Source organism: Oreochromis aureus, linkage group 5 (genome assembly GCF_013358895.1).
Source record: "Oreochromis aureus strain Israel breed Guangdong linkage group 5, ZZ_aureus, whole genome shotgun sequence".
In the NCBI taxonomy this organism is placed as follows: Eukaryota; Metazoa; Chordata; class Actinopteri; order Cichliformes; family Cichlidae; genus Oreochromis; species Oreochromis aureus.
Window position 1 is genome coordinate 10,425,772 of NC_052946.1, and position 120,648 is coordinate 10,546,419.

Consider the following 120,648-nt stretch of genomic DNA (forward strand, 5'->3'; position numbering starts at 1 on the left):
TTTGTTCCATTTCAGGGGGAGGGAGAGGGAGGCAGGCGACAGTCAGGCGAGCAGCCACACAGGTTCAGGCCTTGTTGGAGAGTATCACGTAGCTGCCTTTTATGACCTGCTTAACACCAGAGAGTTGAACACAGCCGTGTGTGGTGGAGTATATGACATGGTGTGAATGCAGCAGAGGTGAAACATGTAATAATAATTTTTTTTAAAAAGCCCACGTTCGTGTGTATAAAAGTAACAAGGCTGCATGGAAAGAGAGCGAGAGGTTTGTGTTTGTCTGCAGTAAATTACACTGACGCCTGCTTCTCTGGATCCAATGAAAGAAATTGTTTTCGCTACAACTTTCCACTGTTTAAAAGGGAAACACTATTGTGACTGTGCTCACGTGCCAAGGGAAAACCCTGATGCACGCTGTTTACTGGATACACAATTCTAAGATTTCAGACAGACGCTTTTGGGCAGAATAGGTCATTTGCATAACAGCGTGTGTTTGCCTCAACTACCCTCTGTCTCTCAAGACCATCACAAATTGCCAAACAGTATTTATCTTATGTATATAAGAGCTCCCCCCATCATGTAACGCGAGATAGCACATATGTCTCTGTTTAAAAGCCAATGAGTGTTCCCTAATGGGATATATGTGTGAGAAAACTGTAAGAAAAAGAAGCAGAAGCTTTATGTTTTTATGTGTGTGAGTCTAAGCCAGGAGAGGATAGGTGGTGAATATAAATGCAGGAGAAGAGGTGTGGGTGTTTATGGTTGAAAGAAAGAGGTTGAGGAAGAAAGTATAAAGGAGAGTCAGCAGAACAAGGAACATTTGTCCTGACAGAAACCAACAGGAGCCACCATTCAAACGCGGCTGTCTGTGAGTGTGTGTGCGTGTCATGTTTATCACTGCTGTTTATTATGTATGTCAGAGCCAATATGTTTATATGACTGCGCTTTGGCTCAGGACACTGATCCTCAATTCCTTGAAAGATCACTGGAAGGTCCCCCTGTGGACACTTGGCTCCAGCTTTTCAGAGGGAGGGGAATAACAATTGCCTCTGTGATATCTTCCACATGCACTCTGTGACGCTTTGCTCTTTTTTTGTCTCGCTATTTTGTGCCTCATCAGGCATGCTAGAGGTTGAGCGGTAGGGAAGAAGAAGAGAGAGAGAGAGAGAAAAGGGTGAAGGAAAGTGAGTGGGAGACCGGAAAAAGTGAGAGCTGATCCTGAGTTTCAGCGGAGAGTCGGCAGCTACGCAAACAGTGGATCAAGTTTGGGTTGGGGAGGGCGAGTGTGAGTTGGGGAGAGCGCCGAGCAGCTGAGGGAGAAAGGATGGATGGATGGATGTGGAGAGAGAAGAAGGGAGAGAGCGAGGCGCTCGGCAGAGCCACTCAGTCTAGACTCCAGATGTGCAGGCAGCAGCAGTGTGGCTGTTTTGGCCCCCACCAGGCTGCTCTGGGAGTATCCCCGGCACATGTCCCCACGCCGCCTGTAAATCACCCCAGCCAGGCCTCAGGCAACACTGCAGCCACAAAACCCCTCCGCCTGGACCCCCAAAACGGGCTGGCCAGCGACAGACAGACGCCGATCAGCCCACTGTGCCGCATTATTCCTGTAATAGTTTCCCTCGCTGCCTATGCGAGATAGAGAGGGCTCCAAGTTTGAAGCGTTACCACCCTTTTCCATGCGCACCTTTTTGCCCTTTCATTTTTATGTGCATGTTTGCATGTGTGTGTGTAGGTGTTCCCCTAAGCACAGATGATGCCCACCAATACACAGCTGCTTATAGATCAGAGAGGAATGCAGCTCTGTGTCATAAATGCTGCCGTCTCCCCTCATTTAGCCCCACCACAACTTGTCTGCTCGCTCTGCTCCCTAGTCTCACTGGCACCAGGGTATTCCTTCAATAGCACATAGCTTCCCATACTTCACATCCACTCCAACATCCACAGAGTGCGTTCACACAATTACAGATTCCTGCTGGATGGAAGTGTGTGTGTAATCCTTTCCCATCAGCGCTCAACACATAATTAGATGTTGGACTGGGAGGCCCAGCCCATATATAGTAAGCAATGCAGACCACAAACATGCAGTTAAATCCAGATTTCTTATTGTACTCTGTCAGACCAGAATGAGCTATTTTAAAGGAGAAACAAAGTCTTTCAGTGGGTCACCGGGCGGCGTTTATAACATCCAAGTCCAGGCGAGCAGGAACACAGCAGAAGGAGGAGGAGGCCTGTGTGTGTGTGTGTGTGTGTGTGTGTGTGTGTGTGTGTGTGTGTGTGTGTGTGTGTGTGTGTGTGTGTGTGTGTGTGTGTGTGTGTGTGTGAGAGTGTGTTTCCAAACCAATCCTGAGCTATTGTGCAAAGTGCTGAAGTCAACACTCAGCTGTTCAAACAGGTAGCATGGGAACATTGGAGCAGTGTTTAAGTTGATCAGGATCCTCTGAACAAACAGGTGAGCTAAAGAAAAAAATGTGGAGGATAGTGAATACATCTGTGTGTGTGTGTGTGTGTGTTTGTTTGTGCACACTCAGCCGTGACTGAGGCCATGTGAAAAGAGACCGTTTCCCCTCCTGTCCACTGTGTGTGTGTGTGTGTGTGTGTATGGGTGTGTGTGAACAGGTGAGCAGCCACTATTTTGTGTCCGACCAGTGGCAAGTGAAACACACAAATACACCTATTTACACACTCTCATGCAAACAAATCCCTACTGATCCTCTTCAACATAACACTGCGCACTCATGGTGAGATTCCAGGAGTGGCAGTGCTCACACGCTCTTTTCCTGGGAGACAGGAAGACACACATCACTCCAGCATGTGTGAGTCTATGCGCTTGCACTTCATGGTTGTTCAAACGTCTTGACTGAGCTGCTCATCGTCACTGGGATACAGAGTTAGGCGTCCCAGCATTGAGGGGCCAGAGTTTGAATAAGAAGCTGCAGGAAACAGCAGCTGACAGCGCGTGGAGTTCTCAAACATCTAAGGTTAACTAGACTTTAACCTCTGCGCCGTTGGATGAGAAAGCTGCTAAAACACAGCAAGGACCTCCGGCTGCACTGTCATCAGAAGCTCAGGCCTCATTAAACTATGAAGTGTGCAAGAATCAAACATATCAAGACGGTGAGAGTGATGATGCTATGTATGCTGCCCCAAACAGCCACAGAGATCAATTTAGAGTTAGCACCAATGCTTAAGTAACTTTCAACAATTCACCTGTTACAGTGTTCACCATTTATGTTTGCTGAGAAGTCTTGGTTATCAATAACTAGGGCAAACAATCAAAGACATGGGCTGAATTAAATGGTAAGTAATGGGAATGTATACTGCAAAAGTCTAGTCTTATTTACCACTCCAAGTTTATATTCACACAGACATATGTCGACTTATTCTATGCACACATTGGCTACTGCACACACTGACACATGGATGGATGCATCATGGGCAGTCTGGAGTTCAGTATGTTTTACATTTGACATGCAAACTGAAGGAGCCAACTTTGATTACTGGATGACCAGCTGTACCTCCTGAGCTACAGCCACTCCCAGTGAATTCATGGTTCCAAGCAAGAAGCAATCTCCAAGGCTGAGAAACAAAGATGAACTTGGTTCTGCCAAAGGTTTCTTCCTGTTTAAAGGGAGTTTTCCCTTTCCACTGTTGCCAAGTCCATGTTCAAAGGTGGTCGTTCGATTGTTGGGGTTTGTTAGGATCTATTACTGTAGGGTCTTTACCTTATAATACAAAGCACCTTGAGTCACCTGGTGCTGTGATTTGGCACTATATGAATTGAACTGAATTGAATTGAATTGAATTGAATTGAATTGAATTGAATTGAATTGAATTGTTAGCTGCGTCTGTGCAGGGACACAACTTGCGAACCAAGCTCGCTACTCTTACCATACAACTTACACAGGCAGAAGGTTGGTCCAAGGTTTATGTAATTACACTTTAGCTAGTAGTAGTTGACTTTCCAGAGGTTATATTTTTAAATAACATCATAGTTTCCATAACACACCAGAATTACCTGTTTCAATGATCAGTTGATTACTCATGAAGGATCACGACAGTGTGAGTTTAACCAACAACTTGAAATTATTCAGTGAGTTTTACAGCATTTAACTTGTGGTTTTGAGGAAAGTTTCTGAGAATGGCAGACACATTTTGAAAGCCTGCTAACTATTCTCAACAGCCTTCATTTTATACCACAAGAGGGCCACCTACACCATCTCACATCCTCTTGGGGTCCACAACAGATTCCTATCTGTGTCAGTGTGTATTTACATGAGTGTCAGTTAGCATGCATGCATGAGCAGTCCTGAGATGGGGGGATTGCAGGAGACAAGGCAGTCAGTCAGAGGGCCCTGGGCTCGCCTAGTTAATTAGTAACAGGGCCTAGGCCACAAACAAGCCAGCAGCAGCCGCCTGGCTAGCAGTCATCATGTGAAACGGCTGGAGGGGTGAACATCTCCCTGACGCAGCAGATAGAGCTGTTCAAAGAGCTTATCTCAGGCAGCCTGGCCTCCACTTATCTGATCTGATCTGACCCCAGCTCATGCGCCTCCTGTTATACTATGTTTCATCTGGTGTACCACGAGAAGGTCACTCCATACATTTAAGGGCCTTGCGTTTGTTGGAATCTGGTTATATAGTTAAATGCTTGGGTTGGATGTCAACCAGGCCGACGTGAGGTCACCAACAGTTGTAACATAGTAAAATGAAAGGGGGCAGGGGAGGGAGCTGCATATCTAATCAGCCAAAGGTAATGTTACTGTTACGACGCAATCTGAAATGGCTTAAGCATACATTCGCACAGTGATTTATGAAGTGATTTATGGGAATGTTACTCAGGCAAGCTCTGTGGCCTGAGTGGGAGTGTGTCGCTGTTTTAAGTGCTCAAAGTTGTACAAGAGAAATCTGGAGCGGTTTTAACTAAACGTGAGGGAAAAAAGAAATCAACAGCAAGTGAATAATAAAGACAAATAAAGAACTTGCTTCCCAACTAATATAGATAAATAAATATTCTGCATTATTTATCTTTATTAGGCTGCTGGTGTTGCTGAGTCTTTGTTTTTGTTTTCCCCACAAATCTGGAAAGTAATCAGTAATCTGTTCAAAATTACATTCTTCAAACAGCCCCCTGAGCTCAGCGTGAGTGTGTACTCATCCTGCAGGTGATCGTTTATTTTCTATTATATGCTAATAAGCAGTGTTGCATCTTTCAAATGAGCCACTGCACAGTAATTACGTACCCACTCTAAGCTTTTCTCTCTTGGCACCGGCTGGCTGTGGGCAGGGACGAACAATTCAGGCACAATTTAGCTACAATGCTGCAGTAATTGTTGTTGCCCACTGTCTCCCCCAGGGGTGACCCCTCACTTCCCGAAACACAAACACATGGAGATACAGATGCACACACTCACACACATTAGCACACAATGTTGACACAGCTTCAGCAGGGACAACCCCCCACCCCACTCTACACCATGACAACCCCCCCTTCCCCTCTTTTGCCTTCTTGATCCCTCATCCCACCGTCCCTCCCTGCACATGCACTCACACACACACATACACACACACACACTGCTGTTTGGTGGAGATCAGAAGCCCAGCTCAGAGGCCCCACACCTGGGCATGTTTGCGGAGGAAGCGGGCCCTGGGCGGGCTGCGCTCCATGCGCCTGTCGACTGGCTCCACCAAGTCTGGCCAGCTGTGCTCCTGGCCTGGCCTCGCGCTGTGGGGGCTGTGCAGCTGGGAAAGGCATGTTTCCCAAAAGAGGAGAAAAAAAAGGACAGGGAGGGGAGGAGGGAGAGAGAGGACACAGAGAAGAGAAAAAGAGAGGAAAAAAAGGGGCTTTAGGTTATTTCGAGCTCATTACACATTCATCCCTGAGCTCTTCTAAAGCATCTCCTTTTATATGGAGAAAAAAATTCAGGGCTAAGCTGGTTAATACCTTGGAAGTGCTGAGTTAATGATTAGATTTTTCTTATGGAATTACCAGCCAAGTTTCTATGATTTGAAGCAATCAATAGAAAACTTACATGCAAAGAATGATCTTGGCTCTCTTTTGTTGCAAAAGCTGTAGTATTTGTTGACATATTCTCATGAACAAAGATGACTCATATGAAGGATTCTTTGCCTTTTTCCTCCAGAATATTAGGCCAAGTACTAACACTATATATTCTGAAGAATAACGTCATCATTTTTGTAGACTTAAACATTTATTTTTGACAAAATGTAACTGTTATCAGTGTTTTATTGCAGTTTAATGAAATAAAGCATTTAATTTAAAGGAATCTGAATCCTAGATTTTGTTATTTGGCAGATATTCTAGCGGGATGTTACGCGTAGTGGATACAGTACACGCACTATAAACTTTCAGCAGTTTAAAGAGCTGACAAACAAGCTGTTGCAGCCTTTGCTGTTTCAGATGTCACTTCTTCCTGTGTGTGTACTTAGCCTGCTGCCATGTGGAGCTCCTCAAGGGCGACCTAGCCCAGCAGTAGCCTCAGGAAGTGAGGGATGTGTGAAGAGTCTGCAGTGTTCTTCTGTCACTCAGCACTCTAGGGAACAGCCGACCAAGCTGGGCCGGGCTAAGCCTGGAGGACCAGGGCCAGCGCACTGCAGAGCTGGGGGTTCCCCTTGGAATATGCCCAGAGCACAGGTCTTGTCTCGGGCAGGAGACACTGCCCTGCCCACCCTCATTCCCATGATCCTTTAGTGCTAGAAACTACATCACATAAATGAGGATTGATTGAGAATAACCACACCTATTGTTGTTTTTGTTGTTTACATAAATTAAAACCAGAAAATACCAGAAGTTTTGTATTAATTGTCCTCTTTTCGCTCTACTGGCATAGTTCAGATTCTGGACTCTGATCTTATCTGTGTAAGATGTTAACCAAGGACTTTTGAACCTTAAGTGGCTGCACTCATCAATAAGTATCCTTTGGGCTTGTTTGACTACACATTGAGTGTTCAGGTGAAACAACACTTGTTATCCAGTCCAACTATTTATTGCCCCTGCCCAGTCCTTCCCCTCAGCGAACCTCAAACATACAAGAGCCTCTGTGCAAACATAGGGAGGAATACACTAAATCCCATTTGTCCTTGCTGCAAGACATGGTGTCTGCTGAGACACGGTGGGTCTGCAAGGAGCCACATCAATCCAGTTCAAAGGCGATTCTCACAGTTTGGCCTCTCTGCAGAAGGATGACATACTGCTTCTTAGTGGACTGTAGCCCCCGGTTAGGTTAGATGTGTAGGAACCCTAAGATCCAACTAGGCCCTACTCCCTACTCCCTTCGGTCCTCTGGCCTGATCCTGGGCCTGCCATCCTGCTGTCACCAGTGGCCTCGGCGGCCAGATGGACGTACAGAGAGGAAGCAGCATAAGGTGGACATATGCTTGTGAAAAAAGGAAGGTGCTGTGACAGGAAGTTTATTTGTTCCCTTTGCTGGTAACATATGACCTCCAAAGATAAAAATGTTGCATTGCACGTATTGATTAAAAGGTGATGTTTTGCAGGATTGGGATACACCTAGAGCTCAGACAGAAAGGCATGAAACATCAAACTGCTGCCTGTTTCTGACTGTAAGCCTGCACTTGCTCACCTACTGAGTCCTCCTTCTTGCAGGCTGCCTGTGCACTTTCCTGTCTGCTCCATGACAGAAACCTGTTCATAGGTTTGGCGTACCGACTAGAGCCAGTCTCTGCTCGCTACCCAGGCCCGCAGACGTACACCCACTACATTCCTCCACTCGCAGCCAGAGGGGAGGGAGAGGTGCTAGATTAGGATAACATCAGTGCTAATGGACGGGACAACCTGGTGTGATATTGTAGGATATTTTCTCCAGATCAGCAGGTATAAACTGCTTCTTGTGCCTGGGTCTGAGATCATATGGCTGTATGATATCTGTTAGGTTAATTTAGCAGTAATGCTGGCCTTCGTAGGGTTTCTCCCTTAGAAGAATATCTATCTCTGGGGAATCAAATTCGCTTTGCATTTGAATCAAAATAAACCTGCAGCCTAGCAGAGTAAATGGAAAAACAGTACAGGGGGGAAGCTCTGGAGACACAGAAAGAAAGATAGAAAAAAATCCCTGACAAAGGCAGAAAGAGAGAATTATCTCCCCAGCTGTCTGTGCATCAGGAAGTTTCTCCCAGAGAGTCAGCTCTGGCCGGCCTGATCACAGAGGCAGCACAGGAAGTCCAACAAAAAGCAAAGGAAGTGAGCACCAGCTCCAGGAAGTGAATTTTTTGCAGCTTCGGCTCCACGAAGTCTGGACCCTGAAGGGAGGGAGGAGGGAGGAGGAAGGGAGTCAGCCCAGCTGAACACCACAGTGTGAGAGAGTGGAGGGAAAGAGAGGGAAAGACGCATAGAGGGAGGGAGGGAGAGGCAGATTAAGGCGTAGTGACGGCAGTGACAGCTGTCTCAATGCCGCCAGCTGTGTGTCATTTACTGAGTGCTTATAAAAATGAGCCTGGCACCAGGGAGTGATGTTCCCAATGCAGTGGCGCCAGGCGCTCCGCTTCAAATGACATTGGGTGCCACCACCGACTTCCTCTCAACCTACACATGTATACACGCAGAGAAATGAAAGAGCCCAAAAAGCTCAATTCAGCACAAGTAAATACAGGCTGCAAGAGGCATGCTTTCAGCTGCTGCTTCTTCTGCAATCTGCTCCAGTTGACAATAGAAAACTGTTTCCACAAAGCGTCTAATTACACAATGCTGGGATCCAACAGTACCGGAGCAAACACAGAGTACATCAGGACAAACAGATTAGTGGCTCCAGTAACAACATCTCCATCGTACCCCAGTCTCTCTCTCTCTGTCTTTCTGCCTTTCTCACACACACACACACACACACACACACACCTGTGTTCACACGTTTTCTGACTGAGCCCAGTGTTTTGCATGTAAATAGAGTGTGTCTCTGTGCTGAGGAGGTGCTAACTTCCTCTGTGTTGCACCTGGACCAACTGCTTATCTGCATAAAGAGAGAGCGAGTAAAGTAGAGCTGTAAGGATGGAGAGAGAGATAGGAAAAGAGATGGAAATCACTGTAGGCGTTAAAAGGTTAAAAGCTGGTAACTTTTAAAGCAGCTAGGTCTACGCTGTTCCTTTTGAAAAAGGGTGTTTGTTAGGACAGGAGTCTGGCCTATGAAGTAAAGAGGAATGTACAAATGTAATCAGCTGATAATGCAACGATACTCTTAGACAGCTATTATCACTTTGAGACAAATAAAAGCCAATCTGGTCTTCTGAGAAATTGCATGTCACTATGCTGATGCCTTTAAGGGCTTATCAGTGACAGCATTTCTATCTGGCCGCAAGTGGCAACTTCACTGCAGCTGGAAAATTAAGTCACAAGAGCCAAAAACCATCTAGAAAACTAGACTAGAGAGAGTAAAACTGCTTTTATGCTCTCATTTTTGCTGGTTGTCCTCCTATCGATAGGTTGAAGACACCAACCAAATTCTACCACAGTTTTAATGATCTATCAGCGCAGTAGATCACAGATTCACATCTTATACAGAGGAAAATGCTGCAACAGTTTAAAAAAAGATGAGACTTTCTGAAAAAAATTATGCAATTTCTTTGGCTCGGGTTTTGACTTCTCCTACATCAGCACTGATGTGGCTGAATCATCGAAGTATCATTCAGGAAAATACTGTACCTGCTCCTTAATGGCAAGCATAAATATGACCTTACCAGTGGCATGACGCGACCAACACCTTGTATTAAAGGCCCCAGTATACCATATATATATATGGGCTATATATGGCAGAAAGAACAATTTGTTACAGTGGACATGATGTTAATCTGATATTAAATTTGTCTGACAGCTGGCTGCCAACAGAAGTAGCTGTAGGGGCTAGCGGTCTCCTAGCTTCTTTTCAGGTAATGCGAGTCACTGAACAGGGCCTTTTAGGGCCTTTTAATGGCATTATCAATCAGATAATATGTCTTTCTGTGTACTAACTTGCTCTTGCAAATAGTCTGTGCTTCAGTTTTGGTGAAGTTTGTTTGTATGTTAGAAGAGGCAGGGGATAGTGCAGTACAAATGGTTATTTACAGTATGTTCATCTGGACGTAGCGTTTTGTGGGAGAAACGTTTCGTCACTCATCCAAGTGACTTCTTCAGTCTCAGCTGACTGCAGGTTTCCCCAAACCTTATAAACAGTACATTTGCATAATGACTGAAACCAGCCCACTGAAGGAACAATGGGCTGTGAGGTCAGTTCCTTAATCATAATTATGCAAATTCCCATGACCATTGATCAACAATCACTGACCAAAACCCACTGATCAAAGAACACTGATCAATGGCCATGAGTACCATTCACAGAGAGGCCCTGAGTAAATGTGGTTATCCCAGCTGGACTTTTGTCAAAGCTGGGAAGGCACCTAAAGAAAGCTCCAGCCGATCCAGGAGAGAAGGAAATGCACCAACAACCTTTCGCTTGTTAAGCAAATGTGTAAACCACTACATATAACACCTGGTTATATTGTGCTGAATAGCTTTGCTAAATCCACAAAGAGCTGTAGCACCGCTCAGCTGATCACAACCTATACACAAAATGTGCTTCTGCTCAAAATTATTGTGACTTATTTTTATGTGATTGTTTTCCTCCCATTTTAACCCCAACTATACTATTTTTTCTGCTTAGGTACGGAGGTAATATTAGGTTATAGGTTTTTAAATGAATATTATGTTATTACTATATTAATATGACATGAGTTTCAGTCTGCTTTGCAGCTGGTAGCAATGTCCTCCAAAGAGCTGCTTTTTACTTTTACACTTTAAGTGCATTTCAGAGCCAGTACTTTTTCAGTTTTACTTAAGTAAAACTATTTTTTAATACCCGTACTGTGTACTTCCACTTAAGTGATACATGTGTGTTATTTGGGCACCTCTTTATATTACTTAGAGCTATTTGCCAGGTACCTGTTTGTGGATGCACCTAGCTAGGTTAGCTTGCTAGCGTTGAAAGCTAATGCTATTGTGCTGCTCATGAAAGCTATCAGCTAATAGCTTAGCTGATAGCTTAGCACTCCAGCTTCATGTATATCCATATATGGTTATAAGTCTTTAAAATTAGACTTCACAAAACATCACTATGGCCATCTTTTATATAAAGTATATGGCTGCTTTATATGGACTTATTATCTGGACTTATTCTGTATCTGTAAAATGCACTGTTTCTTGTCTTATCCATACTTTTCTACTTCCATTTGCTGAAAAGTAAATCTTAACTAACTTACATTTAATCACTACTGCAGCATTCATTTCTTTAAATTGCTGACTGCTTCCTTAAAACTTTGAATTCCTTTTGACTCAACCGTCACTTATTTTAAGCAGAAGATTTTTTTTATCTGCTTCTGTGTCATAAACATGCGGTCAGTCTTGAAACCACATCTCAGTGTGTGTCCTCTGAAGTCTTTTCAAATTTCAATAAACCCCTATTCATAAAAAGCCAAAATAATGAAGTGCATATAACAAGAAGGAATAGTCCAACAACTCACAAACTTGGATAAGATGAAGTTGTGATGTTTTGGAGCAATCAGTGCGACCTACAGTATCTTTGTGTCCTCCTGCATGTCCTTTACCTCTGATCTCATTTATTTTTCCCTGATAAATGATAAAGCAGAAAGCCATATGGTCTGGGTTTGTTATCAAGGGCTATCAGGACCTTACAAACAGTATCTAGAGCCTCATCAAGGTCAGACTTCAGTTCATCCAACAACTCTTCAGACACACAACTGTATTTCAGATGGGACACTGTCATCTTAGAATCAGCATGGACACACAGTCATAACATTTGGGTTGGAGTCTTCCAACAGACATAATTCAGCACAGCTTTAAAAGCAAAAGCTGATAATATCCAAAATGGCTGTTGTCATCATACTCGAGAGAGTGAGTACCCTGGCTTGGGGCCATCCAGCTTACTGCTCTATATTTGGTCATTTCTCCTGAGTTTCAGTGACTTCACCAATGCAGTTTTAGTCCAGGCACATGTGTTGTTTCAGTCTCATTTTCAGTAAACTCTGTGATCACCTTGCCTTTGCGTTCCACAGGCCTTTCACTGGGAGCACAAAGAGAGAAAGGGGCATTAGTCTACGAGAAAAGCCCAGCTTTGGCTTCTTAAAGAAAGCAGAGGTTTAGCTCTTTCACTTCCACTGCATTGTTATGCTAAGGCCCAGCTTGGGAATAGTGGACTATTAGCATCTGAAGAAGAGCCAACATCTGAGGGAAACATGTCTTTAAGGCCCCAAAGAAAAGAATCCATGCTGTCTCTCCTTCTCATTTTCTCATTCTCCATCTCACTCACTTGCTCCTCGACTCAACTCTCTTTCCTCGCCTTTCGGAGGCCCATTCTCTTTTCTTTCACTTTCTCCTGCTGGCTCTTTTGGCGCGAAGAGGGATAAAACGTGTGTGTGGGTGGGTAGAGAGGGGGATTAAGAAGTAAAAACTTTCATGAAACAATACAAATGGCTTCTTAGAGATGCCACATATCAAATGCTACCTGTCAGCATTCATGTTACAAGCAAACAAGCATTTAATTGACGATAGTCCGGAATCTATTTGCTAGATAAAAATAAGCTATCATCCTCCAAACTGATGCATCAATGACAAGCTGCTTTACGCAGAGATTATACCAGAAACCTTTATTTTCTTAGGTAAATTGAAAGGTTAAATAAAACAGAAGTGCTCAAATAAATGGGCAAAGTAAACAATAAAGAGATGACAAATGCTACTCGTCAACACTCGTGTATTAAGCAAACAGGTATTTGATACCCAGCGGTCATGCTTTCACAGGTCCTATCTGAGAACAAGAAGCATTTGATAAATTCTTTGTATTTGTAGTTTCCATGATGTCACCTTATATTTCCCCTAAAACTATTACATTACAGCATTTCCAGTAAATCAGTTCAGTGTATGATTGAGGGCTGCACAAAAACAATGGTGTGGCATATTGGAGTTGTGGCGGTTTTTTGTACGTAATTGTTATTTTTGTGCTTTTAATCACTGGTGAGGCAGTATTCTTGACACTAGCTGCGTTTTGGTCATGTTAGGTAATGTTAGGAAGGATTAGTCTCCTATGACGACTATGGCAAAAGTTAAAGTTACAAAGAAATTCACCCTTCTGAACTGCAATGTCACAGTAATTCCTTCCCACACAAAATGCAACACAACAAGTCACCAAGGGCCACCACTGGCCTTAGGCTAATGTTCATGCATACTGGCATGCCACGAATACCTCAACCATGAGCTTGGTTAATTTTTACATGACAGATAAAATGCCCCTGAAGTGGCCAGCAGTTCATGTGCAATCCTACAATATCTCATAGGGAACGGTCACTGAGGATAGTAAGGGTAACAAGCTATTGTCAACAGTAATAGCTCTATCATTAGCATTGTTTGCAATGAGCAAATAGCATTCTTTCTCCATCCCACAGCATCTTTATTTAGCTGTTTTTGTCTTTTCAAATGTGAAAATATTGAGGTATCTGTAAGCCATTTTGGGGTTTGAGCCAGTCAAGAATTTTAATAGATGATGGTTTGGAGTTGATGCTGTTTGTGTTCCCACATGCACAGCTTATCCGCACTTGAGGCAGTTTTCTGTATATCTGTCAGGTAGTTTGGCCAAACAGAGCAGATTCTCTATTAAAGATGCTCGTGCTTTTCTGAAACCACATGCAGGAGTGTTCCCTTTGCAAAGCACTCTAAGGGTCACCGTGTTCTTCGATATAATGCTTTTGATTAGGACGATACTGAGAGGTATTTGGAACTTTCCCGTGTTGGAAGGATGCTGATGTTCCTCAGTTATAAGCCTGCTGAAGAACAGCACTGAATGTGCAGTTTGTGACCGGCTGTGGTGAAATAAATGTAACTGAGAGCAAAAAACAGGGCTCTATAATGACACTGACAAATGACCTCCATTTAATTTTTACTTGTTATGTAATGCTTGATACCAGATGAGCTTCACTGTCAGCACCATGGCTGATTTGGTGCACTCAATCACTGCATCCCTGCTGTGTTTGTACTGTGTAAACAAACTTATTAGCCTTATTAGCCTTATTAGCCTTTTTGTTAATATGCACTCAAATAAATGAGTAAATGTAAAGAAACAAGAATTTCATTTTAAAAATAATATAATTTAAAAAGAAAAACTCAATTAATGGCTAACCAGAGGGCTGTTCATCAAATATATTTGAGGCCCTGGGCTCATGCGCATTCCCATGCAGTGACAACAAAGCTCTGACAAAATCAAACCACGCAGAATCCAAGTCTCACGTGAACGCAGCCTTAATCTGTGCGGAACAATCATGTTACCTGGATAATTGAACACGGTATTATCGCAAATTCCAAGTGTGAAAGCAGCTTTGCTTTCTCCACTGCTATGAACTCGAGTTTGTTGTAAACAGCAGTCTGAACATTGGCTGTTTTGCTCATGCAGAGCTGGAGCAGGTCAGGGGGGCAGCTGTGGGATGAATCACAGCCCCAGCACACACGTCATCCTGGGTGGGAGTCCACAGACGTTTCCCTGGATCGCAACTGGACATGGATCGAATCCTAGTATAAGTGAGAGCGCTAGTGCAAAGATAAACATGTAACGCTGACAAAAACGGGAAGTGAAACCTAGAAACGCTGAGTAACTCTGGTGTCACGAAATCCCTGCTAGCACCTGGCTGTTGACACCTCAAGGCAGCAGAGGTAAGCTGAGTGAATAACAGCAACACCGTCACACCGTGAAGCTCGCTGTAAGATAAACACATGACTCTCAAAGACGTTTTTATGTCGAACCGTTCTAGCTGACTCAAGCCTGAGTGAAATACGGAGCCATTCGGGGAAGAGAAGAGTGACTAAGACATGCACCTGCCTCTGTGTCAGGACAACACCGCCAGCAAACTGACAGGAGAGAAGAGGGCGAGAAGGCTCCGTGGAAAAAAAAAGAAAGAAAAAAAAAGGAATTTCCAAGGACATGGAAGATGTTGTGAAATCATATTGAACATGTGGCCCGCACAGCTGCAGAGGGAGTGAATCGCTTCATGTGTAACAGCATGAATCACCAATCGAGTTCCTCAGAAGTCAGATCACACTTTCAGCTCTCTCTCTCTCCCTCTGTTTTCCATACCTTGCCTTCTTCATCGCAGGTGCAAGGGGTGAAGTAAGCTGCCTAGATTGTCCACATGTGCTATATAAGATCACCATCTAAGCTCACACATGTGCACAAACACACAAAGAGATATATAAATACCCCCCCACACACACATCAGTGATCACAATGAACAATGCCAGAGCCATCCACAGTCTCTTCATCAGCATGAGATCATGCGGCACGTATAACACATTGCTCACACACTTCCTCCTCCCAGCTCTCCTGCCCCCACTACACTATAACACAGGTGGCCATCTGCGGGAGCCGGATCAGCATTCCTGCTCTGTTGTTAAGTGACATCTCCTCTAAAGAAGAGTCCTCATCCTCATCCAGGAAAATCAGATGACTCACATGGCTATTTAACTCGGATTGGGGTTTTTCTCGCACTGCTAATTTAAATCGAATTCTTATGGGAGATTGTTTGGGACTCCCGCTGCACATTAAGCAGCTCTATCGGTAGTAGTAATGCTCGGATAAATGATTAGGAGCGTGTTGACCGCTACAGCTCGCTAAAGGTCTGGTTGCAGCAGAGTTTCAGACAAATTATTCATGTAAATGAACTTATCGGGCCATCTTGCCGTTGGAGAGCTGCGCCTGGCTTGCACTACAGACCTGTAATTGTTCATCCACTGTTCCACAGAAATCATAGCTATGAGACAAAAGAAAATATATTTTTTTGGAAAAAATCAGTTTAAAAAACCCCCCACCAACCTTAAAGGGGATTTTATGATTTTTACAATACGTCAAATCTTTTGCCAATCATCAAAAAGGAAACTCTCTGAAATGGGTTTTTTTAGTGAGAAGAAAATTAGAAGAGAAGAAGAGAGGGAAAAATTGTCAACTCAGATTGGCACGTAGTAGATGACAAACAGCCTTAATAGTGATCGCTCGGAGACAAACTCCCCTCTAAGCTTGAATGATAAGCAGTGGGTGTCTGATTAGGAGCCCCCTCCAAAAAGTGAAGAGGCTGCCGACATCTCTATCAGTCAAAGCGCTGGCTTCTGATGCTAAATTGACAGCTTTAGAATGTGTCTTTAATGCTAATTCAGTGGCTAAATACACCCAGATCTGGGCTAGCTGTAATGCTCCGTAGGGCAGTAGTGTCATCCAGGGTCCCGGAGGACTGCCCAGTGCTGCTCTGTGTGGTCCTGCCCCCCCGCCCGCCCTCCCCAGAAGAAAGTAGAGGCTGAGGGCTCTGGGCCTCCCTCTTCTCCTTGTCCTCCCTTGATATCAGAAGTGCTGGAATGGAGGAGTAGTTTTGGGAGTGGATGGATGTGTGTGTGTGTGTATGTGTGCGGGGGACTGGGTCTCCCTAGTTGCCAAGCGAACACCATATGGGCAGCTCACTGGTGTTACTGGGGGCCCGGGGCAGTTCCCAGAATTCACATGATAATGAAGCCCAGGGCCATTCAGAGTGCTGGCCTAAAGCTGGGGCTAAGAGCTTTTGATAGCCCCCAGCAGCCTGCAGGCCTGCCCACCCCGGGCCCAGCCAGCTTTCCTGCCAGGCACAAACCACCTGTTTGATTTTCCCAGGGCCCTGCCACAGCGGATGGAGAGAAGAGAAAGAGGGAGAGCAGGGAAGAGGAGGGGAGGGGCAGCAAAGGAATGTCTCCCTCTTATTTTGTCACTGAGTGTGTACTTCCCATTCACTTCCTCTTTATAATCCTCCGGCCCTCCCCTCTCACGTGCACATGCACACATACATACACGCCGCTGCATAAACACAGGCGTGCACGCGACTATAACCTAGATGCACATATGCACACACCCCTGCTGACCCCCGCACACAGACTCTTTCCCCTTTTGTTAAACTCTCTGAAACAATCCCAGGGAGAAGAATGAGGTTTAAAAGTAGGGCACCTTCTGCTGCATCAAAGATTCTCACAAGCAAATTCCTGGACCAGGGCCCCGGGTGAAAAGCAGGGCGCTTGTCTTAGCTGCGTGGTTTTCAGCGCTACGTGGGAACCAGAGGAGGATCTTCACCGGGCAGCCAGTGGGGACGGGAAGCCTGGCAGTGGAAGCACCCAACAGAGCCAGGGGTGGATGAGGGGGAGGATAAGTGGGTGATGCACACATGAGGGGACACTCGATGAGAGGATGGGAACTGGGAAAGAGGAATGACGCTTCTGTCACTTAGGGTGGGGGTTCGACGTATGTTTAAAGATGGCTGCATTCCTTTTTTCGTGAGAATTGCTGGCCAGTGCGTGGCAATAACACCAGGACAGACATGGCAGATGGTGTTGGCCTCTGTTGCTGAAGCTACAGCACATGCAAAGAGTGGCTCTAGCCTTATCAGCCTCAGTCAAAGAGGCTGATTTTTAGGTCAGTTTAATTTGGCTATGGGGCTAACAAATGACATTTGCATATAACATGCTGAATGCATGCTTTCTTCTCTGGCAAACTCCAAAGTCGGAACACTTCCTGTTGAGAAATCATGTGATGCAATCGCAGTAGCAAAACACGGGCATGTACTGGGAGCACAGGTGTGCAGGTGTGACGCTGTGTACTCTGCGGCCACTTCTTGTTCCCGGTGTGAAGGCGGGGCAGCGTTCCTACAGTTTAACCTGAAATGCTGGCTTGCTGGGGGCTAAACACCTGCGTTCACAGGGAGCCAGAGAAGGTGGGGGGTAGAGGAGGAGGAGGAGGAGAAAGAGGCACACCCGAGCAGCTTGCATTCACCCTTACCTAACAGGGTCTCTGGTTACTGTAGTCCCCTGGCTGAGCTTTTTCTTTTAACACATTATTCAGGTCATGTGCACAAGGGACATCTGCATAGAAAACATTACAATAACCCCACACTGTGGCTCCACTGTGACAAGAATACACACACCTACACCTGTTGCACCTGTGCTGCCTTCTGGAGGTTGCATGAAAAGATTCCCACACCCAATGAAATTGACTTCCTCCCACTAGTGCTCCCTCTATACAGCTTTGATAAATAGAAACAACAAACAGGAGGGGAAACTCGAGCAGGCTCGAATCACATATGAGCCAGGGGAGACTGCTAAGGTGGGACTTTGGTGTCAAGAGCGTCAGGGAGCAAGAAACAAAAACTCCCCGAGGCCCAAATAACTTGATTATAACCGCTCCACAATCAAAACAAAAGTGGCAGGCCCAATCTGTTCACTGTCAATGGCGGCTCTCATTTGTCAAGCCCATCCAAGAGGTTGGTTCTCAGGCGACTCGCACAATGCCCAGTGACAAATAGGAGGGCTCTCCTTTTAGCCCTGCCTGCCACAGGGAAGCCCATCTGAAGTATTAATCTTTTGGTGGAAGAGTGGAGGAGAGAGCTCAGCCTGGCCCAGCCATTGTCCCCAGGTCTGGGCCCTCTGAATGGGGCTTTGTCAGCTCCCCAGCTGCCACTGTCCATGCTCCATCGTTGGGCTTTGGCTCCCATGTCCCCTGGCCGTGCTGACTGGACGCCTCTGTGCAGCTGTGGGGATGTGCAAGTTTGTGTGTGTGTGTGTGTGTGTGTGTGTGTGTGTGTGTGTGTGTGTGTGGGATGAAGAGAGAGGTCAGGTGACGAGCCATTTGTCTCACAACACACAGAGACACACACACAAATATGTGGCTTAACATAAGGCCTTGCTTGTCATTTCAAAGGGATGCATTCAGTTACCATGGAATCTTAAAAACAACAGAATGAGTTCCCATCTTCTCTCGAGTTCAGCAGCAGCTTTTGTTCTCACATGGCAAAAATACATACTTTGCAAACTACAGTAAATGCATCACTTTTAAGTTCACTCTAAGGGTAAATTATGCATATGCAAACGATATGCATTTCAACAGGGATGTTCCAGGTAAAATTAGGTAACGCTGGACATGTGAGCGCAGGCAGAAGCTCTTATTTATTGTTCTCCATCTCCCGCCTGCAGCAGGGGGCAGCTGGCCAGCAGCAATCAGGCCTGTCCCCCATAGGCATCTTGTGGCAACCAGCTGAGAACAGCTGGCTTCCCCTTCTGCTACTAGCGGACCTGGACTCTGCTGGAAGTCCTGGAAAGGAGAGGGGCTTGTAAGAGCTGACAAAAAGCCAGTATTCACACACAGACAGGTTGTGCTAATGAAGAGGCCTCATTAGGCTGCATTTACAGTGTCTATAGAGGTGCGTTTGTTGTTCAGTCCAAGAAGGCAACTTCTCAGGATAAAAGAGAATCTCTTCAGCCTGTGTTTACAGTTTTACTACAGCCTCAATATAAAGTTAGTGTTAAAACATCCAAAATGGCACCTGTGTGATGTCAAACTGTTGCTAGACCGAAAGAAGTAGGGGGAGGGCTGAGGTGAAATACTTGCTAGGCGGATGGAGGGTTGGTGGGTGATGGGGATGACCACTGAACGGAAAAGGGACTCTGGTGTTATTAGATTTGCAACAAGCCGTAACACTGTCTCTCATTGTGTATCCTTCCAACCCGGCCCTCCCCCGAACCCCTAACCGTAGAGAAGACTCCCAGTCCCCCCACCCCACCTCTGAACACCCACTCCTCCCCACAACACACGCACTCCCAGCTAAAGCTCGCTCTCCAGGCAATTGCCACTGGAGTGGAAAGTATTCCAGAGCACAATGCCTATGCTCTCAATGGGTGCTTTAGCATGCCACCAGTGCGCTGTCACCAGCAGATGGGGAGCTAATTAGAAACCATTAAAGGGCTTTGATAGTGTGTGTGGGAACCAGGCGGAGGGAGATGGCCACAGGGGTGTAAAGGGGGGGGTGAGCTTTGGGTCCGGTGAACGCACACATACACATGAAGACAACTGAGAGAAACAGATATAGAGGGACCAAGCTGTCCAATGATTCCTCTCAGGGCAAGGACGCTGAGCAGAGGACACCTGGGTGGGGGGGAACTTCAAGGATCTCCACGAGGTTCAGCTGCACACCAACTATCAGATGGAGATAGCGTTCCTGTAACCTGCCCCTGCTCTCAGGGAAGGGCGTCCATCCACCCACCCAGTCTGCTCCCTGCACACAGGAAAAACACCCAACAGGCGGTGAGGCTCCAGCCGGTCTGCACTTTTTGATGACACATCTGTGAACTAGGACTCCCACAGGAAGTGAGTCCTAACCACTGGTCCTCAGTCATTACACGGGCTGGGCTTGCCAGGGAGGTGCCAGGCCACGCCGGGGCACACGAGGATCCAGGCGGAAACACACCCACAGAAGGTGTGACGCACTATGTTTAAAAAACACAACTAAAAATCTCACACGGATCAGCACTTTCTATGTTGTGAACTTTCTATATTTTTGTGTCGAATGTGAGGAGCCTGAGGTGCCATGGGTCATCAATCAATCATCCGAGGATAGACGTGACATTGTGGTGCGGTACCACAAGTTTTTATACCTGACACCACACTCCCCCCCCACCCACGCTTCTCCCTGTCCCATATGAGCCTCTCCACACACCTGCACACAGGTGTGATCATTATCAAGCAAACAGGAAGAGCCTGACTGGGAACTGGAAACTAATCCCACAGCTGCGAGGAGTGGCGTGTGCATTTGTGTGTGTATTTGTGTGTATTTGTGTATGTTAGTGAAAATTGTTGAAAACTTAAAAGTGACACTCGCTTTTCATAATCAAATTCCTCCCTGTTTCTTTTTGACAGCGTATTTGGAGAATCATACCAAAGTTAAAATCGTCTGTCCAAGAAAGCATAATTGTGCTTTGGTCACTTTCATGTTTCAGGAAGTAGTACGAGGGCTACTTATTGTCCTCGCAGCAATAATAACAGCAGCAAAAGTGTCAAAGCATTACTGGAATGTCCTATTTCCTCCCAGTGAATTCCTGCACCAACTTTTGCCCCCCCACCCACCCATGCGGCTTCCTGCGGTGTGCTTTTATAGATCTGTTTGCCGTAGCGATAAAGAGGGCGTATTAGCTAATATGTTTCCCCTCCACCGAATGGAACAACTTATCTAGGAAAAAAAAGCTACCAGAAAAGTGTTTGTGTGCTGGCATAAATGCTGCAAAGATACACCGTGTCCTTGAAAGAAAAATACCAGCGCTTCTTTTTGCCGTTTGATGACGTGCGATGCTGCAAGAGCACTGACACAAACAGTAGCCTGTCAAAAATAAAAAGTTAAAACACAGAGCCATAATCAGCTCACATATAAAGAGTCCACGGGGAAATGAATTCTGTGTCAGTGATGAAGGAGGGAAGGGGAGCGGGGAGAGAAAGAGAGGGCACTGCCATTCTGTCAGTTAAAATCAGGAGCTAATATGTTTCACTTTTCTTTCCCGTCCTCTGCCTCTTCCCTCTGTCTTCTCTCTCTCTCGCTCCCCTCGCCTTGATGTGCTGTAAACAGGCTAAAAAGGGCCCAGCTGTGTGGAGTTATTGTTGGTGTCAGTAGGAAGTGCTGATAGCTTTTGCAGCTGAACAAAAGCTGGATGAGGGGAGTGGAGGGGCGCTCCAGACACTGTGGCTCCAGCCTAGATTCTCTCCCACAATCCCTGCACCGCACTCCCATTGTTCTGCCCACCCGGCCTTCCCTCCGCCCTGTCAGCTGCGACCTAGGACAGAGGGCAAGAAAAAAAAAGGGAAAGAAAAGAAAAGACAAGAAAGTAAAGAAGAAAAAGTTTTTACAGGCTACTGCAACAGCTAGAAGTAACAGCCGGTGGTAGTTAAGTTTGTTATACTGACGTTATCTCTGGTATGGCACAACATCTGTGCAGATATAAGCAGCAGCTATAAATGGCATTTATATTAAAATGTGAAGAGAGCAAGCTGTTTATAATTTCTTCCTCCTGCAAAAGGAATGATGCAAAGCTAAGAGTTTAGTCAGTCAGCGCAAATAACATATAAATTATTCTTTTTTATAGAATAGAATAGAATAGAATAGAATAGAATAGCTTTTTATTGTCACTGTTACAAGAACAGTGAAAGGCAGTTTGGCATCTCTCCATGTGTGTGGAGTACACAATAGCGTAAGTATTTACACAATAACAGACAAATTTACATTTACACAAGAAAGATATGTACAAGTTATACATACACCTGCAAACATACACGCACATACATACATATGTACATACATACATACATATATGCATTAAACCAACAATTATTGCAATTGTAAACATGAAAGTTGTTGTTAGGAATATATTGTACGGTATTATACAGATACTTGTGCAACTTTACTGCTTACTGTTCACTTTATTCGTGCATTACATTAATGCATTAGCTAGTTTTAATACTTTTGCACAGCACTTTATCTGAAGTTTTTTTTTTTTTTTTTTTACTTATTCTACGCATTCCTGCACTGGACTGTAAAACTTTTCACAAAGGGAAACCATTTATATAATGTTTTCATTATGCATCTGTTTCTACTCCTACATATTTCTTGCAGTACTTGCTTTTACTTTCTGTTTCACGGGGATTGTTATGCAAATACCAAGGCAAATTATTTCCACCTTAAAACTTAGTTGGAAAAAAAAACTGGTTTGGATTGTTTCAGAACTTTACCTGACGTGCTCTCAGTTTTCACACCAGCTAAACTTAAAACTTTATGCCTCATCTATTAAACACTGTATAAAACGTATTATTCCATTTATAAATCAACAGTAAAATATTATGTAACAATATGACGCTTAGAGCGGTCATTCTATTTGCTTAATGGCACAAATTTTCCTTTATCAGCTTTTTTATTTCAGATTTTCTGCATTATTTGCATGACATTAGCAGACAGGAAACAGAAAGGCGTTTGATGCATGACGCATTCATACCGGTTCTCACTAACACGGTGGTCAACGGAATTCCTGCATATGTAATAGAATGCATGCATCTTTTTTTAAAATTGTAACGTAGTGAATGTCGGTCGTTTGAAGGAATGCTACAGCTAGTTTGTGTCCTAACTCCTTTGTAGCTCCGGCTGACAGCAGCTGCTCTGCAGGTGCGCGGGGCGGTAATCTCATCCCGCTGCTTTAAGGTGATAAATGAACGACAAAAGCTCCGGAGCCGGTTTGTTCTCAGGGCTCCGCGCGCCACGCAGGTGAATGGAGGAGTGCCGGAGTGCGCGCTCTCTTGTTTAACGTCTCCATGGAGACCGCCCGAGCGGCGCCAGGCTGACAGGCGTCAAGGCTCGGATGAATGGGTGACGTCACCGCAGTGGCGCCTGCCAGTCTGCTCGGGCTTGTTTGGACAATCTGGGGGGAAGATTCGGAACAGAGCGATGCGATCTGTGTGCGCGCGCACACACACACACACACACACACACACACACAAGGCTGAGCACACACTGCAGAAACATGTGAAGGAATCCGTGAAGCCGATGCTCACACTGGTCTTCCTTCAGCGCTGAGAGCCAGGAAAAAGAGACTGCTCGTCCAAAGAAGTGCCGTTTGTGAGCATAAAGAAAGCTTTGAGTGAAGAGAGCGAGGATTTTAGGAGCGTGATTTTTTTCTAAATCGGTCAACATTGTGACATCGAATAGTAATAAGCTAATGATCGGGAAAATGGAATAAACCGCTTAACTGTTCAGACGCTGCATTCCACGCAAACCACGTAAATCTAAAAGAAAAAAAATGATACATTTTTAGAAAAGGTTACTCCTTCCCAGAATTATTCGGCCAAATGAGTTCTTTAAACTTTTACTGTACTATTGTCATCCACATCTGCAGTGGCATCAACAATTGTGAAAAGGCACTGTGGTAGCCTAATTATCATTAGCCATTCATTCCATTCATCCCGTCCCGTCCCACACGCATTCTCACAGCGCATACCCAACTATTCACCACCCTTTGACTGTCCCCAGGCAATCTACACCTGCAGAGTCCCCAAGCCGTGGACAGCTGGATTCCCACATATTACCCATAAAAGACACACATTTGTTTCCATTTGTAACGCCATCCCTCAAACAGATTGTAAATCCCGATAACCAGCCGAGCGCTGTCACTGGCTGAGAGAGAAGTTTTGAACCGCCTCCATCAATACAAACGCAGCTGCCCCATTGGCCGTCCGCCTTCAAACCGGACGATTCGGCCCCGCCTCTGGCTTCTACTTTCTTATAAAGCCGGGGAGGTTTGCCCATGTGGGTGTTGCGAACTGTCAACATTGTGTTGCTATCATCCCTGAAAAAGGAGACCAACCCAACAACTCTTCTTTCTCTTACTCGTCATTTTTGGAAGCTACACTAATCAAGATGAAGGTTGTCGGATCTACCTGTGCCCTGAAGAGCAAAGGCGAGGACGTGGTGCGCTGCCTGTCCGATCAGAGCCTGACCATCTCCAAGTGCAAGATCCCGCTGCTGGACGAGCAGATGAGCGTATTCCTCCAGGACATGAACAGCTGCTACAGCAAACTGAAGGAGCTCGTGCCCACTCTGCCCACAAACAAGAAGGCTAGCAAAGTGGAGATCTTGCAACATGTCATTGACTACATCTGGGACCTGCAGGTCGAGCTGGACGAGCCGGAGAAGAGCCGCCAGCACACCGTCAGCAGCGTGCCCCGCACGCCGCTTACCACTCTGAACGCGGAGCTTGCAAGCATCTCAGTGGAGGTAAATATCTCGCCACTCATACTGAATGAATCAGCGAATGGGCGATAGTCCAAACAGACCTGCATGCATTCAGATAAAAACATGCATATAAGTGTCGGTACGGGTGCGTAAAGTTTGCAAGCCTGTGCGTAAAAGCTCAATTTGCGCATGGATAACAACTCATGTGCTTTTAAAAAAAAGTGTAAATATATATATATATATATATATGTATACCGGCGTTGTACTAATCAACCTACTTTCTTCTTCCCGCAGAACGGATGCTCAGATGACAGGATCATGTGTCGTTAAGAGCTCTTGGAGCATCGCCCCATCACATCACATCAACCACAGCGAGGGGATGAACAAGGCTACTTGATGTGACTTCTCGAACCGCATCAAGAATTACAACCTTGAACTGTGTAGGGACGTTTCGTACTCCCAGTGTTAGATAACAAGTTGTGTGGACATTCTGCGGCGAAGAGCCTCACTTTTGTCACTTAACGGTTCTCGATTTATAAGAGGGCCACGAGACGAGAGGAAGATGAGCAGAGAGTGTCCAGATATAGACTGGGTTAGCCAGGGGACCAAGAGAAGTTCAGCGCAACCGGCATCGCCCGTTGCTTGCAGAGTTTCTAAAGAAAGCTAAAGATTTCTGTTACTGCTCTTTGTATCTTGTGTAAACCATGTAGAGGATTCAACATTTTTTGTAAAAGATTTAAAAAGAAAAAAAAGTTAATTTCTCAGATTCCTGAGCGACAAACTGTATTGTATATTACAATGCCACAATATGTGAAGATATTGTTTTCTTACAATGTACATTATTTGGTGTTTTTATTAAAACAAGATCATTATTTTTGAACAAGATCCCTCTGTCTCACTGTGTCTGTGTGCGGGAGTGAGAAGGTATCTGACTCACATGCTATACCTGGGGAGGTTTCGTTGCTGGGAGCTGTAACTGTGAAAAATAACACTGCATGGTGATTACGCTATGATGACCTTTAAAGCCTTATTAGCATTCCAATTAATCACACGAGTACACTCATATATTCTTATTTAGGAGAGTGTAAACTAGTTGTCACGGAAAAGTGCTACACCTACTTTCAAGTAACGTAAAAACCAAAGCTGGTGGTAAACATACTGGTTCACAGCCAGTTTAATGGGTAATTTGACTCACTATAAGCCATTAAAGCATCACATTACAAGAGGAAGTCACACTTTAAATCTACACATTTAAATATCCTGACAGATAAAGTCTTGACATAAACTTTAAATTAAAACCACGCATTAGTGACACACATGTTCTGTCGAAGGTTTTCATTTATTCCCCCCACATGTGTCGAATTTTGTGGCAAAGATAAGCCAACCCATTGATTAGAAAATAAAATCAAATAAATAAAAACAAAAGGCTTTTCTTCACTACATAAAACATCCATTTAAATATGGTGTTTCAATATGTTATCGTGTAAATCAGCAGTCGAAAAAATAAAAATCTGCCGGCACCGCAGGAGTTAAATGGCTTTGGCGAGGCGATTCGTTATAAGATTTATTCTGTCTCCCTGGTGCAATGTTTTTCCCATTTCCCTGCGGTGCGATGCGCACAGCTGCAGCCCCGGCGTGGCCAGTGTGTGATTGTGTTTGTGTGATAGCTTTGTGCCAAGGGCAGGGGAGGGCGGCGGGGCCCAGACTGAGCGGCGCCTCGGCACACCTGGGGAAGTTCAGGTTAAATAGCTCCACATTCCTCAACACACAGCTGATTGAAACATTAACAAACAGTAATCCACAGGCCAGGCCGCAGATGGGCCGGGAACCACGCCAACACCGAGAGAGAGAGAGAGAGAGAGAGGGAGGGGGAGAGACAGAGAGAGTTTGTCGGATAGAGATTCCCACAGTACAGTCGTATGCCATAAGTTTGCTATATATACTTAAAAGAGGAAAGAAAAGAAGGGGGGGAAACCAACTACACTGTTTTAGTTCTAGGAGAAGCTTCCACGAGTGGACTTATTTAACACTTTTTTCCATCATTTATGATATTACTTAGCAGTTAAACTGTTAAACACGTGTAATATTATCTCTGTGGCCGGGCAGCCTCTATAAGAAGTTTGTACTTTGCTCTCGATTTTTTTTTAATTACCGTTAAATCCAGTCGGGACTGTGTCGAGGATTTTGGCCTCAGTCTTAATAACAATTATCATTTTAATCCCAGAGTCAATAAACATAAATCATCATCATTATCCCCCCGCCTCCAACTCCCGCTGGTAGTTAGCGCCCTCTGGCGAGCATGAAAAACATTGCAAGTCTTGGTTATCCGCTGTGTGCGTGTGTCAAGGATGATAGAGGAAGACAACAGCGCCATCGTGTGGTAAACATTACAGCTATCACATTTACAGTATGGCGTGTTTTTCGAGACGAAGGAGCTTACTGTACTGCGATAAATGAACTTTACTCGATTGTTTCCGAGTATTTGCCCTTTTCCATTATACCTGTGCTTTTGACTTACTGCTCCACTGATTCCACACCTGTGATGTTTAATTTAAAACATGTCAACATGACTAATTATAGAATTAAAAACAAAAAAGGATCACCAAGTGTTGCATGAATCAGTATTAAAATATGAGGATGCAGAACAGAACCACTCACTCTCACTTTGTTTATGAACATATTACAGTGCATTAGCAGAAATGAAAAGTTTTGCTCAGTTTCTGCAGATAAGGGGAAATTACAGGCCGTTTTCCACTTACTGGTTTCTTTTCAGTAATACTTTAAATATAGCAGTATTCTCCTGCGGCTTAGTGTCTTAATGTTTCAGCTGTGGATGAGATGATAACAATTTAACCAAAGAGTCATCTCTCATCTAAACCTCCCAGGTGTTTTGATTCAAAAACAAAGAAATGCAGGGATTTCATTTCTACATATTAAAAAAAAGACATGTGCACACTTTACAAACTCAGTACGCACTTCTGCACCAGAGCTTTGTTTCTTCTTGTCAGACTGATCAGCGTTGATCATTTGTGTACTTATTTGACTTTCTTTGTTTGTATTTTGATTTCAGATTAGTTTTGACTCCATTAACTCGTTTCTTTGGTCACATTTTGCTTTGTTTTGTCAAGTTACACGTGACTCTACTTATTTACACCCTTTGATACACAATTTAATTTAACTTGCTGTAACGAAGGAACTTTGGGATGAATTATTTTAAACAACAGAATTCAGCGAGCAAAGCAGGGAGTGTGATTTCATATGTATATATCACTCTGTTTCCATACTACCTGTCCGGTCAGAACAACTTGAGAAAGTTGAGAGATCGACATCAAGAGATCGATCAGCTCCTTCAACCAACACCATTCTCTTTTACACCAAAGCATTTCACAGAAACTACAAACTGAGACTTTGTTAGAAATATTAAGCATTTTTGCTTTACGCAGATTGCACATTAATAACTGAATGTTGATAAATATGCAAAGAGTCAGTCTATACAAACATCCAAAGGAAGCTTAAGTATTTAAGAAAGAAAACTCTCACTAAGCCCACATATTTTATTTCTTTATGCTCAAAGTGGAAACCGTTTCCAGGTTTTCTACTTGACTAGAGCGTGATACTGAAATTCAAAGAAAAGCCTAACAGAACACCAAATCCTTCATGTCTTATTTTCAGTAACTTGACAGCAGACGAGCCCCTCCTCCTCGCATCTGTTTTGTACGATCAAACTAATCATTCTGACAACGCAGCACACCCGCTGATATTTACTGACGTGTAGAGAACTGCACACAGGCATCACAGCTTATAAACAGTAAATAATTGGAGAGCCAGAGCCAGGAGTGTTTAAATAGAAATTTGTATTTTATATCAATATCAACATCAACAGAGAAGAAAAAAAAAAAAAAAAAAAAAAAAAAAAAAATCTGTAATATACATCCTGTAAAATAACAGCTTATCTTACCTCCAAAGAAAGAAAAACAAACCAAATGATCTCCTGCCTCTTTTTGCACTTCATTCAAACTTCAAGATATTTCTTTTTTTATTTCTTTTTCTCCTGAAGTAACAAAGTCTGGACATAAGATGAAGTTGTTTCCTGAAAAATAGATGAGATATTGATATGTCTTAAAGTGGATGTTTTTTTTTTGTTTTTTTTTCTACATCACAGCAAAACATGCGTGTTTTTTTTTTTTTTCCAGTCCTCTCCCCACTGCACCTCACTTTCCCACTGTGGAACAACCCATCTCATGTCCATAACCATCCAAAGCTTTTACAGATCCAATGATATGTACCCATTTACCATCAGAATAATATAACAGATAATGTAAAAAATGTACACCAGAAACCTCAGAAACTATACATGTGGAAAAACATCTTTGGATTGCGCATGTTGAAAAGGTAGATTCAGCGAGCTGATAACAGTCGAAACAGAACACGGTGTGAATAATAATAATAATGATAACAATTTAAAAAAAACAAAACATAAGCTGGACAGACAAGGCTGCTGCTGCTCCTGGGAGGGGGGAACACTGCAAGAACCAGGCTTGTTGGGCGAATTGAGGAATATGTATTCCTGCTTTAACCGTACTGCAGAGAAATCCCCAAGCAGCTTCCCGCACAAAAACCCCCAACAAAAACCGGATGGTTTGGAGTCTTGATATCCCGGCCCAGATGAATTTACTCTCACCGGCCTCCCTTAAAACTTCTGAGGGCCTCAAAGCTCAAACCTTCAACGCATCAGATACTCGTTGCAAGTTAAAAAGTGCCTAAAAATGTAATACATAACCTTATTGTTTGTTTTGTTTCAAAAATTAAAAAGCATTCTGTAAATGAAAAAAAAAAAAAAAAAAAAAAAGGAAATCAATCACATCAGCATTGACCTATGGGACACAAAAATACAACCAGGTCTCATACTTTGTGCAAGAACGGGCCTTTAAAAAGCATGTTTGATAATATATTGTAGAATATTTACAATTCATATTCACAGAGAACATTTGAGACATCTAATACTGCAGTACCATTTGTTTGCTTATAACAGAGATTATGATGCTCAGGTACAGTCTAAAGCGTAAAGGCAAGAGTTATTGCTCCAATCTGCATAACATAGTAAACTGTGTGCTTATAGCTTCCAATGACTTTAGAATGAGGCGCATCCAAAGGATAAGGAAAAAAAAAAAAAAACATTGTTGTGAAGGCATTGAATCTCTAGTAAGGCTGTAATGAAGAAATATTGCATCAATCTCTCACCCCCGAAACAGAAGCCTTGTGGTAAAGTGCAGCCACAGCCAGTTGTACCGTAGTCCTGTTCTGCAGTCTGGCTGTGACGCTGAATACTGCCCAACAGCTTCAGGTCACACACAAACGCACGTGCAAACACACAGCCATATCGGATTTCTGTATACATGTGTGCGGACGAAACCTAGCACAAATCATTTGTCCTTGCAGCCCACACCCTCTCGGGCGAGCAGCATGTTGTGCTGAGGTCTTTGTGTCAAAATTTATGCTGGGGGAACTCTACTGTGTGTGTGTGTGTGTGGTGAATGTGTGTGTGCGTCTGCGTCCAGTTCCTCTCCTTGTTCAGCTAAATCTGCCACAGCTGAAAGGTCCGGATTCTGTCATGAGCCACAGGTCCTCAGCAATACTTCTGCAAAAAACACACAAAGCAGACAGAAAGTTACAAACGGAAATCCTCCGAGCAGCAGCTGAAACACATGTAAGACCCTAAAATTATCCACCTGGTCAGGTCCCATTGGCATTCGGCCCATCCCCATGGAGTTCATTCCCATTTGACCCTGCATCTGTCCTGGCATTTGAGCCATCTGTCCTGCACCAGCCCCGCTGACCGGCCCGGGTCCCCCCATAGAGTTGTTCATCATCATGGGTCCAAACTGGCCCTGATTGCCCTGCTGGGGGAACTGTTGAGGATAGGACCTAGACAAGGAGAAAAATGAAAAGTAAATTACCTCTGTAACTTGATTTTGAGAAGTGCTCACCAATGTTTCTGTTAAGTAATACTTAAACAACTGAAGACTAAAGGAAGCCTGATGCAGCATACATGTTACGTGGCATTCCACCCTGTGGCCATCCTTTCAAGTCTCCAGATGGGTATGAGTGCCCTCCCTGTGGATTTCCCTGCATTCCTGGCATCATTGCATTCTGTGGTGGACCTCCCATTCTTCCTGGCATTATATTTCCTGGTGGGCTGCAACCTGGAGTCATGAAGGCTGGGTCCCCCTGCTGGTTCATCCCTGCAAATAGTGCAACAGTTTTTGAGTGTGAAACTTCAGGAGGATATGACAAAGGATACAGACAGCTGGCTGTGTCTCAGTCAACTCACCGTAGTTGCCTCCATAGTTGAAAGCCTGCTGTCCAGGCTGGTTCATGGGGGGGGCCCCCATTGGATTATCCATGCCTGTTGGTGCTGTGACATTAGGAGGAGGGCTGAAGGTACCTGCTGCCCCCTGACCCTGCTGCTGCTGCTGCTGCTGCTGAATCATCATCATCATCCGCTGCCTTCTTAACTGCAACTCTCTGCGCTGAGCTAACACCTGGGCACTCAGGAAAGCAGGCTGCAGGGAACAGCAATGCTCAGCGTTAAATAGATAAGTTGGAGCTTTGGTGCTGTGTCGAGTGAATGCACACTACATTACAGATGAAGTACCGTCTACATACCTGACCACCCATGCCAGGTTGCATGCCTGTGCGTATGACAGGGTTTCCTCCAGGGGTACTTTCCATCTTCACAGCTTGTCGTGCCTGGTTCATAAACTGCCGGGTGAGATGAGATAAATACAGCTTGTTATTCTTTTATACTTAATTTTTTCACATCCATATTTAACAAACACACAAGAAGACAGATTTCAAAGAAACAAGTTGGAAGCATGGAAGACTACCTTTGAAAAAGTGTGTCATAGAGAGATTACCTGTTGTCCTTGTAGTCTCTGCTGTAGTTGAAGTCTCAGAGGCTTGTTGGCAGTCATCATGCGAGGTCTTGGCATGTTTGCGCGGGGGTTGCCCATACCCCCCATGCCTGCCATGCCAGGGAAACCCCCTGGCTGCCCCATCTGATTCATCATGGGGCTGAAGGTTCCAGGAGACTGGCCTGGCATTGCGTTGCCACCATATCCAGGCTGCATGCCCATCGAGGGGGGGCCTGGGTAGCCTTGGCCATACATGGGTTTTTGGTCCATGCCTAAGGAGGTATCAGGCCCTGGGAATGGCCCCGATGGTGGTGGGCATGGACCCTGGCTTTGATCTTGGCTGTGCTGAAGGCCCTCAGGTCCCTGGGCCTGGCGTACAGAGATGTTGGTTTGTTAGTGGACTAAACTTTACTAGAACTCCTGTGGATGTTAAGCCAAAAGTGGTTCTAACAATGGCACTAGTGAATTTATGACTTAAGTGTCTCTCCTACCTGGCCTACGATTTCAGGGATGCCTAGAGCTCGGTCTATTTCCTGAAGAGTACTGACATCAGCGGCCTTGAGTAGAGAGTCCAACTGGTCTACAAGTTCGTCACTTGGCCCTTCACTATTGGGCAGAGGCCCCAACAGTTCTTCCAGGGGGTGTGCAAATGGGTCCCTAAACACCAAACCAAAAAAACATAACCAACAAGTTTTCAAAATGTCACCTTCAGAGTCTAACAATGTTAGCTGCTGAGCTCAGCTCGACATCTATTACAAGAGAAGATAAATGTGGGATTTGTGCAGAAGGGTCACCTGTTTATGTTATTCTGTGGTCTCTCCATTCCCATGGCAGAGTCTGGCCAGGAGGGCGACTGAGGTGGGGGACCGTGTCCAGAAAAAGGGCTCATGCCTACATTAGCATCACTGGTACCTAGAGACATGATAGAAATGCATGTACGGTTCACAATGCACTTAACAGAAAGCTTTTAAATAGTCATGTTAGTATGTTGCACACAAATTAAGGGCATTTTTTTAGGTTCAGTCTACAACAGAGACGCGTGACATACCCATATCCATGAGCTGCTGCTGCAGCATAGATCTAGTGTTTCCCGGTGCACTGATGGAGCGGTTTATTAAGGGTCCTCCCAGTGGACCAGAGCGACCCATGCCAGGGTGTCCTGGTCCAGCTACAGGGCTGCCGCTGGATCTCGCCATCCCCCATTCCCCTGGCCCTGCCATGGGAGGCCGCTGAGGAATACCTATGCCTCTGCCCATGCCTCCTGAATAACATAGGAAAATATACAGTGTTTCATTAATGGGTGTTGTCAGTCAAGGGAGTAGCTTCTGTGCTTTAAAGGTGGTGTTAAAGTAACTAGAACTCAAAAAATGTTCTCATGCAGTTTATTCTGTTGGACACAGGTATTTAGAGAAAACTTGGAGATATTAGACATTTTAGGAAGTAAATGCTTAAGTTACTTGTAGGATTGCCTCTTGGTGGACACACACCCATGCCTGCAGGATAGCCATTAGGCACAGCTCCTCGGATTGGAACGTCCATGTTCTCTTGTTTGACCATTGTGGAAGAGGAAATATTTCTTCTTGTGGCCAGACCGCCTCCCATTCCTCCCTCTCCGCTCATGGGTTTAGAATCCAAGGACAAGGCTCTTTGATAGGCAACACGCGAACTTGGAAGAATGGAGGCTCTCTCTGCATCTGAAACAAATACAACACCAGGTTTAAGGTCCCTTCACACTCTTCTGTGTATTACTGCTCAGAACTAGAGTCAAATCACATGATGCACTTGATTATACTGACTGACGTACCGTGTAAACTGTCTGGAATATTTCCCTGTTTGTTTCCAGTTTCCTTTCCAGCTCTGGGATCTGAGTCAGGGAAGAAGCCGGGGTTGTTCCTGGGAACACCTAGAATGGTCTCCAGGGTCTGAACCATGAAAAAAAACAACAACCAAAAAACAGGAAGGATCAGAAACAATGTCTGAGAAGATGATGTATTTGAGAACATGTATGCAAGAGAGATTTTGAGCCAAAGCCCTACCTCATCAGCTGGCTCTAACTTGACCTTGCTTTCTATGCTATGGTGATCAGAGCTGGTGACCCCTGGCCCCTGAGCACCTTTCCCATCCAGATCCTTTGGTTTTATCTCCCCCACTTCTTTAGAGTCATCCTTATTGAGGAGGTAGTGAAGGAGAGCATTGGGCTTCTCCTTCTTAGGGCTGTGCTGCTCCTGCTTTGATTCTGACCCCCTACCCACTCCACTGGTGGCAGGCCCTGGCTCTGGTGCCCCAGAATCCAAGCTGCTCTTTCCTGTGGCCTCAGCTGTGATGCGAGCCACTTCATCAGGAGTATTCCCATTCTGCAGGAGCTTGTGGAGAATCTTGTGTTTTTCCTGCAGTGACTGGTTATTTACATTTCCTGTGCTACCAGAGGAGGAAACAGCAGCATGATTGCCGTTCGTAGAGGATGACACTCCCGTAGAGGACGAGGGACTGGTGACACCAGCTGTTGCGTCTTTACTCTCAGGTGTGGAGCTGGGCCCGGAGCTTGCTGTGTGATTGGATGGAACCAACTCATCTGTAGGAGAGGTGAGGAGCTGCAAAAGCTTCTTGTGGCACTTTGTGTCGGGAACCCGTCTGTTGGATTCTCCCGCACCCAGACTTGCCTCTCTGCTGGCCTGACTGTCTGGCTTGTCAGGAGGGCCCTCACTGGTGGGGGTGTGTGGGTGCTGCTGAGACTGCTGCTCTCCACCAGTCCCCAGTGAGCTGCCTGGGCTCCTGGAGTCCGAGTAGGCTGGGAGGGAAGGTTTACAGGGTCCCCCTGCTGCTTGATTGGTAGAGTTGATGCTTGGGGAGCTGTCGGGCTTGTGAGGAGGAGGAGAAGTGAGTGGGGAAGGCATTGGATTGCCCACTCCCTCACTAATGGCTTGAAGGGCATTCAATGAGTTGCTGGAGAAGGTGGTAGCTCCTCCTCCACCTCCTGAGTTACCAGCATGAGTGGAGCTCATGGGAGAGTTCATACCTACAAAGGACACAACCAGAGTAAATCTACTGAACACACACACCGAATAAAAAAAAAAAGTTTTAACTATTTATAACTAAAGTACAGTTAACAAGCTGATTTCTTCTTTCCTGGCCCTATATGAAAAACTAATTGGCCCAGTAAACCTAAACCGGAGCAAGTGAGGCCTACAGTTCATGATGTGTTGCTTTTTGCAATCTTTTAGCCTGTTTCAATTTGTTAGGCAGATTCTGTTTAAGCGACTTCTTGACTCAACAGGTCTGGCTGTAATCAGGCCTGGGTGTGGCTGGTGAAACTGAACACAGCTTTCCAAAAAATGTGGCTTATCACCGTGAATTCATGATTTATGGAGAATATTACTTTTTTCACATGGTGCTAGGTAGGTTTGGGTCAATTTTACTGAGTTTTAATGAATGAAATCATTATTTAAAAACTGCATTTTGTATTTAGTGTAGTTATCCTTGTTTGATTTTTTTTAAATAATTAATTTGAAACATGCAAGTGTGAGAAATATACAAAAAACAAAACAACAACAACAACAACATCAGGAATGGGGGGAATATTTTTTCATACCACTATATTCAATTTTGTATTAAATTTGGCTGTTTCAAAATAGTTGGCTCATACCTCCAGGAGAGAAGGGGCTACCTCGGACTCTGGGTGAACCCATGACGTTGTGCGGAGGACAATTTATCCCTGGACTGGCTTGGGGAGGGCTCGTCATTCCCATCCCATACCCTGCACCTGCAGGTCCACCTCCAGGTCCATGGAACGGGGCCATCTGCTGATGCTGGTGCTGCTGCTGTTGCTGCTGATGCATACCATGATGGCCCATCTGATTCATGGACCCCATTTGGTTCATTGAGTTCATGGGGGAATTTATTGGATGTATGGAATTCATCTGATTCATATGACCCATGTTGTTCATCTGATGCATGGAATTGATTTGATGCATAGAATGATGGATGGGACTCATTTGATTCATCGGATTCATCCGGTTGCCCCCAGTGTACGGCGGCACTCCTCTTTGTGGCACGTTGCCCTGCTCAGTCATACCATAGCCCCTGTTCATGGCCATCCCACCTCCTGGGCCCATGTTCATCTGTTGGTTGGGGTTGTTCATACCCATGGTCTGAGGCCTCATGCCACCACCACGGTTCCCCCGATAACCATTATGCTCCCTACAAAAATACAAATGAAAACAGAACAATGATTAAGCTGTAGAAAGGAATGAAACAGATGATGAAATCATATTGTTCATTAGACAATTTGCACCTTTGCAGCAGGTGTGTGGAGAGGAAAGAGTGCGGTTCATTTGTGCTGGGATTCCTGCAGAGGTCACTTCTTGTTTGAGCTGTGACAGGGGTTCCATCTGAGAGTGAGAACCGGTAAAGCGGTGTCTCCGCATGGCCATTATGGAAAGCTGGAGCAAGAAAAAAGAAGAGAGAAAATAATGTCACTCCTCCAAAATAGCTGACAAAAAAATTACTACAAATATTAAAACATCCATAGGTAATAAACCAGCTGCCATACAGTCCCCTCTTCAGCAAGACCTTTAATATTATAAGGTCAGCATAGAGATCATTCACTGTTCACTATGGCCAAGGCACCCTGCATGGTCAATAGCTATACACCCCAGAAAGTTGAGCTACATAGCTCATGTCTTTTGCTAGAGTAAGATTGATATTAGTGTTGTTACCCTTTTATTTATATACAAGGAGCCTTAACCTACAAAACAAAGATTGTAATAAGATGACATGTCTAAGAGCAACCAAACAAAAGATGTTACTGCATACATATATAGTAATGTAGAATCAGAAATGCATACCATCTTGGTAGTGGCGTTTGAAGGACCACGGCTGTCCCTCACTTCGATGGATGAACATCTGCAAGCAGCGTCTAACCAGGTCTTCCCACCCTGGGCGCATGGTCGTGTGAAGAGAGTTCTGCTGTTCAATTTCAATCAGTTTACCTACAACAGAAAATCCCAAGTGAGCTAGTGGTGTTGAGGAGAAAGAAGCTTTCGGTCTAGTCCATGTTTATATAATGCAGACATTTCTAAATGACACTGCCTAACTGTTCATATTTGTGACATGGGTGGATTCATTCTGTAGCACCACCTACATCATTTATAATATTCATTAAATTTACAATAATTTTGTTATGCACAGCTGCTGTGCTTAACAAAACACGACCACTGCATTGTGTACCCCACGTACAGCTAAACAGCCAGTGACAATGAACTCATTGCATTGTCCATGTAAACTCATTACACATTTGGATATGGTCAAAACAACTTGCTGAATTTCAAACCAAGCATCAGAATGGAGAAGAAAGGTCGATTGAGTAACTCTGAATGTAACATGGTTGTGGGTGCCAGATGGCCTGGTCTGAGTAATTTAGAAACTGATGTTTTACTGGGATTTTCCCACACAACTATCTCTAGGGTTTACAGAGAATGGCCTGAAATAGTCTGTCATTTTATGACCACAGCGTACCCGTATTCTGATGGCTGCTTCCAGCATGTGCCATGTCACAAAGTTCAAATCATGTCAAACTGGTTTCTTGAACATGACAAGAAGGTCACTGTACTCATATGACCTTCACAGTCCCCAGATCTCAGCCCAACAGAGCATCTTTGGCATGTGGTGAAACTGGAGAGTCACATCATGGATGTGCAGCTGACAAATCTGCAGCAACTGTTTGTTGCTATCAAATCCATGGATGTTTCTAGCACCATAAAGCTTGAACTGACCAATTCTTCATGTGCCTTATATTGCCAGAAATCATGGAAGAATAGTGCATGACACGGAAAAAAAAAACTTTTGTAGTTCCTGTTTGCTGTAGAGCTGTAGAAACCAAAAAACATTAAAAAGATCTCATCAGATCACAATCACTTTGATGTCAACTAACTGAAGCAGTAGAGTGTGTGTCTGTTTTACAGCTGTGACAGTCTCCTGTTGACTAAATCTGTCCACAGACAGACATATTCAGAGATTGTGGTAATTCCTGCTGCAGTCTGGGTCTCCACGGCCAAATTTAGCCAAAATTACACTCGCACAGAGACAGGCTCACTATGTGAAAAACAATAACAACTATGTTTTATTTTTAGCTACACACAAGCTTTGTGAGTATACTCTGCATGACTGCAATGCTATTGCACAAACAAGAGCTGCAAAAGTGTTCGAGCGGCCTTTGTGCTAGGTCTTGCTCCAGTATGTGTTCCACGATGACACACAGACAAACACAAAGAAACTCACAGTATGAAAAATAATATAAGCCTTCCCGCTATAGCTGGTTAAAAAGCCTTTTTCTCCCAAATGTACTTAATTTTTATTTTATTTTATTTTTTTTAATTCTCAGGTGTCTCCATTACACGTCATACAGCAAACACTTACCAGATAGTTCATGACGAGTGCTAAACCTCTCTGTCCTCTCTACTGCAGTGATGCGTCGTGCCACACATATCATACATGACTGCAAATCTGAGGAAAGAGACAGCGCCATGTTAAATCCTCATGTAACTACAGTGGAGGCAGAACTGGACGGTTACTATTTTGTTTATGGATACAGAACCGTTTGGAATATTTAAGAGGAAGCCAAATAAGGCAAAAGGTAATGAAAGTACATCTGTTTTTAAACCACAAATTTTAAACATAAATGTATGGTACGAATGAGTATTTGGGCTACATTAAGAAGAAAAAAAAAAAAAAGATTATTTTGAGAATAAAGTCGAGATTCTGAGAAAAAACTCGAAATGTGGAGATTACAGCTGTTGTTCCAAGAAACTGCCACGACTGCTATACCCTCTACAAAACGCCTTGTTTAGATGAGATGATGAAAATAAGCAAATAATAATAATGATAAGCAAATAAACACAATGTGGTGATAAACATAAGGATGTTAAAGATGGTGCAGAAAGCTGAATGTGGTCAGAAGGGAAAAAGAAAAACCCACACAAACTTCACATGTCTGGCAGTAGACAGATGGAAAGATACCGATGGTTACACCCTTGTGCAATAAAGAGGATGTATGTCACAAGACACAATAAGACAGCTGATCAAATAGTTTCACTAACTCATCTACACAATGCAATTTGTAGAGAGTATAGGAGCCGTGGCAATTGTTTGGCTTGAAACAACAACTGTAATCTTCAAATTTTGACTTTTTACCAAAATATTAATTTGAGTGTAATCTCAAAATTTTGACTTTAGTCTAAAAATGGACACTTATTATTATTTATTTTCTTAATGTGGCTCTAATACTAGAAAAACAAAACAAGCTTATAAACAATGACTTGCCATCTCCCTCCTCCATCATGGCCCGGGGCTGAGTGAGAGCAAAACATTGCATAGTCTCATAGCGTTGGCCTCCCGCTCTTTCTTCTGGCAGTCCATGAGTCTGACCGTGAACATAGTTGACCAGCATGCGACAGTTGAACGTGTGGCTCTTCTGACGAGGTGCCTCTCCACCCCACGATGCTCCATTGGGTGCTGTGATGCAAAAAAAAGATGCAGATAACTCTTTAACCACATGTGCAAGTGATCCATCATTTATGTGTGTGTTATTATTTTTTTATGTATCTTAAATGTGTTTGCACAAACATAATAAAAACACTCGTGTCTCACCATTAGACTTGGGGAGATTCTTGTGAAACTCCTCTCGGTCCTCGTCATGGATGATATTGTACACGCTGGTGTTGATCAGCTCCTCCTGCTTGTACTGCAGGTACTGGGTCACATTGTCCGATACAAATACAATGCTGCCCTCCCGGTTAACTACAAAGAGAAAGCCGTCCAAGGCCTAAAAGAGCAAGGGCAGAAGAAAGGAGAGCCAAATGGAGTGAAGGCCCGTCAATGCAAATAACATTAGTTTTTTTAAATTATTACTGCTTTGTCCGTCTAAAAAGAAACCAGCTGAGACATTTTTATCAACTACATGTCAACAAAGCACAGATCCAACATATGGAGGGGGAGCTAATTGGTGTTACTCTTTTGCCCCCGAGTGATCGTCCCCAAACTGACCTGTAGGAGCAGTGGCCCCAGATGGTCCTTGTCAATGACCCCTTGACCAGTGGAGGAAACATCCGCCTTCTGAACATCGTCATCACTGCAAGAACTCTTTCCTGAAAACAAATGAGGCACACTGCACTGTTGGTAACGATAATAATTTTGCAGTTCTGTTGAAAATAACTTCCACTGTGTAAATCAACAAGATTAGTTTGAATTCTTGGGACAACTTGGTGCATGACCTGTGTATTTTCCCCATGTAGTACAACAACTTTTTCTTTTCTTTTTTTTGTACATCATACTAAGTGATAATCTAAAATTACAAAAAAACAAACAACCTAAAAACATATCAGTCTCTGTATAATTACTCACAGTATATTAAATATGTTTTCTGGCCACCAGAGGGCAGCACAAGTCATGACTGCATGGTTGGCATGCCTTTCTATTTTTAAAATCAGCATGTGTCTGAGGCTTTGTTAGATACCACTCTATATAGCTGGGTCACTTGGAACACAAGCAAGATGTGAAACTGTATGCCACTGGATTTAACGCTATTTCAAACTTTCAGTAGCTGTACAAGAAGAGATGAGACAGCAGTTGCTGACCTAAATGAAAAACAAAACATAACAAAACAAGGAAACTGACCCTAAAGATGAAGACGTGTAAACAAGGGTTGGGGTGGGGAAAGGTGTGTTAAATAGACAACAGTCAGAAAAGAGAAGAAAAACGGAGAGGCCCCTCCATCATTCTTATCCTGTAACTATGGTAACCTGGCTGCACAACGCCAGGACCCACAGTAGCCAGCTGTGACCCTCTGGGTACATTCCAATATGATTGCTCGCTTTCTTCTTTACCCACTTATCCTAACAGATGTAATCTCAACCAGGCTAAAAACATTTGGAGGAAGTTATTCACTTCTGTGTATTTAATTGTGTAAAATCTGCAAAAATGATTAAAAAAATAGCTTTGAGATAGGAGTGCCTTTCTATAAGGGCTGATTTCTGAGTCTCTAGTACCATTAGTCTCCCAGAGAGAAACAGGGTTTGGCACTAACAGATACACACTGTCACTTACAGCCTTGAGCCATGACCACCAAGGATTGGTCTCAATTACTGGTGTTCATTTACCCCCAGCGATACAAACAGCCAAACTGGCTGTCAGTCTGAGGTGGCCTGGCCATGAACCAAACACACTACTTTATCACTGGCATCATCTGTCCTGCAGCAGCGTACTTGACAATCCTTACTTTCTCCACGGTTTACTTTCCATACACAAATTTAAAAATAAAATGATCCTCTTTTGTTTTAATAGGTGTACGCTCATGACTGAGGGGTGTACGGATGTAATCTGAACACGGAGGTGGTACCTTGCTCCTTGATTTGTCTGATCTGCCTCACTGTCTCCTTGAGGATGGCACATTTGTCAGGCTTGACGTTGAAGCTGTCAATGTTGGAGAGGTTGGCAGAGATGAGCTCAGCCAGCTCCTCGATGTACTTGCTTTCCTGTTCCCTCCGACGCTTGTCACACCTGCTGAGGCACCAAAGGGATTAGATATGTTGCCATGACAACCTCACCTCCCCATGCCCCATCCGTATGCAGGCCATACGGCCATACAGGGCTCAGATGCTTCCGATATTCAGTTAGCAGCAACATATGCTTGAACCAGGGACGTGGCCAGGAGGAAGACAGCGACATATCTCACACACACACACACACACACACACACACACACACACACACACACACTCTCACACACACACACACACACACACACACGTACGTGTCATGCTGGCATTTCCAATAAAAACAGCGACGGACAAAGTGGACTGATGCATTAAATACACTTAGCACAAGTTAGAGCACTTACCCTAAGCCTGGAGTGTCACAGGTGGACAGTTTACGCTTACGGTCGGAGCACAGGGGCTCCAACGAGTTGTCTCCGACGCCACTCATCTTCAACACACATCAGCACCTGAAAGCGCAAATCAGTGCATCACGTATATACATAATGTGGCATGATCAGACAGAATGAACTGAGAGTGGTGTGTGGTGTGTGTTTAAAATGTTTTTTTTTTTTTTTTTTTCCCCCAAAGTCCACTCAGAAATGAATGCAGATGAAGAGACTTCTGGAGGAACAGAAGAATTTAGATTCCTATAGATTTATAAGGGCAGACTGTCCAGTTATCTGAGCAGCCTTGGTTTCTGCGCTGTGTTTGATGGGAGTGAAATCTCATCTGTTCCACTGCAAGGAGCAACTGATGATGATGTAGTGATTTGGAGCCTCAGGGGAGATGGGTCATCCCGCGTTCAGCCAGCCTACCCGCTAGAATGATACCCTTCTGCTAGCAGCGGCAACACAAGTATACTATACAAACCATTTCCAGTGCACTTGCATGCTCAGGCATGTCGGGGCACAGTGTTTAAGAGTGCTAGAAGCTACTGTCCCAGAAAGGCGCATATTCACCAGCTCGTCTATTTGTTTAACTGCCTGGGGCTGCACAAGCAAAAAAAAAAAAAAAAAAAAAAAGAGAGAGAGAAAAATATTACACACTGTTCAGGCTTGTGGAGCCCTGAAACAATCCAGGCGAGGCTCTACAACGTATTCAAATGACTAAAAACTGCATTCTCTTTACTGTGCATGGTCCATGCTAAGCTATATCCGTTCTTTCTTCCAATAGATTTTAAGTTCAGTTCAGCCCCCCCCCGCCCCGTATCATCCTAAGACAACACCTCCCTTGTATTTTTCCCTTTCTGTAGCTGTGCCGAGCTGGGGATCGTGTCCTTGTTTTCTTGCTCTGGCACTAGCCTCTGTCTGACCTCTCAGAGTTCACGAGAGGAAACCCCTGTAGCCAACATCTAAGGTCACTGATCCTTCCTATTCCCACCCAAAAACTTCTGAGCTGCACTACCAGACTGTTCGACTACAACCCTATCCTGGACTTTGTGTCTGCTTCTGTGCACACGTGTACACACACACACACACACGCACACACACACACAGGAACTCATTCCAAAGAAGAAAAGTGTAAAACGGATGGGAGTCATTATGCAACTCCTGCTCCACAACTGCAGGCTAGGACATGCAGCCCAGTCACCCACCACCACTATTACTACTAGAAGAGCACCAGGTCTCAGACACGCACTTTGTGCAGTAAATCTGCATCGCATGCTTCTTGTCCATCTACCTTTCAGCACCCCTCTCTAAATCTGCCTGTCGTGCTCCGGCTGTGACTCTTGCTCCCCTCCCTCCTCTCTTTCTTCCTTCCTTTCTGATTTCTGTCCTAAGGCTCACCTCTGCAGCAGCGTAGAAAGATGACATCAGCCCTCAGTCAGCCTCACATCCTGACCGGACAAACAGCAGAGCTGCAGGCTGCTGGAAGTCTTTTGGGGGACAGGGTATGAATACCAGGACTGTACTACAGGGAAACCTTACTGGAAACCAGAGTAAACGTAAGCACGTTCCAACATGGTAATGCAAAAAAAGGAAAAAAGAAAAAAAAGAAAAAAAAAGAAAAGTAATATGGTCTTAAACAAGACAAGAATGATCTCATTTGATTTTGACAACTGTAACTCAAATTTACTGTTGTTTTAAGTTTGTGTGTTTTTCACATTTAAACCAGCTAAACGTTTAACATGACTGAAAACCAAAAACAGACACAAGTTGAGTAGATGGCAGCAGAGCAGTAAAAGAGAAACTTTTAGCAGCAGCCCACCAAAACCACAGATGTCTCTCAACAGGCCTGGCAGTGTGCCACTGACCTGAATCAGCTTCAACTAACAGTGTGAAAGTTGCTCAGGAACAAGAAGAGATGTTGCACCTACCATCAGGTACATGGGCACAGTAAATAATAAAAACATTTTATAGATCAAAGTAAAATGGTCCTTATTGTTATTTGACGGAGTGAATGTACAAGTGAGTGTATTTCTGTGTTTTGCTTGGACATTTTTTGGACATTTACTGCATGCTCACCTTAGCCAGTACAAGCCCCAGTCAAAATCCATTCAGGGTCTAGTGTCACTTTAATGTCTCAACATCTCCTGGAAACAGAAAGAGAAAGGTCATGAACTACAGCGCTCTATAAATGTCTGGAAGTCTCAACATGACTAGTATTTTTGTGCACATTAAAACATGTGCTGTATACATGTTTTTCGTTCACAGAATTTCATGGGAAAGACTCAATTCTAAAAATGCACAGGAAGTCACAGCAGTTTGCATCCTGTTTGCCCCCTCCCCCTGTTCCACTGCGTCATCACTTCCCTTTCCAGGAAACGTGGCCACTTATCCACCATATTTACATATTCTGTTTGTCAGTTCCCTGTCGTCCTGGTTTTTACTCACACTTTGTCTGATTGTTGTCTGGCATCAGAGGGTTTCCAAAACTAATCTAATTGAGCATTAGGAGAAAACACAGCGTGGAAATCCTCCTTCTATATCTGACAAAGGTCAGAAAATTCCAGCAGCATTTACTAAAATGCTTAAAGACCTTTACCATCTATGGCAGCCAGTAAAGTTCTCTCCGTCAGTGTGATGGTTTTTTTAGTTTTCTTATTAAGGAAACTCTACACAGAAATGAATCTCGTGATCTTTCTAGTCACTAACTTGTGTATATAGGTTTTCCCATAGAGCAACTACAATATCAGATTTAGATATGTTAACTTTTTATTTTCTTTTTTTGCTAACCAAGTATCCTTCTGGTCACAAGGGATCTGTCAGATTCCCAATCCTAATATTTAGAGTGCCTTGTGTTCAGCAAGTGTACAAGCTCCTGCCTAAATCACTGCATCATCCTCTGTCAAAGAAAAGCCTGTGAGATAGTATTTTTCCCATGCTGAAATCTAAGAATAGCCACACAGAGTAAACACAAATTCTTCCTGTGATAAAGTTTGATATAAAAAAAATTCTAAGGTCAAAATATAAATAAATCCATTTTATTAGTTACCGTGTTCAACTGCTCATTTATACAAAGTTATACTGAGCCAATCACTTGTAGTAAATGTGTGCATGTAGGCATGGGCAAGAAGAACTGCTGAAGTTCAAATTCAGCATGATGGCGAAGAATGGTTATTTAACAGATTTTGAACGTGGCGTTGTTGTTGCTGCTGCCAGATGGGTTGGTCTGAATATTTCAGAAACTCCTAATATACTGGGATATTTTTTTCCTTTCACAACCATCTCTAAAGTTTACAGAGAAAATCTGAAAACAAACACTATGAGTGGCAGAGAAAATGCCTTGTTGACACCAGAGGTAAGAGGGGAATAGTCAGACTGCAAGAAGGCACGGTAACAAAGGTAACCACTTCTTGTAATCAAGGTAATCAGAAGAGCATCTCTGAACACACAAAACACTGAACCTTGAAGCAGATGGACTACAGTAAAAGAAGAGCACATCGGGTGACACTCTTAGCAGCTAAGGACAGGAAATTGGTTCAACAGCTCAGGTTGGTAGTGATGTAATGATGCAGGCATATTTTCTTAGCACACTTATTACCAACTGAGCATTGTTTAAATGCCACAGCCTAGATTAGTATTGTTGCCAACCATGAGGATTGGTCCATAAACACGGACGAGCACCGTGTTGAAAAGTGAAAAATTAACTCAGTTAAAAAGTCAAAAGGTTCATGTAATAGCAAGGTGCACCTAATGAAATGGCAGGTGAGAGTATATTAAAACACACATTTCCTAAAACATTAAACATGCTAATAAAAATGTATCATTACACAGTTGTCCAACTCATAATCATCACTGCCACACACAGGAAGTGTGTGAACTGTGACTCTGAGTCCAGAGTGTGTGCCTATGCGATACTCCAACACAGGACACTGATCACATTAGTCCCAAAAACAGAGCTGCAACTGATCTAATGCTGCAGCTCAATAATTCAAACACAGACAAAGAGATAAAACCAGCCCTCTTTTCTCTGTCTGTCAACTGTCCAAATACAGGTTAATTATTATGAGGAACCTGTTTACACACAACCAACAGAACAACAATGTAGAGACATAATGAACCCGTTTAGTTTTAACACTGCACACGTCATCACACACACAAGTCTTTGCTAAGCATTAATCCCTTTGTTTCTGCTCCTGGTTCATTGACGGTACAATTATGGACCTCATCCTTAGGGAGGACGAGTAACAAAAGTAATAGAAAAAGGTAAAAAAAGCACTGAGATTGAGTGCACAAAGTCTCAAGTTAATGCCAAAATTACACCAAAGTGGCACAAAACAGCAAGTTACGCAAGTCTCATACTGGAACCAGTATGTAAGTAAGGTTGCAGATTGCCATTTTCTTCCAGGGTGTTTTTGGAGAAGCAACCAGAGTGAGTTGCGAGATGACTGGTGCAAGACTGAATCAACAAGTGGGATGCAAGAGTTTGGGCCAACAAATTCTACTTCCTAAAGTAAAACTAGCAGAATGACTCCACTATGAACCTAACTATACCATTTCTACTTGAGGAACATCCAACTTTTTCTGTGGAGACTTGCATGTAGATGACTCCACCACAAATAGATTAGGTAAACATGATACAGATGACAGATCAATGTCCAAATCAATGACAGGTACCAGCTCCCTGAGCAGAATTTTGCATCCTCACATCTTCTAAACTACACAGCACCATTGCAAAAACTCCCTGTTATGTGCTATAAAACAATTATTCGAACATCCTCTGTGTCATATTTTACCTGGCAAAAACTGTGGTACTGAGGTAAATAACCACGACAAGAAGTCAGAATTGCTCCTGACTTTTGTCTGCTGGTCTTACAAACAATTCTCAGTTAAGTAACATTAGCAACCTCATTTACTAGAGTTATTGAAAAGTTACACAACTGTGCAGTCTAGCTAATGTTAAGTTCCCGATAGACTCACCTCTTAAGTGTTTTGTTGATAGTGAATGGATTTTCTCACTTAGTTGTCTTTCATAAATCTGAAAGGGTATTGTGGTCCTAGAATGTTGACGTTTCTCTTCAGATTTAATGTTTAAATGAACTTTCTATGCAAATGCAGACATACTGCTTCACTGGTTGGTGGCTATGTACAAGAGAGCCAATAAAACTTCTATAAGAACATGCTTATCATTTTACAGACTTAATGCCATTGACATTGTTTAGGTACACTTGGTGAATAACTTTACATTTTCAGGATTCTGCACATCACTTCAGTTACATCCATGATTTTGATTTACTGGCATTTGGCTCAAGGCCAGAGCTGCAGCAGCGTCAGTCAGTCAGGACCAGAATAGTGAGAAGGACATTCCTGCTAAGCCTAAAATAAAGCCTGAAATCTGAGCTCCCCTAGACAAAGAGCGGCAGGCCCAACAATAACCACAGACCCACCCTAAACAAAGATCACACATACTGGGGTACACATGCACAAAATTAAAGACCCCTGAAAAATGGATCTAAGTGTTTCTAAGTGTAGCAGGAAGTATTTGTCTAAAAAAAGAACACTGTAGTCAGTACATTTTAAAGCATGATAGATCTGGGCTACAAGAACCATTTAGCCTCATTACTTCATTACACTCAAATATCCACCCACACACACACACACACACACACACACACACACACACACACACACACACACACACACACACACACAAGTGGTAAAGTAATAAAGTAACAAAAGGTGTCCACTAGAGTCTGGGGAATCAAGTGCAAAAAGGAAACAAAAGGACACAATGACTTCCTGTTATTCCTTCAAGGAATTTCTCCACCTCCTGTTGGGCATAAAAGCACCTATATACTGGGTTAAGTGCAAGTAGACCTTCCACCAACACAAACTCCCACAGTTTCATTAATCCTGAAGCCTTATGTTGAATTTTAAAATAAACCACAACAAAATATACAAATTATATTCCAACTCATAAAATTACACAGAAACAATCTTAGAAGTAGCCTGAATGTTTAAAGATATATTTTTATTTAATAGTCCTTGTGAGTTAGATAGATTGTTGTAAGGAGTGCAGAAGGTAAGCTCTCTGATGAAAATAAAAGTCATGGTTATGTTTCACATGCTCGTCCCCACCCACACGAAGTGCATTGTCGAAACAGCCCTGGGACTATTTATACTGATAGTTGCAAGGTGCTCAGTTTCCTGTGGTCTACTCCTAAAAATAAATGAATGAATAGACAAATTTTATAAAAAGAAAAAAAAAATAGAGTTAAGATGGAAAAAGAAGACAGCAAACTAAGTAATCACTGATTTTTTTTCTTTTTGAACTGTTGCTGCAATCTCCCTCTGTACAGTCTGGGAATGTCTATGCCCCTGAGTTGATATATCATAGCAAAGGATGCAGAAAGCAACCCAGTCACTCAGCGGTGTCCCCAGCAAGCACACTAGACTGCAGGTGCAGGACACGTGAATAAGACACCAATGTGCAGTATGTGCTAACAGTGGTGATATCATTTCTTGATACTTCCTACCAGTTGTAAGGACAACAACACAGAGTTGGTGCATATAAAATTAACTCTGGCATCCACCAAAGAGGTTTAGACTTCACACCAAAGACAAATTACCAAGACCTTTTTGTTCCTTTCTTTTTGTTTTTTTAAAAAAAAAAAGTCAATTAAATGACGCCAATCATAAGGTACATTTTGCCTAGAAAATGTTAGGCCATTTTTGTGTGCTGGTCTTGCAAATATGATCAGATATTAATAAGAGGAAAATGTACAGTCTTCTGTTAAGTAAGGTATCACTGCCTGCGTGAACTTTATGTAGACCAATCATGGTTACGTGTGTATTCATAACTAAAAGCCTGTTCTGAGTCAACAAAAACACTGCCAAGAGCGAGCACAAATTGCCTGTGAAAGGGGGAGCTACCTTCAGTGTCGTTTGGTGTGTAAATTGACGAGAAATTATCTTCTTATTCACCTCATAGTACCATTTGTAACTGAATAAATCTAAATAATTCACCATCTTATTATGATGGATTAATTATTCCATATTATAATAAATTACAATTAAGAGAAACATTATGAAGTAGTACATCCTTTTGCTTTGAAAACAGAACTGTAGGCAATGAGGTGCCACAACCCAACTCTAATAAAATGACAAGGGAGTTCAAATAATTCCTAGATATTCATTGTTACCTACAGTATTAGCGGCTTGGAGTAGAGCTGACAAAAGTTGCTGTCAAACATATAATTCAACCCTAGCTGTTACCCTATGGAGGTAACATGTGGGAAGAAAAATGTCAAATGCAGTCAGAGCAGACGTCAAATGGATTTTAATCTGCCAACCACTTAGTATAAAGTTCATGTGAAATTCAGTTTCATCAACATGAGAATAGCGCAGGCAACAGACTGATAAATTTGCAGCAAGCAAGCGGCCATCCTGTGTCCTTCTACCTGCACGAACTACCCAAGAGTATAATGGAACCAATGGAACCAAACAGCAAATGCCTTATGGGTTTAAAAGAAACAGAAGGGGAAAAAAAAAAAAAAAACCCCAAACAACAAACTATTAACAGAGCAGTTTTACACTGCAATGGAAGAAAAATAAGACAAGGACAACAGATTACATGTTTGGGCTACACATTCTGAAGTTTCAATGTTAGCATGTCATCGTCGCCATGTTGGTTTTTTGGATCACAAGCTACCTTAAAGGAATGAAAGGTTGACGTGCAGATTTATCAGCAAAGACTAACAAGCTTGGTTAACTTGCTGCTTTCATAAACTGTGCGGGTTTAACACCTGTACAGGAGTTAAAAACTGAAGCAAACATTTCGACAGTCTGCACCACACAGGAAGGCATAATATTAAACAGCTGGGGGGAAAAACAAAAAAAACAAAAAACAAAAAAAAAACAAAAAAAATCACATCAGGTCTAGCAGACCCCAATATGCTCCAGTTTCCATTATTGAGACACTTGCACTTGCTTGGCCTTCTTGACCCCTAGCTCAATTATACAGATTGATGAGTTGTTAAAAATAAAAATAAATAAATAAAAATTCATCCCACACAGAATAGTTATAAAGGAGGGAAATGACCCCAGAATCTAAAGCCTTTTGTTGTATTAGGCTGTAAATATTCTTTTTAATGTTGCAAATTTGGGCAGTTTTACATGGGAATCTATGAGGACTAAATCCCTCTTGGATTCACAGACAGTATAATATATGCCTCTTGATTAGGAAAGAAAATTAAACCTTTTATTTCTGTATTGTCTATGATGCTTTTTACCCGACTAAGCATCAAGAAGTATGAGTGAACCACAGCCGACATTGCAGCTCTTGCTTTATCTAATTACAAACTAAATTTCACTTTGTTTAGTAGCTATCTCTCATGTTGACATTTTAGGGATTTCCCTCTTAATTGTAACAGAAGATGACATCCAGAAATATTTTTCAGAGTTGAATGCACTTATTTTCCTTATTAGCCATTTCCCTGCCAACATTTTCATTCCAGTATTACACATGATTTCAATGAAACCTGAGCTAATGGGGCTTAACTGGAGCCAAAGGTTTTGATGGCAAAGAGGAGAGTGCTGCCATGCAATGAGATTTCAGAAAGGGGATGAGAAGGACATATGTGAAGCATATGTGAAGTGAGGATTTATTAAAAAACAAAAAAGCAAAGCTGTAAATTGCTAAGAGAAAAGGGGGAAAAAAGAAAAAAAAACCAAACGCAGATGAAAACAAAGCAAAAAAAACAAACAAAAAAAAGACTGAAAAGACAAAGCTGGGTCCTTAATCTGTTGTGTGGTTGGCTGGGGAGTGTCCAGAGGTGTGATTCAACACTGCCAATAATTTAACAAAACACATTTCTGCTTAAATTAAAAAAAAAAAAAAGAAGACAAAGAAATAAGCCTTTGTCTTTAAGGTAAAAAATGTCACAAATGCCAAATTTGATTTTATTGACCAACAAAGAAATAAAATGTGTGAAAAAAGTCAAGTGTCAAACACATTTTGCACTTATGATGGATATTGTAAAACCCATTCTAAACATCTGCACTCTCTTTTCAATAAAGAAATACAAGATGTCCATAGACGAATGTGGTGAGTAAGACTTGGGTAGCTCATAGCAGAGGGAAAACTGTGTTCATAGGATTGCTTATTTCTCTAGAAGAAAAAAAGAAAAAGAAAAAAGAAAACAACCCCCACCCTTTTCCAATGCACACAACACACATGAGAGCTTGGACAGGCTGTGTGTGCATCTCCCCATTTTTTCCCACACAAACTGCAACGTGGAGAAAAACCAGGGAAAATAAATGAAGGTGAAAACAAAGAGATGGCAGATTCCACTGTGTGTGTGCGTCACACTTGCATCTCCTGCAACTATCCATCATCAACAGGAACAAAGAAAAGAAAGGAAGAGGATAGGACATGCGCCGGCATAGATTCAAGCAACTAACTTGTCACATTGCACAACTGTTAATTCTACGTTCCCAATAACCCCTTCATTTTCAATAGGCTTGATGTGCTGGTGCAAAAATAAGCTCAGCATCGTCCAGAGGAGACCACAGACCAAACAGAATGCAGTCAGCTGTGATCACACAAGGCTAATATTATGGAAATGAGTTCATTAATCAATAGCTAAACAGCCTTTTATCTGGGGAGCCAGAACACCAGCGCCTGATCAACCTCCATGCTGCCCACCCTGATAACACACATATCCACTTGCAAATGATGCAATGAGCGGGCAAATCTCCTGTAGTAGTTAAATCAGTGTGACGATATCTTAACCACTGTAATTATTGTTTGTGATATTTGTAAGTGAGGCGATGTCAACAGAAAACACCGAGTTTGATTCGACAGTTTTGATTTTCGCTTTGCTGTTGAGACAGAGAGGGTCTTTCTGTTTTTAACGTTTCAACTGTCTCTCTCTCAGTTTTCTCTTTTTCCTTTCTCCCTCTTTCTTGCTCTTGTGCCTTTCCCTCCTCCCTATCTGCTCCCTCCCTGCCCCCTCCTCTTTCCTCCTCTTCTCCCCACCGTCACTGTTGGATTGGTGGAGTAAACACAGGAAGAGAGCGGGCTCTGTTCCACCACGCCAGAGCTGAGCCTGGGCGTTCCTGCAGCGCTCCTGCGCCGGGGTCAAAAGTTTACTGTGGTTTTCATTTCACCTTTCCGCAGCCAATCAGAGCACCACACTGCAGTCTCTGAACTCTGACCCCTGCAAAGAATTCCAGTCAAAAGATGGTCTGACGCCAGTTTCACAACTTTGAACCCTCCTCTATCCTAGTATTCCTCTTACTACTTCTTTCTTTTAAATGGTCAGCTTCATGTGGTGATGGAGCCTAGGTAAAAAAGGATTTTACTAACAGGAGTAACAGCAGAGGGAACTATCAATACGTGCCTTGTTTGATCTCCCAGGGTGATGCTGACCTTGGTTAAGAATACTTGAGGATTTTACAGCCCGTCAGTAAAGTTTCTTTTAGTTTGCTTTTCACTCAGCGCCAACAAAAAAAAAAAAAAAAATTAAAACAGAAGAGATAACAGACTTTATCATCTCAAGCTATATAACATGCCCTGTTTTATAGTTTTTAATTCATTGTGTTATTTCATGCTTTAGACAAAATAACTGATAAGGACAGCAACGACCAATTGTTTAAAGGGTGACAGAGACAAAAAGAAACATGGCTCTCTGCTGGGATTCAGCACAACACCTGGGAGTGTGTTTAGGAGTCAAGTCAAAGCTGCTCAGTCCAAGTGGACAGAGACACGCGTACACACACATACACACAGCCAGCCATAATCCAACTGTGGGTTTGTTTTTGTCTTGGTGACACTGCACTCTGTCCCATCTGCTGAGTGATTAAGCCTGCACTGCTAATCACGTCCTTCGCTCTTCAAGGGGGCAAGCAAAGGACAACACAGGCTGACTGAGCGGACACACACCACTCTATGCATATTTACAGTCTGGTTTATGTTTATTTGAAGTATAAAGCAACAAAAGTTGCATTTGCTGTTTCTGCTGGTAGAAAAATGAAATATTGTTGATTTTTCCTCAAGGCAAAAAAATGCTTGTGAAGTAGGAGTATGAGCTTCACATAATATCGTTTTTTTTTGGTTTTACTTGAAGCAAAGTGTGAAAATAAAGCTGTCTCTTAAAGAAATCTCCTTTTTCCAATACAAATAAGACTGCAAAAGATTCAACTATTAGATTCTTTTATTAATAAGAAGTGACACAAATTACAATAGTCCTCATATAGCCCAAATAATTCATACTGTGCCAATACTAGGACTGTACCTCATAGTCAATAACTATAACGTTGGGTTTTTAAGACTATCGATATTTGTTTTATTTTTGTTTGTTTTTCTTAGAATATCGAAATGTACACCACCTCAGCTCATCCATCTCACTCACAGGTTTGATATCACCACCGTTCAGATCATTCAGATCAACACTTTGCATAGCCCTTTGGTAACTTTTAAAATAAAGAATGCAGCAAAAATATCTACAGACAGTACTGCTTCACAAAAAAGGTCTTTTTTTTCTCCTGCTGCAAGCACACCTCTCACTCTCTCCCCTCCTACTCAGTTACGTGAGTGAGACAGCAACGCAGCTTCACTGAATGACAAAGAACAGCAGTACAACAAGTGAAAGGAGCAAAAAAATAAGACATGATGCAGCTTCCAATTTCCTCCCTCAGTGTTTATTTTACTTGAACAGTGTGATTTTGTTAGGCCTGAAACACTGAAACAAACCTAGAGATCAGTCAGTGACCTCCTTGCAACCTTCGGCCACTTGGGGAAAACCTTTACTCCCTAAGTATTTGGAGACTGACTGCTGGTTGTTGGTAGGTGAAATCTATCACAAAGTGGGTGCTGCACCCAAAACCTCCTTGTGATTGCTTTGGTAACTAGCAGACTACTGCAGTTGCCTAGTCTGAAAAGAAAAGGTCGACATGTCTGCAAACTAGTCTTGCTAACTAACCACCAAGTGGCAGTGAAACTACGTGTGACGCAAACCGGAATCAGAAACTTTTAAAACTCTTACTTCAAAGTGAAGCCCTTACTCATTTCTACTGCGCATCCTACAGTTATCGGTTGGTGTCTTTAGGCCTTGTATAAATGGGGGCTCAGATGATGTGATTATTAAAATCTAAACCCTCTCCCATTTGGATATTAAAAATGAATTTCTTGACTGTAGATGAAGCTTGTGCCCTGCCACACCAAGTTTGTTTTTGACCTTCACATTGCCTTAAAACCAAAGTCATTAATTGCTTTAAATAATATTGGAATTCTATTTCAAGGGTGGCCACCATGACCAGAGGATTTGACTAGGACACATTGGTGGAGCTAATTGAACAGGGACCTTTACTTGTATTTTTAATCATACCATAGTCACACATAACCACTTCTCCCAATATGGCAAGAGCAATAAGGATAAGTGTGTATATAAAAAAAAACATAAACAGGGCAAATAGAAACATAGTAATTACTTGCAAAAGTAAAGCCACTTCTATATAAAATAAAGAGTCAAATTTTAGTTTTGTATTTGTAAATTTTAGTATTTAAACCAAGACTTCACTGCACAGCTTGATGTGATGTGGCAACATCAGGAGGCAAGTGTTAGCTCTGCTATTCTAGGGACAACAGTAAGCTTCAGAGCAACCTTTTGATTAGAGTGTTGCCTTAACGACAAGCCACGTAAACAGGACTGACGTCAGTAGGCAGAAAAGAACAGTAATAGTGAAAAGAACACTTTTTTCTCTTCCCGTGAGGAGAAGAGAAAAAAAACAGAAAGAGCACATATAAGAAACAAGTGTAGTAAATTATCTGACACATGCCTTGCCAGTGTTGACATGCTGTAGTAAGTCTGGAGCCTTTAACGATGGCGTGGAAGTAAGTCATTCATGACTTTTCTTTGAACTCAGGGCTATAATAAAATAACATTTATTACAGCCCAATGGAAAAATGAAAAAAAGTGTTAAGCTCAGTGCTGTGTGCAAAAATGCACACACTCATTGCAATCTGTGCTAATTTACTAAATGAAAGAAGATTTTGAATTTCAGATGAACTACAGAGACAGTACCCGTACAGTCCCTGCTTGCATGGTCAGATATCCTCTTACAACTTGGGACTGCAGTGCTATGCATGCCAACAGCTGCCTCCCAGGTCAGACAGACCTAGAAACTAGGGCTGGTCAATATGAACCAAAAACCCTCTCTCAGTGTTTTTAGACTCTGTGGTAATAGAAAATCTCTCTCTCACAATGTTTTTTATTAATATAATCAAAGCAAACTGAATGTTAAATTGGTGTAAGTTGAAGACACATTTTTATTAAAACACACTGAAAAAAGTAAAGTGCAAAAGGAGTGACTGCCAATTTACTGGAAACTCAGTAAATGTTTAATTTTGATGCTAAAAATGCCAGTTTCACTGGGCAAACTGATTTTACTCAGTTAGGGATCATTTGGCTTCTTTGAAGTGGGTTTGTCTGAGCTACCTATTGTCAGTGTGTTTTAAGTCAGTGGCCAATGGTATACCACCAAGTAGACAGGCGAACTGACACCGAAGGTGAGCAATGTACAAACAGAAACAAAATGTCTTTTAGCCACCTAAAAAAAAAAATGCTAACCTTAAAATAAAACACATTAAAAAATAGCAAGGAAATCAATTTAATTAGTCAGGATATTGTGGAGGCACCACACTCAGTTGTTTTACATTAAAGAACACACGAGTAGCTGTCTACTAGCACCTTGATTAATACGTTACTGTATGCTTTAGAAGCAATTTCCATGTAAAATGACTCTTCTGTTCACTGATGCCAGAGGACAAATACTTTCTCAAGCCGTTTTCACACACAAACAGCTTATACTCACTGACTGTGTTGACTACAGACTTTTGCAACGAAGTGCAACACAGCTAGGCTGGTAGCACGAGTGTCTCTCTTCGGGCATTTCTATGATATTTCAATGAGTAGTATAGGGATGTGCATTTGGAGACTAGCACAAAAAATTTGAAACAATGTTTCGCATATAAATCTGGAAAAAAATCTCAGCAGTCACTGTTTCCTGTCTGAACTCCCTGTATTCCCATTTCAGCAGTGATTTGGGACACATATCATTCAGGATATGACTATAGCGATTGAAGCATGCCTCAAGTGTGAGTATAAATTGTTATGGGGCTGTGTTGACACTACAGTTCAGGCGAGCGATGACTAATGTGGCGTTATAACCAAGGCTATGAACTCGTGAAAATGTCAGGAGAATTAGGTGGAGACCTTCTCTAAAGCTGCCCTTTATCATATAGACTGCAGTTAAGGTGTGTGTGGAGAAGGCAGGACACCTGCTAGCTGCCACTGTAAGGTGAAAATATAAGAAGGAAGGAAGGGCCCGGTGCTAGCTGGTTAGCAGCAACTGAACTCTAAATAAGACTGAGAGGATTGTCCAATCAAAGATGCCATCATTTTCTCAGAGAAAGAAAATAAATTTAGTCACCTGTTTTCACCAAATACACCTGGGCAGCCCACCTGAGTGAAGTGTTTGTGTGGGGAAACACTGACATAACTTGTAGACACTCCCCAGGCCTCCTAGAAACCACACCCCACTGCCACAGAAAGTCAACATAAAACTGTTTCGTTTTCGATGTGTACACGAAACAATCTTTTAAAAAAATAAAATTAAAAAACAACAACTACAAAACTAAAAAAAACTAAACCACTAATATTAAGGCCAGTAAAGCTAAGCTTTGTGAAACGTTAGGACAGAGAACCTTGAAAACTCTGCAGTGAACAAAGCCCTTTGTTGTTTCAATAGCAAACCAATTCCACAACACTCAAACATATGACCCAAATTGGAGCTATTCCTGAGACTCTCACTAATGACATAAACATAACACATATTTACACAGGAAAGATTTCTCAAAAAAAAGTTACATTAGAGCCTTTATGGGTCTCATGGTCTATGAAGAAGTTGTACCATTTTGAAAATTATTTTCTCTTTAATAAAAGGGGGGAGGGGTACTGATGGGAAAGGAAAAGTGAGGACTGAATCAAGATGGAGAGTATCCATGCACCAGTTGAAAAGTTCATTCAGAAATGACACTATCTCTTATTCTCTTCTCTTCTGCAGCCTTTCTTTCTAATTCTTTTTATGCTGAATAACAGACAGAGAGAGCATCTGGTAGCAGTTATCTCACAAACCAAACTTTTTTTCACCCTTGCTGCATCTCCCTAGAGCAGTTTTATAAAAGGGGGCCCTAAACAAAACACAAACAACGTCTTGCTAACTTTTTACAATAGTAACAAAACTAGAGCAGGGTCCTACCCTCCCACTGGCTTGTTCAGGTGAACTCTTTTTATGAGCATTCTTGAGCTGGGGGAGCGAAAGTTAAAGGGGGAGTTGAAGTTAAAGAGGAAGGGCAAGGAGGGGAGGGGGACAAAGCTCTTGGCACACCCTTCCCTAATAAACTCTTTCCTCCATCCAATCAATGAGGACTAGAGCGAGAGCTGTTCCAAATCCACGCTGGTTATAAACTAGAATTGGGTGCAATGATTGCTTCAGGCTGCCTGTTTGGCTTTTAGAAGTGTGCATGGCTCACATATGGCTCAGCTAGCCTAACACTTGGGTCTTACCTCAGAGATGAAGAAGAGGACAACGAGGGCATGAATGACATGTGACTTCAAACAGAATGAAAGTGCAAACTGCACCATTTGACTTGGGTCTCAGTGAGGTGGCGATCTGGCCTTCCCTGGTTGATCTGGTTTCGGCAGCTCTCATTTCATACTCTCGCTCTCACTTGTTTGAGCAAAGTAACTAAATATTTCAGCAGTGGAAACATGACTGTCTTGTTTAGCAGAGATTTCTATATTTAGCTCTACAGAGGTAGGCAGAAAAAGCAAACCTACCTGTTGAGTTCTGCCAGTGTGTATGTGTATGTGGTATGTGCCCTTTTAACAAACAAATCCAGATCACTGTCACTGCACGAGTGACCTTGAGATGTGGGAACTAAACAGGATGTTATGCACAGCTTGAGCTGACCGCAGGAAGCTTCTGAATTCTTAAACTTGGTTGTAAAACGGCCTTGTACGACCAGTCAAAGTGAGGGAAACAAATACTCAAACTTGACTTGGAAACAGACCTGGGTAAAGATAACATCAAATACAAAAACAGTTGCTAAAAATATAAAGATCCTCCTTTTCTCTAAATGATAAGAACTGGTTACAAGTTACATAAGAAGGAGCAACTGCTTTCCTTGACTAACCCTGCACTCCACATACAGCTGTAAGAAGACCAAGGAGTCATATTTCAATTAGGGGAAACAATCAGGCTATTCTTTTTCAGCTCTGTGCCATCAAGAGTACTCTCAAAGCTACTGCTCATCCACACAACTATTAATCATAAAATAAACACATACCACATGACCGATTGGCAGTTTCTCGAAACTAAGCTTATTATCTCCGTCTCTCGGTCTCTCTTAAGGCAGGGAGACTGACGAAACACTCAAAGAATGCCATCTATTCAGACATTAATGACACAAAAATGCCGCTCAACAAAGACAGATTAGGCAGTCATCAGAGAGTTGCAAGCTCACCACCACTGTATTTAGAAGTCTTATACAACTCAAATATGGTGCCAGTCCTATGCAAAAGGCGGCCTCCCATAACGCGGTGAAAGCAGTAAAAATATTTTTAAAATACTGCACTTTTTGATATTATTTAAAAATTACGTTTTTAACCATTTCATTCATAAACATGTTTGTTTTGAATGCACTGTGCTGACCCTGAGAATTGCAGTTTGAACTTGTTGTGGTCAATATATTTCAGGCTTCAAGCAGGAAGCAGGCACTCATGTGTGCCCCAATTTATTCATGTCACTAAATAAGTTTGAGCACTTCTAGAGTAATTTATATAGCCATAGCCGCTCCTCAAAAATTCACATTGTTTTTGTCATTTTAGGGACAGGATACAATACTTTGCTTCACAAGTAACCTCTATAAGAATGACCCAAATATCAGCAATGCCTCCAAATGTTACGCTCATTTTAATAGGGTAAGCATAAGGGTGCTGAATCCACGGAACATGTGACCGGAGAGCCTTCTCCCATGCCCATGAGAAAAAGTGATAAGTTAATGAATTATTGAGAGCCCATGCGGGGGTCGACAGACAAAGAGCGAAAGCCATGCAATGCAGTCACTTCTGCACCCCATCTGCAGTCAAAGAATCCCCCCAAAGATTGATTCATTGTTAACACAGCCTGACACCCTGTGTGAGGGAGAAAGAGAGTGGTAGATAAAGGGACAGAGAATGGGGGGAACAGGGGGCTCCGTTTGCCAAGAATATGAGCAGAAGTAGCTCATTGGACAGGTTCCCACAGTGGTCATTCTGCCCACTTAGAAAAATACCACATACATGGACTTGAGTAATGGCATTCTGTGAGATTCAAAATAAAGACAAGTTAGCCCACCTGACAGCTAAAGACTGCTAGTAGAACCATTCTTACTCATTATTTCTCAGCTACCAACCATCTAATGTCTACATTACTGAGATATCACAGTCTATTTAATCCCATGTGTGAAATCGCTGTAAGTGGGAAAACTCCACAGTAGGCAACAACCAAAAAAAAGAAAGAAAGGAAAAAAAAAAAAAATACCTGAATGATCCCAGAGACTCTTGCATTGAGATGTAAATGCCTGCAAGTATCGGCAGGGATGGCCCCGGGCAAACAGAGCGACAGCACACCTAGTCCTCAAGCATTTCAGAGAAATGACTAACCTACCCCCTCACTGTTTGCCTACACTTGAGCACGCTCTCCAAGAATTTCCTCTTACAACCTTAAAAAAAACCAAAACAAAAAAACTGAGTGCTCAGCATACACCTTGTCAAGCACAGGGAGGCGAACCCAAACCGGAACCCTGCGAGTGTTTATCATCCTCTGCACTGACACATCCATCTGCCTCCACAACCATTCCGCCTGTCTCTCACGTATGCACCTACATGTGATTTACCAGCAGTGAACGCCAACATTTAATCACGTAGAGAGATAGTCCCAGTTATACCAACCACTACAATCACGCGAGCGCTTTTTCGCTACAGTCATGCAAATAAATACCACATGCTGGGGATTGTTCAGAGCAGCCACGCTGAGCCAGTCAGTTCAAGTTGGGTTGCAAGCAGCAAGCGAGCAGCATAGTGTAGGCTACTGGAAAATACTGCGTGGTTGCCCACGACCTGCAGCTGGCAAACTTTACTAATGTGACAACCACTTAGAGAAAACCCGTCCCATTTTAAAATGAAAAACCATTTTGTCATTTTTCCTACACTGTTTTTTTTAATGGGTGTTACTTAGATGCTCTAAGTCTCTGGTTCAAAGTATAAGGAGGGTGCTCTGTTTAACAAAACCGAAGTAGATACACTGTAATTAAGAGTGCTAATCTCCACCACATTCACCGTGGAAGCTAGTCACTCGACCAGAAGGTCATTCAATTTTGTTATTTAGATTTCCCCACTAATGAAAACTTCCGCGGTGTACGGTCACACATTAGCTGTGAACACAGACGACTCCAGCAGCATATGAACCGAAACTGTAAAGCAAGGCGAGCTGTCAGGTAGAAAATATAGTCCCCAAAGCTATTCAGCTATGTGTGTTGACAATGAACACACGCTAACGGCCGCACAAACTTCACGTAAACGTTTCCAAACACAAAAGAGTTCACTCGTGAGCAGAGCTGAGTGTTAACAGCTAGGGTATTGCACCCCAGCGAATCAGAGCCTTGGTCTCGTAAACTTTGTAGCTAGTGGATAATGGAAACGCCAAAAAATACAAAAACCAACAAGAATGGATAATTATCAAGCCAAGCTCGACGTTCATTATGATACCACTTATAGGTTAGGAGCTAATAATATTACAGCAAATATCCCATAATAAACAGACACTGGTAAGGTGGTTCGTTGTATCACGGTAGCGTAAAAAAGCACAGCCTGCTCGGAAAGCGAAGCTACACTAACACCCTCTGTAACGGCCGTGTGCTTTCAAACACCCACCAGAGCCAGTGTTCAAAACTTGTGTATAACTGAATCATAAACCAACTGCAGAAAACTCACCGGCTTCGACGCTTTCATTGAGTACACCAGTTTGTTTTACGCCTCTAGAAACTCTCCGCCATCTTCGGCAAGACCGTGTTTGTTTAAATGGGAAGCACTCCCAGATCGGAGGGAGCCAGCTTGTAGCAGGTCGACTGGACTTCTGGGTAATGTAGTTTTCCCCATTTATAGGTCGCATCAAAGTGTTTGGCGCGTCCTGAAAATGAACTACACGTTCCTTTAATACCCTTAGGTAATATGAGCAGCAGACATAGATATTATTAGGGGATCTAAATTTTCAATTATACACTGCATGTAGTGTTGAATGCATAAAGCAGCTTCATACTAGCTACTTAGCCCTCCATATCTATAGAGTATCCGTTTTTAATTTTGCTCATTTCTTATTCATCTTAATTAATCAACATAACACTGATAGCCATTTTGAATTTATTTAAGTTAGCAATTATATATTAATAATAAACAATACAATGTCAGTAAAATTCAGCATAATTGCATGCAATATGGCCTGAATTATAAACATTAACTAATTAACTGTAAATATTAATCTGAGTTTTTATATACTCTGTACTGTGAAATCTTATCTAACACCATTCATTGCAGCACACATCTAGTATCTTGTAGTTATATCAGTTGCAAAGTGACTGCCAATCATATGCATAGCATGTACAGCCTGGTATCACACAGACTACTGGCACACTGTCATATTTTTTTAAATTAACCGTGGAATCTCTGTGGCCCTTGAGCTGTAACACAGATGATAAAAAATAAAATAAATAATCTCCTCAGTGTTCTCTCAGGCACACCAGTTCAGAATTTTTACAAGTTAAGAAGGGGCGTGGGTAAAAAATGGAGAGAAAGCTGCAGGATGAGGGCACGGGGAGCGAACAAGCAAAAGTATTAAATATGCAGTTAGATCCTTACTTGATCTTTGCTGTCTGAACACTGTACTTTTGGGTGTAACAAAACAGTGTGAAAAAAATGAAAGGCTGGTCACATATTATCTTTACAGCTAATTGCTTAGATGACACAAACTGCTGCAGCACTTGCAGGTACCCCTGCGCTCAGATTTATCTATTTGCTGTGAAGACGGTAAGTATTGACTGAGGAGTGTCATACGTGATCATGAGGCCATTTTGACCCATGATGCACCACAGAGAAATCACTCCTGTCTGTCGGACTTTACAACTCCTGCTCATGTCTCCAGGACTTTTTTCACAAGTAATATCTTGTTTATCTTATACACATGTACAGTATATATTTATATATACTATATACTATAATATAGAGAGTTTACATTTTGTGTCTGTAACATTTTAACGTCCCCCCTGGGATGAATAAAGTATCATTCTAACATGAGCATATAAGGACTTATGGATTGAACCACACCCATGAGTGCTTTTCATGGAGAGAAAAAAAAAGTGCACTTTGGTTGTTCATTTCTTTTGGTTTGTTTGTTGGCCTCAGTTGCATTCCATGGAGACCCAAAGAGGGGCCCAGTGGCCCTCTGTCTGTACCCCTTCCCCCACTAAACATGGAAAACTGACCGCAGCCCCCAGTACAAGACACTTTACCCCCTCCCCCCTCCCCTTACCACTTTGAAAGGACAGGAGATAGCAGTTTGAAAGGACAGGAGATAGCCCCACAATCATTAATGTATTCAGACCGGTTTACCTGCAAACAGCTAACCACATGCCTTTCTTTGCCCCGCACCCATTCCCATCCCCCCATTCTCAACACTGCGTATAACCACAAAGGACAAAAACACGATCACTGCACATTCCACGTTTCTGTGTGTGAAAGAACGATTTTAAGTTATACCGTTTATTAAAGCTGTAGTGTGATTTTTAGTGCAAAGATGCAGGGGGAAAAAAAGAGACTTTACTTTTGGTTTGCTGCATTTCAGCAATTAGACAAATTAAATTATCAGTTAACAGTGAAAACATCTGCATTTAGACACATAAATAAGATATTAATAAAATTAAATATATTTAAGTCACCCGGGCATTTTCAGGAATTTTTGCGAGGTAGGCTAATAACTTCTGTGGGTAAACAGTGGGTAAAGCAAAATTATTAGAAGCGCGCAATTCACGTAAATGTCTTCCTGCAAAACAAGAAATGAACCTGGTAAAACAAAACAAAACATGCGCAGTGACAGGGAGATTTAATTTACCCGCAGAACTGATGTGCTCGGAGAGAGGAAAATAAATCTAAATCAGGAGCTGTGGAGCACCGGAAAAATCTAACTAGGGCGCCATCTTGGGGCCTCCCAGGCTAGTTACTAGCTCTCCAGCTCCACTCAGAAATACAAAGGTCGCAGGCCGGAGTCTGCAGTGTGGACACCTAACCGTACGGCTGGAATAGACAAGTATGGCACAAGTATATCAACGTTTACATGTCAGACTTTACGACGTCTTTTCCGACCATAAAACGGTTGCAATGAGTTATGCGGTAACAATTATAGCTAACTATCAAGCTAATTATTGAGCTGTTTTTATTTGGCTAGAGAGGTGTCGTGGGAACAGTTCCCTTATCATTTGATATTAGGAAACATGATATTTATTTTGCGTCATATACCCGACAGACAGTTTTTTTTACATTAACATGAATTAAAAACTTTTGGTAGGTAGCAACCAACAGGCTACATATATAAAAGGAGTCTTAATTTTTAATTTTCTCATTATTATACCAAAAACCTTTATTATATGTTGAGAAAGTTTCGCAGAGGGACCTCTAAAGTCTGATTTCACACAGTTATATGTGTAGTCATAGTTTATTTTACAGGTTTCTATGTCAACTTCCTATTTAATATAAATGTATCATAGATTATATACACCCGATACTTTTCTAGCTAGCAGATACTGGTTTAAGGGATATTTCGTGATTTGAGATACAGAGGAAGAGAAGATTTGGGCAGTTTTTTTCTTCTTCTTGTTTTTCTTTTTTTGACCCCCAGAGCCTTTAGCACGCTCTTCTGGCAACGTTTAACTTTTTTCAGTAATTTTACATTGTTGTTTTCAGAGTTCATCTCACGAAGTTAATAAATAGCAACTACAATATCAATGCCATTATTATACACCGTGCACCATCTAACATTCATTTCCTGCATTTGGCAGCATATGTGTCTGAATCAACAGACAAAAGCTATCATTTGGACTAGAAGGTTAATTCAGATGAATTTGTTAGTTTTTGACGTCCAGTAAATTTATGGGCTACTGATTGGCATGCTGTGATAAAGTTTTACCACTAGAGGTCAGTGTTGTCTTACGTCCTGTAGAAGAGAGGCCACGAACGTCTGAGGAAAGAAGCCAGGTGTTGCTCAGAAGACAAATCTTATACTTTTCAGAAATATACAACAGTAATTGCACTCTGGCTTTTTTGAATAATCATTTCCTCACAGAGGAACAATAATCAGCTTTCCTTTCTTTAGGATATTACTCCATGCCAAGATGTATGCCTGGAATTTAGAATAGAAAACAGGAGCGGTGGGTAGTTTATTATCGGCAGTTTATTGTTCTGTAGATGGCTTTGCGTCACCAATGCCAATTTTATTTTGGCAGTGAGCACTGAGCTATGAGTCTATATATCTCTGCTAAACAAGCCAGATCCGTGGGCTCTTTGTTTGCAGAATATTAGCCACGAGTTTTTATTCACCACCTCACAGAGGAATAAACTGACAGCACAATTTACTTTGTTACATTTATAATGACACAGTTATAAAGAGTAAACTGTTTTCATGAATGAGAAAGTTAAGGGTGTAAATTTCAGATAATACCTCTGTGGTATCTCACACTGCATTTGAGTTATTTTTAAAGAGACAAACACATAGTTTTCACAGGAAAGAAGAGGTACTCCCTTGCTCCTTCTATAGGGATTAAGAGGATAAGTAGCCGCCAGATACTGCTAATCAAATGGACTTGATTAACTGGTGAAGTGTGACTACCTCTGTGAAAGTAGATGTTTTGGCAGTTTGCTGATCTGGGTCTGGTGTGTTAACACAGTGCTAAGGAAGAAAGACATCAGCAGTGATCTTAGAGAAGTAATTGTTGCTCCTCATTTCCATTTCCGATCAACGTGAAGTCGGTCATTCTACAGTGAGACAGATTATTCACTAGTGGAAAACATTCAAGACAGCTGCCAATCAACCCAAGGTCAGCCCATAAAATGCTCAGAGAAACTGCAAAAAAGCCAGGAGCTACAATTTGGACTCTACAGGCATGTAGAGTAGCTTTACAGTTAGCATGTTAAATGTTCATAACGTTAAATGTTCATAACACTACAATTAGAGAAAGAAAATAGAAAAAGACAAGTATGGCTTATTTGGAAGAGTTGCCAGGAGAAAGCCTCTTCACTCAAAAAGAACATTTGCAGGGCCGCTTAGCTTTGCAAAGTAGCATCAGAGTAAATTACAAGACCTCTGGAACAATGTCCTCTGAACAGATGAGATCAAAGTGGAGATGTTTAACCAAAACCAAACACAGGATATCAGCACAGACACCCCCATACCAACTGTCAAGCATGGTCGTAGAGGGGTAATTATTTGAGCTTGCTTTGCCATCTATCTGAGAGTGAAAGCTTTCAAGAAACTGCATCATGCAACTGAACAATGATCCTAAACACAGCTGTAAATCCACAACAGAATGGCTGAAAAAGAAAAGAATTGAGGTGTTCTTGTGGTTCAACCAAAGCCAGACATCTTTGAGAGCTGTGCATAAAGAAATGCTCGCAAACCTCGATAAACTGATGCAGGATTATAAAGAAGAGTGGTTCAAAATCACTCCTTGGTGACAGGAAAGAGTGAAAAAAGGTTATACAGAAAACAATTACTTAGGATTTTTGCTTCTGAGTTATGGACTATACTTTTCACAGGAGTGCAGAGTCCTGTAAAAACGTTCTTTTCCACATGACTGCGTGCACAGATGCACAGTGCTTATGCTTTAAACACCCTGAAATACTTATATCTTAGTTAAAGGTTGGTCAAAATTAGGCAATTTTAAATTTTTGCTTTATAAGTTTCACTTAATGCTAGAAGTGAAAATAAACCTTAATGTAAAAAAGAAACACGTATGAACCCTTTACAATGAAATATGAAGTAACGTACAGATTCTTATCCTCTTATTGAATTATCCTGCTTGGTTGAAAGTGATAACAGAAACTAAACCACTGCAACCACATTGTTAACAACAAACAACACCAGTTCAAAGGCCCAGGTATGACTGAAACACATGACTGTAATTTGGTGTTCAGACTGAACCTTGACAGGTCAAACACACAGAGTACATTGCATGTAGTGTCCGCCTACACACTGGTGTTTATTTACATAGCAGTTTCTTTATCTTTCCTATGATGTCAGCTTACTTTGAGGGTGGAAACTTGTGAGACAAATTCCTGTCTAACACCACACGGGCCTGTTCGTTATGCATGTGACTGCTGACTGCTGTTCGTAGCTGTACTGAAGAGCTCCTTTATAGCAAGTTGTCTGCAGGCTTCTTGTTATGTGTGGGTTGTCAGTGGCTGATTATTTTGATCTGGGCCTGGAGATTCCCGCTTGCTCTGAGTACTGCGTTTCAGCTTGCCTGTGCTAAACAAAAGACAAGCAGCCAGGAAATGCACCAGCCAATCAGCAGCTGCCTTATATGCTGACAGCACATGGAGCCAGTCCTAGCGTAGCTTTTATCTGAACAGTTGAGTCGGACAGCTTGGAGAGCCGTGGCTGTGCTCTGAGCAGGGTGAGGGCTGACAGGGCTGTCCTCCATGTTTTAATAAGCATTGACATATCACACAGAGTATTTAGCCATGCATCCACAGAGGTAAGCCTTATTTTCATCTTTTTCCACATATATTACTTTGTCTATGAGGCACCAGCCACTGTATGTGATCTGTGCCTGAGTAATAATACAGGTTTGTCTGACAGAATGGGGGAGGGGAAGCATATTTGTCACTCACAGCACAGGAGTGGAGCCTGGAAGGAGAGCAATGCATGGTATAGTATAACAGACAGCCTCTGCTAGCTGGTTGGCTCTGTGGATATGCATAGTAGAGGGCCATAGGTCACATGCAAGGTCATTGTATGGTCTGACTGAGAAAACCTGCTTCCTTTTGTAAAGTTCAAAAGAGAAGTGACGTTCTGTGACTGTCCCTGGCCTTTGACAGGCCCAGTGAGAGGAACTAGGCAGGATGGGAGAGCAGTTCAGAGAGGAGATCCCAGAGGAATTAACAGATGGTAAACTGACAGCACAGCAAGTTTAATTTAGACCTCGAACAAGAATGAGAGCAAGGCAGCAGGGTACTGTTGTTAATTGTTTGCCAGACTAACACGGCAGGGAAGAACAGACTATAAATGATCAAACTGTATTTTCATGCGAAACCCAGTTCACCCCAGAATGGGGATTGCAACCCCCCCCCCCAAAACAAACATGCTGTTAAAAAGCCTTTAAGCTGTTCACCATTATTCTAAAAATACAAAGTATTTATTGAGTAAATATGTAGTAGCTGCTTATTTATCACGAGCTTGGAAAAACTGCCTGAGCTTAATGGTGTGCACTGCCTCCCAGTGTTGTTCTCTGCTGCCGAGTGTCAGCCATTTTAGAGAGCTTCCCCTTTCTGTCCCTCTGCTCCAAGCACACTGAGTATTTGTATGTAAGACAGAAGGAAAGAAGGGAAGGACTTCCTCTCAAAAGGCTCTGCACAGAAACCTCATCTCATCCAGAGAAGCTTTTGCAGCCTTTTTGAAGTCGACCAGGTTAGATTGAATTCTGTTTATGCATAATGGTGTTGGTGTTTTGTGTGCATGGAGCAGATAAAAATTTTACATTCAGTCAATGATTGTGTCATTTTTCTGTCGGTTTAGCAACATTATTTATATACTATGTAATATTATTGATAATGATTATAATGGACAGAGCCTGTCAAATGTAACCAGTGGAGCTATGGCCTGGATATAATATGGTGTTTATAAATGTGCTTGACCAGGGTTCAGGAGGGATCTGTAAGGACTGAAACAGCAAACTCAACACTCAGTTTGCTGTGAATGGTGTCTGGTAATGTGTTTAATCCCCCCCCATTCCACTATGCTTTTTTCAGGATTTGTGCAGATACACTCACACCTACACATACAGCCTTTTTAGTGTGGTGTGTGCCTTTACAGAGCCCTTCCTGGCATGTTTAAACAGATATAAAAATGTTTTACGATATGGTTTTCCCACAGAAAACTGGTCATTTGCTTAGTAATTCTTAGTGACTTCTGAGCCTCGCTCATCACGCTTTCCTTTTTTACCAGGAGTATCCAAGAACCGTTTCCTAGTGTCGAACGCTTGAACGTGTATCTGTTTTATCTCATAGTTTGTATTTATGTTTTATCAGAATTGTGTTTGAATTTTGTATGCTATTTTCATCCATGTCTTTGAGGTACTTGATGTAAGGAAATAAATATATTTGACTTAAAAAAATGAATACCTCTGCTTTAACAGTCAGCTTACGTCACACTGTGTGCTCAGATTTTCAGGCAGACAGTAGATGGAGGAAGGAGGCTATGCAGTCCATAGTGTCTAAAAGGCCTGTGACATTTTTCAGCTTCATCTTTGTGTCCACCTTTAGGGCCTCTGCTATATATCAGCATGTCGGGGCACATCATAAGCTGCATGTGGTCCTGTGCAGCAGATCTGACTGGTGCCGTGTGTACGTGCTATGTGTGCAGTGTGCACATTGGCCAAAGAGAGAGAGAGCGTGAGGGAGAAAGAGAGAGGGAGAGCGAGCGTGTCTTCAAAATGGACGCCATACACATATACTGGCTGAGAGCACAGAGAGAGAAGGAATCTGATCCTCTCCTTGTCAAGCCTGTAGGGCTGCATCTTACATGTCTGATAAAAGGAACAGAGCCAGAGTATGACTGGATGGAGTTTTAAGGCAGTGAGGGACTTGGTTTTCACGAGTGTTTTTGTGACAGCGAGGATCAGTCCTCTCTGCATTGCAGCATTGTGGTTGAGGAGAGCGGGGAGAAGAGAGCCTGTGTGGCACACCGAGCTGAGCACCCAATCAGGCACCTCCGTGTGGTGCTTGAGCCAATCGGCAGCTCGCAGCCGAGGTTAAAGATTGTCAATTGCAGGAGAGAGCAGCAGGGAGAGAAGGCCTTCTGGGAAACCTGGACCCATCTTTTCCCTCATCCCCCAACGTCCTCAATTGATAAAGATAAAGATTAAAGAATAGGCTGAAGAATCTGTATGTGAGTAAGGAAAAAAGGTATGCCGTTCATTTCCTACATTGAGGCATGATTGTTATGGCAGTGGTGGGTGTGGAAGGGGATGTGTCAGTAGGTTACAGGGTTACAATGTGCTGAACTGAACGTGCTGTGGTCTCTGATTTATAAAGTGATTTTGTCAGGATGGACAGCATTGAGTTCCCTCCTGTCTCTCTTTCCCTTTGTGTGTTGTTGTATTTCCTGGCCTGGACAGGACAGGATGTTGCAGGGGTAAACTGTCTGAGGCTGTCCACAATGGCTGGATGAGGAGGCCAGTAAAGCAGTTTCACTGCACTCCTGTTTGTGTCTATAGATGTGCTGTATTTCTGGATGTCATTTCATCTTACTGTAGGGATTGAGGAGGTTGAAGGGTGTGGGGGTTGGGGAACAAGATAATCGAAATGGAAGCAGTATTCTAGCTGGATGAAAACAAAACATTCAAAAGGTGTTTTTGTCAAGTGCAAGGGAAATTAAATATGGAAAAAATCTGGTTCATCTGAGCACAGAGGCCACTGCATCTGCTGTGGCGTCAGAGAAAACGGTAATAACAAAAGAAACGACAACAGAGCACCTGTAAACCAAGGTGACTCAGATGAGAAAAAAACCTGTTGGTTTGAGAGCACATTTTGGATTGCATTTGAATGTTCTTTTTCTCCTGCGGATGTGATTGTGCTTTCCACTACGATATGCTGGCTGGTATTGGCTGACTCGATTAATGAATATTACTTTTTGTTTAGACTATTTACATGCTGTTAACTTGTTGGATGTCAGAAAACGCAGACATTTCTTTCCTGTGTTTTCATATTTACTATTTATTAGGTCAGTAGAGAAAAGTGTCTAATACTAATAAATGGAGAATGGCAGCACACATTGTACTCATGTTGTCTCAGTATTGGTTAATTTTAGCTTTATTTTGAGATCAAGATGTGGACATTTTTTCTGAGCTGCTGGTTTATTGGTTTGCTCTCTTATTTTGAGTCTTCTAGCTGCAAAACATTCACATAAATTGTTAAGACTATTACCAGTGGTGCATTTGTTTTTAGGTTTTGCTGTGTTGTGTTGTACTTTTGAAGTTTTGCTTACTCTATCTTTTAAAGTCAATCTTACCTTTTTTACCTTTGAAAATCAGAGGAATTATTTCTTGACATGACATAGACTTACTGCTGGATATCATTCACATCAAGGCCTGTACCTGTGGTACTTTAGCTCAGCTCTTTTCTTGAAATACTGAGACACTTCTTCCCGACTATGTGACCCAACTATCACCAGAAACCTGTTATCATTTTTTCTCTAGAATAACTTTTCTTCACATGATAGGAGGTGATCCACAAAGTTGTGTAATAAAGTTAAGAAAACCTGACCACTTGCATACCTACTAATGTACCTCACAACTGGAAGTCATTAATAAGAGAGGTTATTTTGTATTCAGCAGTGAGCTTTATTAATTCTAGTCCTTTTTCTTACTTCCACTTTGGTTCAATCATAATTACACTAAGAATGTAACGCTCCTCATGCACCATGCGGTGTCTTTTTTCCGAAACATTTAGAAAAATAACAATATGACACAATTTCAGCTGTCTGTTACATTTGACTGCACTACACATTTGAATACCTGTGGCGATGCTCTTTTCAGTTTGGAAGAAGAAGAAGAGGGAAAAACAGAAGAACAGGCTGTAACAGAAGAAATGGAGATCTCGACACGGTCCAAAGGTAAAAATAAAGTATGCAAGGTATTCAGATGGTAAAGCTCTCTTTCTCCACCTGCAGCGTTTCTATACTTTTGATGTGTAAAGTGATTTTGGTTTGGTTTATTACTATGAATTAGACGCGCTAACTCACAGTTCACTCTGTGGCAACCCCTTGCAAATAAGAGTACATCTGAAAGAAGCTATTTTAGTGGCGCCACTCAGTTGTGTGAGTTCAAGAAAAGATGGTTGTCATTTCTGATACTTTTTCCTGCTTTTAGGATCAATATGTCTGTTTGATCTCTGATTATTGTCTGCAGTTTCAGAGGCTGGTTCAACAGAAAGGACAGAAAGGGTGGCACCAAAAAGAAAGATGCCCAGTCCTTCTCAGTCATCCAACGGTCACTCCTCTGCTGAGACCTCACCGTGCCCAGTGAAAAAGAAGAAGAAACCAGGTGCTGTTAGCAGCAGCAAAGACCAGGTACCAGTCAGTTCACAGCTGAGGATTTTTTTATAAATAACCTATTTTTATGCCCTCATCATAATAACACAGCAACTAGTTGATCATATTTTATAGTGATAGTAAAATTGATGAAAATATCAGTCCAAACTTTTTAAAGATACATTTATATAATTAAAAGAAAATATATTTTGCTCCTTCTTAAAGGCTCATTTTTCACAGATCATTAGAGAAATATTTTGTTTCTTACCTAGTGACACTGATAATGTGAAAAGGTTTTAGGGGGGTTGTTCAAATGTGGAATAATAGATGATCCAAAAAATTTAAAAAAGAATCACGTTACTAGAAAATATCATCACTTCACTCTTTTGAATTTCTGCTTTTCAGTATATGGGATTAAATATCCCGCACTAGCCTAAAACTATAGATATTGTATCATTACCAATCACCAGTGATTTTGCCAAAAGGTGTATTCAAGATGCCAGATTTATTTACTGCAAAGAGCAGTGGACATTGTCCCTTCTCAATGTGAAAGGCATGGACTAATCAGGCTACAGTATTCATTAAGCTTAAGTCAACTCAGACTTCAATAAGTTATACAGTTTTAATAGCACAAGATAATTCTTTTGTCTTTTGATGTATTGTATCGTTGGGAAGTTTCTGATAGGGCTTATAGAAGACTTAGAGGCCATGCCCAATATTTTTGATGTTTGTCTCTTAGTTTTGACTTGATCAATGTTGTTAATTCCTGATTATTATGTGGAAATGAAGTCTGTGCAGCTGTAATTTCAACAAATGCTTTCATAGTTGCCAGTATTTCAGTAAAATTCCCTACAATCTGTACTATAATAATTACATGATTACTTGTGGCTTATGATTTAGCTTGCATTGCCATGTGCACGCTTTGCTTGTTTCTGCTCAAAGCAGATCACAAATTCACATTAGGTAAATGATTGCTAGTAAATCACTTTGCCCATTATGTTGTCCTTTGTAAATAATTAGTTATCCCCACAACCTTGATTCCCATTTAATCAAGATTGTCCACACTGTTTTCCCCTTTTATGTTATAAAACACAGACTGAAATCACGGAATGAAGCTACGTTACCTAGAATAACTGGACTTGTAATTCTTTTATAGCAGACTCATAAAGCAGCAGCTAGTGTGTAACAGAGTCAGTCTGTGTTTTGGATAGTAACTTCTGTGTGCTTTTTGTCAATGCTTTGCATGTCTGCTTGGCTTCTCTAATCTCTGGCCTGATTTTGATCTCCCCCAACTTTGTGTTTCTTTTGCCTGCATTCCAGTCAGAACTAAGACATGGTCCCTTTTACTATGTGAAGCAGCCAGCACTCACCACAGACCCTGTTGATGTTGTACCGCAGGACGGCAGGAATGACTTCTACTGCTGGTTGTGCCACCGCGAGGGCCAGGTGCTCTGCTGTGAGCTCTGCCCCAGGGTGTACCACGCCAAGTGTCTCAAACTACCAGCCGAGCCCGAGGGCGACTGGTTCTGTCCGGAGTGTGAGGTACTCACTCAGGAATGTGAAAAATATATTAGTGTTGTAAAGCGTAGTTTAATCCTGTAGTTATATTGGCTTAATAACATAAGACCAACCAGTAAGTATGGACTGTAGATGACAAAGATAGGTTGTCAGGCTTTCGTATGCTCAGTGCAGATATAACAAAAGTGTTTGTTTTCTCCTGGTGTCTTTTAGAAAATAACGGTTGCCGAGTGTATAGAGACTCAGAGCAAAGCCATGATGATGCTTACTATAGATCAGCTGTCTTACCTGCTAAAGTTTGCCCTGCAGAAGATGAAACAGCCAGGTGTAAGTATTCTGTTACCCCTGTGTGTCCAGTAATTCGTGCTGCTAAAACTTTTGGAGGCACAAATTTCTTTTCCATGTGTATGTTCACATGCAGTATATCACTGGGATTTTGGCATGTCCTCTTTGCTGACCAGTGGTGATTTTTAGACACCTTTTGCAGCCAAAAGATAACTGTACTACCATCTGTCATGTCAGATAATCTGCACATCCTGAGGTGCAACGTCCTCACAAACAGTCCAGCATGGTATAATACTGATTTGCATGTGCTAATAATTTCTAATAACACAACTAACAATCATTTGATAATGATGGGCCTGACATGGCTGGAAACCATGAAAGTAAATATCCTAGCTGGTGGTGAGGATACAGCTGCCCCTCTCACTCTCTTTCAGGATCATCCCCGCTTGTCATCTCGCTCCCCCCATGCAGCTTCCACGCAGAGAAAGACTTATAATTGGGTAATCAATTACACCACTAACAAGACCCCGTCATGATTTCTTCCTCCACTAGTATTCCTCCTTCTGTTTGAAGCGGCTTTTAGAGCTTTTAGTAGTAGCATGGTGGTAGCATGTTGGTTTGTGGCAGAGGGGACAGGTGTGGAAAATTAAGCTTTAGGCTAAGGTTTAATAAATATGGAAAAAAAGCTAAGGTTTAGTTTAGTTTATTTAGCTTCACTCTCTTCTCTGTTTACATAATTCTAGACTGAACCATTCCAGAAACCCGTGTCTCTTGAACAGCATCCTGATTATGCAGAGTATATTTTTCATCCTATGGATCTCTGCACACTTGAGAAGGTAATACGTTGAGCAGTCGCGACGATTGGATAGTGTAAATGTGGAAAAGTTGAATCATTTGACATTTGAGCATCATTTCTTTTGTCACCACAGAATGTTAAAAAGAAAATGTATGGCTGCACAGAGGCCTTTTTGGCGGATGCAAAATGGATCTTGCACAATTGTATTATATACAACGGAGGTATGCTCCTCGATGTGTGAGCTGTATTACACTTATGTACAGTTATGGTATAATGAGTATAGTAATGCACAGGATGCATGACTGTGTTAATAGCAGATAATTACACTTTGCTCAGATTAGTTGATAATAATGTGTTATTAGAGTGCATTTCCAGATAAGGACAATTAACAGTAATTCTGACTTATATAAAATAACAGTATAACTAAAAGATTTGAAAGCTTTAACGTAATTGCATGTCCTTATTTCAGGCAACCACAAACTTACAACTACAGCTAAGGTGATAGTAAAAATCTGTGAACATGAGGTAAATATGACTTTACTTTTCATTACGGGTAACACTATGACATCTGAAACTTAATTTAGCCATCTTTTCATGTTCATTTATTTGTTTTGTTTTGTTTTCAGATGAATGAGATTGAAGTTTGCCCTGAGTGTTATTTATCTGCGTGCCAAAAGAGAGACAACTGGTTCTGTGAGCCTTGTGTAAGCTGAGTTACCTGAAGTTTCTGCTGATCATGCTATCAGAACCTACTCAAATGTACAAATCTTTAGAGTACAACTCTGTAGTTCCAGTGTTTTACTGTATGTCTGCAGAGTAACCCGCACCCTCTAGTGTGGGCCAAACTGAAAGGGTTTCCATTCTGGCCTGCTAAAGCTCTGCGGGACAAAGATGGGCAGGTGGATGCTCGCTTCTTTGGACAGCACGACAGGTATCAGTCCTTTGCTCTTCAGTTACTTGGGCTTGGTGGCATATTATTCTTTGTGTTAACACGAGAGACATTATATTGTTGATCTTCTTCTTTCAGGGCCTGGGTTCCTTTAAACAATTGTTACCTCATGTCCAAGGAAATTCCTTTTTCTGTAAAGAAGACCAAAAGCATTTTCAACAGTGCCATGCAAGAGATGGAGGTCTATGTGGAGAATATGAGAAAGAAGTTTGGAGTGTTTAATTATGCCCCCTTCAGGACGCCGTACACGCCGGACAATAATTTTCAGATGCTCCTGGATCCCTCTAACCCCTCGTCAGGTCCCATCAAACCTGAGAAGCAAGAGAAGATCAAGCTGAGTTTTGATATGACCGCATCGCCTAAAATTGCATTGACCAGAACCTTGTTACCTGGGGCTGGGATGGGAGGAAGCGCAGCAGGACGGCGGCTCCCTCTCACTGACATGCCTCGCTCACCCATGAGCACCAACTCCTCTGCTCATACAGGTTCAGATGGGGAACAAGAAACAGCCGACAAGTCCCAGACAAAAGCATCAAACAGCCAGTTCAGTACAGGAGAGGAGTCCATGGACTGCACAGGTGTGTGAGTGCCACTCCAAGTCCTCCCCTGTATCAACTATGAGCAGTATGTTGCTAGCAGATGTGGTTATTCATAGCATTGCATATATCTGTCTGCTTATATCGGCATTGTGTAGACAGTAGACCTTGTTTCAAAACAAATATCTATCTACAGTCTCACCAGCTCATCCTCGACCTGGTGGTCCAGGTGGTTCCTTGGACAGCCCCAAATCATTACCCTCTCAAGCTCCTGGCATCCCCAAGCAGGAGAAGACTCCACAGACAGGAAGTATTCTGAACCTTAATCTAGGTGAATCCTTTATGCCTTTGTAAAACAAACTACAACACGCAATAATGTGTTTAAAAATGTCTCCCTCTATTTTAAAAGTCACTTCTACTGCATACACTATGACTGTCAAGTAATAAGATCTTTCCCTATTGCTCATGTACGTATGCACATTCTCTAGATCGAAGTAAAGCAGATATGGACCTAAAGGAGCTGAGTGAAACGGTTCAGCAGAAACAAGGAGCCACACCTGTCCTCACATCTCCAAAAAGACAAATCAAGAGCCGTTTCCAGCTGAACTTAGACAAAACCATTGAGAGTTGCAAGGCCCAGTTGGGTTAGTAGAGATACTACTGGAGGCCAGTTTTGTATTCCTGTGTGTTGATAATTTGTTACCAGTGCCATAATTGAAATATTAATTGTGTTTTGTTTGTTTTTGTCATTTTGGAGCCTTCTTCATAGATATGTCCCAGGACACATTTTATTGTGGTGTGACAGCCTCTTTCGTTGCTTTGTAGGTATTGATGAGATCTCTGTGGATGTGTACAAAGGTGTTGAACACAGTGACTCAGAAGAGACTGATAAATCTGACTCCAGTGACAGTGAGTATGGCAGCGATGAGGAGCAGAAGACCAAGAATGAACAAGACACAGCACCCAGTGAGGAGCCCCAGAAGGAACCTACCAAAACTAATGTCAAAGACCAACCTTCCCCCAGCAATGAAGAGGAGGGTAGAGCTGATTTACTTGTAGCAACTGAATCAGCAGCTGGCGAAGCCAGTGTGACGGTGTCTGACGCTCAAACTAAAGAGAAAACGAGCAGTGAAGTAGAAAAAGAGAGCCCAGAGAAAAGCAAAGCACCTCCGGAATCACCTGTTCCCAGAGAAAAGTCTCAGGTGAAACAAGAGACAAAGCAGACTGTACCAGTGGAGGACTCTGACTCAGAGAGGGAACTGGTTATTGATCTTGGAGAGGAGCAAGGTGGCAAGGAAAGGAAAAGGAGAAGAAAAGACAGTGCTACTGTTAAAGATTCAACTACTGGTAAAGTTGAAGGTGACAGTTATACTTTCTCTGCGTGTCTGACTGGAAGTCGTTTAACACTTAATGTTATAGTCCTTATTTTGTTTAAATCTTATCAACTTTGTATGGGCAAAATTGGCAAATAAGCTTTTATTTTTCCTGTAGGTAAAGCTCCGATAACGTCAACGCCCCCATCTCAAAACAGCACGGCACCTTCCACACCCTCTAGTGTTTCCATGCAGTCCCCTGTGGCCATTCCTGTCACTGTGGTCTCCTTCACTGCTCCTTCTCCTGCAACCATTAGCCTCGCGTCTGCATCCAGTGCCACTGCAACACCCCCCCCTTCCACTTCCGCCTCGACCACACCGGCTTTGAAGAAACAGCGTCCTCTGCTGCCTAGAGAGACAGTGCCGGTGGTACAGAGGGCTGTAGTGTGGAATCCCACAGCTAAATTTCAGACCTCCTCTCAGAAATGGCACATGCAGAAGGTGCAACGTCAGCAGCAAAACCAGCAACCTGTGGCAACCACACAAATGCAGGCGTCATCTCCCAGGCAAGGCCAGACGCAAGTGCTAACCCAGACCCAGGCAGCTGCAAACGGCTCTTCAGCAGTCTCCTCCTCTTCAGCACAGCAGTCCTCACAAAGCACACGCTATCAGACCAGACAGGCGGTTAAAGGTAAAATCAAGCTTCACGGTATGCTAAACTAAGTATGACCTAAAACTGTGTGACTCAATACAAGTCAAGATTCCTTCATGTAAGAGTGATTAGACAATGTACAGACCTAAAGAGCAAAATTAATTAGAATATTACAATTTGATGGCTACAGTGAAAATGTTCTACTTGCATGTTTCACCATGTGAATAATAGTTTTTCTTATTCTAGCTGTCCAACAAAAAGACACCCTACTCAGCACGTCCACTTCAGCTGTCACGCTGGTATCCAGCAGCCCAGCTTCCGTTGCCATGATGGCAGCGTCGAGTTTAGGCACGGCTGCTGCACCTTCACCAGTGGCAACAGACCTGTATATCCCAACTGCCTCGGCAGATGTGGCTGCAGACATTGCCAAGTACACAAATAAAGTTAGTGCATATTTTCTTAGACAGGTCCTGTCAGCAATTTGTTTTTTGTTTTCACTGGAAACACTGCTGGTGTAGTAAAAATTCACAAGATACAATAGCACTGGGCAACTTTAAAACTACATATTAGCGACAGAACAACCTTTGTGTTATCAGTCTGGGTGAGAGACAGAATATATATTTTTTAATGACACATCCTCATAAAATTGTCTTCTTTTTTTCAGATAATGGATGCAATTAAAGGTACAATGACTGAAATCTACAACGACCTTTCAAAAAATCCTTCAGGGAATACAGTAGCAGAGGTAGGTGGTTGCTCTCGGTTGCATATAGACTGAAAACGATTCAGCTCATTTCCTTATCCTCGTATGCCTTTATCTTTTTCTTTTTTTTACAGATAAGGAGACTGAGGATTGAAATAGAGAAATTACAGTGGTTGCATCAGCAAGAGTTGTCCGAAATGAAGCACAATCTTGGTGTGAACTTTATCAGTCAGCTACTAACCGTGCAGTGTTCTTTCCCTCACACTGTACAATTAGTTCTACCCGTGTTTGATCACGCTTGTGTTCTTCAATCTAGAGCTTACGATGGCAGAGATGCGGCAAAGTCTGGAGCAGGAGAGGGAGAGGTTGGTGAGCGAGGTGAAGAAACAGATGGAGCTGGAGAAGCAGCAGGCAGTGGATGAGACAAAGAAGAAACAGTGGTGTGCTAACTGCAGGAAAGAGGCCATCTTCTACTGCTGCTGGAACACCAGCTACTGTGATTACCCCTGTCAGCAAGCCCACTGGCCAGAACACATGAAGTCTTGCACTCAGTCAGGTAAGAGCGCATGTCATCACTAACATGCTGAGGATCATATTGATAAAAACAAAGACTGTATTTTCTTATGGTCTCCATTTGCATGCCTGTATAACCACCATTCATTTCTTAGTTGTAATTAGTTTGTTTTTTTTGTTTTATTCGTAGCCACGGCTCCACAGCAGGAACCTGAGGCCGAGCCTACAGCAGACCTCCCAAATAAAGGTTTAGGGCAGACTACTGGTGGCCCCAACCCTCTCAGAGACACACCAGCCTCTGCGTCATCATCGGACAAAGACTGTGACACGGAAAAGAGCACTGACAGTGTTGCCGTGACTTTGTCATAACCAGGCTTACCATACTTGAAAATGTAAATGTAAATTTTTTTCCTCCCACTACAATAATATGTCCATGTAATTTGTTCTGTTCAACAGCCTTTTCCAAATTGAAAGTGAAAAAAAATCAAGTTATTTTTTATTTATATTATTTGTTTGCCTTTCGGGCGTCACATGGTTCCCCCACTGCAGAGTGGTGTAAAACACGACTGGCAGCAGAGAGTGCGGCAGTTTAAAAAATAGCTTACAGTGTATGTTCTTGCACTCTCTTGCTGGTCTTTATAGGCAGCTGCCAGTATAAAGAGCTTAAGAGCATGCTTGAGTGTCATAAAACATATCAGTGGTGTATTGGACAACAGTTAAATCATTTATGACTACAGAAATGTAACCCGTGTTAATGAACCACCTCAGTTGTAGATTAGAGGACTGCTGACAGAAGTGTCTGTAAATGACTTATTTTGTATTTTGTGTTAATTTATTTGTTATTCTATTGTTGCCTGTTGTATACTGCAAAGAAAGTAACAAATACACACATTTTAAACAAGCTGTTTTATATGATTACAAAAACAGTCTTACATTTGATGTTTTAGTTGTCTCTAAAGTTGAGGGGAACCTTAGGGTTTGGTTGAATGTAAATGTTATAAGACTGTAATAACAATGAAACAGCTGCTGCACATTTTAATATTTGAACAATTCTATAACCTGCATCAAATGCCCCCAAAGTAGAAGTTTATGGGCCTATCAAAAACAGATTTTTGAGAGGTCAGAATTGTACAGTTCTGTGTAAATTGTGATAAAAACAGTAAAGTAAAAAAGTAAAATAGAAAAGAGTTGTCACTGAAGTAAATTTTAAATATTAGCTCATAATAATAAGAGCTCATTTGGCAAACATTCATATGTTGGGACAAATATTAAGTATGTAGCTGAATTAGACTTATTTAAATCCACTAAGTTTAGGACAAATCACATTTTGTTAAAATTAAAAAAGAAAAAAAAAACCAATTATACCTTTTCCCGCCGTTTGAAAGTGGTTACGACGGAACGTCGAGCTTTGCTTCTGCTTAGTTTCCCTCCTGGCCAGTGGGGGCGCTGTAGACACAAAGCGTTTGTGTAAACCGTCAGCCATCTGCTGCAGTCAGTTAGCTCCAAAGGGAATGGAAAATGGAGGACTGACCCATGAAAGAGCGAGGGGACATTATCCGTATTTATAACGCATGGGTGGGTAAAATACAGCAACCTAATTTATTTTAGTTGTGTTATATTTATTTTTGGCTTGTGTTCGTGCTTTTGTGTTTTGTTGCTGCCAAACATGTCTAGGTGAAGGTGTCGGAGGCGAGGACGTTGAACGCGATTCTCTTGACGATAGCTTGAGTACAGTTACGCTTTAAAATTACACTTCAGTTGTTTACATTGGTTAAAGTTTGAGTTTGCTACAAAATACTTGTACTATATGTTGGCTTTTTAACGGCTACCTAAATGCTAATGTTTTTAAGTTGAATTTGCCGCTAGCTTACCCATGCTCGCTGTGGGCAACAGCGCTAGCTAAGCTTACTGGCTACAAGCGCACGTTTTGCAACACGCAGTTTCGCATTGTGAAACAAAACAAAAAGGACTAGAATAACCTAATAATATAAAAGCAGTTTCAGTGGTATAGAAATGGTTGCGTACCGTTTCCCACTTAATATTTTCTCGCCGCTTGTGGCACCCCGTTTGTAGTTCACGTGAGCTAATGGTAAATAGCTAAGCGGTTGGCGGAATGTTGAATGTTTTGCGGCCGTCACTGGAGATGTAGGAGTGAAGAACGGGTCTGCTATCATAGTATGCTGATTTTCCATTATCGTTTTGCTAGCTTCCTTGTCTGCATATCGGGTTTTTTTTCTGTTTTTTAAACAGTATCATGTGACAGTGTGGTATGCCGTATTGCAATGAAGAAATTAGATTATATCATGCGTCCTAAGGCCGTGTGCAGTCTACCTTTAAGTGTCGCGTAGCAAGTACTGGACACGAGTATGTCCCTTCCGATGACTGCCATCAGGCAGTATCTTAATGCAAACCTTTAGTAAATGCGTTAAAGTTGTTTTTCTGTATAAGTATATACACAATATTATCTTTTTTGTGAAATTTTATTTTCGTCATGGCCCCTCCCACCTTCCTCGGTTATAGCAGTCCTCCCATTCACGTGGCGAGGTGTCGTGACCACAGGCATACCATTGGATAAAATCCCGTTCAATCATACTCGCAGTCTTTGGGTGGATACCCCCCCCTCCCCCCTCCCCCTCCAATCCATCGATGGCGGTGCAGTATGCAAGGCTTTATAAAAACGCTAATTTCAGGAAACTCAGGCGTCCATTGCATAAGAATATTGATGCTAGAAGGTTTACACAATTGCCAGAGGTTTCTGACTTGGTCTAACTTGTCTGAAAGTGGCAAACCTGAACTTGCGTATTTGTAAAGTAATGGGTTGGCCTACTTATGCTTTCAGATTAGATTATTTCATCCATTTGCCCATGCTCTTAAAATGCAGCAGTCACTTTTTAAAAATATTATTTAAAAAATCATTATTTGTTATTTTTGTCACCATGCCATTGTGCTGCATGTCTGTTTTCTGTGAAGCCTGAAATAAATGTATCCTAACTTGTGCTTCCTTGTGTCTTTCAGGTTCTCTAACCTCATACCAATTCTGATGATTTGAGACTTATATGAGCTTTTTTGTTTGAAGAACTGCTTTGTTAGACATCTGCTGAACTGCAGGTATGGATATTGGTTTTCCCTGCCATTATTTCTCCTGAAATTAGAATAGCAGTTCTGGCTTTAGAGAATATAAAGGAAACAGCATCTTAATTCTTGTAACCCAAACTACCAAGAACAACAGAAAACAAAACTGGAATTTTATCGGACCACCAGGAACTTTGTTTTAGGCTTGTGAATAGCTGTAGTAAATTATGAGTGTTAAGTCTAAGATTATAAAGTGTTATCATATTCTTAAAGTCATAATTTATTAACCTTTTAGTTAAAGTGTATTAAAAAGTAAAGTATGTGGTTAGGATTTTTTTTTTTTTAATGGTTATTCCAACCTTGGCAACATTAGAGTTTTAGAGGATGTGCATCACTGCCTTAAACAACGGGATGGTTACTGATTTTTATTTATTTTTTGTAGTATTTTGTAGGTTTGTCCTTTGAAGAGGGCTTGTGATTTTTGTCTGTATTAAATATGGCATAACAGTACTGGAAGGATCGAAAAGCACAGACTCTGTAGAATGACTCTCTTTATCCTGTTTGGCTAAATGATATTAAGATGTTTGTGCTATTGCCCCCGTTTCCATGAGTGCTGTACATGGTGCTCTAGACCCACAGGGTGCTCTACACATGATAGCATTAGTGTCATAACATACCCTCTGAAGAGCTGCACTTAAAAAAAAAAAAAAAAAAAAAAAAAGCAGCAAAAATTATTTTTTTAGTATTATTATTTGCGAATGTAAATACAAAAGAATATAACAAGTATGTCTAAGAATGATGACGGTATTAAGCATTCTTAGTGCTACCTTGATCCTGGCACCCCTCAGTAATTTTCATTTTGTAAACTGAAAAGAGTGACTCATAGTCGGTCTCTTGTTCTTTTCTCTGAACTGTAGACATTAATTTTGAAAATAGTGACTCCATCATCTATGGATGGGAATGTGAGCCCTGAGCTCTCTCTAGCCCCTGAGCCAGAGCAGAGCCGGGACCGCATGGATAGCTGCTCTCAAGGTATCTTGAATGAGCTTTTTTTTCCCTTCACAATGCCTTGTCTTAAAAAGTAAAAGTGGGTACAATTATGGTGTCAGGGTCTTTGATTTTAAATGTGGTTAGACATACGGTAAGTATGGGCGATATAAGAATTGAGCAGTAATTTTTATGTTTTGGTTTGTTTTGCCTTAAATATGCATGCTTGCAAAACATTCCCCTTTTCTTCCAATGTTATGCTGATTTGATATCAATAATGGTTGTTTACAGGCGTTGGAGAAGGACGTAGCGAGACGGAGGAACAGTTTCACCTTGAAAGTGAGAATGTGGCAAAACAGTTGCTAGGGGAGCCAGATAAATCCTCAAAGGCCAAGAGCGAGCTAAAGAAGACTTGGGGTTTCCGTCGGTCCACCATTGCAAAGAGAGAGATGCCAGTGGAAGCGGCAACTGACAGCCCTGAAACCCGCTGTCCTGTGCGCCGTAGTGGCCGACAGCCTAAACGTACTGACAAACTAGAGGAATTCCTCTTGAATGCAAAAAGAGCGTCTAGAAAGAGCGCACCTCCCAGTGTGGAAAGTGGAGATCCTCCTTCACAAACCCCAACCGATGCAGAGACGGCCTCAGAGGCCAGCTTTGATGGTAATGCTGATTCCAAGGCTGTTGAGGACAAAGCAGAGACTCCCGAGAGAAGAACAAGGAGTGGCACAAGGAAGCAGACTCAAAAGAAAGGTCGAGGTGGTGGCAGACAGACCCGAGGTGGTGGAGCGACGGTGAAAGATGAGGGAAGCTCTGAGAATGAAGAAGACAGTAAAGATGCTGTCAAGAATGCACAGGATAACAGCGAGGAGAAAAAAGAAGAAAAGAGTGATCCCACTTCTGAAGCTGTAGGGAGTGTCAGTGCAGCACAGACTCAGCCCGAGGAGGACTCTGAGAAGAAGGAGTTTGCTGAGGAGAAGAATGACGATGAAAATGATGAACTTGAGAAGACTGGCGAGGATGAGGCAGACAAGGCTGCAGCAGTGCAAGGAAAACGTGGACCAATAAGAACATATGTCAATAAAAAGAAGGTGGCTAATAAGAACCTTACACCTGTTAAAGCTGCTGACAACAAGAACAATGCTCCTGTAAAGAATCAAGCAAAGCCTAAAGCTACCCAGAGTGGTCTAAAAACACGGAAACCCCAGACACAGGAGGAGGAGGAAGAGGTGGAGGAGGAGGAAGAAGATGATGAAGATGATGAGGATGAGAATGACTTATCTACGTCTTCATCTTCAGTGGAGTCTGATGATGGAGGCTATGACCCCAATGCACTTTACTGCATTTGTCGTCAAAAACATAACAAAAGGTTTGTTTTGGTCTCTCTTTATCCTGTAGTGCATAAACTTGTTTTTGTTTCTCTCTACTGTCTCTTAGTTGCCTCTGTTGGAATCATTTCATACACAAGTTAAAAAAAGAAGAAGAAAAAAGTTATAATTACTATTATTTGAGAATGTCTCTATATTCACTGTTCACCAGGTTTATGATCTGCTGTGACCGCTGTGAAGAGTGGTTTCATGGGGACTGTGTGGGAATCACTGAGGCCCGTGGACGGCTGATGGAGAGAAATGGGGAAGACTACATCTGCCCAAACTGCACCGCTAAGAAAAACCAGGTGGTCAGGCCTGCCACTTCTATTCTTTCTACAAATATGGAAAGTGGGAAGCCCAAAGCTGATTTTGCTTCGCCGACCAATGCTTCCACTCCTCCTGTTGTTACCTCGTCTACAAGTGCTGTTAAAGCTAGTAATGCCGGAGGAGACTCCAGTCCGTCAGCTGTTCGAGCAGCAGCTTCATCTGCACAAACTACTGGTACTGATGAGAAAGCAACAGAGGACCTGGGTATCAAAGGAAGGATAGAGAAGGCTACTAATCCAACGGGAAAAAAGAAGATAAAAATCTTTCAGCCGGTAGGTCTTTGCAGCTGATATGAACGTAAACATTTTTTTAGCCACTAAATTATTTTTTGCACATCTTATTATTAAATACTTAACAGTGGGTTTTAAGTACAATCCTTAAATTAATTTTATGCCATGCTTAATGATTTAATTTCTCATTTGATGCCATATACCAGTTACATTAACTATTACTGCTTTTTGAGTGTATAAATGTTGGTTATTTTTTTAAAGGAAAGATTATGTGCTTTATATTTTTTTTTGTCATATGTCCTACTACCATGGTGCATGCTCTGATTATTTAAATAATGAGGCCAGTATATGTAGATACCTGTGTGCCAAAAGTTCAAGCTTCAGACTGCTGTAAATGCTCTCTGTGTGGTTTTTCTACTGTTGGATCTGTCTGATGTCATAAAGAGGGCATATTCTCAAGGTCCGTTGTGGTTCAGTTGCAGGCCCACCCTTTTCAGACCTTACAAATTCCAGCCAGCTAGAAGGGGGAGGGCTGCACCAAGGGTCAATTTAGGATACATAAAATTTTTTTTAATATATAAATCACACAAAGCTGCACTAAATCCTAATAGAGCTCAGGAATCAAATATGTGTGTGTGTGTGTGTGTATGTATATATATATCTATCTATATCTGAAAATGAGCACAGTAATCATTCTTTTCAAGAATGTCAGTTAGGTTGTAATAATTGGTGGCAGGTAGGGCTCTCTGCCCAGTTTTCTGATGAGAGATGTAGGTGTTTTTCACATGCAAGTTTATAGATAAAGATTTAAAGCATGGCAAAAAGAAGCCTACCTATAGCAGCTTGAAGCTCAAAATTCTTTAAATGCTATTACGATCACTATTAATAAGATGATTCGTAAATTGTTTGAACTGACAACAGTACAGTGAAATGCAGAATATCAGTAGCTGTTAATTTTATTTTGTACTGGCTTGGAGCAGGCAGTACAGCAACCAGCTGAACCAAAGGCAGAGAAGGCCACACCACCTGTTGAGAAGAAGGCAACAGAAGGCACACCAGAAGTCAGAGCCCCACCAGACACAGAACAGAAAGTCGCATCACACGTGGAGGTGAAAACGACCCCAACAGTGGCGGTTCCCGAGGACAAGGCTGAGCAAAAGGCTGATGAGGAGTCTTCCCTCTCGAGATGTATTGGACCTGGCTGTGAAAATGATGCCCAACCCGACTCTGTGTACTGTGGAAACGACTGTATCCTGAGACATGCTGCTGCTGCGATGAAGTCCATCACTGATGTCAAAGAGCCCAAGCAAAAGGATAAGCCCAAGGCTCAGAAAAAGTCCACACTAAAGGTAACTTGGATGGCCTGAAATGATGACGTTTGCCTGGTTTTAAAGCAGGAATGTTAATTCCCTTTACACAATTAATTAAAAAATTATTAGGTAGTCACCAACACTTCAGTCTGTTGTTTCCCAGATAGAAAACTGAATCACTTGGAAGCATATGACTCCTGATATGTCATAGTCATTCATTGAGTTTTCATCATGTCTTGACACATTTGGGATATTATATCAGCATGAAGTGATTGTTTTTTGTTTGCTGAAGTTAATATAATCAGATGTCATTACTGTCTTGTTTGGGAAGAAAAATACACCAATTTAGTTTCATCATTTGTCTTGGCAATATCAAGTTTCCTTGTTTTTGATTACACCCTGTGCATTTGAGTGTCAGTACACAAGGCATATATAGAGTTGAATGGTCTACTCTTAATTCTAACATTTAATCAAATGGAAACTGCTAAACTCTGATTTCAGCATATTTTGTTGTTTAAGTGCTGGCCTAAATAAGCAAATGTATTGGGTCAGCACACAAATCTAGTCTTAAGAGGCTTTTTCCAGTATGCATTTTTATTTCATGTAAAGTGGCAGAAACATGCATACTGCTGGCTAATCGGGGCATAAAATGGATGTATTTGTAATAGTGTAATTTGCTGAAAATGGATCAACACAGACAACTAATCCATTGTCAGATAGGTGATGCTATCTGATCTTTGAACACTCTTTGAGTTCTCAAAGAGCATAAATCCTGCTTAATTATTCTTCTGTGTCATGACACAAAGAAATGTGCTGCATACAGATTAGGGTTTTTAAGACACCCAGCATGTATTAACTTTACAAGCCAATATAAATGATCCATTATAATTTTCAGTTCATAAAGACTACTGATGTTCCCTCGCCCTGGTGAATATGGGGTGACTTTATGCAGGAACAATTACAGATGAAGCACTGACAGTCATGGCTGTAGTTTGTATACACTATCATAGTTTACATTTTTAATATATTGGGCAAAATCTAAAAGCTTAAGGACTGCAAAATCTGCTGTCTTATAAATGGTCTATATTCTTGTTTGTGCCCTTTTTTTTGTATAGATTAAAATTTGTGGTTACATTTGCTATGTGTGCTTTAGCTCAGTATTAATGTACTTTTTTTCCTCATTGACAAGAAAAGCAGTCAGTAGTCTCACATATGTTGCTTTTGAAGTGATTGTTTGCTACAAACTTTTTCTTGGGAGGAAAAAAAAGTGGGGGAGAAAGGCCTTCTTCAGGAACTCGAAAGGACTTTGGTATTAAAGCTTCAGCAGCTTGGAGAGCAAGTGAGCAGTGATGCACACTAAAGTGGCTTAACTCAATCCCTGAGTTTAACAACTCCTTCACACATTGGATGTCTTACAAATGTAGGTCTTGTCATGCTAACGTCTTTTAAAACTGGTCCAGACGTTTAGGAAAGACCACGAACTCATCTGTATAGCAGATTATGTAATCATTTACTTGGTTTTGTGATGTTTAAATCCATGGTCATGATTTAAACTGGAGAGCATATGCAGGAAGTCATTAATGTGTTTTAAATTATTAACTGCACACCATTTGTATGCTTTAAGAGGAGAGTAGACTGAAAGGGCTATTGATTTTGTTTACCAGTTTTTTTGGAGAAAAAAAATCTGTTGTTCTTAAAAGAACACAGTTAAACACTTTTTATACATATTCATTTGTTGTTAAAGGAACAGCTCACCACCTCCTAAATAAAAGTGATATACGTTTCCTGGCCTGTTGTGCTGTTTTTCTATCTGGATTTTTATGGTATGAGTTGACCAGTTAGAGATTTTGGCTGGGGAAATGCTCTTTATTACAGTGGAGCAAGATGGCACTTGCCTTATTGTGCTCAGAGTGCCTATAAATGCATTTTCTTTTTTAAACTCAGCTCGAGTGTCTTTAACACTACAAAAATAAATAAATCCACAAACCTTGATCTGAGCAGGTTCATTTTGAACTATTTTCTTTCTACTCTATAAACAAATAAAAAGACACTTGTAGCTAGCAGTCATTACAGCTCAGCCAAGGAGGGCTGCCATAGGTGTTTAAAAGCTGCACAGATCACAGTGGGTAGGTGGATGTTTTCTTTGCATAGTCATATGATTCATGAGTATAGTCATTATGAATAAAAATGCACTGCAGACCTGGATAAAAAGATTTGAATTTGGTTTTGGGCTGAACTGTCACTTTAAATCAGTCTGAGTGGCTAAAACGTCTGAATGTGTTTCTTCTCGTCTACCCAGGGGACTGGTGCCGGTGGGAAGAAGGTGCAGAAGAAGACCCAGGAGGAGTCTGATAGCGAAGACCACAGTCCTGATCCAGATGATGACGATGAAGATGAGCATGCTGAGGAACACCCACCTCCGCCAGCCACTGCATCCTGGTCCAGCGACCATAATTACATTGCAGTAACACCAGAAAAGACTACACCCATATCACCAACAGTGTTAAACAAAAAGTGTATGTATCTCTTTGAAGGTCTTGAGCTGTTGTTGAAACCATACTGTTGCTCTTCCATTATAAATGTGCTCCTGTCATGCTAACATCCTTTAAAACTGGTCCACATGTTTGGGAAAGAACATGAACTCATCTGTATAGCAGACTACTTTATCATTTACAAGGTTTTGTGATGTTTAATGTAAGGATTTTGTTGTCTAATGAAAACTTGGCAGCTGTGAACAGGTAAGTGTCCCGTGTGACTTTTGGTAAGTATTTCTGATCCAGCAGATATTTATTTGGAAAGGGGTACTTCACTCCATTGATTGCACTCTTTTAAGATTACTTAATTAAGTTGGACAATGTGTTTGTTGGCTCTAGAGGAGCTTTCTGAAGCATGAAACAACTTGCATCACTCTTATCTTGGCTTTGAATTGGAGCCTTTTAATTGCTTACAGAAAGCCTGTGCTATAAATCAAAATCATCATTTTGGAAGTTGCAGACATTTACATTGAGTCTGATGCTGATGTGTTATGGGAAAAGAAGTTTTTTCAGAGCACTGCCTCTGCTGCATTGATTTTAATCCCTTAGTTTCTGAAACGCCTTCTGGGAGTCCCTGGTTTTTTGGAAATGCAGCACTGGTTTGTTGGAGTACCCCTTTTATAGGTTTCCCACATATGTGCCTGCAACCTAAGAGATTATAAAGGCCAGTGTGGTAGAAACAAAAAGGAGGGCAGTATCTTAAATTCAGTGATTGATTGATATGATGAATGGTTTGTGTGTTTTCAAATTACCTGATATGTATAAGTCTCTTCACTTCCTGGGTTCATCTCCTCAGCTTTTGGTCTCAAATAAGGCCCTTCCCTCCCATCCTCCAGCAGGTAGGTGTCTCAGCTGTCCCCTGTGGTAATGTCAGCCTATGAAGTTGGGTCATATTGAGCTGATTAAAAACCCAACCTTGTGTTTTCTGCCCTTCATTTTATGAGTAATGGGCTATTTTTTCAAAGTTTTTCATGCATGTTGAATATGATTCATCACTGCTCGTGGGAAACTGGTTTTAAAATAAAAGGTGTTAAACTGATTTTTGGATGCCTCGATTGATTATGTGAGCGTTGTTGGCTTGCTGTAGGATATCCTGACCAGTTAAGCTTAATTAGACATGTACAACTGTTAAAGTCTACACACACTATGAAGACTTTGAAGCTTGAGAGCCTCTCAGATGGTGAACAGCTGGATATGACAGAACCTCTATCACAAAGACTGGAGCACCTGTGGGGATGCAGTGAAGTTCAGGAATGCTACACCTGAAGATGAAATCTGAAGACCTGGGCTGAGCACAAAGGGCCATCTTGATTTTTTTTTTTTAAAAAACATATTTTTTGCACTTGATTTTAAATGTAATGAGGGAACAATATGAAATGTGGACAGTTTCATTTTCTGTCTGGTTGCCTCTATAAAAAGCCTGGAGAAATTGTGAGGATTTTACCTGATGGGATAGCAAATAGTAATTGGGTATAAATGCATTCCTAATGTTCAAGAAGTCCATATGGCCACTGATGGTTCTTCAACAGGGGGAAGTTAGAGCTCAGTGATTTGATCATCCATATCCCTTTTGCTGAATGATGATTTTGGCTGGTTTGACAACTTATGATCTATAGAAAAGAGCTGATTTTAGTTTCTCTGGTTCTATATATTGTATCATTGCACAAAGTCATAGTGTAAACATTTAGTGGCTGTATACTATGTCAAGTTAGCTCAAAGCTAATGCAGTTCTGCAACACAACGTTTGAGATGATGGAAGCACAAGCATCTGCACATGACAGTTTGAAAGCATTTACAGGTAGCAGATCTATTGGCTCACTAGTTGGTCCCCCCCATGAAATTACAAAATATTCTATGTGATATTTATTGTGACTCTTGAAGGTTTTGATGAAATGGATTACTACTGTCTCCACAATTAGAACAAGAATTTGGCTTTGGTGTTTCTGGGGTCAGAGTTCAACTATGAACTTGATGGTGCATACAGGTGATCTTGTGATATTAACAAATGATAGTTATAGTGTTATGATTAGACTAAATGACATTTGGATATTTATTTAGCAAATTTTAGAAGCACTGTGTGACACCTGTGGTACAGGGTTATAACCAGTGGATACCTGGTTGTGGTTGCTTGGAGCTAGTAGTTGTAGTTCTTTTTAGACTTAATGCTGTTTAGTTCATTCTGCTTGGCTGGCACATGATTTATAGTACTTGAACCTGCTCATCTTCTATGTGAATATATCAAAATGATTGGAGAATCATACTAATTTTGTCCTTGAGGATCATCACTTCCATATTTCTATAATAGTTGGGAAGAAGGTATCGCCCCCAAACCCCTGCCACCCCTGAAGGACCTGCCCCAGCAGCTCGATGTATCTGCTGTCACTGCTACAAAATAAAAAAGGACTTCATCTGCTCTGATGTCAAATTAGTTTTTATTTGACAGTGTTTTTCATTCGGTGTGTGTGTGTGTGTGTGTGTATGTATGCCTCATGACTTTATGTTAAGTGTCCTAATATGATTTACATTTTTACTAGTTTTTTGGGGGATTCAGTTTATGCATTTTAAAACTGCTTAACTTCGACTTAGCAATATAGTCTGATTTGTGCAATTGACTGCCTGTAATTTAGCAAAGTATGTTGCCACATTGCACATTACTACTCATGATGCTGAACATTATGACATATTTTAAAATATTGGATCTTGTTCTTGTTTTCCAGCCCCAACTAAAGAAGAGAAGCACAGTGAGAAGGACCACAAGGAAAAGGAACCAGCTCCTGAGAAGTCCTCTTCAGCATCTGCAGCAGCTGGAAAAGGAAACAAGAAGTCCACAGCAACAAAACCAACCAAGGTTTCCCCAAAGGGAAAGAAACCTTCAGTTCAAGCTGCCAGTTCAAAGGGATCCAAGAAGCCTGTGACACCCCCAGTTAAAACTGCAACAAAGTCCAAAAGGACCGGCCAGCCACCTGTGAATTCCCCATCTCCCTTTCCTTCAGGCCCGATCCACGTCACAGGAGCGCTGAGAGTCACCAAGTCTAACTTCACCATTCCCAAGAAGCAACCTCAGCAAAAGGACACTAGTCCCCACAGACAGTCGTCCTCATCCCCTAGAGTCCCGTCATCTCCAGTTTCCTCCTCTCCCTCCAGCCACTCTTCATCCTCCAGACCTCCACATTCAGCTGTTTCAGCACCACCTGTTTCCCCTATGCCGCCTCCACCCAACAACCAGATGAGACAGAACATCCGGCGGTCTTTGACAGACATCCTTTATAAAAGGTGAGTGACCCGCAAGTCCCAGTTTGATTTTTTTTTTTTTTATTCCTTCTTTTTTTGGTTCCAAAAACATTACCCGAGGTCTGCAGATTTAAATATACATTCTTTTGTTCATTTCCACCAGGGTGTGCGACAGTGATGATCTGAAAATGACAGAGAGCGAGGTGGGGCGACTGGCATTTGCTATTGAAAAGGAGATGTTTAACCTCTGTCTTAGCACCGACAGCAAATACAAAAACAAATACAGGTCCCTCATGTTCAATCTGAAGGATCCTAAAAACAAAGTGAGTCAACATTAACGTGCATGCTGTTTTCAGTAAAGTACATATCTTGTGTTTATGCAGCTGTGAATGGAAGGACACCAATTACAGCTTGAAAAACGTATTCTCATGTTTGCGCTGTATGGCATGTTTGTCTCAGGGATTGTTCTACCGAGTGGTGGGTGGTGAGGTCAGTCCCTTTAGACTGGTCAGACTAAGTGCTGAAGAGCTGCTTTCAAAGGAGATATCTGAGTGGAGGAAGCCTGAGGCTCCTGAGGTAAATGGCACTGCCTTTTAATTTAAACATCAGGCGTAGGGCAGCTTAAGTCTCATAAATTTTCCTGTTAGGATTTGCAGTTTTGAAAAACCTGTCTGCATAAATCCACACCATTTTAAAGTTTTTTTTTTTTTCCTTTTTCTATTCTTTAGCCTCAGTCTCCTAGTGCAAAAGCCCATTCAGGGCAGTCCAAAACAGGCAACAGGCATGATGGTGGCTCCCATAGCGTCGATGTGGAGGATGCTCCACCAACATCTGATGCAGATGTATGTATCTCTGCCACCACTTCATCTTCTCGCATGGCTTCTTCTACAGTAAGTGGTGGCAAGCTGCTTCTTTCACCCTCTTTTTTTTTGTCTTGCATGAGGCACTTGGCACACAGTACAAACTATCAAAGAACGTACACCAGCTTACAAGTTAGCGCCTCCTGTCCTGTCAGTTTCTTTCTTAAGCTCTATCTGCCTCTCACAAAATGCATGGGTGCACATGGCAGTAACTGAGAATTGTAGTTGTTACATGAGCTCCTGAGATTCCAGTTCATCTGAAGTTTGACTGTGATCTTTTTTGATATATCCTCAGGATCAGGAGGAATCTGGTTCTACCCCTTCAGCTTCAGCTCAGGCATCTGCTGCTGAGGGGAACAGTGGAAGCAGCATGCCAGACATTTTTAGTAGCATGCTCAAAGACACTACTTCTGAACACCGGGCTCATCTGTTTGACCTCAACTGCAAAATATGTACAGGTAAATAAGAGGCTAAGAAGAAATGCTATCATTTTTTCAGTAGAATTGATTATTATATGGATGATTTATTTCTTTATTTTTTAATAATCTTGCCTTGTAGGCCAAAAGACAGAAGATGAGCCTGCTGCTAAAAAAGCCAGACTCACCAAGAAGCCTGAAACAAAGCCACCCAGACAAGAATCATTCTCATCCAGATCAGGGGATCCCTCACCTGTCAGCCAGCCACAGGCCGGCATGGCTACCTACCAAGATCCTTCATTGTACCAACACCCGGCCTCTTCATCCTACCAGTCCACCGTAGAGCCAGCAGTTCCAGAATCACAGCCACAGCTCTATCAGGAAGATGTCACCATGATGGCACCTGCAGCACAGGCCCCTGTACCTGTCACCCCCACTGTCTCTTCTGTCACTATCACCCGCAGGGATCCTCGCATGGCCAGGCACAGCACCGGGGTGAGCGTCACTTACGTGGCCCCAGAAAAGCCTGGCAGCAATGTTGCAGACCCACTCCCAGCTCCTGTTACTGCTCCAGTGGAGGTTTTATCTAAGGCACCACTACCGATGCCCCCTGCGCCACCGCCTTCAGTTGCTGCACCCAAACCGTCAAAAACAAGGTGCTGCATCTCACCAGAGCTCTTAAAAATACCAGAGAGCTCTCTTTTTAATAAGCTTTAGTATTTTGCACAGATACTTTACGTTTTAGCTAAAAGTATACCAGAGTAAAGTAACAGCAGCTGTAGTGCCCGTGATACTGAGGAACTTTGTTGTTGATGAGATGCTTTGAGATACTGTTTTTTGTGTAGTATGTTATAGTAAGAGATTGCATGTAGCCTGTCTAAAAGGAAGATGGTTTTGTTTTTACAGTGGATCTGAGCCGCCTCCTGAAGGGGAAACTGCAATATTTCTCCACGGTCAAGAGAAGATTTGGAAAGGATTTATCAACATGCAGTCAGTAGCAAAGTTTGTAACCAAGGCTTACCTGGTCTCGGGATCATTTGAACACCTGAAAGAGGTACATTTTCTAAAGCAAGAATATTTTCGTTATCATTAATGATTCATAGAAATCACATTTACGGTATTAGTTTTCTTTGTAAATGCCTTGTGCTTTTTCTTATTTATTTAAACATTTTGGTCTTCAGTTAGAAGAAAGTAGGATGCAAAAAGGCCCTAAAATGAAAAACGATTGTCCAAGAATAAAAAATATCTGGTTGTAAAGGAGTATAATAGGTCCACTTTAATATCAGACCCTGTCATCTTTGAATTTCAAACTGTTTGACATACACACAGGCCAAAAAAATAACTTTGGTTTTGTTGTGCAGGATTTGCCAGACACCATTCATGTTGGAGGTCGGATTTCTCCAAACACAGTTTGGGACTATGTTGGGAAGCTAAAAACCTCCCTCTCCAAGGTTTGTTAGTACAAAAACTAACTTGTTAAAATGCTGTTTTAACTTTAAAGCCTTGCATGAAACTGTACTGTTTTCTTTTTCAAATCACAGGAGCTGTGCCTGATCCGTTTCCATCCAGCCACAGAGGAGGAAGAGGTGGCATACGTCTCTCTTTTCTCTTACTTTAGCAGCAGAAAACGATTTGGTGTGGTAGCTAACAACAACCGCCGCATCAAAGACCTCTATCTCATCCCCTTGGGCTCAAAGGACCCATTACCCTCCAAACTGTTGCCATTTGATGGGCCAGGTAAGCATGTAATGAGATACATGTATACATCTTTGTGGTTATTTGTGTGTAAATTTGTGAATATTATTGTTTTCATGGTAAAACTTTCTATTCTTTGTGTCTTTGTATGTTTGGAGTATGTTAAATCCATTTTTTCCTGAGGTTGGAAAAGAGTTGGTTTAATTGATGGGTTTGTGCTGTAGAGGGTGCTCACGCTCCTTGTTGATACCCTGTAAATATCTCTGCATGTAACAGTTACTGTGTCTCTTCTGTGTATTTGACTTAATAAAGAAAGTTTGCATCGCAGGTTGTCATTTTAGTCTCAGCCTGTTGTTTCTTCAGACATGGATCAGTGAAAACAATATCGGACACATGTTACCAGTACACCTCTATGAGCTATGTTCTCAGTCACATTACAAATAGGTTTTGTTCATTCTTTCACATGCTGCACCACTGAAATAAAGTCACTGTTTTCTTAAACAACAGCTGAAAAGTTACGGCAACATAAAGTTGGCTGTCTATTTGGGAATCTCAGGGCTATTTTTTTTTCTGCATATTATGCAACTATTAGCTGTTGATGTTTCTTTTTATATTAAAGGAGTGAAATGAAATGTCAGTAGGGAAATCATTGGCCCTGACTGTAGGGTACTGATGATCACAAAACATCATAGTTATTATATTCACACAGAGTTTTATTGGATGTTTTTTTTTTTTTGCCACTGTCAGTAGATTATCTGGAAATTCATCATCAGCACATATCACAACTGACAGATATCAGCAAATTTAACAATTAGTCTTCTATGAATTTTGGTTTTATGTCTTATAAAGCCATATACAGTATATTTTGTTTCAGTTTGAACCATGAAAACGTTTCTTTAGCTTTGCACATTCAGCTTATTTTTTGGTCTTGATTGCTTGTACCTTGATAAAATTCTTTTGTTTTTTGCAGTTTTAATGAAAGAATGACAGATAATTTTAAGACATTTTCCCCGTGCTTTTCAAGATTGACTTATTTTTTTTTTTATTTCACAGGTCTTGAACCAGCTCGTCCCAACCTGCTCCTCGGCCTGCTGATCTGCCAGAAGGATAGAAAACGTCCTGGTGCTCCGTTAGAAAGTGAAGAGAAACGGTCCAAGACTCAAACCAAAGATGCAGAGGAAACCAGCCTTCCAAAGCCACCTCCTGCAGTTAAAGCAGAAAAGAACACACGGCAAAGTCTTGAAATCCCCTTCAGCACAACTCCTCCAGGATCACCTCCATCTAGCTCCTCCGAGGCTTCCACCACCTCTGTTCTGTCCCTGTTATCCTCCATCAAGGCTCCATCCACATCCGCTACCACTGACAAGGACTCCCTTTCTTCATCCAATTCTGTTTCTTCATCCGCAGCAGCTGCCACTCCTCTTGAGACCATTCTCAAGACTCTTTTTGGGAAGAAAAAACATGACTCTGAAGCTTCCAACTCACCGTCTGATCAGGGTGGCGAATTCGCTGCCCCAACAGGTACAATGTTAGACCCTATAGTTCAGAAGTTTGCACAGATTTCTAAAGAAAAACCAGTAGAGGAGGATGAAGATGACCGACCTTATGACCCAGAAGAAGAATATGACCCCAGTAGAGCCTACAATGTGCCGAAGAAGCCTGTGGAGGTGGTAAGCAAACCTGAAGTCACTAAGCAACCTAAGGTGGAAACAAGTGAAGCTGATGATGTTGCATATGACCCAGAGGATGACTCTATTTTCGAAGAGGTTAAAACTTTAGTTCCAGGTCAAGCTAAGCCTGCAAATGAGTGTGCAGCCGATCCCCAAAAGATTCTTGAGAGCCTTAAACACATTGGTGATCAAGCATTGCAGAAACAAGGAGAACAGCAAATGTCCTCTACAAGCACTCCTATTGCCTCAGTGACACTTGCAAACACGCTCTTAACTCAACCTACAAAATCTCTTTTGGCCAGTAGTCAGTTGCTACAGCTTGGCAAAAAGGTTGAAGAGCTTGTGAAATCTTCATCCGTTGCTCCTTTAATCAATCAGAGGAGAGATCCCAGACAAAGCAGGGATCCTCGCCAGTCTACAGGCAGCAGAAAACTGTCTGATGAACCCGAGGACAAAGAGGAGACACCTGCTCCAGTGACCGATCCTGTTCCTCCAGCCTCACAGCCTGAGGTGCAAGAGCTGCAGTCGCCTAAAACAGGCGAACCTGCAGACTCGTCACAAGATTCAGACCCCTCACTGCATCAAGAGGAAGTGAAAAGTGAGGCACTAGTTTTCATGGAATCGGACAAGGCAGAGGTTTCAATTCCTTTATTAGGCGAAAAGGTGGAGCCTGATATGGAAGTCAGCTACACAGATGAGAAAGAAGAGAAAAAAGAGGAAAGCGAGCCAATTAAGTCTGAAACAGAGATGGACAAGTTCAGTATGTGGCCAAATGCAGCCAGTATTTTAAAAGCTGAGGACTCAGAGTATGAGGAGAATAGCCTAGAGACATCTACAGCAAGCTATTACAGTGAGCCTGCAAAAACCTCCACAATAACTTCGACAATCCCAGTACTCACTCAGAGCACAGCAGCAGCTGACACTCAGTCACATCACATGCTGCATCACATGACAGGGTCAGACTTCGACAGTGAGTACAAACCTCCAGCTGACATTCCTCCACAATCCAACTTCCCCCTTCCCCGTTCCATGCAGGGCCAAAATCTAATAATGAGGCCGCCTCTGGTGCCTGTGCTACCACCCATGCAGGCCATGCAAGGTCCTCCAATGTCAGGCCCCCCTCCTATTCAGGGACCCCCTCCTCCAATCCATGTTCCTCCCCCTGTGCACAGTCATCCCCCAATGCAAGGTGATAGCAGTCAGCAGTATGGCCCGCCACCATCTTCATACCCTCCCTATCAAAACCAGTGGTCAGGCACACAGCCACCACCTCAACAGCCACCGCCTGGTCCACCACCTCAGAATATCATGCCACCCAGAGGACCACCACCACCATTCCCTCCAGTAGCCCAGAGGGGCCCACCACCTCAGATATTTGATCCCTCCATTCCCCCTCAGCATATTGGACAACCAGGTCCCCCTCCAGGACTTCCCCTTCCCCCCACTTTTGATGGACAGAACAGCTTAGCTCCGCCCAGATTCACTAGTCCACCACCACCACCTTTTAATTTCCCTGGAAACAGAGGTCCTCCTCTGCCTTTCACTGCTCCGCCACCTGGTCACTTTGATAACAGGCTTCCTCCTCCAAATCTCTTTCCAGGGCATAGAGGTCCTCCACCACCTCAATATGATGACCATAGGGCTCAACCAACAATAGTAGACCAGGCTCGAGGACCTGCAGAACAGTATAACAAAGATGCTCTTAATAATCCCAATCAGGGCCCTCCACAAGGTCCAAGCTACCGGGGACCTCCACATAACCAGTATGAGGACAGACGAGGTCAGCCTCCCAGTGGGGAGCACTTCAATCCACAAAGCCAGTATGGTGCCTCCAGACCTCCATCCTCTCCACCACACCGAGGATTTTTTGATGAGCACAGAGGTCCTCCATCTCAGGAGACCAGACCTCCACCTTTTGCAGGCTCTGACCGGTACCGCTTTGACAGGTACTCTGATGAGGCTAGACCTGTTCGCCACAGCGGGCCACTGCTGCCAACTCCTCCGGAGGCTCCACTAGGTCCGCCAGACCTACACCGGGAGGATCACTGGCGCCGCCATTCTCCTGAAATGAGGAGGAGGAGCAGCACCACCCGTGAGGACTCGGAGCCTCGCAGTGGAGATCGCTTCAGCCGCTTTGAAGGACATAGAGAACTCATTCATGGTTCCTCACAGGCCCCTGATGAGAGGCCGAGGGACCTGTCTGAGGACCGCCGGAGAGAGAAAGAGAGAGATGTCCCTCATGCTGGCAGGCCCTCATGGGACAAGGGGCAGGGGAAGCGGTGGAGCCGAGAAAGAGAGTGGGACAGAGGCAGAGAAAGGGACCGGGATCACGAGCGTAGCCGAGAAAGGGACCGCAGCAGAGGGAGGGAGGGTGAGAGGCACAGGGATGCAGAGGGAGAACGACACAGGGATCAAGATTCAGACAAGAGGCGAGACCGAGATAGGGACAGGGAAAGAGACAGAGACAGAGGTAGGGAATCTGACAGGAAAGACTTGGACCGAGATAGGGGGAGAAACCGTGACAGAGAGCGAGAACGAGAGCGTGAGCGTGAGAGAGACAGGAAGCGGGACCGATCCAGAAGCAGAGAGAGAGACCGTGAAAGGGATCGTGGGAAAGATCGGGGTAGGGACAGGGACAGAGACAGAGATCGAGATAGGGACAGAGAGAGGGAAAGAGAGAGAGAAAAGGAGAGGGACCGTGACAGAGGCAGAGATCGTCGGGAAAGAAGCAGAAGCCGAGATAAGAAAGAAGAGAAAAAGGACAGTAAACACGATACGTCCAAGGAGAGTGATAAAACCACAGAAAATAGCAAGCACGTTTCCTAGTCTCTGTTTTATGGACATTATGGTTCCAAGACTTTTACATCTTTAATCACTGTAAAAACAGAAGAACAGTATTTCGTCAGATTTCCACGGTTGTGTTCCTACCAGAAGAAAACATTTAAATATGTTTGTATTCTCTTTGTCACTTAAAGGTTTCCAAGTTTGTTTTATTACATTTGAAAAGCAAAAAAACTGAATGCAAGCTAAACTGCTTGTGGTACAAGACGTATTAATGTAGGCTGCACAGTCCTATTACATGTACCTTTTTTTTGTCAAAGCATTTTTCTTTTTAGAAAACAATAATGTAACTGATTCACGCCATTTGCAATATGTAAATATGAATGTATTTGTGTATATAAGGATGTTTTTAATCAAACTTTTCTAAGTAGAGAAAATAAAAGCCATATATCTGAGATGGATAATGTGAAGGCTAAAGATACACTGAGACGTAAATGTGTTTATATGTTCAACAGATTTGAAATAAAATGACATCAGCCTTACAATATACACCACAAAAATGGTTGTTTATGAACTGTCACTTTATTTTGTTTCAGCTCTACTAATAAACCCGTTTGATGGCATTTGTTTTGGATGTAAACAGTTTTTCTTTCAAATATAAATGAAACAATTATTCATCTTAAAAGTGGTGTGGATTTTTTTGTGTTCACATTGTTGTTTTAGCTACACATACTGATTATTAGCTTATTGAGTCAGACGATAAAGTGAGCAGTTTCAGTTGTTACAGATCAGAAATCACCAAAGCTTTTCTTTTTCAGTAATAACTCGCGTATTAATCTAGCTGATTAACTTTCAGTTTAGGAGCTCATTTTTTCAGTCAGTATAGAACCACCATATAATATTTTGGCCATAGCCTGTACTAATATGAATATAATTGTGAAGAAGTTCAAGCTTCAGCAACGCTGAATACAATATAGAACCTCTTTAATGTTTGACCCATGCTGCATTAGGAAAACAAAGCAAACAAAAAAAACATACATCCACATCTCCTGATGAGGCGCCAACTAGGCCGTCCAATAGAAAACCTTTACACCACCATAAGCCAGATAGATCCACCCGTGGGCGGGGGGGATTAAGTGTTATCCCACCCAGTGTCAAGCAATTTAAAAAGACACTTTAAAATTAAACTGAAAAAGAAGAGAAAGATTACAATAAAAAAAATCCTTAGACTTGTTTTGGGTTGTACTTTTTTTTTTTTTTTTTTTTTTTTTTTACATCTGCAAGAAAATAAAAAGCAATGAAAAATAACGACATGAGGTGCTGAAAAAACTCAAATACCTGAATGGTTTTAAAACCATAAGGAGGAGAGACAGGCTGAGTGTATCAGCAAGCCTCTTCAAGGCCATTTCAAATTATAACCTGCATAAACAATATAACATGATCCAACCTTTAACTATGCAACCAAAGGAGGTATGGGGTTTATCACCTGTAAGACAAAGAATGAATTTATATGATACAATATCCATGTAATGTGATATATATTAATGAAACCGACAGTTTCCTTAAAAAACACATAACTGAAGACAGAAATTTAGCTGACAGAAAAAAACAACCAGTAATGTTGCCTGGCATTTCAGTAAAAACATCACTTTTCATCCTTTTTTATTACAGACAGATTTGCTTGAATCTAACCACAGATGGGTTGATGTCAGTTGTCTCAGGAAAAAGAAGGATTGTGGCTTTTCTAGATTAAAACTTTATTTCCAGGGGGGGCGTGAACAATTTTGTAGTTATGCAGTTTAAGTAATGTTTCATGAATTTTGTCCACATGATATAGTGGTTTAGACATTCACCTAACATTTAACATCAATCTTCAGTTCCAGAAGGAGACGCATATCCCTCTGAGGTTGTGCCAGGAAGGAGAGCAGCATAAAAATCGCTGTTAAGATTCAGAGTCTCCTTCTGTGCTTGGGCATCCCTGACCACAACATTTTGGATTTTCCTTTGGAACCACACAAACCCATCGTTAGGTTTATAGTTCAAATATGCAAAGCTGATGAATACTGAAGTAAACAAACATTTCCATAAAGAATCAAGCCTTTTGACTAACTACAATTTTGAACTAAATCACTGGATCTGCATACACTCCATACACAGTGCAGTTTATCAGTATTATTCAGCATAAGATGAATAAACTTTTCATTGTCATCAATCAATCTTCATTATGGCTGAAAGTTTTTTCATCCTCATCAAACTCATACTCTGCATTGTTCTCTACATGATTCTACACGACTCATCTGCAGACAGGTTTTCCTCTTCTTGTGCTTCACTGTCAGAAATCAGAGTGTCGTCCTGTAACTCCAGAGAGTCAGCGGCCTCTTCCTTTGCTGCCTTGGACTGCATTGACCACAATTTTTGGATTTTCTTTGGGCACCACACAAACTCATCTTTAGGCTCATAGTTCAAATATGCATACTTGATGAGATTTCTGCGCTGTGTCTTATCAAGTACAGCAAACATAAAGTAGCTGAGGACGCTGTCCCTGATGTTTGGAAGTTGTCCGTTGACCAGAGTCTCCTCCAGGAAGAAGTGGACCAGAGGGGCTTGGTAGTGAGGGTAACCCAGGTTTCCCAGACACTTCAGGATGCGAGTGATGCGCAGGTTGTTGTGTGTGTGACTGTCAGACAGTGATCAGTCCCAAAATTAGATCATTTACAGCTTTTTGTCACTTTTACTGCACACAGATTTTTTTAAATTCAGAGGTAGTTTTACCTGTTAAGGTTGTGAAATCTCTCTTCTCAGTGCTCTGCTCTTGTGACCTCTCCAGTTTTTTCATCACACAACACGATACCATAAAAGTCCAACATGAGCTTGTACGACTTCAGCAGGTTTTCCTTTGCAATGCTGTGATTAAGAAAATCCTGAAGGAAACATTGAACCTCTATCAGGGTATAAGACATGTTTTCTTTTTAAATCATAACTTGGTAACTTTCACAGGTTTACCGTAATTTCTTCCTTTGTCAGTGTACTGGCCTCATAGTTCACTCCTGGTTCTTGCAGTGGGAACAACCTTTGAGAGAAAATGTCGTTACAAACTGGAACTGAACTTTTTACATTGTATGTGTGACTATAGAGTAACTTACCACTGAATATAGGTTTGGACGTACTCAAGTCTTTCATAGTCTCCGTACCATTTTTCATGGATATCAGTTATGTAGACACCTGGTAACAAATACAAGTCACAGCAAATAAATCTGTTTGTAAATGAAGCTGCACAGATTAAGATTTATCCAGTGATCACTGAGGTGGCTCAAACTGATATCTCTATACTATAAAATATCTTTTTCTGACTCCCTGTTCTTGTGTGAAATGGTATTCTTCTTCAGGTCTCTGAAGTTATTCCAATGTCATGAAGATATTTTGAATACTTGGAAAAGATGAGATGAAAAACAAAACAGATCTACTAAACTCTTATTCTTGAATGAAAACACAGTTATTTTATGTTCAGTTTATGGACATTTGGGTGCTGGTAAAAGGCCTACCGTCTGGCACCGATCGTTTCTTTCCAAGGTAGAAATTCAGGTTAGGCTTGTTGTCCTACACAAGAGAAAAGAATTTGACCCGACAGTTCGCTTTAAAAAAAAATTGAAAATAAAGCAAGTAAGTGTAACAATAAATGTGTATGTACATACATTTGTGTTCTTCCTGTGCTGTGTCTTGATTTGGTTCTGCAGGGACACATAAAAGAACAACATGTGCTTGGCTTGTGCTAAAGAGGTCCCCAACAATCATAAACAGATGTAAGAGTCACAAAAAGAAAAACATCAGGCATGCTTTTTGTGTTTCTTTGCAGTTTGCATTAAATAGTGGTCACTTAGGTCTGTATCATGTCACAGTAATTTTGTATATTCATTATGCATTTCTTTTGCAGTTAAACCTGACCATTGTGGTTCTTTTGAGTTTCTTCCCACTTATTTCTATCCGTCTTGGACATTTTAAATCTCTTTGTAAATAAATGTCTTTATGTAACTCTGTTATATTTTTTGATTATTTTTCTATTTATGGAAATGGAAATCTCCCAGGTTGAATCACAATTCTTCTGTGGTGCCAACTCCATACTCCTTGCTGTCAAATTCATCGTCTTCTTCAGGTTTTGATGGCTTGTTTTCAGGCTTCCTGCCTTCATCATCACTCCCACAGGTTCACTTTTACCATCACTAGAACCCCTCTGTACACCTTTAGATGAATTCCCGGGTGGAGGTATATTTACATTGCTTGTTTCAGGTTCATTATTATCTTCCTTTCTTCGGGTAAGTCTTAGAAATCTAGATGAAAACACTGTCTGCAGACAGCTTTCCCTCTTCTTGTGCTTCAGTGTCAGAAATCACAGTTTCCTGTCACCCCAGATAGTCACCAGCCTCTTTCTTTGTTGGCTTGGACTGCATTGACCACAATTTTTTGGAAAAAAAAGTGGTTTTCTTTGGGCACCACACAAACTCATCTTCAGGTTCATACTTCAAATATGTGTACTTGATGAGATTTCTGCGCTTTGTCTTATCAAGTACAGAAAACATGTTGTATGTGTGACTGTCAGACAGTGATCAGTCCCAAAATTAGATCATTTACGGCAGGGGTCTCAAACTTGCGGCAGGGCGGCCACTTGCCACTCGTACATTGATGCGAAGAACTATAATGCAATTTGGGCCTTGAAGTTACTTTTTTTGTTAGGGAGGATTTGTTTGTTGTTGAGTGCAATGTTAAAACAAGTTCTTTAAAAAGCAAAAAATGATTTAATAAGAAGGCAATATGAGCAGAGAGTACAAACATGTTGAGGGAATGGCTGTGTTAGTTTGGTGAGAGAGTTAAATGTAAAGAAAACAGTTTTCACTAGCAGTCAAAAACTAATGTGTACACTTAGGTCTGCATTTTTATTTTGTTAAATATGAACAAAATTATAGCAGAAGTGCTGCCACGTGTCTCACCAGAAAGAGAGGACCAATTTGTTTAACTGGAAGTTCAATGAAAGGCTTCAGTTAGTTAAGAGCGAGAACAAAAATGCATTCACGTTTGCAGTTTTGTCTTGTTATGCAATTTTTGAAATTAAAAAAACAAAACAAAACACGACATTTTTGGAAATATTTGCGGGTATCTTCTTTTTTGTTTGTTTTTTGTACTACTTGAACACTAAAGTGGTCCTCCAATGAGATGACAGTGCCAGCAGTTGCCCACAGCTCATTTAAGTTGGAGCCCCCTGATTTACAGCTTTTTGTCACTTTTATTGCACAGGTTTGTTTTGTTTTTAATTCAGGGGTAGGATTATCAGTCCAAAAACTTCCAACCCATCATATACAGAAGTGTGATTCATAAAATAACAAGTCGTGTGCATTTGTTTTATTTTATATTTGTGGTTTGAATCTATTTGTGATCATTTTACAACTTTTTTAAATGATTCTCTTTTCTGTTGTGGTCATTTTTATGTTCAAATTTATTTGCAGTGACTCGCATTTTGTTGTGGTTTTAATCTCTTTCTGAACATTTTAAAATCTCTCTCTAAATGTCTTTTTGACTCTCTTTGTCATTTCTGTGAAGTTCTGCGGAAAAACCTTACACCCATAAATGTGAACAGAGCTATCACCTCAATAAAGTTCTCTGGAGGAGCCACTTAACACCTTGGGCCCCTGGGCCGGTGACAGGTGGCTCCTTTCATGCCTGCAGTAAATGATTTGTGAGCAGATGTGGAAAATCAACCCACTTGTGACAGGCACCGGCTTACTTACATAGTTGGAGTTTGTTGGCCGTCTGATCCTGCTGGGTGGGCTCTCCTCATTCGGGTCGGTCTCCCAGGTTGAATCATAGTCGCAGTAGAATTCATCGGTAGTGTGAACTCGATACTCTCTGCTGTCAAACTCTTCCTCTTCTTCTTTTGGCCCTGTCACCCTGCTCTCGGGCTCCTGGCTTTCATCAGCCTCATGTTGACCCTCACTGACATCCCCCTCTGCGTGTTCAGATAAACTTCTGAATGAATCTTCGTTTTCTGTGGTTGTTTTAGACTCATTTCTGTCTACTTTCATGTCTAAAGTTGAGTACGGTGAAGTAGAGCTCTTGTTTCTAAACCACGCCATTATGTTTGTATCTCCGAGTCGCCTGTTATGCATTCAAGAGCCAGTCTGTTTCACTTTCACTTTTCCCCTCCAAAGACAACTTTGCAGACAGAATACAGATATCATGTTCCCTGCTAATTATCTAAACGGAGCACAGAAAAGAACATGCTGCTAACTTTATTTATTATTATTATTATTATTATTATGGTGCTTATATAGGCAGGATATACATGATTAATATTACAGCGTAACAGTTATCTATTTGTTTTCAGATCAAAAGCAGACTAGTGTTTAGCATCGCCCACTGATGCAGGTCAGGGGCGTTTCCAGGATTTGTAAAATAAGGTGACACAGGGGTGACCACAGCAGGGTGGCCACAGGAAATCAGAATATGCAATCTAAAAAAAAATCAGTGTGCAAAATTGGTGATTTTCAGGTTACCCTTCTGTGCCTTACTGAAGATATTGGCTATTAGGGTGAAATGTGGCAGTGCACAAATATCATTTCATGTTGGGTAATTGTTTTGCAAAAGAAAAAAAGTATTTGGACTTTTTAAGTAAAAGTTAAAATCCTACTTAACTTAATAGTGCACATTTTATATGATCAAAATATATTTAAAAGTGCAAATGAAGGAAAGTAAGCACACTCATTATGTAGAGTGGCACTTTTCAACATCATGTACATAATTATTAATCCACTGACACATCTATTTCTTGACTTTTCATTAATTTAGTTACTTTTATACAATTTTCACTTTTTCACACAGGGCCATGTAGGTTTGGATTTTTTTTTCCTTCTTAATATTAAAGACCTTCATTTAGAAACTTCATTTTGTGTTTACTTGTGTTATCTTTGTCTAATATTTAAATTTGTTTGATGATCTGAAACATTTAAGTGTGACAAAATGCAAAAAAACCCCAAACACTTTTCCCACACCACTGTATATGAAAAGAAAAAAAAAAAGAAATCTAAATGCTTTCCCTTTGCTTTGTCTTTGTGGAGCCTGCAATAGATGGTGCTCACAGTCTGATGGGAACACAGGCTATTTTTGTTTCAGCTCAACTGTTTAAACCCATTTGATGTAATTTGCCTCAGTTCTAAAGACTTATTTTCTTTCAAATATTAATGGAACAAGTATTCAACTTTAAAGTTTTGTGTAATTTCTTTGCCTTCACATTGTTGTTTAGCTATGGTGATTGTTGGTGTAAGGAGTCAGATGAGAGAATTAGAAAGTGAACAGTTGAGGCTGTTAACCTTTGATGGGCAGCAATATTTGGGAGTCCTGTCAGAGATTTTTATGTCCTTTTGTAAAGTGACCAACTGTAGCGATACATGAATTAACTTTGCAACTCACTGTAACATTCTTTATCTTGCCACCCTCTAATTTTATTTTGGCCACAACCTGTACTAACCTGCTATTTGAATATGCAACTCTGAAAGGACAGTTAGATGTAAAACAAATAGATGTGAACCTTCTGAATGAGAATGTTTTAATTCTAGACACAAGAATGCAAAAACATTTAAAATACATTCATCACTGAGCAATTATAGTAATTAATTAATCCCACATAGTCACACAATAACATTAACCCTTGAATTTTGTGTAAAACATGCATCCATTTCAGATCGCTTCATTTTTTTTGTTCAGAAAAAGAATTAATTGCGAATAAAAATCCAAACCTTAAGTTGTAAATAATGAAATGAACAAACAATTCTATAAAGAATCAAGCCCTTTGACTCAGTGTGTAAACCACAATAACCTGCTAGTAATCTAAGATCTACAGTGTTGAACTAAATCACTCCATACTTCAGTGCAATTTATCAGTATTATTCATAAGCTTTTCATTGTCATCAATCAATCTTCATTATGGCTGAAGGTTTCTTCATCCTCGTGAGACTCTGCACTGTTACACGACTCATCTGCAGACAGGTTTTCCTCTTCTTGTGCTTCACTGTCAGAAATCAGAGTGTCCTTCTGTGACCCCAGAGAGTCAGCGGCCTCTTCCTTTGCTGCCTTGGACTGCATTGACCACAATTTTTGGATTTTCTTTGGGCACCACACAAACTCATCTTTAGGCTCATAGTTCAAATATGCATACCTGATGAGATTTCTGCGCTGTGTCTTATCAAGTACAGCAAACAAAAAGTAGCTGAGGACGCTGTCCCTGATGTTTGGAAGTTGTCTGTTGACCAGAGTCTCCTCCAGGAAGAAGTGGACCAGAGGGGCTTGGTAGTGAGGGTAACCCAGGGTTCCCAGACACTTCAGGATGCGAGTGATGCGCAGGTTGTTGTGTGTGTGACTGTCAGACAGTGATCAGTCCCAAAATTAGATCATTTACAGCTTTTTGTCACTTTTACTGCACACAGATTTTTTTAAATTCAGAGGTAGTTTTACCTGTTAAGGTTGTGAAATCTCTCTTCCCAGTGCTCTGCTCTCCTGACTTCTCCAGTTTTTTCATCACACAACACGATACCATAAAAGTCCAACATGAGCTTGTACGACTTCAGCAGGTTTTCCTTTGCAATGCTGTGATTAAGAAAATCCTGAAGGAAACATCGAACCTCTATCAGTGTATAAGACATGTTTTCTTTTTAAAGTATAACTTGGTAACTTTCACAGGTTTACCGTAATTTCTTCCTTTGTCAGTGTACTGGCCTCATAGTTCACTCCTGGTTCTTGCAGTGGGAACAGCCTTTGAGAGAAAATGTCGTTACAAACTGGAACTGAACTTTTTACATTGTATGTGTGACTATAGAGTAACTTACCACTGAATATATGTGTGCACATACTCAAGTCTTTCATAGTCTCCGTACCATTTTTCATGGATATCAGTTATGTAGACACCTGGTAACAAATACAAGTCATGGCAAATAAATCTGTTTGTAAATGAAGCTGCACAGATTAAGATTTATCCAGTGATCACAGAGTTGGCTCAAACTAATATCTCTATACTATAAAATATCTTTATAGTACCTCCTTTATAATATCTTTTTTTGACATCTCATGATTGTAACATTCTTGTGTAATATCAGTACCGTTTAAGGCCACTGAAGGTTCTGATGACACGGAGATATTGAGAGGATTAGATGAATAAAATAATGAATTTTATAAGCTCTCATTCTTCAACAAATAAATTACAGAAAAACATTTATTTTACTTCCACTTCATTGATATACTTTGTTCTACTAAAAAGGCCTACCGTCTGGCACCGATCGTTTCTTTCCAAGGTAGAAATTCAGGTTAGGCTTGTTCTCCTACACAAGAGAAAAGAATTTGATCCAAACCATTTATTTTGTTCTTCTATGAAATAAATCTAAAAACAAACGTGTACATACATTTGTGTTCTTCTTCCTGTGCTGTGTCTTGATTTGGTTCTGCAGGGACACATAAAAGAACAACATGTGTTTGGCTTGTGCTTAAACATGAGAGTGTGTGTTTACAGTGTGTGTGTGTGTGTGAGACTTACAGGGTAGTCATGTCTGTAGTTCTGCATGTCTCTCGCAGCACGTTCAAATCTGCTGAACATGTACTGGAACGCAGAAGATAAGTGAAGTTCAGGGATAACACTGCACAGTTAAAGGAGACATTCAGTAACCCAAAGATCATCCTTGGAGATCCTCCATCTCTATTTACAATAAATTGGTTTCTGTCTTTGTGCATATGTCATTCTGTGGCTCTTTGTTTTCATTTGTTGATCTCGTATTGATTATTTCAGAGATATATTTCACAGCACAAAATGTAATCACCACTCTAAAAATGTTTCTGGTTATCTACTTCTTTGTTCACCATTGTTATTTGTGTCCATTTTATTTTCCCCACTGACTTTAATCTCTTTCGTGAAATTTTAAATCTCTTTGTAAATGTCTTTCTTTGGCTCTTTGTTGTTTTTTGAGCCATCTTTGTGATTTTTTCTTGCAGGAAAAATCAAGAAATGTGAACAGAGCTATCACCTCAATAAAGTTCTCTGGAGGAGCTACTTAACACCTTGGGCCCCTGGGCCGGTGACAGGTGGCTCCTTTTATGCCTGCAGTAAATGATTTGTGAGCAGACATGGAAAATCAAACCACTGGTTTATTTACATGGTTGGAGTTTGTTGTCTGTCTGATCCTGCTGGGTGGGCTCTCCTCATTCGGGTCGGTCTCCCAGGTTGAATCATAGTCGCAGTAGAATTCATCGGTAGTGTGAACTCGATACTCTCTGCTGTCAAACTCTTCTTCCGGCCCTGTCAGCTTCTTCCCTTCGTCAACTTCGTTTTCTGTGCGTATGTCAGACTCATTTGAGTGTACCATAGAAGCCTAAAATGAATAAAGTAAAGAGCAAATCACGGCATTATGCTATGTTTGTATCTCCAAGTTGCCTGTTATACAGTTGATCAATTCTTTTTTACGTTTTACTTTCACAGAATACGAACTTAAAACGATTGGTGAGAAACCTGCATGATCACCTGTTACTGTAAATGGTCATTTCTTTACTCACATTTTCATCAACGATCTCAAATCGATCATTTTGAAAGTCCTCTTGATTAGACCTTGCTCGCTTGCTCACGGACACCCCACCTTCCTCTGAGGGCCTCTTCTGTCCGGGACTAATACCCCTCTCTTCGTCGTCAAGTGAATTCTTGGGTGGTCGTGTGTTGTCATCGCTTGTTTCAGATTCATTTCCGTCTTTCTTTGAATAAGTTAAATATCTAAACACCACCAGTGGGAAAAGCAAGACCAGTAAAGGATTCCTGTGGCGCACTATCCAGTCCCAAAGCGAGCGAAACCCATTGTATCCGAACCAAAGCATTATTACTTTACAGCAGCGACACAGCACCGACATAACCCTCATGCGTGAAGATAATCGGTCAGTCTGTTTCGCTTTCCCTTACTCACTTCACAGAAAACCGAAACTAAACTTTGAGGCGACAAACAACATGCTACCGACCGTCGGTATCATGTTACAGACTATTTATACGCTGCTGCAAATCAAAAGTAGACTAGACTTTAGTTTGGGAAAACCTGGTTGACGTGTAAAAGGTAATTTTCTTTTAAAAGTAAACTATGTCAGAAATCCAAATACCTTCACTTGGGCTTGTGTTATTTCACTGTTAGGATATTGTAATGGGACATGGCTGTATATCTAATTAATAAACCTATATTTCTATATTTCTATATTTATTAATCTAATTAATGATCACGGTTTAAGTGTATGGGACATATCCCTTAAATTAAACCTAAACATTGCACCAGTGAAGGGGCTCAACACCTTAGATTTCCTAGACTTGGATTGAAACCCTATTTTTGCATTTAAAAATAATAATTTATGGCCCTTAAAAAGGTACAAAGTTTACCTGTAATTGCATAAACAGTCAGGCATTCCCTTTGCACAGATAACCCATACTTTATTCACACCTTCACCCCAATAGTGAGGTACACTCAGTAAATATTATTCCCTCCCAGGGCAGACCAAAGCTCGAGTAAAACCTGCCTTTTTTTTAATATGAAATCACAGAAGTTTGATAAATTTGATAAATTAGAGTAAATTCAAGTTAAATTAGAAGAGTACTTTCTCTAGTCAGAGTCATCTTCACTGCAGGTGTCTTGATTAGGAGCCCTTTCTGACGTACATGACTTACAGACTATGTCCTTGCCCTTTTGGCTAATAAGGCTCAAACGACTGTTGAGATTAGCTGCAAAGTTCAAGCCTGTTTCCCTCTGTGACACTGTAGCCTTGTCACTAAAGACATGTTTGTCTGCAAATGTGTGTGAAGCCTTGACTTATTTTTTTTTAAAAAGAGGTAGCATTTTTATATTTATGATAAAAATGCTCCGGATCTTTATACTATATGATCATCGTATCCACTGCCCTTATTGCTGTTATCAATGCAAAGATAACATCGCGTTTGCAGTATATTTCCATGGCTCATTTTCTACGGGAATGGCACTAGGACAGATGAGTGTCTGGACCTGAGTCAGTGGACACCCTGCTCTTAATGTCTTCCTGCGAGAGATAACAGGTTGTATGAATTGTCCTGGTGAACAGAGAGATATGGGATGAGTACATCAGATAATGCAGTGCCATTATTTCATGAATGGAGTTGTTAAACCAGCACAGGTGCCCTTATTATAAACTCAGTTGCTTTTTGGGTTTATGGCATGCTGCAATGAGCTATATATTTATGACTATATAACACTGCTTTGGTAATATTTGTTTCCTATGTTGTGAAGTTCACAAAAGGAATTGATCTGTACTTGTTTAAGCACTGTGTGAATTCATTTAGTGCTCTATGATGAGGCTGTTATCTCTCATACTCATTTCAACAGAACTGTTCTTTCTGCCATTAGAGGAAATAAAGACTTGTCAGAATGCTACATCGCTAACCTCTGCTTGGCAGTCAATTTATTCGTGCTTACCAGAGCTCGCTAAGGTCCTGTATTGGCTGTAGAGGATGAAAACACAGCATAGTGATAGTCATATGTTCTGCAGGGAATGGAGGCAGTAACTGTGGATTTTAATGACAGATCTTAGGCTCTTTATGGCCCGCTTCAGTGCATGAATAGTTTCCACAAATTGGATTGCCCTCCTAAAATAGATGGGAACTTTGTGAAACTGAAATAAGTTGCAGCATGAAGCTAAGGCAGTTGGCCTGTTTTCTGATCGCACTGCTGTGAACCCAATTAGCACGGGCGGAAATCCAACAGATGCCACAGGAAATCTCAGTGAAGGCCCCTCAGACGAGGGCCTTGCACAGTTGCACCGATACATACACACAAACCACCTCTACAGTCTGACGACAGCTAGGGTGGTACTTGGCTTAGCAGCTATGTGCGCTTGATAAAGGTCAACGCTGCCACCAGCTAATGCCTCATTGCTGAGGGTAATACTATAGCTGAGGGTAGTGTGGTTACTCCACACAGGAGCACTTCATAGGCAAGATAATACAGGGACTAGAGTCCAGAAAGGGTAGCTGGTGATGCTGTGTTTCTTTAATCTGAGAAAGGCTGCCGCGTATGTGAGTTACAGAATAGGATGATGTACAGAAACTGAAGGTCAAATGTGCAAGTTTACAAGAAACAAAGGAGGATCTCCTTAATTCAATACCATATAAGACCCCAAGCATTACATTCATTGCTCCTTAACACCTAATTTATTTTTTTGTTTCTTTATACACAACTTTACATTTAATTAGTGTGGATGCTGATTAAGCTTCTGTATTTGTTTGTAGCAAATACTACTTGAATGTACAGGTGGAGCTACGGAGCTAAAACTAATTAATTGGTTCCCCCGATGTATAAATCCTGGCAATCCTCCTGGCACTTAACAGCGTACACTATGTTACTCTGTTTGTGTCGGGGGACCCAATCGTTGGGGTGGACCAATTTTTGGCGCAGCGTGTTTTGGGGTTTAAAAGCCACAGAGACCCGGTGTTTAGAAAAAATGCGTCTCAACTGTTCCGATACTCCTGACACATATGGGATCACTACAGGTTTTCCCAGATTTGACAAAAGTCCAGCTGGGACTTTTGTCAGGCGCCAAAAGAAAGCTCCAGCTGATCCAGGACAGATACAAACTTTTTAAACTTTTAATACTCATTCAGAAGTTTTTTGACTTTAAATTTTCTTTTGTCATTACTCAGCTTTTTCAAATGCACATTTTAAACATGCTCAGCTACTTTTCAACCTCTTCTTCTGTGTGAGCGTCAGCTTTCAACAGTTCTGCACTTTTTTTTTCAGGTGAAAAATTCTGTATTTTTCAGTTCATTCAACATTTTTATCTTAACTTCAGCAATTTTTTCATTTCAGCTCAAAACATTCAGCTATCAGGATTCACACTGCAGTTTCTTCAGAAAATGCATTTTCTACTTGTTACTTGTTATTAATCTCTCACTCTCTTTCACAGTACATCCTTCATCCTGTCTCTCTGCCCTCTCCCGCAACCAGTCGCTGCAGATGACTGCCACTCCCTGAGCTTGGGTCTGCAAGATGTTTCCTTCCTGTCAAAATTGACTTTTTCCTTCCAACTGTTGCCAAGTGCTTGCTCATAGGGAGTCATGTGATTGTTGGGGTTTACTCTGTATTATTATAGGGTCTTTACCTGTATTATTATAGGGCTATTGTTTAATTTGAGGTCTTCTTTGATACAGTGTGATAACCATTTTCATAAATCAGTCAAATGCAGTTTAAGTAAAATGGAGGTTAAAGCAGGATGTGCTTTAAGACATCATTGACATGGAGCTTCTGCAGGAATATTCAGAACCACCCCTCCTGATGACCACTGGTTTAAGGACAAAAAAGAAGAAAGATGGCCAATATGCTCAAATTCGCTAGAGAAAAGGTGTTAGCGACTACAGCCATCTTTTATATACAGTGATGCACATGCATTACATTAGTAGATCATTTAATGATTTTTTATTGTGGTTTTCCCATAGAAAAGGTTTAATATAGTCCTGCTCTAAATTAGACATATATCATGCCTGAGTTTCTAACTTCCAGTCTTTCTTGAAACGAAATTTAAATTAAGAAATGAAATGTATACTCTAGCACAAAATGTGAAACAAACTAAATACCCTATGCCAAAATCTTGCAACATCACAGCGAATATAACTGTAGCTGCTTCAAGAAACCGAACTAAGCATATTAGCACTTGTTAAAAGTCCTCATAGTCCTCTAAAGTTCAGCAAACGAGGTTACGTGAACATGTTTGGATGGACGACAAAACCTGTGCAGACAAGTGTGGGGCCGCTTCACCTGACCACACTCTAATACTTTAGGCTACACTTTTAAGCCATTTAGACCTATGCTGTACTCCTAACAGGCCCATGGCCTCTATACACCGTGAAGACCAGTGCAACCCATGTGCAGGATGGCTCTGATCCTGTGCATCTGTGCCTCTGAGCAGCAGCAGCAGGAGCAGCAGCACCCTCCCCGCCTCCTCCGGGCACTCTGGATTTGAGGATGAGGACGCAGAACATCAGGACCCTCTCTCTCACCCTCTCAATTATTAGAAAAAGTACGGCTTCATTGAGGACGATTTCAACGAGATCTAGAGAGTGGTCCATCAGGCAGAGCCGCATCGCGCTGGGATGGAGTGGAAGTTCGTCAGCTCTTTTTATTTTGCCATCACCGTTATCACTACAATTGGCATAGTAGAATATAATGTTGTGGTCTGACTTCACGGTAATGTGTGATTTCTGCAGTAACACAATGACAATTTTTCTTTTTTTGGACCCTGAACAGCAACTCATTGAAAATAGACACATAAACTAGGCCTACCTAAATTATTTTTTGATTGTGAATTATTACTCCTTGTAATGCTGCGACGTAGCTAAAGTTTTGTTTTGTTTTGTTTTTAAAAATTAGCCTATTTACAGAAAGGTAAAGCTTTTTTTTCCTCCTCCTCTCCTCTCCCTTAGCTTCCCTGCTTAGCCTCTTGTGTCCTTGTCTAGTCTCGTGTTTTTTGTATTACTTTTCCCTGGAACATTCTCTCACAGTCTGTTCTCTAAAACCTAAAAGAGGAATTATGGATTTGATCAACTGGTCTCTGAATGTAATTGACACCCCTTCAACGAGAAGTCTGGGCTCGGGTGAGCCTGAGTGCTAAAGATATCTACCTATTTGGAACCATGATAACAGGGTTCTTGCTGATCAGAGCTGGCTTGGCCCTGGCTTATCGAAGAATTAAGGAAGCGGAACCGGCTGTTCAAACCCCCACAAGGCTGCCCGCTGGGATTGAAACGATGGGACGAGGCGTGAGTTTCTCGAAATGGGCAGTGTTGGGTAAGTTACTTTATATTAGTAACTTAGTTACATTACTAGTTACTTCTCTAAAAAAGTAACTCAGTTACTTCAAGTTACTCGTTACTTTCAAAGTAACTAGTTACTAGGGAAAGTAACTTTGGTTTTACTCAGAATTCTCTTGTTAATGTGTTGCTTCCGTAACTGGATACCCAGCAAGATTGTCAGTCTTCTAGCTTGCTTACTTGCCACAAGTGCACTGTGCCACCTACCAATAGAAAGGAAAAAATAATGTGCACATTTCCACGAGAGAAATCCCACGCCTGGACCGTCGTTGACCGCCCCCATGATTCTAGCCTGCATTTTACATCCAACACAAAAACTGCAGTCGTGGTGCTTTTGATTGTACTCAGAACTTGGAAATTCTGCCTTCTGAATAGGAAGATGTAGGTAACACCAGACTGCAGATGAGCTGCATACAGAGCTGGAATGGGACAAAAAAAAAATCGTCCCGGGCATTTTGACTAGAGACCGCCCACCATTATAGGAAAAATCATAAAGCCTTTGAATGAAAACAAACACTGTTGTGACAGTGATGTACACTGTTCTGATGGTATATATGTATCAATCTATCAATCGTTTGTTGTAAGACTCAGATAATTATTTTTTTTTTAAAAGCGAGACATTTTAAATGAGAATAATAAAGAAAAGTATTTCCTTGTCCCCCCCTTTCCCTGTTAATGCCCTACCTGGCCCCCTGGCAACACTTTGCTAGATCCACCCCTGCACAGTTACCAGCTGTCAGCTACGTAGAAAATGATCCTGGTGTTATTTGTCTCTCAGAAACAGTTCATAACTTCTCTTCAACTCATTCATGTCACCTAAAAGGTAAACCTGTTTCTCCATCACCTGTTCAGCTCTGATGATTCAGTAAGAACATCTCCTGGTTTCATCTGCATGTTTCCCTCTCACCAGATAACCAAACCGATATCATGACCAGCAGCTTTACAGCTGTGGCTCCAGCAAACATCAGCTGATACTAGCAATTAATATTAAATAAATTCTAACAACAGCTGATCAAGCTTAAACGTGCTGCTGTTGTTTAACGCGACATCCGCTGGTTTCCTCTTTCTGGAGCAAAGTGAGCGATAAATAAACAAGAGAGAAAAGCCGATCAGCTGATCATTGATCAGTTTCGTGATTGAAGTAGAAACAGGAGAGGAGAGAATGGGAGAAGAAGAGGCAGCTGTGCAGCTTCAGCTTTGTGTCTTTTTCATTGTAGCTGAAGTCCGGGACAAACTGTGTTCCTTTTCACCTCAGTACGAAACGCGTAATATTTTCTCTGAATACGAGACGATTCTGTTTTTTACTGGACGGTTGGAAACTCTAATAATTAACCGTATGAACAAAATAAAGTTCAACATCAGTAACATAGCACCCACCCAGCTGTATAGAAACTCCGTCATGCTAGCTAGCACGCAGTACGAAAATGTCAGCATACCGAAAATAAACTCCACCTAAACTTGGTTTATATCTGACTCCGATAGACTGCAGGTCATAACTTCTTACCTGAAGTTCAGTTCACCTGACACTCGGACCGGCGGCCGCCTCGGGTCTCTCCTCTTGCCTCCCTTTTCCTTCATCCACCTGCTGGCCTCCACCACTTGCTAATGTTATTGAATCTGTGGAAGCTCCACGATATCCACCACACGAAGTAACGAGTAACGAGCCTATCTAAATCCCAGTAACGAGTAACGCGTTCCTGGTTTTGGCATAATAACTAGTTACCGTGCTCGTTACCACAATAATAACGTAGTTACTGTAACGCGTTACTTAATAACGCGTTAGTCCCAACACTGGAAATGGGTCATTGAGTGCAGCACGGATGGGATCTTGGAGAACCGCACGGCTGCCGTGAATACTCAGAACAAGACCTCTGAGTGCAAACTGATTACATCTGGAGGGGCTCGCTCGGAATAACACCTCTGGGCGCAAATTGATCACATCTTGGGAAGCGCACCGCGGTCGTGAGTTCTCAGAATCGGCTCTTTGACCACAAGAATGACAACACCACAGAACGTAAGTTTGGATAACATCATAGAAAGCTCACGGCTCTCCAACGGGAGATTGAGAGACCAGTGTTGGACTGTTAGAACAGCTTTGAAATTCTTATGAGTTGTTCGCACTGAAGTAAAAACCATCATCATTTCATGCGGATACCCCTTCGGCGCCAGCTGCGGTCTCAAGGCTGGAGCTGTACAACAACACCCTGATTACAGACTGTGTTTAGACTGTTCTTCCCATTCTATGCAAGGCCACCTGGGTTGGCTGGAAGACTGTTTACTTAGCCTGGCAGGGCGAAGGACACTGTCTCAGCTGAACTCTGGACATACACACACACACACGCACACAGACATATACACATGCAGATATACACTCATCCCCCCTCCCCTTCCAAACGCCTTCGACGCTTATTCCCTTCCGATGCTGATGGTGGATCATGGAGACCAGCGCATAGGCTGCAGGCCCGGATGTACTGTCCACATTGGATGTCTCTTACCCTTTACCCATCCCTGTTGCTTGTCATGTGTTTCTTTGGTGTATTAAGAGTTTTTTTTTCATGTGCTACGTGCAGAGGTGTTTTTTTCTGTTCTCAAACTGGTTTCCCTGTTGGAGCTCAGTCTGGGGGGAGTTATTTTTTTCTCCTTATCTTTCCTCATGTTGTGCTTTTCCATGTTATACCCCTCTGACCTGTCTTCCCCATGTGATGTGTGTGTAATGTATGTATGGTCGGATGGGTAAGACGGCGCTGGCACGGCTGGCAGCCTTAACCCAATTTCCCTCGGGATGAATAAAGTATAATCAATCAATCAATCAATCAATCAATCAATCAATCAATCAATCAATCAATCAATCAATCAATCAATCAATCAATCAATCAATTAAAGCTGTCCGGAAACACTTGCTGTTGTTGTTCTAGGTCCAAATTCTTGGATTAAGATAGATGTAGTTTTCCTTTTTAGCAAAATATCGGTAAAGTGATTATGCAGGCAGCTGCATATGTAGTAAACAAGTGTGCAAACTTTTTGAAAGTTTTTTATTTTTATTTTTTAATGGTAAAAAAACCCCTTTCTTAAAATACTTAAACCACTTCTATGTGACAAAAAGTACAGATCTTATAGCCACCTTGGAACCTATCCCAGTTGGTAGTAGGCAAGAGGTGAGTACACACTGGATAGGTTACCAGTCCAAGGTTGGCCTGAACAGACCTAAAGCAATGAAACAATAACACTTTTCAATTACAATTTCTCACGTGCTGTCTTATTGGTCTGATATAAGCTCCAGCCTTCCTGCCCAACCTCAGACTGAGGAACAAAGGTCTGAGTGAAACCACCCTTGTAAGAGTGCACGCCCTGTAATGTTAAGAAGCTAAAGTGTCACTATGTTTTCTTACAGCTTGGTAACTTCATATATTATGTAGAAACAGTTGTCTTTTGTTAATCACCTATGTCCTTACCATTTACCATTTACCACCAGTGCAATATACTAGTTTGATGTCTATGGAGCTTTATGACTATAAAACAGTAGTACTCAGCCTTTGACCTGTATTATTCTTTGACTTTGCAGGTTATGGCCATGCTGTTCCATGCACCAGTGCTGGAAAGGCCTTCTGTATGTTTTATGCGCTCTTGGGCATCCCTCTGACACTGGTCATGTTCCAGAGCCTTGTAGAGAGGATCAACACTTTTGTAAGACCTGAGCAGTACCTGAGCTGTACCTCCTGAGCAGAGTCAAGCAGGGCCTGGGCTTACAGAAGACAGAATAGTCAATGGGAAACATGGTCGGGGTGGGTTTACTGTCTTGGGTAAGCACTTTGTTTGTAGGAGCTGCAGCCTTTTCCTATTTTGAGGGCTGGAGCTTTCACACTTACTACCATTGGGTTTGGAGATTTTGTAGCCTTGCAGACAAAAGATGCCATCCAGAAGCAACCTACCTATGTGGCATTTAGCTTCATGTACATTCTAGTTGGGCTGACGGTCATCGGAGCATTTCTTAACCTGGTGGTGTTGAGGTTTCTCACTGTAAGCTCAGGTGAGCTCGATTGGAGCTCCAAGAGCAGGGGAAGAAGAGCAGGAGTACAGGGAGATTGTGGACACTGGAGAAGAAACTGCTGAGGACCTATGTAAGGATGATGAAGATGAACTTAGCAGGCTTACCTTTCCCATGGAGGGGTGCAACAGCTTTGTCAGCCTCCTCTCTTCTCCTGCAGAGGAGCACAGACCTAATATACCCAAGAATGCAAACCTGCCTGAACCCAGCAGACTCCAGGCTTTGTTCCTTTGCATGTGCTGTTGCATGGACGTTTACAACAGCGCCTCTCAGTCCCACTGTGACCAGACAAGCGGCCATAGCAACCCTGTCTTTTACAGTACCATCTCCTACAGAGTGGACCAGGCCCCTTGCAGCTTCTACACCATGTCATCACAAGCCTCCCCCAGCAGCGTGGCACTCTGTCTGGGCAAGAACAATTCTCACAGCAGGCGGAAATCACTCTGACTGAGATCTTTGAAGACTTGAAGTTGAAATGGCCTTTGTTTTGGATCTTTGTACGCACAGAGCCCATAAAACCATCTGATTTTCTGATTGGTGGAACAAACTGCCTCATGCTGTCTTTGTTATGAAGCTTGTCTGATAAAATGTAACATATTAAAACTAAATATGCAGTTTATATTGTATTTACACTGAACATTACCAATGATCTAACATTTGAAGTATATCAGTAAAGTATAGTTTATGCAACTTTATGGTTTTACTTCACTATATCACCTGCAAAAAACAAACCAACAAATTAAAAAACAAAAGAAACAAACAAAAATAAAACACCCACACAACTTGAGTATGAATACGTTGTCTTCGCTGCAGCACTGTCTCATGTGACTTTTTATGTGACTGTTATTTCCAGTCAGTAAACATTGCTGTTTCCTGTCAGTAGTGTTCACTCTATTTCTCTGGCTGTTTCCCCAGCTGAAAATGTTCATCTTTATTGCTCAGTTTTGGGGGACCTGGAGACAGACACATGGTAAAAGATGACTGAATGAAGGCAGTAGCCAGGTAAAAACCAACCATATCATCTCTGTCAAAGAACAGAAAATGAGCCGTGGCACAGAAGCGGCCTCTAAGTACAAGCTATTGTCTCAGATGTGTGGTTGAATGAGATTTTTAATACAACCCACTGATACCTTCAATCTCATCTTATTCATCTGGGAAAAAAAAAGATTTAATTGAAAAAGTTAAGGTGTTTATTAAGATTATTAACTCCCCTGATTATTTACAGTGAAGTCATTAAAAAACGTGATGTAATGTCTTCAGTGGATCTGAATGAGCTTTCCACCCTGAGAAAAACCCACTGATGTCAGGCTGTGATGGAGGTGGACAAAGGTGGGCATGTACCAAAAACGTCTTAATATGTCTAAAGAGTTTTTATTAAAATAAAAAAAATATGGTTAATACATTAAATTAGACAATCAAGCTGAAGTACAATGAAAAGGCATAAATAAAACAGCAGCAGGAGAGATTTATAGAAAAATGTTTATCATCCAGTGTTCATACTACTGTAGTCCAGTCTAGAGGGTTCATGCTGTGATCCAACTCACCACTGTCAGGGCAGCCAGACGCATTCACCAAGGGAAAAAACAATTCAGACTACAACAGAAAGACAGTCGGTAAATGTGTTTGAACAGTTAGTAGAAACATGTTAAATCCATTTTTCACATACCCGTAACCACCATCTGAAAAACAGAAGCTCTGATTGGAGAGCTGGGCGTTTCCTGAACATGACAGTGAGCTCACTGTACTAAAATGGTCTCGACAGTCACACAATCTCAATCCAGTAGAGCATATTTGGATATGAAAAATCTCTGAGGAGTGTTTCCAATGCCTTGTTGAACCCATGGTAAGGTGTACCTAATTTAGTGGCTGGTGAGTGTGTGGGATCCATAGCAATGATGGCAAACATCTGTCTTGATAAATAAGCCTGAAAAAAGACTCTGAGGCCCACATGATGCCTTGTAGCTGATTTTTGAATCAGTACGGTGTCATTTTAATTCACTAATCTGTAACTGGTCTGTGCTCTGACCTCCATGTGGATCACTCAAGTCTGGCACTGCATAATTTCAGGGAATTGAAATAGACTAGCATTTATATCAC

The 120,648-nt window shown here is 41.8% G+C and overlaps 6 protein-coding genes and 1 pseudogene across 20 annotated transcripts; 4 read left to right on the forward strand and 3 right to left on the reverse strand.

The window, feature by feature from the left end:
• The first annotated feature begins 24,162 nt into the window (after nt 1–24,162).
• On the forward strand, nt 24,163–25,479 carry id1 (inhibitor of DNA binding 1, HLH protein). The gene is made up of 2 exons (XM_031733054.2): nt 24,163–24,636; nt 24,889–25,479. Exons 1-2 carry the CDS (start codon nt 24,280–24,282, stop codon nt 24,922–24,924), a joined length of 393 nt encoding a protein of 130 aa, XP_031588914.1. The 5' UTR covers nt 24,163–24,279; the 3' UTR covers nt 24,925–25,479.
• Nucleotides 25,480–28,612: 3,133 nt separating this feature from the next.
• Nucleotides 28,613–60,628, reverse strand: ncoa3 (nuclear receptor coactivator 3). Of its 3 annotated transcripts, none has more exons than XM_039612404.1 (23): nt 60,519–60,628; nt 43,504–43,571; nt 41,401–41,505; nt 40,900–41,060; nt 39,549–39,649; nt 39,153–39,327; nt 38,826–39,017; nt 37,923–38,009; nt 36,353–36,496; nt 35,800–35,947; nt 35,152–35,705; nt 33,545–34,524; nt 33,313–33,430; nt 32,996–33,202; nt 32,557–32,769; nt 32,303–32,420; nt 32,000–32,165; nt 31,512–31,877; nt 31,261–31,356; nt 30,926–31,157; nt 30,644–30,836; nt 30,324–30,519; nt 28,613–30,232 (listed from the first exon to the last, which is right to left on the reverse strand). In XM_039612404.1, exons 3-23 carry the CDS (start codon nt 41,484–41,486, stop codon nt 30,221–30,223), a joined length of 4,545 nt encoding a protein of 1,514 aa, XP_039468338.1. In that variant the 5' UTR covers nt 41,487–41,505; nt 43,504–43,571; nt 60,519–60,628; the 3' UTR covers nt 28,613–30,220. The 3 variants fall into 3 exon arrangements, with proteins under 3 accessions (XP_039468338.1, XP_031588915.1, XP_039468337.1); XM_031733055.2 differs by having other exon boundaries at nt 32,966–33,202; XM_039612403.1 differs by lacking the exons at nt 43,504–43,571; nt 60,519–60,628 and adding an exon at nt 42,826–42,898 and having other exon boundaries at nt 32,966–33,202.
• A 2,109-nt stretch (nt 60,629–62,737) lies between these two features.
• On the forward strand, nt 62,738–79,044 carry zmynd8 (zinc finger, MYND-type containing 8). 11 transcript variants are annotated; one of them, XM_039612076.1, is made up of 22 exons: nt 66,222–66,325; nt 66,430–66,498; nt 70,385–70,461; nt 70,757–70,917; nt 72,199–72,420; nt 72,610–72,723; nt 73,116–73,181; nt 73,425–73,517; nt 73,611–73,698; nt 73,947–74,002; nt 74,104–74,181; nt 74,293–74,408; nt 74,505–75,004; nt 75,159–75,293; nt 75,451–75,606; nt 75,788–76,309; nt 76,454–76,966; nt 77,174–77,370; nt 77,592–77,672; nt 77,765–77,843; nt 77,947–78,186; nt 78,334–79,044. In XM_039612076.1, exons 1-22 carry the CDS (start codon nt 66,312–66,314, stop codon nt 78,510–78,512), a joined length of 3,756 nt encoding a protein of 1,251 aa, XP_039468010.1. In that variant the 5' UTR covers nt 66,222–66,311; the 3' UTR covers nt 78,513–79,044. The 11 variants fall into 11 exon arrangements, with proteins under 11 accessions (XP_031588919.1, XP_031588916.1, XP_031588917.1 ...); XM_039612075.1 differs by having other exon boundaries at nt 66,230–66,325; nt 75,788–76,321; XM_039612078.1 differs by having other exon boundaries at nt 66,230–66,325; nt 72,277–72,420; nt 75,788–76,321.
• A 525-nt stretch (nt 79,045–79,569) lies between these two features.
• dido1 (death inducer-obliterator 1) lies at nt 79,570–99,250 on the forward strand. Of its 3 annotated transcripts, none has more exons than XM_031733060.2 (17): nt 79,570–79,718; nt 81,159–81,251; nt 82,133–82,247; nt 82,494–83,568; nt 83,739–84,168; nt 85,107–85,475; nt 87,736–87,952; nt 90,688–91,243; nt 91,365–91,524; nt 91,661–91,777; nt 91,930–92,091; nt 92,357–92,519; nt 92,620–93,133; nt 93,384–93,531; nt 93,839–93,928; nt 94,019–94,214; nt 95,226–99,250. In XM_031733060.2, exons 3-17 carry the CDS (start codon nt 82,166–82,168, stop codon nt 98,666–98,668), a joined length of 7,722 nt encoding a protein of 2,573 aa, XP_031588920.1. In that variant the 5' UTR covers nt 79,570–79,718; nt 81,159–81,251; nt 82,133–82,165; the 3' UTR covers nt 98,669–99,250. The 3 variants fall into 3 exon arrangements, with proteins under 3 accessions (XP_031588920.1, XP_031588921.1, XP_031588922.1); XM_031733061.2 differs by having other exon boundaries at nt 91,930–92,043; XM_031733062.2 differs by lacking the exon at nt 82,133–82,247.
• Nucleotides 99,251–99,393: 143 nt separating this feature from the next.
• On the reverse strand, nt 99,394–103,011 carry LOC116314910 (opioid growth factor receptor-like). The gene is given in 6 exon segments (XM_039612082.1): nt 99,394–101,300; nt 101,396–101,544; nt 101,627–101,693; nt 101,767–101,845; nt 102,166–102,220; nt 102,316–103,011. Coding segments are annotated over 6 exon segments (816 nt in total). The 5' UTR covers nt 102,379–103,011; the 3' UTR covers nt 99,394–100,897.
• Nucleotides 103,012–106,197: 3,186 nt separating this feature from the next.
• On the reverse strand, nt 106,198–109,605 carry LOC116314906 (opioid growth factor receptor-like protein 1). Its single transcript, XM_031733063.2, has 9 exons — nt 109,202–109,605; nt 108,805–109,020; nt 108,192–108,254; nt 108,061–108,099; nt 107,925–107,979; nt 107,491–107,569; nt 107,351–107,417; nt 107,120–107,268; nt 106,198–107,024 (listed from the first exon to the last, which is right to left on the reverse strand). The coding sequence occupies exons 1-9, from the start codon at nt 109,553–109,555 to the stop codon at nt 106,580–106,582; spliced, it is 1,467 nt and encodes a 488-aa protein (XP_031588923.2). The 5' UTR covers nt 109,556–109,605; the 3' UTR covers nt 106,198–106,579.
• Nucleotides 109,606–113,569: 3,964 nt separating this feature from the next.
• On the forward strand, nt 113,570–118,998 carry LOC116314911 (annotated as a pseudogene).
• The last annotated feature ends 1,650 nt before the right edge of the window (nt 118,999–120,648 follow it).

What these genes read in the sequence shown, in the direction of transcription:
- id1 (XM_031733054.2), top strand. Translation starts at nt 24,280, where the DNA reads ATGAAGGTTGTCGGATCTACCTGTGCCCTGAAGAGCAAAGGCGAGGAC. An exon ending in TTGCAAGCATCTCAGTGGAG is followed by an intron (nt 24,637 to 24,888) that starts GTAAATATCTCG and finishes TTCTTCCCGCAG; the next exon opens with AACGGATGCTCAGATGACAG.
- ncoa3 (XM_031733055.2), bottom strand. Translation starts at nt 41,486, where the DNA reads ATGAGTGGCGTCGGAGACAACTCGTTGGAGCCCCTGTGCTCCGACCGT. An exon ending in CAACTATGGAGGCAACTACG is followed by an intron (nt 30,837 to 30,925) that starts GTGAGTTGACTG and finishes CACTATTTGCAG; the next exon opens with GGATGAACCAGCAGGGGGAC. An exon ending in GGTGGAATGCCACGTAACAT is followed by an intron (nt 30,520 to 30,643) that starts GTATGCTGCATC and finishes CTCCTTGTCTAG; the next exon opens with GTCCTATCCTCAACAGTTCC.
- zmynd8 (XM_039612075.1), top strand. An exon ending in TTAGCAGCAGCAAAGACCAG is followed by an intron (nt 70,918 to 72,198) that starts GTACCAGTCAGT and finishes CCTGCATTCCAG; the next exon opens with TCAGAACTAAGACATGGTCC. An exon ending in TTGCCAAGTACACAAATAAA is followed by an intron (nt 77,371 to 77,591) that starts GTTAGTGCATAT and finishes TCTTTTTTTCAG; the next exon opens with ATAATGGATGCAATTAAAGG.
- dido1 (XM_031733060.2), top strand. Translation starts at nt 82,166, where the DNA reads ATGGATGGGAATGTGAGCCCTGAGCTCTCTCTAGCCCCTGAGCCAGAG. An exon ending in CCCAAACCGTCAAAAACAAG is followed by an intron (nt 93,134 to 93,383) that starts GTGCTGCATCTC and finishes TTGTTTTTACAG; the next exon opens with TGGATCTGAGCCGCCTCCTG. An exon ending in CATTTGAACACCTGAAAGAG is followed by an intron (nt 93,532 to 93,838) that starts GTACATTTTCTA and finishes TTTGTTGTGCAG; the next exon opens with GATTTGCCAGACACCATTCA.
- LOC116314906 (XM_031733063.2), bottom strand. Translation starts at nt 109,555, where the DNA reads ATGAGGGTTATGTCGGTGCTGTGTCGCTGCTGTAAAGTAATAATGCTT. An exon ending in AGACAACAAACTCCAACCAT is followed by an intron (nt 108,255 to 108,804) that starts GTAAATAAACCA and finishes TCTGCGTTCCAG; the next exon opens with TACATGTTCAGCAGATTTGA. An exon ending in AGATTTCACAACCTTAACAG is followed by an intron (nt 107,025 to 107,119) that starts GTAAAACTACCT and finishes ACTGTCTGACAG; the next exon opens with TCACACACACAACAACCTGC.